At 35.6% G+C, this 144,179-nt stretch overlaps 5 protein-coding genes, 2 long non-coding RNA genes and 1 pseudogene across 8 annotated transcripts; 5 read left to right on the plus strand and 3 right to left on the minus strand.

The window, feature by feature from the left end:
- The first annotated feature begins 302 nt into the window (after positions 1-302).
- On the plus strand, positions 303-16,977 carry LOC136418443 (ATP-binding cassette sub-family C member 4-like). Its single transcript, XM_066404513.1, has 23 exons — positions 303-404; positions 528-773; positions 1,179-1,250; positions 6,547-6,754; positions 6,804-7,026; positions 7,079-7,235; positions 7,286-7,499; positions 7,555-7,855; positions 9,483-9,674; positions 9,724-9,968; positions 11,324-11,635; positions 11,683-11,852; positions 11,907-12,077; positions 13,899-14,046; positions 14,098-14,248; positions 14,315-14,545; positions 14,596-14,759; positions 14,813-14,947; positions 14,997-15,152; positions 15,225-15,348; positions 15,410-15,648; positions 15,733-15,873; positions 16,888-16,977. The coding sequence occupies exons 1-23, from the start codon at positions 325-327 to the stop codon at positions 16,975-16,977; spliced, it is 4,170 nt and encodes a 1,389-aa protein (XP_066260610.1). The 5' UTR covers positions 303-324.
- A 113-nt stretch (positions 16,978-17,090) lies between these two features.
- On the minus strand, positions 17,091-47,787 carry LOC136418554 (NAD(P) transhydrogenase, mitochondrial-like). Its single transcript, XM_066404652.1, has 19 exons — positions 47,573-47,787; positions 23,466-23,709; positions 23,254-23,408; positions 23,058-23,198; positions 22,882-23,004; positions 22,643-22,830; positions 22,434-22,589; positions 22,180-22,384; positions 21,882-22,097; positions 20,810-21,036; positions 20,525-20,613; positions 20,274-20,472; positions 20,053-20,219; positions 19,858-19,995; positions 18,703-18,923; positions 18,358-18,509; positions 18,036-18,300; positions 17,749-17,985; positions 17,091-17,693 (listed from the first exon to the last, which is right to left on the minus strand). Exons 2-19 carry the CDS (start codon positions 23,675-23,677, stop codon positions 17,575-17,577), a joined length of 3,210 nt encoding a protein of 1,069 aa, XP_066260749.1. The 5' UTR covers positions 23,678-23,709; positions 47,573-47,787; the 3' UTR covers positions 17,091-17,574.
- Positions 47,788-51,168: 3,381 nt separating this feature from the next.
- LOC136418461 (isocitrate dehydrogenase [NADP], mitochondrial-like) lies at positions 51,169-55,372 on the plus strand. Its single transcript, XM_066404527.1, has 7 exons — positions 51,169-51,445; positions 52,389-52,542; positions 52,602-52,708; positions 52,766-53,204; positions 53,264-53,352; positions 53,428-53,590; positions 54,747-55,372. Exons 1-7 carry the CDS (start codon positions 51,340-51,342, stop codon positions 55,027-55,029), a joined length of 1,341 nt encoding a protein of 446 aa, XP_066260624.1. The 5' UTR covers positions 51,169-51,339; the 3' UTR covers positions 55,030-55,372.
- Positions 55,373-55,968: 596 nt separating this feature from the next.
- On the plus strand, positions 55,969-60,512 carry Hao (Hydroxyacid oxidase). Its single transcript, XM_066404617.1, has 7 exons — positions 55,969-56,233; positions 56,484-56,635; positions 56,696-56,816; positions 59,368-59,502; positions 59,552-59,816; positions 59,893-60,121; positions 60,214-60,512. Exons 1-7 carry the CDS (start codon positions 56,100-56,102, stop codon positions 60,279-60,281), a joined length of 1,104 nt encoding a protein of 367 aa, XP_066260714.1. The 5' UTR covers positions 55,969-56,099; the 3' UTR covers positions 60,282-60,512.
- Positions 60,513-60,843: 331 nt separating this feature from the next.
- Positions 60,844-96,482, plus strand: LOC136418553 (fap1 adhesin-like). Of its 2 annotated transcripts, XM_066404649.1 has the most exons (11): positions 60,844-61,001; positions 65,178-65,411; positions 75,626-75,730; positions 76,848-77,013; positions 77,068-77,248; positions 77,303-77,546; positions 77,602-77,762; positions 82,419-82,493; positions 83,733-83,851; positions 85,413-85,796; positions 86,188-96,465. In XM_066404649.1, the coding sequence occupies exons 2-11, from the start codon at positions 65,205-65,207 to the stop codon at positions 94,956-94,958; spliced, it is 10,413 nt and encodes a 3,470-aa protein (XP_066260746.1). In that variant the 5' UTR covers positions 60,844-61,001; positions 65,178-65,204; the 3' UTR covers positions 94,959-96,465. The 2 variants fall into 2 exon arrangements, with proteins under 2 accessions (XP_066260746.1, XP_066260748.1); XM_066404651.1 differs by lacking the exons at positions 60,844-61,001; positions 65,178-65,411; positions 75,626-75,730; ... (2 more) ...; positions 77,303-77,546; positions 83,733-83,851 and having other exon boundaries at positions 77,703-77,762; positions 86,188-96,482.
- An 11,745-nt stretch (positions 96,483-108,227) lies between these two features.
- On the minus strand, positions 108,228-108,456 carry LOC136418569 (uncharacterized). The gene is made up of 2 exons (XR_010752937.1): positions 108,364-108,456; positions 108,228-108,309 (listed from the first exon to the last, which is right to left on the minus strand). It is a non-coding gene; the product is annotated as an uncharacterized lncRNA (long non-coding RNA).
- Positions 108,457-118,106: 9,650 nt separating this feature from the next.
- Positions 118,107-134,662, minus strand: LOC136418543 (uncharacterized). Its single transcript, XR_010752934.1, has 3 exons — positions 134,493-134,662; positions 118,284-118,627; positions 118,107-118,210 (listed from the first exon to the last, which is right to left on the minus strand). It is a non-coding gene; the product is annotated as an uncharacterized lncRNA (long non-coding RNA).
- On the plus strand, positions 131,532-133,509 carry LOC136418541 (piggyBac transposable element-derived protein 4-like; annotated as a pseudogene).
- Positions 134,663-144,179: the final 9,517 nt, after the last annotated feature.

A 144,179-nucleotide genomic window follows, 5' to 3' on the forward strand; every position in this document is an offset into this window, starting at 1 on the left:
TATTGTGTTTGTTAATCCACACCCTCCGATAGTCCGAATCAGGCTTAGCAATGTGATTGTTCGGATTAAAAGAGGTTCGCTGTAATTTAAAACCACTAGCGCACATTATAAATATTTTCAAAGGCACATTTTTCAATTTTAAAAATTACGCGTTAATTTTGGGGCGCAGTGTGTTTGTGCATTTGATTCCGCCACTTTTTGACATGGGGTCCCAATTTTGCGTTAAATTCCTGACAAAAATCACCCACAAAAAAGCGACTACCAGAAAATAGTTTGAAGGTTGTGTCAATTTCATAGGTAAATAGTTAGTAAATACAGAACGTAATGCGATCTGATTCTGATGAATTTTACCGGCCCGACAATCCCAAAAAGGGAGCCTCCTTTTTGTCAACCATCACCTTCTGGTAAGCATTATTTTCCCACAAAACTCGTTCTTTTCAAAGACTCATTAGTGCAGATCTGCCTAATTATTTAAATATTTTAATACCGAAGGACTATCTAATTTAAGGCAGATTGCAAATCCTTAGGTATGCCCTCAAGACCTTTATGGTGGGGAGGAAGCGGGACCTGGACGAATACGACCTCACTGAGCCTTTGGAAGAGCACACTTCTTCGAATTTGGGTGAGACATTAGCCAGGAATTGGACCACAGAGATCCAGAACGCTGCCAAAAATAAAAGAACTCCCAACTTTGGCAAGGTGATCATAAAAACGTTTCGATGGGACATAGTTTTCTATGGGATTTTGTTGTTTGTGATGGAGATAGGTGTTAGGTAAGCTCAGCCTTTTTATTATTCACATCTGGAAGATCGGATGAGCTTTTCACACGTTCGAATTCGTGCCTGCTAGTGAGGAAGGATATTTGAGGCATTGACAACCAGGCAGACCAAACCTCGTGGCTGATGTCCCAAAATGGTTTTTGGAAGCCTCAGTGGACAGATCAAGCATCGTATATCGCGTTAGTCCAGTCTAGTTATTAAAAAAATTTTGGGACTTAAAACAAGCGGTTTAGTCTAGTTTTCAGATTTTCACGAAAAGGTCTGATCTGGTTCTCAACGTCTCATTTATGAAATGAGAAACCTGCTCCTAATTTAACCGATCCACGGAATACGTCTCTATGGCGGGGCAGAAATTTAAGATTAAATCACTCGGTTTGTAATTTTCTTCTTCTGTTTTAGAATGCAACAACCGATTTACATTGGATTATTTATTCGATATTTTAATGCCAAGAACATAAAGAGCAATGAACCGTAAGTATTCATAGGTGATTCAATGTACTTTAAAACCTCAAAATAGTCTTCGTATTATTTTTTTCTCGATTATCTGAAATGCGATTGGTGTTATTCGAATAATTATCAAATATTTCAGTACTACAATTACTTCGATAAGAAAAACAGATTCGAATAAACTGTTTCAAAAAAGTTAAGGGAGCTCACAAATTTCGAGATTGTTTTAAAAGTTGCCCTTTATTTTCAGCAAATTTTTATATACCGAATGTATCATAAAAAACAGGCTAAGCTACAACTCAGTTATTTATAAACGGATTTTGAGGAACTAAAAACCAAATAAAATGATTTTGTTCAGACTACTAAGTAACATGAAAGTCGATTTTTTTAAGTAAACTTTTTGTGCTTTAGGTGTTAACTTCCGAATTTTAAATAGAACTTCGCATTTCTCTGAATTTGATGATGTATGATAAGTTAATGTTAAAACAATTTTTAACTGAAAAAATTGACTTTCTTTGGGTACTAACACATAGTCTTGAATATTACTGTAAAGTTATTTGTTGGGACCGTTACTGAGCGTGGATCTCGCACTCTCTCGTTCACGGACACTCGCCACTCGGACGGTCTCTCTCTCTATCACCGTCTAGACCTTCCCGCGTTCTCCGGCGAAGTCTGGAACGTACCTTTCTAGGACTGCCGAGAGATATAAAAGGTCGTCGTGACGCGGCACGAGGGGAGTATTATTCAGTAGCGTACGTCGAGGCAAAACATAGTGAAAGACAGTGAAAGAGTTCTAGTGCAGTGTAGTGTTGTTTAGTATTTAGTGTATTTTTGTATTGTAGCGTTTGTATCCATTAAAGCTTTATATTTGTTAAGTTCCCAGGCCCAACATTATTGAAAAAAATATGGTTCTTAACTTGGGAAAAATGAAAAACAACCCTCGTATACACTTTACTCTCACACGATACCACTCTACTACACCTTGTACCTATCGTGCCTATATCCCTTTTTTCCGCCTTTGGAGTGTATGAGTCACGTCTCACACACTCTTTTGTAAACATCGACACAAAAACCATTAACGCCTTAATCTTAATTTAAGCATCTACAGTAAGTCAAAAAAGTACTCGTACACCTCGGCGAATATCATACATCAACTATTTTGAGAGACTAAAAACAAAAAAGTTTGATTTTTTTAAAATTCGTGTATGCAAAAAAGGATCATCTACACATACAAAAAAGAATAAATTCACAACGCCCCTTTGGTCATAAAGAAAATTAACATTTAAGTTCTCCAGATATACCCAAAAAAGTAATCATACACTATCAGTTTTTTAACTTTTATAAGGTATAACAAATAGATAATATTTTAATTAATATCTGGGTGGACACCCTTTTGCATTGATTCGACTCCACTAAATTATTTGTGATTTCTTTTGTCATTTTATCCCATTGCTCTAAATTTGCATCGCCAAGCTGCTGTTTATTGAATATTTCCTTTTTTCCAATCTGCCTCTACCAATGCTCCCATAAATGCTCAATAAGGTTGAGGTCAGGTGATTGTGGGGGTTTTTTAACAAATGAGGAGTACTGTATAACAGCTATTCTTGGACTAGCTTCGACAAGTGCTTGGGGTCGTTATCTTATTGAAAGTAAAACTGATTTCTCAGACCAATTTTGTCCGCACTAGATTTTAAATTATTGGCTAGGATTTCCCTGCAGCCGAATTTATCCATTTATCCATTCGATAAATGTTATGTTATCCACACCCCTTGGTTGGTCGTGAGTGAAAGGATTGCAATTGATTTGGTTGATCCTACTTGTTGAGTCCACCCGTGGCGCAAGATAATCGTTGACTGGGTACTCACGCTCGGACCACCTTGAAGTCGCAGTCTCAGGGACACTGGTTTCTGGTCAAAATTAATCAACAACCCGTTTGGCGATAACAAGGTTTATTGATTACTCTACTAACTTGCACAATATTGATATACAGTATGTCTACAGGACGGTACCACGGCACACACGACACATTTGTCAATGACTGTTTTGCGGCAACACTTTCTAAGACCTTGTTATCCCCGTGATAGGCGATCTGCACTGGCCAGCACGATCGCCTGATTTAACCCCTTACGATTATTTTTAATGGGGCTATCTAAAATCACTTGTTCAGAACGATCGTCTTAGGACTCTGGCTTACCTGAAGAACAACATTCGTCAAGCTGTTGTCCACATATCTGTTAATATGCTGGAAAGAGTTGAACGAAATTTCCGATTAACGCAGTGCATTGAGAATAATGAACACTACCAGCCTGGTATCTTTAAAACTGAGTAAACAAAAAATTTAAACGTTATACTTGATGCTGTTCAAATAACTAAATACAAGGTGGCCCAACGAAAAATTTACACCGATTTTTAGTATTTAAAACGAAAATATGTAAAAATGCTCGGGCTCGTCGATTTTTTATTCAGGAGGTCAATTTTTTATTGTATTTCTAACCCCTGAACGGAGGTGACAGTTACCCCCAAAATTTTTAATGAGAAGGGGTATCGAGTAATAACTAATTTTAAAGGTAATAATACCTTGATTATAACCTCTAAGTTTGAAGAAACTGTCATTATCCCCCTTGATATGACAGCTTGTCAAAATCTGTGAGCAAAAAAACTTTTAGTTAATAATTAATTTATCACAATAAGAGCTGCAATTTCAAAATGAGGGAAGAAAGATTTTTAAAAGTGAAATATCATTAAATTATTTTGACGGGGGTGAATTTTACCCCTCAAATTAAAAAGGGTACATTTCTTTATTTGTAATTTTTGTCTTAAAAACGGTGGGCAAATGAAAAAAAGGATTCATATCCCTTTTCTGATCAATTTATTAAATGCTGGAAATGACCGTTATTTTCCTCTATACAATAAAATAAATTTTGATCAAAGCATTATCTTATGTTATGTAACATTTGGGGTGTAATTTGGTGGCATTCATGAATTATATGATTAGATGTAAAACTCACCTTCTTTAAAATGATTCAGTAATATCTCACGTTTAAAGGTCTTTCTACGCTCATTTTGAAGTTTGAAGTTCTTATTATGATGTGTTAATTATTAATTAAAATGTTTTTTCCTTACAGACTTTGATAAGCTATCATATCAAGGAAGATAATGACTGTGGAACTTGGAGTTTATAATCGAAGTATAAATACCTTTAAAATAAGGTATCATTTTACACACTCTTTCCATTAAAAATTTTTGGGGGTGACTATCACTCCTGTTCAGGAGTTGAAGGGTTGAAAAGACAATAAAAAATTGTTTCCCTTGAATTGAAAATCGACTAGTCTGGGTGTTTTTACACGTTTTAATTTTAAATATTGAAAATCGAAGGACAAAGTTTTTATTGGGCCATCCATTCCATGTGGTTGTTATGTGGTTCCACCCTGTATGCAGGGTGGAACAGTCAAATGGAATAAATTTAATATTTGCATATTTCTACAAATGTAAAAAATATTAAAACACGTCAATTTTAGATTCTGAAATTACATATTGTAACGTAAAAATTCCATCCCTATAAACCTCTTTTTGTGACAATTGGAAGACTCAAATTTTTAAATTGGGATCGTGGGTTTGTGATATCTCAATTAAAAACTCATTTCATTCTCTATACAAAACTGCTACGACTTTAAACTTTATTTCAAAGAATAATAAAAAAAATCATATAATTGACGATGTTCTATACAATAAACTTATAATTTAATAATGAATACTATTTCGTTGTCGATAATGTAATAAAATAATAAAACAAATCAATTTCAATCTTCTATAAGATTTTTAAAAAGCATGCTTCGAACCTTTTAGCAGCATCCTAACCGTAAATAAAAATATCTTCAAACATTAATCAACATCTAAAGCGTAGCAGATCTAATCGCAAGCGTTATTGTTTTCAAGTCAGCTAAATCACGTGGTTTAGTTTTGTACACCATACTCTTCATATGTCCTCATAAGAAAAACTCTAATGAACTAAGATCAGGTGATCGCGCTGGCCATTCTAGCGATCCTCGCTTTTCTATCCATCTATTTGGAAAAGTTAAGTCAAGGTATATTGAAATTAATATGTTCTGTTATTTTATTATTACATTATCAATAACAAAGTGGTATTAGTTAATAAGTTTTTAGTTTGTTGTAGAGAATTTTGTCAATTATATAAATTTATTTTTTTCAAACCAAGTTTAAAACTATAACAATTTTGAATAGAGAATGAAAAGATCTTTCAAATGAGGTGTCACAAACCCATACTTCCAATTTAAAAATTTTGGGGTTGTAATTGTGACGTAAAGTAGGTTGAATTTAATGATGAAATTTTTACGTTACAGGATATAATTTTAGAATCTAAAATTGACATGTTTTGGTATTTTTTCACATATGTCGAAGTGTGCAGATATTGGATTTATTCCATTTGGGTGTTCCATTCTGTATACATCTACATTACTTTTTTTTATTGAATTTTTGGGTCCATATCACTTTAGCCTAACAAAAATTAATCATTTCTTTTTTGAAAAAGTGACTTCTTTGATATTGTAATGCGCGATCCTTTGCAAAAAATTGCGGATTTTTAAATTTTTTAAAAAATTATTTTTCATATAAGTTTCTGCAGTATCTGCAAGTTTTCGGGACCGTGGAGTGAATTGGGGTGCTGGGTGGGATAAAATCAATCAAAAACATAGTTCGATAATGAATAAATCATATAATGAAATCAACCTAACTTAACCTAACCGTAACTAAACCCACCAAACCCTAAACTAACTCAACCAAGCTAATTTTACCCAAATAAAAATAAACTATCATCATTGAAAAAGGGTTAAAATACATATTGAATAATGATTAAAAATATTTTTTTAGTTTTTTATTGTTTTTATTTGTGCAAGAATGGTTTGGTTGGGTTAGCTCAGGTTAGTTTCATTACTTGATTTATTCATTATCTAACTATGTTTATGATTTACTTTACCTCGCCCAGCACTCCAATTCACTCCATGGTCCCGAAAGCTTGCAGATACTGCAGATACTTACATGAAAAATAATGAAAAAAAAATTAAAAAACGTGATTTCTTGGAAAGAATCGCGCATTACAATATCAAAGAAGTCATTTTTTTCAAAAGAGAAATAATTCATTTTTTGTTGGGCTAAAGTGATGTGGACCCGAATTTTTAACTGACCAAGTTGCTCTACCCCACCCCGTATTATTTCCCAATAACTTCGCTATTCGAATTTTTAAGTTTCCCACCCTCATCCTCAAATACCGATTTACCACCTCAAGCAATTATTCACCTTTCAGGCAATATCCCCCAACGTTCTTAATGCGTGCAATTCACTACTTCTCCAAAGACCAGAGCCGCATCTCCAAGCCAGAAGCATTCTTCTTCGCTGCTTGCATTATGATTTGCAGCTTCGTATCGATGGGCATCTTCCATCCTTGCATCATGGCCGCTCTGCATGTAGGAATGCAAATTAGAATTGCTTGTTGTTCTTTAATCTATAGAAAGGTATTTTTAAGGTGCTTCAAAGTGCCTCGTTAACACACGCAATTTTTAGGCTTTAAGAATAAAACTTACGGCCCTGGGTGGGGACACTGTGGGTAATATAATCAATCTAATGTCAAGCGATGTTAGCAGGTTCAATGTGGCCCCATTGTTTCTACACTACTTGTGGCTGGCTCCCCTTCAGTGCTTCCTGATCACTTTCTTAATTTATCTGGAAATAGGGATCGCCGCTGTTTATGGAATGATGGCAGTGTTGATGATTTCACCTTTGCAAAGCGAGTTAACTCAACAGTTTTGAATATTTTTTGAGATGAGGAAATATTGCAGTTTTAATGAGCTTGGGCACTTCGTACCTCAGAGTCCAGGCCGGTGCAAGAACTGACACTAGGGTGCGGCATATGAATGAAATCATTCAGGCAATTCAAGTGATTAAAATGTATGTCTGGGAAAATGCCTTCGTTGGAGTGATTAACAGGCTGAGAAAGTGAGCGTTTAGGCCTGGTATTGGCGTGTTTTAGTAACTTCTCTCTGCAGGGAGGAATTGAAAGTACTAATGTTAACTTCTTACATACGAGGAGTCACTATGTCGTTCATAATGATCACCGCGAGGGCTGGTATCTTCTTGACTGTATTGAGTTATGTTCTGTTGGGGAACGATATAAGTGCGGAGCAAGTTTTCGTCATTGCAGGGTACTATCTCATTATTAGAACCACCTGTGCGGTGTATTTTCCACTGGGACTGAATGCGGTAGTCACTACATCGGCTGCAAGTTACTCTGCGAACTGAACTTTACGAATCTTAGATAGCAGAAACCAAAGTCTCCATACGAAGAATTCAGGAATTCATGATGACAGGAGAGGTGGACATGGGCGATCGCAGCACTTTGGATCCCAGTTTTGAAACCGTCACTTCACCCGAGGGAAGGCCGAAGCCGGCACCTGTTGTGAAGAAAGAATTCAATCTGCGGAGCACTAGCGATTATCCAACTAGCGCTGATAAGGATCATGGTTTTCAGGCTGCGGCAACTGTTCTTGAGCCGGAATCGTCCGGAAAAACTGCGAATGAGGCGCATATATTCATTTTTCATGGAAGCGCAAAATACGGTAAGAGCGAACTTTTTCTGGTATTTGGGAATTTTTTTAGGGTTTTAAAGCGGTTTTGCTAACTCCTAAATAGGCCTTCAGCGGTTTAATCGGTAATGGAATTACTTCTGGTGGTGAAATACAAAGTGTTCCGAAAACAATTTTTGCATAGAAACCCCTAGTAGAAAATGAACCCTTTTGACTCAAGAGTTAATATTGTTCAAAAACGTAATGTTAGACGTCGAAATACTTCAATATTTGATTCATGTTTATTAAAGATAACGCAAAAAAATTACAATAAAGGTTCAAAACGACAAGCCCCAACCTGATTATATAATTTTGTTGTTTGAATCGTTGGATCGCGCACTTGATATAAGATGTGCGGACCTTGTTGCATGAAAAAAAAGGCTGCCATCACCCTTCTCAACAGTTCCTCTTGAATTGCTACAGGAATTTCATACACCAACGACTTGATATAATTCCAGAGGAAAAATCAATCGGCTTAAATCGGGACTTCGCGCTGGCCATATGATAAACTCTCCTCTTCCGATCCATCGTCCATAAAAATGTTGGTTGGATCCTGCTCAGTACGGACAAAATGTGCAGATGCATTGTCCAATAGCTCGAGAAGCACGCCTTGCAGAAAATTTAGGTAACTGTTACCAATTAGTCGAGGGACAAGCAGGAATGAGCCAATTAAAAAGTCACCAATAATACCAGTCCACATGTTAATGGCAAATCGGTTTTTTGATGAACTGTGAGGATTGCAATGAACTCATATATGGCTGTTGCGACTATTAAGGCACCCGTCCTTAATGAAATAAACCTCATCGGTGAGTAGCATTATTGAACCGAAAGAGGATTGATTTGCGATACTTTGCAAAAACCATTGGCACAAATGTACCCATGGCTAGTGATCTTGCGGAGTTAGTGCTTGCATTTTTTTGAAGATGATAAGGATGCAAGAGCCGCTGGTCAAGTACTCGTTATACTGTTTGGTGGGCAGCATTCATTTGCTTCGCTGTTGTACGCGTGCTGATGATAGGTCATTCATCAATTCGATGCAAAACCTCTTATTCAAAGACCACATTCGTGCAAAATGTGGAATGAAGACCGGACATCCGTGGATGTCCGGTTCTTCCATATAGTTTAATATTGCCTGTTTCTCATAATCGATAATGGATTACTGAAAATGTGTTTCGAGGGGGATGTTGACGATTCGGAAAACACTCAATATAAAGGCGCTCAGTTTCTCTAGCATTACGTCTTGCTTCGCCATGGATCAGATGCATGTCTGCATACTCTTCAAACGTAAATCGGATCATTTTCACAATTTAAAACCCAAAAGTTTGTCGCCAAAAAAATTAACATGAAGCACTTAATTTGTTGCAATTACTATTAAAATCAATTTTCAACAACATCGAGTTTAGGTATACGATTGATAAACTTGTATCAGGAGACAAAAACCTTAGTTCTATCCACTTAAGTTGAATATCGAAGTCTCTTCAACAAAAATGACTCTGGAGTCAAAAGGCCTTAGTTTTCACTAGGGGTTTCTATGCAAAAATTCTTCACCACATGTCCCCCACAACCTCCTTAAGTTTCACACAACCTTTTTGGAACGACCTGTATATCCGATTTCTGTTAGGCGAATCCCTGTGTTTGGACAATATAAACACCCAAATGGACACAGGACAACTTATAGCTATAGTAGGGACAGTGGGATCGGGCAAGACATGCCTACTTAATCTGATCTTAGGCGAATTGGAGTTTTTTTCCGGTAAACTGGTAGTCTCAGGCATTATCTCTTATGCTTCACAAGAACCTTGGTTATTTGCTGGTAATTATCATGCCACTTCTTTTCTCTATTTAACTTTAACTTAACACAGGCACAGTGCGTCAAAATATATTGTTTGGCAAACAATTCAATCCGGAACGCTATTATCAAACAATAAGAGTTTGCGCCTTGAAAAGAGACTTTTCTCTTTTGCCTTATGGCGACAGGACTATGGTTGGAGAAAGAGGAACTTCCTTAAGCGGTGGTCAAAGGGCTAGAATCAACTTAGCCAGAGCTGTCTATAAAGAAGCGGACATATATCTTTTTGACGATCCTTTATCTGCAGTAGATATTCAGGTAAAATACAAGGATAGACCCACAAGTACCTGGCCTGACGTATAGATGGCGATTTTTTGTTAAAAATTTGCGTGTATTACAAAGACCTAACCTTAAAAAGCTTATATTTGATGTTTGAGGGTGCTACGCGGCTTTATATTTGTTTTGGAGTCGTTTTTAGAGATTTGTGAACATAGAAAAAATTGTTCATCGATACGTGATTTAATATTTTCATTTGAAAGGTCTTAGTCCATTGAACATCAAAGCGGAATTAGATTCTACTCTCGGGGAGTCTGGTCCTTTGTTAACAACCATAAAATATTGGGTGGCAGGCAATGAGGTGACCACTCCAGAATTTGTGGAGAAAATCCTCAAACAACTTCGCATTTTTGAACGAATAATTAGATATGAAAAACCTGTGCACAAGATGGGTGCCGCGATTACTCACAATTGAACAAAAACAGCGCTGTGAGGAAGTTTCAAGGGAGTATTTGGCAAAGTTTCGCAGCAATAAAGCAAAGTTTTTGCGTCGATTCATACATATCCATGGATGAAACATAAATCCATCATTTCATACATGAGACGACAGAGTGGTCAAAACAATGAACTCAAAGGAGAGAATCAGCTCCATAGAAGGGAAAATCGTTCCATCTGCAGGAAAGGTGATGGCGTCAGTTTTTTGGGATGGACGAGGGATAATTTTGATTGACTTTCTCCCTAAAGAATAATACAATCAGGCCGGAGAATATTATACGAATTTATTGCAGCATCTGAGCGAAGAAATTAGGAAAAAGCGACCGCATTGGGCGAAAAAGTAGCCTTGTTTTATTAAAACAATGCACCTGTCCAATTTTCCATCATCGCTATGGCCAAAATCAATCAATTTGCTTTCGAACTTTTCCCTCATCCACTCTATTCGCCAGATTTAGCCCCCTCAGATTATTTTCCGTTTCTAAACTCGAAAAAATGGCTTGATGGGAAAAAATTTGCCAATAATGAAGGGGTGGAATCCGAGGTTGGTGCCTATTTTGAAACGTTCGAAGTTTCTTATTATAAGCAGGGTATAGAAGCCACTAGGACATTGCTAGGAAAAGTGTGTGAACCTCAAAGGAGACTAAATTGAGAAATAATGTAATATTTTTCTATTTTTGTTTCCTTTATGTGTTAGTTCGGGTACTTCTGGGACTATTCTCGTAGCAACCGAAAATTCCATCTAATACGATGATAAAAAGTTCCTAATGGCTCGCGCGTTTAAGAGATTAAAGATTTTAGAAAATTTGTGGCAACAAAATAAGCAGTTTCTTAAAAAAATCCTTTAAGCTTGCTTAAGGAATTTCTCAAGTTCAGGAAAAGTTAAAGTCATTTTTTGGGTTTAGGTCGGCCAGCAATTATTCGAAGAGTGCATGTTGCGATACCTGAAACACAAGATAGTGGTCTTAGTGACGCATCAGCTTCAATATTTACGTAGGGCTGATAAGATTATTGTTTTGAATGAGGGCACGATTCAAACGCAAGGGACTTACGAGGAAATAAAGAAGAGTAAAGAGAGCTTTGCCTTATTACTCGACGAGGCAGCTACACTTGCTGCTGGTCAGCCGGAACAGGAAAAGGAAACTGAGAAGGTGCTGAAGGCTATTTCTCGCACCAGTACTGCGTTTAATAGCACTATTGATATTGAGGGTTTGAAGGTGTGTTTCCACTACGTTTTTTTAGTTAGCTACCATTCGAATTTTAGCCTGGACGAAAAGTAACTCCAGAAATGCGCTCTTCTGGGGCAGTGGCCTTCGGCAATTACAAAGAATATTTTCTCGCTGGAGGTAACAACTGCGAGATATGCCTTATGTTCCTCCTGTTCTTGGGGTCTCAGATGTTGGCCAGTTTTGGAGATTTCTTTTTAAGCCTTTGGTATTTGAGGTATCTCCGCGATTCATTTTGCACCCATTTAATGTGTTGATTCAGGATAAATTTGGAAGAACGAAGAGGTTCAAGTGGCCATTCCATGGAATCCTGGAATCGCCTGGATAGAGGCGCGTGCATAAAAATTTACACAATCATCATGGCCACCACAATCGTAGTTGTGATTTTCAGGAGTGTATATTTTTTCTCCATTTGCATCCGTGCTTCTTATCGGTAAAGTGAAATTTCGAAGGGTGTTGACAACATTGTATCAGTCGGCATAAGGTGGGACACATCGGATACTTTCAAAGGGGAGGTTCTACTTTCAATCGAGATGGAAGAAAACCGCATTTCGATATTGACTGGACTTTCTCTTAGTATTGCCCAATTTGGCCCACCTCGTGCAGGATGTCTCAAATTGTCAACGCGCCGACGTCAGATACTATTATAGATAGACAGTGGGTTAAAAAGAGGCAAAATTGTGGTTTTATGAGAGGACTATTTTGCCTTTTTAACAGCCAAAAAATTCGGGTTGCTTCCAGAGATATCTGAAGAGAACTACAAAAATTGTTTTGTATAACATAGAAAAAAAAAGTTTTTTATGGAGTTCATTAAGACATGCATTGCCATGACAGACACTGTCTGTTGTTGACAATAGAAAATGACAGAGGCTGTCAAGCTGTCTATTTCAGGTTAGTTTTACGTCAGGTTCTTCATAAACAACGGATGCCAGCGGCTGCTATAGCCCTGTAATTAGCTTTGTTTCTCTTATTCACGGTATAGGGCCATAGCAGACACTCTAACAAAAAATTATGAAAATGAATACCCCCATTAAGATAGTCAAAATGCCTTTGGTCTAAATTGAAAACGTAACTAAATGGGCGTTAAATACATAAGTTATAACCCTCTAATGTCAATCAGTTGTACAAAATACCCTTACCCCACCCCCTAGACCAAAAAAACCCTTAAACCGCCGTCTTCTTAATTATAATTTTTAACTTTAAAACTGGTTGTTCGAAAAATCTGGAAAAAAATCACATATATATAGAAAACCCCTGCGAATTTGTCACATTTTTTTCATTTTTTTTTCTGCTAATACTAACAGATTTTTAAAATTTCAAAATGGACTAACATTTTTTCAGAATGGGCTGCAAATCCAGTTTTTGTCTTCTAATGATGGGCATTTTTATGGCAAATCTATGTGTATATAAAGTGTGTCACTTTTTAGGCTGCACCATATTAAAAAATGCAAAAAACTCAATTTTTTGGCTTTTTTTTCAATACCGAATTGAGCATTTCGGCATAGAATGCGGTAAATAGATACTACTGGATTATAAAAAATGCATCAAGTGCCCAAAAAGCCGAAAAATTGAGTTTTTTGCATTTTTCAATATGACGCGGCCTAAAAAGTGACACATTTTATATATACTTAGATTTGCCATAAAAATGCCCATAATCAGAAGAAAAACTGGACTTGCAGTCCATTATGAAAAAAAGTTAGTCCATTTTAAAATTTAAAAAATTGCTTTTAGGCTAGAATTAACAGGAAAAAAAACGAAAAAAATGTGATGAATGCGTGAAGGTTTTCTATATATGAGTGATTTTTTTCAGATTTTTAAAAAAATCAGTTTTCAAGTTAAAAGTTATAATTGAGAAGATGGCGGTTTAAGAGTTTTTGTAAGGGTATTTTGTACAACTGATTAGCGTTAGAGGGTTATAACTTATGTACTTATATGCCCATTCAATTAAGTTTTCAATTTCGATCAAAGAGCATTTTGACTATCTTAATGGGGGGTACTCTTTTCAAAAACTCAAACGTGTCATTTACCGTTGCGCAAACTCGCTCCTACTCGCCTAAAAGCGTCTGCTTAAGGTGTCTGCCACAGCATCTTCAACCCGTCATTCACCCTTACAAGACGTGTCTGTTCTAGTCCTCTGAAAATTCTGCCAGAGGGCCACAGCAGACACCGGTGTCTGTTAACAGTGTCCTGTATTTTTTATGGGTTTCGAGATCTCCACGTTGAGATCTGAGACACCCTGTACATTTTCTTGCAGCCTTCACAGTCGAATGTTGGAAAGCGTCGTTTTGGCAACGATGAATTTCTTCCATCAAAATACGTCGGGGAGAATTTTAAATAGATTTTCAAAGGACTTGAGCCATGTCGATGAAATCTTGCCCGAAGCCTTCATCGACACCTTGCAGGTCGTTTATTACATTTTCATATTAAATTTTCGTTTTCAAAAAAGCTTCTAGATAATTTTTAATTTGATGGGAACTATTTGTGTGGTCTGCATAGTAAACGCCTGGTTCCTAATCCCCGCCATCATCATGCTGGTAATTTTCTATTACCTCAGAAAGTTTTACTTGAAGACCAGCAGGAGCGTGAAGCGACTGGAAGGCATAGGTAACTAGTCAATTAGTCAAAATCTAAGTCCGAAGAAAGTCGACTCTTCTCTATCTCCTCTTATAGCTAGAAGCCCCGTATTTGCCCATTTAAATGCAAGTCTGCAAGGACTATCCACCATAAGGATTAATAACGCGGAGAAAATTTTGGTGAAGGAATTCGATCGTCTACAAGACATTCACAGCAGCGCTTGGTTTATGTTCTTGTACACCTCCAGGGCTTTCAGCCTTTGGCTGGATTGGATCACGGTTCTCTTCATTGGATGCGTGACTTTCATTTGCGTTTTCGCATCCCAGAGTAAGAACATCTTTAATATCGATTTCCATCCACTCACAAACATCTTCTAGGTTTTTATGGAGGCACTGTGGGTTTGGTAATGACTCAAGCGATCGGTTTGACTGGCCTCATCCAGTGGGGAATGAGGCAGTCAGCGGAGTTGGAGAATCAAATGACTTCAGTGGAAAGGGTGATAGAGTTCGCACGAATAGAGCACGAGCAAGATTTAGATTCGGTGAATGTCTTGAAGCGTGTCTTATGCATTAAAGAGCTATCAGTCAATCTTAGGCTCCAGACAAGAAGCCTCCGCCCTCGTGGCCTAAAAAGGGCCAGATTGAATTTATCGACACGAGCATGAGATACAATCCCTTGGATGAGCCCATTTTGAAGGATTTAAACATCATTATATTGCCGGAGCAAAAGGTTGTTCCCTCAATACGTTGAAGGAGAGATCAAAAGTAAGAAATTCCAGGTCGGTATTGTGGGCAGAAGTGGAGCAGGAAAGTCGTCACTGATCGTAACGTTATTTCGGTTATCTCACTTTGAAGGGAAAGTTTACGTTGATCACTTGGATATTAGCGTTCTAGGTCTTCACGACTTGAGGAAGAAAATTTCCATAATTCCTCAGGTACCTCGACCACTCTTGATAATAACCACAAGTGAGTATAGTGTAATGGTCTTACAAAAATATCTATTTTAGGAACCAATTCTGTTTCACGGTTCCTTGAGGTACAACTTAGACCCTTTCAACGAATACGATGATGATCAAATGTTAGAGGCCCTTATAGCCGTCGAAGACAGAGACGCCTGTACGAAAGGCAAAGGTAGAATTTATTCCAACACAATCTAATAAGCTGGTTAAGAAGAGAACCATTTTTTTGTCAGCGTGCTTGGACAAATTAATGGCTGAAGGTGGTCAAAACATAAGTGTCGGACAGCGGCAGATGATCTGTTTGGCTCGGGCAATTTTAAGAAATAATAAAATCCTGGTAATGGATGAGGCTACTGCGAATTTGGATGCTCAAACCGACAAGCTGATTCAGAAGACCATAAGAAGTAAATTTGCCAATTGCACAGTGCTCACTATAGCCCATAGACTGCACACGGTGATGGATTCAGATAAAGTTCGTTTTTCAAGAGTTTCTATTGTTTCTAGGGATTCTTCTAACTATTGTTTCTAGGGATGTTTAAATTTGTGCAAATTTCAGATATTAGTGATGGATGCGGGACGATGTGTCGAGTTTGATCACCCTTATATATTGTTGCAAAATCCTAAAGGTTATTTGTCGGAGTTGGTGAGAAAGACTGGGACTGGCATTGCTGCTTTTTTGACTAAAACCGCGAAGCAGGTAAGAGGTTTCTTCTATTTCATGTGTCTTTTTGCATGACTTCTCTTGGCGGCAATAGTATTTTTATGCGATTATTTTGATTGATTTTCTAGAATCTTTAGTCTTGAATTTCGTTTTTCACATAAGCGCTGGTTATACAGTCCCATCACCAAACTAACAGTTTAAGTTTTAGGATAGGTTTAACAGTAGGTAATAAACCGAGTTCTTAAAAAGTAGATATCATCTAATAAAATCTTCTTAAATAAATTATAGAATTTGGTGGACCATTTCGACCCTAATCAACAGCTGAAATTTTCTTAACACTTAATAAGATCAAAAAACCAGTACGCATAGTTTCAATAGCTTTTTCCATGAATTGAAAGAGAAATCCAACACAGTTAAAAGCGCATTTCACTGATTGTTTAAACAGGCTCTGACTCTAGTTGCATAGTTGATGACCTACCACCCCTAAAAACCTTTAATCTTAAATTTACCATTTCAAAACTTAAGCTTGAAAGACAAGAAACATTTTTTTCCATATTCCGATTGAATGGCAAACTAGTAGCGGAAAATAAGGGGGATGGGGTAGGGAAGTGAGACTTTACGATTAGACCTTATTTATTCCATAAAGATTCCCCCTCCGCAAAATATCTCTCTCCTTCACGGAGGAGAATATCCTATTTCGGAGGGTACAGTAGGAAGTTTCTCCTGGAGGAGAAAGTCGGTTCCGAAATCCCTGTAGTAACTTCTTGCAGCACCAGAAATGAAGCTGCGTTTGCAAATCCCCATACTTGAATACACATATGCAACCCATCCCGTAGTGTTACAGGAATTGCCATTAGGACCTTATATGAACTGAATTCACAAATTGTGCTTTTGGCAAAATTTCTTCCCCTAATGCGTGCGTTCATTATTCTTTCAACATCAAGCAATATCGATTGATAATATTATTTCCCCTCCCCTGAAATTACAATTTCCTTCACCAGTCTCAATTCTCTTGAAATTACCTAGTAACTTTGGATATTTCATTTGTAGAATTACGAAGTGCGACAGTTGAATCAACAAATATTAGAAAAGGACGATCCTCCAGCCGCCGGGCACTCAAATTCATTGGACAATGACTGATAAATAACACATCGTCTATGTGCTGATAGTTTGTAAAATGTGCCCATAACTAACTTCCATATCCCATATCTAAGTTCTTTACGGAACCATGAAATAAATCAAAACTTCAATAATTTAAAAAATATAAACCGCTATATTTCTGTAAATTACACCGATCTGAAGCCTAAGCATACAATGGCACCGAATCGTGTTTTTCTACACATCGAGTTGTTAATTTCAAAATAAATTTGCCTAAACTATCACAAAATAAGTTCTCACGTTCCTGAGGATATACTCTGTACATAAATGTACAAACTCAGACTATGTTTCTCCTTACGTTTAAAATACATAATACAACTGAATACTAAAGAAAAATGAAAGAGTAATATCCTAGTTTAAGTCCTTATGATCTAGCTTGGCAATTATTATTACTACACTTTGTAAGTGATAGAAAAATGTACATTTTGAGTAAATAAGTACTCATACTGATGGAAGTTGTGCATTAGACGTTGTAATGATGGTTAATAGAGTAAAAGTAAAAATCAAAGAAATAATACCGGCAAAAATATTGCCTAAAAGTGAGATATTTAAGTACAAAATATACATCAAGCAAGAAAACTAATTTTCTTGCGAAATTTTGTGTAACAAGGCGTCGCATGTCTTCTTGGCATCTCCCAGTAACATTGAAGTGTTGGGTTTAAAGAATACAGGATTATCGACTGCCGCATACCCCACACCTAATTAATATTCCTCATGTGAGATTTCTATTAATGATGTATGTAAAACACTTACCTAAAGACCTCTTCATGACAATAACATGATCGGCCTTCCATACGTTTAAAACAGGCATTCCAGCAATAGGAGAGTTGGGATCGTCCACTGCGGCACTGTTAACAGTGTCATTTGCCCCAATTACGAGCACCAAATCGGTACGATCAAAATCTTCGTTGATTTCATCCATTTCCAGCACGTCGTCATACGGAACACCAGCTTCTGCCAGCAGTACGTTAAGTTGTCCAGGCATTCGACCTAAATCCATAAAAATAAAATATTCAGTTTCAGGACTTAAAATGACTTACCTGCTACAGGATGAATAGCAAATCGCACGTTTTTGCCCATCTTTTTCAACATATCGACCATTTCTGCAATGGGATATTGGGCTTTGGCTACACATAGTCCATAACCAGGTACGATGATTATATTCTTGGCGTTTGTAATTTGTTCCACTGCGCCATCCACGTTGATCTCTGTGTGGGTCCCAGTTATTTCCATTGGCTTACCGGTGCCTGTACTTGAAGTTCCGTAACCACCGAGGATTACATTTGGTAAGGAACGGTTCATTGCCTGAAAGAAGTTTTATACCTTGATTTATTTATAATAAGTGAGTGATGATGTATTTACCTTGCACATTATGTATGACAAGATAGCACCTGAGGATCCTATTAGAGCTCCCACGATAGTCATCAGGTTGTTATTTAGCATGAAACCTTCGGCACAAAGGGCCCACCCTGAGTAACTGTTGAGGACAGTTATGACTACAGGCATGTCCGCACCTATAAGAAAAAGTAAACTTCAAAAGTAACTTAGTTAAGGATGTATTATTACAACCATGGAGTCTATACCCAATACTCGATATACAGATGCACAAAGGTTTTTTTAATCTTTCACGTCTTTTTTCTATTCGATTAAGTTGAGAACTTTGTGTTGTAAATCGAAGTACATACAGAAGCCTAAACGACACGTTACCTCCAATAGCGGAAGTCAATGTGACTCCCATAACTGTACTTAAAGCAGCCGTGGTTCCCAATGCGCCTAAGCCTCCGACCATTGTAGGGTCGTAAAAGAGATATCCACCAGCTGCAATATTGCTCAATAGGAGAGCGGAATTTAAGGCATGTCGGCCTGGTAGTAACAGTGGATTTGATTTGAGAATTCCTTGAAGTTTGCCGTACGCTACAAGGGAACCGCTGTAAAAAGAGAAATAAAATCTGTTGAGGTTCCTTCGATAAACGAAAACCACGAAAACAACAATTTGGTTTACGAAAGTGGACTGTATTAAATTTCACTTATATAAATAATGGTAAAGTATTGGTCTAAGTATGAAGTGGGAGTTTGCTTAGTTGGGAAGATTACGAGTTACGTTTACGATCACATGTCTAGAGCGAGCACTGGTCAAAGAGAGCAAAATTACTGCGATCATCCCTTAAGTACTAAACCCGAGGAACTCCACCCAGGGGCGCACCAATACCAGACGCCATTGCGGGCAATGGTCGCGCCTAAGGTTATAAAATCGCCGCCATCTGGCAAATACCTATACAAGTCGCTTTCATTGAAGTATTGCGATCCGCCGAATTGCGGATCGCGGCAAAGGTCCAATTTAGAAAGCTTCCTTTGACTAGTAGCGTATTTCCCAGCCATAAAGAGCCCTTCGATATGGCCTGATGGGTACGATGGTCTGGCGCCCAGATGGAATCCTTCAAATACGTATCGATGCCCATGGGCGTAACTTAAGGAATGAAAGTACAAAACAAATTGACTAAGCAAACTACGCCAAGAAGCAATAACCTAAAGTCCTTAACAAAATCCGTTACTTAGTTCGAGTGTTAAAGATGATTATTTTACGACGTAATTGTACAATATTTGATAGTGTGTGCGCACGACCAACAGTGTCGGAGCGAATTGGATCGCAGTTAAAATCTGTAAACTGTAGCAGTACTATTTTGTTCTATTTTATACTTTGGATCGTGTGTGCCTGTTTACGATAGAATCGTACAACTGAACAAATCTTCGTAGTGCGACATTTCTGGTGTTCAACGAAATCTTTTAAATTTCGGGTTCGATTTTAGCAAATTTTTACTATTTTATTAGTAATTTAGTTAAGAGGAATTTGGTGATACTTACCTGAATGTGATTCCTCCGATGTAAGTCCCCAAAAACAGAGCGGTTTTGACTACATTGGCAGCAGGGTCTGTAGCGAATGTTGGAAAATCGTGGATAAATGTGGCAACGCATGTCAGCACTGCAGCCATTCCTACCAGGCTAAAACAAAATTCCTATTCAATCGTTATATAGTCATTAAATAATCACATTCCTTACCTATGGAAGGCTGCAACTAACTGCGGCAAATCAGTAATTTGAATTTTCTTGGCAATTATCGACCCTATAGCACCCCCACCCAAGGCCACAGCAGCCATCTGGGTCAAGACCTCAGTACTAGGAGCTATCTGCCCTAGAGTAGCAGCAATTCCTCCAGTCACTCCAAGCTATACAACATTCCCAGTTAATGAAATTCAATATCACCGATTCCAGCTTATTACAATGCCGAGGTTATTTCCTAATCTGGATGTAGATTGACTGCTTAATCCAGCTAAAGCTCCTACGCAGCACAAAGAGGCGGCTAAATATGCAGCTTGGTGGACTTCAGCTAAACCGGACATTGCAGCATAACCATACCCTCCCAGGAAGGCTGCCGCCGGTATGCCGTATAAGGCGTTATAATCTGGTGGGTCCCCAACCCTAAACTCACGATAAGTTTCTGTGTCTTCAACGAAAGGACTGAAAAACTTACCTTCTAAACATGTCTAACATTCTTTTGGTAACTAGGAAACCTCCGAAAACGTTGATGAATGATATAAAGGCAGCGCTAGCAGCCAGTGTCTATGGAATTCAGAAAATTATGTTTATGATATATATCTGACTGAGAAAAGACCAAATTATTAAAGTATGAATGATTTATCGGGAGAATAAACTTTGCGACAGCTTATATCGCAAGCTTCTATTCTTTAGATGAGAACTTTATGTCCCTGCTAAACTTATTGAGATATCAACAATTTGGTCTTAAGAAAAATATTACCTCAACAGAATTAGTAGGAAAATAGCCCCCGTTCATCAAAAGTAATCCTCCTACCGCTGTGATGCCAGATATAGCGTTAGTTACTGACATAAGGGGAGAGTGGAGTGCCGGGGTTACCCCCCATACTGTGTGATAACCCACGATGCCAGATAAACCAAGTACGGTCAACATTGATGTGAATTCTGGATTAGGGGAGAGGGCTCCCAGGCCGACTATGCTACCAATTCCTGTAATCGGGGACAATGGTTATGCTACAGCAGTGCAAGCCAATAGTTTCATCACTTTTAAAATAAAGTTAAAAGATTGATTAGGGAAAAAACCCATGAATATTTTTATAGGATATTTATGTGATTGAAATTAACCGATATTTCAATGATTACAAAATTTGGGGCGTTTTATTGCAAACATCAGTGTCATAACAAAGGATTTATGGGAGTTTGGTAATCCAGAACTGATATTTATTATATCCGAATCTTTACATAGGTATCACCAGTTCAAGTAGAATAGTTTAATACTGTTTAGTAGTTTAATATACTTCCGACAAAAATCAACAAAATGGGACGCGAGACTAGCGGTTAAAGTGGGCGGAGTCAATCCGTCCGACATCTCCGCTTCGATGTTTAGATTAGTTTTGATTTCGCTGCTTTCACGGCGATGGAAATGTTTAAAAATGCAGCAATGTAAAATGAAAAAAAGACTAATACAGTACTAGAATTTACATCAGCAAAAATTCTGAAAATACGAGAGATCTGAAAACTGGACTGACTTCGTTTACTTCAGTCGCTAGTCTTACGACCCACTTCGTTGGTCTTTATCGGAAGTATATTAAACCTTGTGCGGTCATTCTCTCATTTGCGCAATCCCTATGTTTCTACTTGAACTGATGATACCTGTATAGGTATTTGTGGCCTGTGTTACTTGAAATCGATTTAAATTACCTCAAAATTAACATTAAGTTTAATGAAAATTTTAAGTCAGGATGTATGGAATAGGGGTTGAAAGTACTTATAATGCATTGCTACGGTTCTGCTCAAGATGTAAAGCATTAATTATAATTAAAAATTGTGCCAACCTGCTGTGGTGGTCAAGGCGTTATTCAGATTCTTCTTAAAGGGAGTAATTGCCTTTTCAATTTCTTTGGCTGGGGCAACTTCCGCCTTCTTCGACACAACCGGAGTAGGAGGCCCTGTTGGTTTCGGAGGGGGCCACATCAACTTCCCTTTGTCTAATATTATGCTACCTCTCACGACTTCATCGTTCAAGTTAATATTAAAATGGTTTTTCTCACCTAAAAAGTAAAAATAACACTAAAGCTCCAAAACAAACATTTTTGCGATTTGAATTATAAAGATATGGGAAATAAAACATACCCATGGATAATAAAAATTTGGAAATATTATTCGCATACAAAGTAGAACTTTGAGTCGGCAATAAACTTGGCAAATCCGTAAGTCCAATGTGTGTAACATCATTATACGAATATATTTCACCAGGCTTCGTGGTTTCAATGTTGCCACCGGCTTCGGCCGCCAAATCCACCACCACACTTCCAGGTTTCATACTCTCAATGTGCTCCTAAAAACCAGTCTTAAAACCTTTATATTGCATCAAAACCTTGAGGCACCTTTAAAATAAGCAAAGGAGCTTTTTGTCCTGGAATCAAGGCAGTTGAAATGATTATATCTACATCTTTGCATTGTTTCGCAAAAAGAGTATGCTCAGCATCAATAAATTCCTTGGACATTTGTTTGCTGTATCCTCCAGTATCTCCTCCTTCTTCCTGTAAAATTGCAGATAGAAAATGTTTAAGTTTTGAGGAAATCTGTTTCGAACCTGGATTGAAACAGTCAGATATTCAGCCCCAAGGGATTCAACTTGTTCTTTAACCACGGATCTGGTATCGAAAGCCCTGACTATGGCTCCCATGGATTTGGCCTGACCAATTGCCGCCAAACCAGCCACTCCACCTCCTATTACTAGAACTTTTGCTGGGGGAACTTTTCCAGCTGCAGTAATTTGCCCTAACAAGAAACACTGGTGGTGAATGAGACTTTAAAATACTGCGTATTTACCTGATAAAAATCTAGGAAAGTGGTTGGCAGCCTCCACTACTGCCCTATAACCTGCAATGTTGGCCATTGAGCTCAGAGCATCGAAGACTTGGGCCCTGCTTATTCTTGGAATGCAATCCATTGCTGTAAAACAATCGCTATTTAGTGGTAATAAGATTAAGCAATGGCTTAAGTACCAAAAGCATTGATTTTCCTTTCTCCTAGTTTTTCAACTAATTGTTTATTTTGAGCGGGATATAGGAACGATACGAGAGTTGAGTCTTGTTTGAACTTGGGAACCTCAGCGTCCAAAGGCTGCCGCACTTTCAGAATGATGTCTGCAACACTTTCAAGTAAAATTACTGCCAAATATAACTAGGGACAAATTACTACCAGAATCAAATATCGATTTGTTATCCACCAGCTTGGCCCCAGCTTTTTCGTAGTCCTCATTTCTGAACTTAGCTAAAGCACCCGCGCTTTCTTCCACGACAACATTAAAGCCCTTCTTCACTAGGGTTTGCGTAACTGTGGGAGTGACCGCCACTCTTGAAAACAATAATTGGGGATTATTGAAAGTTCAGAAATAGATTAGGGCTAAAAACCTTTTCTCATTTCGCCATATTTCTTTCGGGACGCCTACAGTGAGTTTGTCATACGGGATCCCGTTAATTTCAGTGTCCTTAAGGGCTTCCTTGCAGCGCAGCTGGCTTTTGGAGAAGTGTCTTTTGGTTACATTTTGAAGCAATGTTGACTTGAGTCTGAATTCTTGCAGCTGGTTCCTAGTTAAGCATATGCGAAGTATTCCTCTGGCCATATTCTCGACTTAAGTTACTGTCTCATATTTTTCTGTAAAAAATCGTTTGAGTTAAACACAGCAGGAATGTATAAACACACTCATCCATATATTGTCGCTCTTATCAATTACGATCATTTAAATAGGGCTATTATCACATATTCGGTAAATTAGCACTTTGTAGATATGTTATGCGTTTCATGAATTCGAAGTATCCAAGCATAACAACCCGCATAGATTAAATAACGGTTATACGTAATCAATGTGATTGCTTATCTAAAAGTTACAACAAAATTGTATGTTTTATGTCCATGCAGCATTATTTGAAGAATGATAAAAGCACTTATGAAATAAAAAGAACTTCAAGTAGCTATAGAATTGGGTTTTGAGGAAGGACATGCCTCTCAGAGGTCAATACCTTTTCTTCCTCAGATGAAAATTTGTTAACATTGGTAAAAATCAATGATAAAAGAGTACAGTAGTAAGTAGAGAAGAAGTAAGTACAGTGGTAAGTATAAAGGAAGGAAAAAAACCTCGGGTTTTTCATTACAAAATTTGTCTCAAACAATACATTACATGAGATTTAACACAATTTTTCTTATGTTAATGTTTGAACTTTCCGGTTACATGATCAACGTTTGTTTATCTCACTGTTTCTTTTTTATTCTAATGCGTATGCAAATATATTTCTATTTTATCAGGGATTATTCTATATTTTTAAAATGATATTGGCCTTTTAAATCAAGGATCATGTTACTCCACTGGTTTTGTTTTTCACGTATTATCAGTTTACGCAAATTACAAAGCAAAAGCGAATTTATTTCTCAAGGTTACACGATTTTTATATTATTTTTTATACTTAGTTTTAATTCATTTTGTTGAGTATTTAGATTAGACGTGGGACGTCAGTGGTACCTTCGAATACCTAAATTGGTTTGAATCTTTGGCTGCACTAATACTTTGGTGCGAATTTTACATTTTTTCTAGATCTTCCCACTCTTTTTTGAAAATTTTACATTTTTTTTAGATCTTCCCACTCTTTTTTGAAAATTTTACATTTTTTTTAGATCTTCCCACTCTTTTTTGAAAATTTTAAGCAGGCTCATTATTAACTTAAACAAGCTTAAGAGTTAGATCTACAGAATACACTGTGGGATAAAAACAAAGCAACTATTGTGATAAAATACGGTTATTAAACTTTGTTAAACCAACGGGTGATGACGTAAATCAAAATTATTTCTGTTTGAAAAGTCATAGTAAGCTGCTGTCATAAGTGACATGAAATTGTTTTGAAATGTCAAATAAGCTAGAATTTGACAATTTTGTAAACTGTAAACGTTATAACCGCGACAAAAGTAGAGCAATAATTTGAATTTAGGCGCAGAAAACGGGTACACAACTAAAGTGAGTTTACCGAAGAAATTTTACATATTAAATTAGCTTATGTCGATTCTTTTACAGAAAGAAATGTGCCAAAAGGTAATCCAATCAGCATAGAGTTAAGAACAATGGTTGTAAACGCCTTTTTTGAAGGAAAGAGGGTGACTACCATTTCCAACCAGTTCCTCTTTGTGACATATTAGGTCGTGTAGTATGAAATGAGTAGATTCTCGAAATGCCACATTCAACTGCGAATAACTTCACTCTAAATCTACATTTGGACTTGACTTTTTTATGTGGAAAAGGCACATTCTTCCTCTTTCGATCAGAGTTTAAAGTGTTAAAAATTATTGAAAACTTTTATTTTTATAAACATTTTTGTGCAGCCATGCAAAATAGTGAAATTCGTGTGTTTGACACAATGAAATATGAGTTCCACCGTGGAACCACAACAGCTCAGACGGCTCGCAATATTAATGATGTGTTTGGTACTGAAGTCACTTCACAGCAAACAGTATCTCGTTGGTTCATGAAATTTCGTTCTGGCAATTTTGACCTGAACTAACCTGAACAAATGAACCACGTGGACGACCTGAAACTCAAGTGGATAACGATTATCTGAAAGTGTGGAAGCGTGGTGGAAGCGAATCCACGTCAAAGTGCAAGCGAATTATCGTTAATATTCAGTGTAACCAAAAAAACAATATTGACTCATTTGGCTGAAATTGGTAAGGTGAAAAAGCTGGACAAGTGGGTACCGCGTGAGTTGAGCGACATACAGAAAGAACGACGTCTCGAAGCTTGTTCTTTGTTGTTCTTTGTTGTGCCGATATAATAACGATCCATTTTTCAATCAGATTGTTACTTGTGATGAGAAATGGATCCTATATGACAATACCAGACGTTCGTCGCAGTGGTTAGATCAAGATGAACCACCAAAACATTGTGCGAAAAAAAATCTTCGTCAAAAGAAGCTCATGGTGTCCGTTTGGTGGTCCAACGCAGGTGTCATCCATCACAGCTTCATGAAACCTGGTGAATCGATTACGGCTGATGTCTACTGCCGATAACTGACCGAAATGACGAGGCAACTGACGGTTAAGCAGCCAACATTAGTCAATCGAAGCGCACCGCTATTGTTGCACGACAACGCTCGGCCACACACCGCACAAGTCACCTTGGCCAAGCTACAGGAGTTGGAATTGGAAACTCTTCGTCATCCACCGTATTCACCCGACTTAGCACCCACTGATTACCACTTCTTTCAAAATTTGGATAACTTCTTGGTAGGGAAAACATTCAACTCCGACGAGGCTGTCAAAGCTGCCTTCCAAGAGTTTATCGACTCCCGGCCTGCAGGCTTTTACAGCAGGGGAATCAATGAACTTCCCGTTAAATGGCAGAAGTGTATTGATAATGGTGGTGCATATTTCGATTGACAATAAAAACATTTCATATGAAAAAAAAATTACTAAAGTTTCAATTCAATTCTACTCATTTCATACTACACGACCTAATACAATGTATCTATAATATTATTCTCTACAATGATAAAAGACATGTAAAAATTATGTAGAAATCGGAAAAGCCTCGCAAAACTTTGGATTGATAGGAGAATTAAAAGAGTATCTTAAAGAGATTCGTGGTTGCCTACCTCCAGAATAATTGCTAAAATTCTTGATTTGGAAGTTTATCCAAGGATTGTTTAACACAGAATAGTTGAAGCGAAACTGTACAGGGTGGTCCATGTAAGATGGCCCATTGCCTTATCTTAAAAACTGTAAAGTTTAGAAAAAAAGTTTAATATAAAAGTTACTTAGTTTTTCACAAATTTTAATTTTCCAATATTTTCGAAGTTACAGGATGGTCTAGAAAACCGTAGCGTGACAAATACATTTTCTTATACGGACTGCCCTATATTTTGTTACGAATACTAATTCTGCTTCTAACTATAAGTATTTTTTGTTATTACAAAGTATGAAGAATTTTTAGTAATTTTTGAATGACTTCAATTTTCACTAGAGATCAAAGGAAAAAGAAGCCTTTTGAAATTCTCAATAAATTCGTATAGCATTAATTAAAATATTTGAAAACTTGGCCGGTTAAAAACGAAGGGTGGTTCTACTAAAGTATATTTTTTAATTTTTGAGACATTTTATACAGGATGTTAAAAAATATCCAAACTTCATATTTCAAGTTCCCTAAACTCAATTTTTTTTTAAGTGGACCACCCTGTATTTTTTTGAAAATGAATTATCCTTTTAATTCACTTTCAAACGATATATAGAATGAGTATTTTTCACGCACAGTAAAAGGAGCTTAGAGTCGGTTAAATGGAGGAAGGATTGTAAGCTAAGTTTAAAACCATATTTGAAGTTTCAAAAAAAATCATGGTTTATTAATTATTTACGAAAAATCAAAATAGGTCAAAAACTAGAACGCCTGTAGTTCCTTTATTATCGACAATATCAAAAATGTGTGAACACAAAAGTTGTAGATAATTATTCTGCAAATGTGATAAAATACATAACTCTTTTTAAAAAGTGATCGTTTTCGAGATTTGACACAAATTTACATTTTTTTAATAGAATCCACACTAAAAAGTGGGCTTAAAAAATAGCATATCTCCTTTTTAATGAGGACTTATTTTCAAAAGTTCCAAAATGATAGCACTTTTAACTATTTTTTTTCCTAGTTAGCATTGGAACAACAAAATTAACAATTAAGTGTACTGATAATTTAACAATTACACAAGCATTTTAACATCTTGCAGCTTTTATCTAATTTATTGTGCATAATTCATGAGTTTTTTAATTTAAAATTAATTTTTCTAATTTGGAAAAACGTGATATTGCAGTTTTACATTCAATGTCATAAGAATGCAGTTAGGTCTGTGGATCAATATTTCCAGAGATCGGCAGCCCAATTTGCCTACATTTAAAAGGTTGTATGATAACTTAGGAAAGTACGGTTCTCTTGTGAAACTTAAAGTACAAGAACGTAATAAAATTGATGAAGTTTGCCAAATAAACGTTTTGGCCCACGTAAACCAAAACCGATTTACTTCAACGAGGGAGATTGCCAAGTAACTTGCAAGCACATCACAAAGAACTGTTATTAATGTGTTAAAAAAACATCAATTTCACTTTTATAAATTAGTTGTTTCCCAAACACTGTGATGAAACGAAGCGAATGGAGTTTTGCTCATGGTTTAGAATCAAGCGTCAAGATGATCCACAATTTCCATTTAAAATCCTTTGGACAGATAAAACAACATTTACAAATACTGATATGTTCAATCGGCATAATGAACATGTATGGTCGAAAGAAAAGTGTTGAGGTTCCTTCGATAAACGAAAACCACGAAAACAACAGTTTGGTTTACGAAAGTGGACTGTATTAAATTTCACTTATATAAATAATGGTAAAGTATTGGTCTAAGTATGAAGTGGGAGTTTGCTTAGTTGGGAAGATTACGAGTTACGTTTACGATCACATGTCTAGAGCGAGCACTGGTCAAAGAGAGCAAAATTACTGCAATCATCCCTTAAGTACTAAACCCGAGGAACTCCACCCAGGGGCGCACCAATACCAGACGCCATTGCGGGCAATGGTCGCGCCTAAGGTCATAAAATCGCCGCCATCTGGCAAATACCTATACAAGTCGCTTTCATTGAAGTATTGCGATCTGCCGAATTGCGGATCGCGGCAAAGGTCCAATTTAGAAAGCTTCCTTTGACTAGTAGCGTATTTCCCAGCCATAAAGAGCCCTTCGATATGGCCTGATGGGTACGATGGTCTGGCGCCCAGATGGAATCCTTCAAATACGTATCGATGCCCATGGGCGTAACTTAAGGGATAAAAATACAAAACAAATTAACTAAGCAAACTACGCCAAGAAACAATAACCTAAAAGTCCTTAACAAAAAGCCTTACATTTTTGAACTTAGGAGACCACAAATTAAATTTGACTTTAATGTTTGGTGCATTGTTATGGGCTCGACAATAATTGGTCATCATATTTTTGATGATAATTTAACAGGCATAAGATATCTGAACTTTTTACAAAATTATTTAAATACTATGCTGGAAGAATTAAATTTAAATGTATTTAGAATGCTAAATTGGTTTCAACATAATGGGATATTTCCTCACAATCTTTTAATGATAAGAAACCTTTTGGATCAAACTTTTCCTTATTCTTGGATTAAGAGAAATGGGCCAATCCCATGGCCCGCGCGTTCACCTGACTTGTCAGTTTTGGACTTTTATTTATGGGGAACCGTTAAAAATAAAATGTACAAAAGAACCTATAAAACTATGGATAACTTGAAAATAGCTGTGAATGAGGCATTTCGTAACATTAATAGATTTTCTGTTAGGAAAGCCACAAACTCTATTTTAAAAAGGTGTCAAATGGGTATTAATAAAAATGGCGGACTTTTTGAACATTATTTATGATGATCATTGATTATTTACTTAGGTACTTGTTTATTAAATGATTATATGGCATATTATTAATGCATATTATGTAAATTTAGAAATTTTAGTTGTATCAATTTTTTTGTTGTTTTTAGTTTTATAATTGAGATAATATTTTTAACTTGAATATTAAATAATATTTAGGTGTTTCAAATGTTTTTTAGTTGTTTATTATCGGTAACTAAGGTAAAGTATACATTTATTTTAAATAAAATGGTTAAGAGTGCTATAATTTTGGCACTTTTGAAAATAAGTATATCAACTTTCACATCATTAAAAAGGAGAAAAAATATGTTATTTTAGAGGCTCTCTCTTTAATATGGTTTCCATTTAAAAATATGTCAGTTTGTGTCATATCTCGGAAACGACCACTTTTTAAAAAACCTCATGTATTTTATCACATTTGCAGAATAATTATCTACAACTTTTGTCTGTACACACCTTTGATACCGTCGATAATAAAGGAACTACAGACGATTTAGTTTTTTGACCTATTTTAATTTTTAATAAATATCTAGTAAGCCTCGACTTTTTTTTTAAACTTCAAATATGGTTTTAAACTTAGCTTACAAAACTGCAAACCTTCCTCCATTTAACCAACCCTCTATCTATATATATATACAGGGTGTCCCAGATAAGGATGAACAGCATGGGGATCTTGGAAACGGTAATAGATACAAAATGGTTTAAATTGGGAAAAAGTTGGGCAATTTAAAGCAAATTAATAATCTGTTTTTATATCGACGAAATTCCGAATGGTTACGAAGATATCCGGAAAAAAACGAATTTGGCGGTTTTCGTTTTTTGCAAATAACTCTTATACGGTTATAGTTAGAGGAATAAAAGTTTTACATTATTAAAGCACTTTTTTGAGAACTGTTTAGCAGTGTTGCCAGTTTTCTTGTTACATCCTTACTTTCGGAGAAAAATGAGTAAACTTTTGATTTTCATATGGGCGTGATATCAATTATTTATATTTTCAAAATCGTCATAAAATTCCCTTTTCAGCCATGCATTACATTTAATATTTTTCTCAGAAACTCTATGAGTTATAGCCATTAAAGCATTTTTTGATAAGTAGGCCATGATTTTGACTTATAGTAATGGTGCACATTAAATAAATGAATGCTGTGGAAACGTCAACATTATTTAAAAGTATAAATATATTACTGGTATCACCCTAAAATTAAAAAAATAATTGTTTCAAATTATGTATTTAATAACAACATTTAAGGTTTTACAACTTTTAAATAATGTTGACGTTTCCACAGCATTCATTTATTTAATGTGCACCATTACTATAAGTCAAAATCATGGCCTACTTATCAAAAAATGCTTTAATGGCTATAACTCATAGAGTTTCTGAGAAAAATATTAAATGTAATGCATGGCTGAAAAGGGAATTTTATGACGATTTTGAAAATATAAATAATTGATATCACGCCCATATGAAAATCAAAAGTTTACTCATTTTTCTCCGAAAGTAAGGATGTAACAAGAAAACTGGCAACACTGCTAAACAGTTCTCAAAAAAGTGCTTTAATAATGTAAAACTTTTATTCCTCTAACTATAACCGTATAAGAGTTATTTGCAAAAAACGAAAACCGCCAAATTCGTTTTTTTCCGGATATCTTCGTAACCATTCGGAATTTCGTCGATATAAAAACAGATTATTAATTTGCTTTAAATTGCCTAACTTTTTCCCAATTTAAACCATTTTGTATCTATTACCGTTTCCGAGATCCCCATGCTGTTCATCCTTATCTGGGACACCCTGTATATCATTCGAAAGTGAATTAAAGGAGGATTTCATTTAAAAAAAAATCGAGTTTGAGATAATTAAAATGCGAAAAGTTTGGATGTTTTTTAAATTTTATATTAATTTTTTTTCTAAACCTTACGGTTTTTGAGATAAAGTAGTGGACTATCTTACGTAGACTACCCTGTATAGCAGACATTCAACTAAGAAACTGTAAGAAACTGTTGGTTTCGGATAGAAACCGTATTGAAAGGCTTGCATTCGCACAGCGACATTTGAACTGAACAGTTGAAAAATGGAAAAATATATTATTTAGCTACAAATCTGGATATAAAATATTTAATTCAGATGGAATGAGACTTGTAAGGCATCCAAATTTCGTCAAAAGTATGTTATATCAACAGGGAAGCATAGACACGGTAGTATATTTTTATGGGGCTGTTTTTCGTGGATCACAGTATGGCCATTGCACTTCATAAATGGGACTATGGATCGATTAGTATATACGGATATACTCCAAAACGTTATGTTAATGGGAGATGCCATTCAGCATAGGATAATCGGTTTTTCGAATACCCTATACCGAGTGACCTTCGATTTTTGTTTCAACAGGACAATGATCCAAACACTCATGTTACCTTGTTCAGGAATAGTTTTACGACCACAATGTTCAAGTTTTACGGTGGCCTGCTCAATCACCGGATTTCAATCCCATCGAGAACCTATGGCAAGAGGTAGAACGTCGAATTCATACTACAAAGTTCCCAAAAAAAACAATCTTTGATATATCAAATAAACGAAATATGGATGAATAAGTCGATTACTTCTATCCAAAATTTAATTTCATCAATGCCCCGTCTATGTCCAAAAGTTACAGCCAATTGTGAATAGTCATCAATTATTAAGTTAAGTTCGTTGTGGTTTTCCGACTGTTCTGACGATTGTTAAATTAAATAAAACATTATTTTCCTGAAAGTTGCTTTACTTATGTGACATACAGTTTGCTTCATTCCTGTAAAGAAATGATTCAAAAACATAAACTATTACGAATGCTTTCTTTATTTTAAAATAGAGTACCAAGTAACAATAGTAAATTTACTTTTTTCCTTCCATATTTGAATGAAATAAAAGATACATGTGAAGTTTTATATTTTTTATAAATAGTTGTTTACTTTTGTCGGATAATGTAAATGCAACAAATTTATTTGAAAATCAAAAAAAGCCCAAACAAAGCCCAAAATAGATAGAAATTAGTTATTGGATTTTTTTATCTATAAAAAACACATTTTTCGCCGATCAAGGATAAGGAGGCTAAAATTTAAATTGCCAATAAATTCTATTGGAAAACTCCTTTTCGACACTCTAGCTTCTAAAACTGATAGAAATTCATCCTCTAGTAATGAGAACACTCTCAGATCTAGAAAATTGCTGATTTTGTCCATTTTAAATTCAAAACCCGTTCTGCTCTAGACTATTCATCTTAAACTCGACAATCTCATGGCTGAAATTAAAGGAAAATTAACATTCTAAATAAACAGTTATTTTCGGATAAATCTAAAAAATTCTGAAATTTTTGCCACCTGGTGACCAATCTGCGTTCTTGTTCAGGCCATTAAATCTAAACTTTATGTTATGGTGGCTCACCTTCAGGACATTTTAGTACGCTGAATGATAGGAACACTCCTAGACAAATCAGGAAAATTTTCCAATTTTCCCCATGTATTAACAACCGTTCTTTCCTATAGCATTCGCTCCAAAAACGATATCGTAACAATTCATTTCAAACAAAATTCATCTCTCTGAAAAATGGGAATTCTCCGAGATAAATCTAGAAAGGTCTTTTCTATCATTCTCCTCTAGTGTATTTACTCTTAATTACACAGTAACGGATCTTTTTGAAGGAAATTTAACCCTCCCCACGCTCTCAAATGCTTCTAGAAAGTTCTAGAAGTTTCGCACCGAATCAATCTTTGAATCAACTGTTATTTTCCTCTAATTTAGAATGAGCAGTAACAGTTACTTGAGTGCTATTAATGATACTAAAAAATTGGACGTAGCAAATTATGTCCAACGTTCGGCTGCAGTTGAATCATTCATTTCTAAAAGGACTTAAGTGGAATTTTGGTATTTTGAGAAAAACGAAAAAAACTTTTGCTTTGTTATTAGAAGGTAAATTTGGAACTTTTGAAAATTCTAAATTCTGTTTTATGCAATTAGGATATGATACGTAGTAAAAACTAATAATTTTTGTTGTTTTTCTGCAAAAAAAATTAAAAGAAAAACGTAGCTTAGGTCCTTTAAGAAATAAAGGTCAAATACAAGACATGAAAAAATATCTAGTTTATGGTCTAAATTTTAAATTATTTATTAGACTAACTTTGGGTAACTTTTGTTAACTCTTAAAAACAATTATGAGCATAACCTGAACTAATTGAATGTTCTAAACTAAACTTATACTAATATAAAAAATATTTCGCAAGACATACACAGTTTTTCGCCCCTTTTAAATTTTGGCTATTTAGTCACCTATTTATTAGCAATATCGAAATAAAAAGGTTGTGGTTCTTCGTACATCTCACCAGGTGTTTTATGTTTTTTATTTTCCAAAATTGGCACCATTCCTTTAACATATTTTGAAGTCTTTGGTATACCAAATTCTAGGCTGTTCTCTTGCTTTGGAGTTGCTGGTCTGAAACGGTACACTCCGAAAAACTTATTAAGGAAGCCACCCATCCGGGTAATTCAGAATTATTGATGTAGTAGTTAAAAGTTGAAATGATAAAAGATATTTTGTCTCTTTCAATAACTAGACATGTTTTTTTGCAATATCGGAGCCACCACTCTTTAAAATTTAAAACATCTTTGCATTGGACTTCTTTTACTGTTAAACAATTTTTGACACTCGATTTAATAATAATTTCCGTATTTTCATGTATTTAAAATACTCTGTCAAATCTTCTTAAGTATCTTTTTATGACTCCAAAGTCTCTATCGCAGGGCAAAAAAGAGTGACCTTGTGTTGGATAAAAGTAATCGATTTGATCAAAGCGTTTTGAATCTATCGATGCCAAGCAAAATCTAATTATAGAATGGTTCTTATTTTGTCCCGGGCAATTGTCACAAAAAAAGCTTTTTTTTTATATTAGTAAGGATCATATCGTTAACGTAGTTCAGTAAAAAACTACAAACTTCATTAAACCCTTTACTTGCTTACCCCTCACGTAACACAACTAACTTGTGTTTGTTTCTGAAATGGCCCAAAACCGCCCACTTAGGTCCTTTCAGTTCTAAAGGATTATTGAAGTTTCGAATATCGATGTATCACGTAAATTAATTTGGGACATTTCTGCGCTAAACGGAGGATCTTGCCTCAAATAGTGTATTTTTTTAAAGACCCAAAATGGACGAAAGGTCATTTAGGTCCTTTCAGTAATAAACGATTCAATTAGTCCTCCAAGAGGAGTTTAAACTGTGAAAAATAATACTAGTTCTTTCTTCCACGTTCCAACTTCTAGTTCTTTTACGTCGTTGGGTGCTATGATTTTGTTGGAACCCATATAAAGATTTCCAAGGCAAAGTATTCCTGTACTTGTCAGGTAATGAATTATTATAGCAGGACCTCAAAATGAATAACTGAGCTTTGACATTACCGTTGAGATTTACTCAGAACGTTATAGATGCACCTCTGCACATGATCCTCCTACGATCTTATTACCGCCCTATTTACTTTTTATCGAAATTTTCCAGAAAAATTCACGACTGAATGAGCCAATAAGGGATAACTCATTTGTCGACATCTAATAATCCGTTAATTGCTGTAAGATCAACGCTACTTAAGCGTTGTTTTTCACCAAATTAGGCTTAAGCTGAGCTAAAAATATGCATGGAGTAGGAGCTACGTGTCATAAATTCCAAGTGAATTATAAACATACACCAGATGTATGTCCTTGCAATTAGTTATTAAGAGCGTACGCAATTAACAAACCTTATCAATCCCAACTGGATCCATGTAAATAAAGGGGGTCACACAATTTCTGTTCAATGCTCTTGCTATTCGGATCTTGTACTGTGAACTTGCACATCATGGAAAAAGTTAAAGTGATGCTGACCTATGCTAACAGCATTTAGAAACCATCATAAGAATAATCGTGAAAATGGATCTCAGCCACCTGCACAATACCCTTCCTCTTTCCTAACTTCTATCTAATTACATAAACGATAAACCAATTTGCCAGTAAATATTATTGCCGATTTCCATTACACCTCAATTATTCATCTTGTAAACTGTTTATGTGGGCAAGGCTGAACTAAAAAATATTATTTTGATAGCTGCGAATAGAAATGCTGTGATTAACATCAAGGCTAATAAGACACATACAAAATAGGTTTGACGCAATAAGCCAGAATTGAAAGATGTAAATAAAAATTTTGGATTTTATTTCTGGTTTCTTATGTGGCCGGCTAATCTTTAGCAGGCTCGCGCTCTTCAGGCGTAATCGCGACTGTATGTAGGAGTGCAGGAGAAATAGCTATTTTCATATCATTGAAGTCGTAATCTTGATAAATAATTGCTCCGCTTTTTACCTATTGCCTCCAGGATGTTGTGCAGCCATCGATAAGAAATAGCGATCGTTAATCAATGTCAAAAATATTTAAAACAAGATCGTATAAAATTTAAAAATACACTTTAAAAACAACTTCTATTTTTTAGTGCTGTAAACAGATTAAATATCATTTCAATTAAATTTATCAATTTCATTATCTGAAGGGTTTCTCATTAATTTTTGCAACTGATGGTCCGCGATGATATTGAATAAAATGAATAGAAAACACAGCACGAATTAAATTATTTAGATTCATAGATTTTTTTAAATATTATTATTCATAGAATTTACTGCAAATAAAATACAGCCAGTGTTGTGGTATTACTATATTTAGGCCGCCAAATGTGATGGCTCAAAGTGAAAATGATACACCTTGTAAGATGATAGATTTTTATTCATAGATTTGCATCTGCAAACTTAACAAATATAACACGCTTTCACATCTACGTATTCTGAATAATATGTTAAATGGGTAATTAAACAGGTTTTAATAAACAAATTTACCGCGCAAATGAACATCAAAGCTTAAATGATACATATAGATTATAAGAATTTTTTCTGCTACAGAAAGAAGCACGGAATGTATAAACACTGATTTTGATTTATTTATGATGTTTTTTTATTGAAATATAAACATTTAGCTGATTTAGCAGTTGTATTCATAGTGGGTAGGCGCAAAACTTTAAAAGAAAGCAAATTAATCATTTGCCCCCGTGAGAAAGGAAAATCTATGAGGGCTTTCGCCGAAATCATTAAAAAAAGCGAAAGTTCGACGCATTATACAGTCAGTCAAAATGAAACTCGTACATTGACTTTATTTGGGATAATTCTCATTATAAGTAAAAATTGGGAAATAATATATATTCACCGCAAATGAAATTCTGTATTGAATACAATCAAAAATCAAAAATTATTCTATTTTATCAACATCCACCCTTTTTGAAAGAAAACCACTTTTACATCTCAAAATGAAACTCGTACACTTTGCAAATTTTAGCTCGAAAATATATTTAATAACAATTTAATACTTAGTTGAAAATCCTTTATTTTTTATTACGTCTTTTAAACGGTTAGGTATACAGTATTGGCCAAAAGTAGATAGACAAATATAATTTATATGAAAACGATTAAAAATTTTAAAGTTGATATTATTTTATTTTAACATATTGATACAATATGTTATAACTTAATATAATACATAATTTAAACTGAAATAATTCTTGAAATCATAAGTGAAAAAATAAATATAATATTTTATGCTGGTCAAAAGTAGATAGACAATTCAAAAAAATTTACGGACTTAAGGAAAAATCAGTTAAAACAGAAAAATAATTAATATTTTGTATAGTACCCATTATTGTCAATCACAGCTTGGCACCTTCGCGGCATCGATTCTATTAAATTATTAATAATGTTTATATCAATTTTTTTCCACTGTTCTTCTAGACTAGAAATCAATTGCTGTTTATTCGAATAATTCTGACTCCTGATGTTTCTGTCTAAAATTTGCCACAAATTTTCAATGGGATTCAAGTCCGGTGATTGTGATGGCCATTTTAAAACTGGTAATTTTTCCTCTTCAAAAAACTGTTTTATAAGCTTAGACGAGTGTTTTGGGTCATTATCTTGCTGGAATTTGTATCTCAGTGGTAAATTGTCTTCGATATAAGACAGCATGACGTTTTTAAGGATATCACGATACATGACTCGATCCATAATACCTTCTATTTGATGGAGAGGACCAACACCGAATCCTGAGAAGCAACCCCATATCATCACTGAACCTCCACCATGTTTTACTGTTGGCTTGGTGAATTTTGGGTCTAAGCGTTTGTTTGGGGGACGTCTTACATATTGAATTCCGTCCGAATTAATTAAATTAAACTTAGATTCATCACTCCAACAAACCCTTTTCCATTCATGTCTGGTCCAATGGATATGCTGGCGTGCAAATTCAAGTCGGGCCAAGCGGTTTTTTTTCGAGAGTAGGGGTTTTTTAGCAGGTCTACGTGCAAACAACTTTTCTTCCACTAATCGTCTTCGTACGGTTCTTGAAGATACATTAGATACTCCGAAGGTTTGTAATTCTGCCTGTATTTGACTTGAAGACATTGAACGGATTACTAGCGCTCATTTTTTTTAGGATACGCACAACTTTTTCGTTCATTTTTCTGGGACGTCCCGATTTGGATTTATGTTCAACGGATCCTGTTCTTTCGTAACGTTTTATGATTGCCCATACAGCCGACTTTTTCACTTCAAACCTTCGAGCAATATCACTTTGGCGCTCTCCCTGACTATACGCATTAACAATGCGGTTTTTCAAATCCACTGAAATTCTTATTCCCCGTGGCATCTTGTACAGCACGATTGGCACAAATAATAATAGGAAATATTTAAATTCGCACATGTTTATACCTTATTTATCAGTTGATCGTTGTTTGTCTATCTATTTTTGTCCAGCATTTTTTGTTTATTTCTCGTATTCCCAATGAAAGAAGCGATATATTTTAAATCGGTTTGCATGTTTTTTTTTTGTGCCTTCATGCCAAATAATATACCTAAACAATAAAAAATATTCAGCTGAATATTTTTATTTTCCATATGAAAATAACTTTGTCTATCTACTTTTGGCCAATACTGTAGATTTCACTAATTTTTCACAGTAGTTTGCCGAAATTTTTGCCCATTCTTCCCTTAATATCGTTTTTAATTGTTCTTTATTAGAAATGTCATGTTTTCTAACAGCTACTTTCAATTGGCTCCACAAATTTTCAATTACATTAAGATCTGGACTCTGAGCAGGTGTTTCAATAACTTTGGGACAATTATACAGCAACCAGTGTTTGATTTTTGCTGCTTTGTGCATTGGGTCGTTATCTTGATAAAACTTAAATGATTTTTCTATTTCAAATTTCTGTGCACTTTGTTTTAAATTTTGCTTTAGAATATCCAAATACATATTTTGGTCCATGATACCTTCAATGAAATGGAGATTTCCAGGACCTTTAGCCGACATGCAGCCCCAGACCATAACGGATCCTCCTCCGTGTTTCACTGTCGCCCTTAAATTTTTTTAATTCAACGCTTCATTGGGTTTTCTCCAAACTAATTGTTGTCCATCTGAACCAAAAATGTTAAATTTGCTCTCGTCTGCAAAAATTACCTCCTTCCAGAAGTTAAAATCTTTTGCTTGGTATTCTTGAGCAAATTGTAAACGCTTTGCTTTATGAGCTTTGCTGATCCACGGTTTCTTCCTGGCTGCTCTACCCTTTAGCTCATGTCTATGTAGTAAATTCCGGATGGTTTGTGGATTTACAACTTTATTTAAATATTCTTTTACCATCTTCGCCAGTTTAGGAGCAGATATTTTAGGATTTTCTTGCACTTTTCTTAAAATCCACCTCTCATCATGATCATTAAAAATTTTTCTAGGGCTCTTCCTAGATTTGTTTTCAAAGATCTTGTTTTTTTTGTATCTATCTATGATACTTTGTACTGTTGTGTGACTTCTATTGACCATATTTCCGAGTTGACGGTATGATTTTCCGCATTCATAATGTTGAACTATAAGTTTCCTTTCACTGACGCTGGCTTGTCCCCTTTGACGACCCATTATATAATAATAATAATAATAACAATAGAACGAAATAAACACGGTTTATATTAATTGGGAAACACGATAATTTAGCATGAAAACCCTCTAAAGTGATATTTGCTACTAAAAAACGAGTCTGTACGAGTTTAACTTTGACATGAAGAATTGTTTTTATCAAAATATTTGTTGAAAATTGCAACATTATTGGAATTCCTGTATATTTACCAGGTCTATTTAACAAAATGAATAAATAAACAATAATTTTATGTTAATTTCTGAACATGGGGACAAATTAATGGGAATAATTTCAGTGTACGAGTTTCACTTTGACTAACTGTAGATACAAGAAGAAGGGTAAAATCGCAAGCAAAAAAAGCCCAAGAAAGATATTCCCTGATGCTGACAAAAGATTGATCGTAAGGGAAGTGAAGGAATATACCAGATACCCGGAAAATGCCAGTGGCCCTTGATCTTGAAATTGAGAAATATTTAAATAAAAAAGTTAATGTAGAAACAATAAGAACAGTTTTGCAAAAATGCAATTTTTATGGTCGAACTGCCAGGAAAAATCCATTCGATAGGTGGGAAGAATCGAAAAACTTGACTAGCATTTGCAAAGAAACACCTGAATAAAGATTTGGAATTTTTGAACACGGTTCTATTTACTGATGAAATTAAATATAATTTATTTGGGTCGGATGGGTGTGGATAGTTTGGAAAATCAGTTCAAAGCTTAAATCAGGTGAAAAGCTTGAAGAACAGAATCTGAAGTAATGGTGTGGGGGTGTATGTCCAGTGCTGGCACAGGGAAGCTTCACCTAATCGGCGGACTATTGAACAAACACAAGTATATTAACATATTACAACAAAATTTAGGACCTAGTGTGAAAAAATTAAATATTATAAATATTTTTGCATTTTATCAAGGCAATGATTGAAACTACATAGCCTGTGTAACTTAAAGAACGGTAGTTATACCGTGTAGCTCTAAATTAACCTTCTCCCCACCCCCTAATTTTTTAAGAATTTTTTTAAATTCAAACAGCATTAAATAGGGCAAAAAAATAGTCTCTTTTGATGTTTGTTTATTTTTCTAAATATTGCTTACTTCACGGGTATGGTAAAATGGCCGATTTTTTAAAATTGAAACATGGGTCAAGTGACACCTCAAATTAAAGGTATTTCAAAACTACATTTAATGATGTAACGTAATTTTAAATCGATCGACTAGTTTTTGAGAAAAATAGCTATAAATAGAAAAAATAAATAAATGTAAAAATGCAGTACAAATCAGTGGTCGATTATTTTTATAAAACATATCAGGAGTTATGTAGCCGTCTGTATCATCATGGGACTCTCTACGTTATCCTGTGGCCATCTACATTTCTTGCTATCTTGTCTCATTATATTATCCTGTGCAAAGTCGCCTGACGCGATGGACAAGTGAAACCTATTAGGACCGCAAGATAAAATCGCCCTTAATCATTGAAAGCACATTATTCTTTCTCATAATTTTCTGTGAGCAGTTGCAAACCTGATCATTGTAAAGCATTTTTGTAGTGTAATAAAAACGTTAAACTACAGAAGTTTGCAGACCTATTAATCCACACATACACACACTTTCGTTACTTCGTATCGATATAAGGTAGCAATTTGTTAATAAGTTACATTTTTATCTGGAGAGAAATGAGACCCATTTCAAACATTTAATTTAATAAATTTCCTATCAACAAACACATTTCTGTTATTGTTTATGTACTATGAAACTGAATTTGTATAGCGTTTTCTATGTTCATTTTTTCTATTTATAGCCCTTTTCCTCAAAATCTAACTGATGGATTTTAAATCGCATTACACTATTAAATGTAGTTTTGAAATACCTTTAAATTGAGGTATTACTTGATTCATGATTCAATTAAAGCCATTTTGGCTTCCGATGACGTAAGCAACATTTAGGAAAATTAACAAACGTCAAAAAATAGTATTTTTTGTCCTATTTAATGCTGCTTTTGAATATTTTTAAAATAATAATTTGTAAAAAATTAAACTGTGGGAGGGTAATTAGAGTCGCATGGTATACCTCTCGTCATGTACTTAACACTCTGCCCCAATCACCAGACATTAATGTAATAGAGCATTTTTGGACCAAATTAAAAACAGAAATTAGAAAACACAAAATTTCGAGCAAGGAAAAACTAAAACGAACGCTAGTGGAAGAATGGGAAAAACCATCCGATTACACGCAAGAATTAGAGGAATCAGTCCCAAATCATCTACATAAAGTATTATCAAAAGTAAATTGCTTACAAAGTACTAAATTATAGCTTAGTAAGGAATAATGTGGTCAATTATTGTTCATATCATTTAATATTCGGTGTTCATTTGCGCGATCAACTTGTTCGTGTTGTCTATTTTTTAAAAGCTGTTCAATTATTTATTTAACACAATATTTATAATAAATAGATGTTAAAGTATATTATAGAACTGTTTATAATTATTTGTTAAGTTATAGATGCAAATGTATGAATAAAAATCTATAAACTCATGAGGTGTATCATTTTCATTTTGAGCCACTGTATATACACTTTATATCAATGTTTGCTATCATGCACGTATGTGCAAAACCTATAACGTATTACGTAACGTTGATATGCACTCAGCAACAAGACTAAAAAATATGTTGTAAAAGGTGATTAGATACAGTTATAAGCTGCACTTTAATTTATGCGGCTTGAAAACTTCGAAAGTCGCATATTTTAACTAAATCCACTATTTGATCATGTAATACTTTCCACCCTTTTGGCCTTGTAAATGAAAATTTGAAGCCTCTATGGGAGTATCCGGACAGTTCAATGGAAGCCTTTTTATAAATTTCTAGATTCAGAAGGTTTTCGAGATTTTCAGCAAACCGTTTCTAAAGGGTGTCCCAAAAAGAGCGCAAACTTTAAATTTGGCGCCATTTTTTCTGTTATGCCTCGACTGTAAAACTCTCGATAGTCCAATTTTAAAAAGTCCATAACTTTTCAAAATGAGCCGATATGATTTTTGAAATATTATTTCAAAAATTATGAAAGTTTGGCCACCACGATAAGCAACTTACGTCCAATTTTTGTTGAGAAAATGCTCCAAATGCCTCAAGTGTAATGATACTTGTAAGAAAATTTGAGGAGATTGGGTTGATTACTGATGTGAAACCATCGGCACGTGTTGGTCCACGTCATTCAACAGAAAACATCACGGCTGTTTGTTAGAATGTGGCCGACACTCCAAGAACATCTGTTCGGCATCGCAATCGTCAATTAAGCATTACGAGAAGCACTATGCAGCGTATTTTTGCATCTTCATGCCTATAAAACCCAAGTCATTCAACAATTGAAGCCAATAGATCATGCACAGAGGAGAGAATTCCTAAATTGGAGCATTGAACAACAAAAAGTGAACAATCATTTTTTGCAACAGAATCATCTTCAGCGATGAGGCCCATTTTCATATTGATGATTTCATAAATAAGCAAAATTGTCTCATTTGGAGTATTGAAAATACACATGTGATTTATGAGAAAGAAATTCATCCCAAACGTGTTACCGTTTGGTGTAAATTTTGGGTAGAAGACATCATTGGACCATTTTCTTTTGAAAACGCTGTCGGGAATATAGAAAAGGTCCATGGTTAACGGTATCGTAGGATGACATCCTGGTTTTTTGCACCCCTCATGAGCCGTATTGATTTCGAAGACAAGTAGTTCTAACGAGACGGTGCCACTTGCTATAAATCACATTAAACAATGGCATTATTGCACGAAACATTCCCTGGTCGCGTAATCTTCCGTTTGAAAACATGAATTGGCCACCTAGATCGTGCGATTTAACGCCTTTGGACTTTTTTCTCTGGGATTTTTGAAGTTGAAAATTTATGCGGACAAGCCCGTGACCACCCAAGCTTTGAAAGAGGAAATTAAACACTGTATCACCGAAATGCAACTACATTTATGTCAAAAAGTAATTGAAAAAGACTGCTAATGTGCTGGTAAAGCCGAGAAGCGCATTTTTCAAATATATTGTTTCATACATGATTCTGACATCTCTACTTTAACGATAAAATGGTTCGGTATTTTCTAAAAAAAAACTGTCTTATTTTAAATTTAAATTTGATACTCTTGTTGGGACATCCTTTCTACGGTATACCATTTAAAAATATATTAAATAAAACAACTTTCATGAAATCCCCAAAGTGGTAGCTGTGCATTGCGTGAGCCACCATTAAATAATATCAAGAAATGTGGAATTTCAGATTTTCTTATTCTTTCGGTAGCTACGTTCGAAAAAACCCATTTACCAACAAAAACTATCCTATCTTATAAGAAACTCAACACGGATTTTAAAATGTAGTCGTATTTGTGTTTCGAGTAATAAGAAGTTGAGAAATAGTAGGTTTAGATTAAAAGAAGTCGGGTTTTCGACAAAATTTACTAAAATGCCTATATCTCGAAAAAGAGTCAGGCTAAGGTCCTCATTTTGGCTGCATCTAACTAAATTTTAGATGATCTATCCACCTTCAACCTACGGCTCTTTCTTCCTGAAATATCCTGTATATTCTTCCATATCTTCAACAGATTGAAGACCTATCTTTACAGCCAGATAATGCTTGTTTTGACCTCGCTAGGTCTGAAGACGTTTGGAAAGACCTTGGTCGACCTTTGCCAAGATTGTCTTGATCTCGCACCAATTCGATATATCTATGTGAAGCATTATAAGTAAAAAACTAAGGAATTTTTAAACCTTCCGCACACTCTGGATGCTCTCCGGCAGGAACTTATGATTGTTCGGAACTCACGTACTTAAAACGATATTAACGAAATACTATAAAGTCAATGCCGCGAAAAGTGACAGTCCCAAATGAAATTATTTTGGATGTATTGTCGAAACTTAAGTAACCCGAATTCAAAACCATCAATAAGGAGAAAATATACAGGATATACCATTGAAAACTTTGCACCCAGCTTATTTTAAATTACGATTAAAATATTGGAAATTCCCGCGATTTTGTTTTCGAGGGGGGACACATTTTAGCGTTAAATGCAGATTCACGAAAATAACCCCGTTATCGAGGGTGCATTTCACCTCCGTTATGCCAATGCCTAATATTTCCCCTTCAAAACATTCTTTAACTTTGGGAAAAGAAAAAAATTACTGAGAGCTAAATCGGGACTGTAGAGTGGATCCTGCATCACGACAATGCTTCCAGTCACTCGTCTTTACTTGTGCGGGAGTTCCTCACAACAAAATAAATTTCCGTTCTCCATCCCTACAGTCCCGATTTGGCACCCAGTGACTTTTTTCTTTTCCCAAAAAAAAGTTAAAGAATGTTTTGAAGGGGTAACATTTTGGGTCAATTGAAAACATTCAACAAGCTGTGAACAACCTTACAGAAAATGACTTCCAACATTGCTACGAGTAGTGGCAAAACCGTTGGACACGTTGCGTATATTCTCAAGGGTCCTATTTTGAAGGCGACCATATTAGTTTGTAATTTTATTCAATATATTATTTTTAAAAACATGAGTCTCATTACTTACGGACCGACCACGTATAGGTCGAGTGACACCACATTTAAAATGGTTTTTAATTCTCATCGCCAGCATGTAATTTTTTTTCAACACGATGCCTTGGAAAAAATTGGGGCTTTATTTAAAATAAACAAGTTATAGACGTTTGAAATGATACAAATTCGGAGGCGTATTTCTAGGGTTCTGGAAGTCTTTTTCTCAAATTCAAATACGTTAAAACGTAATTTATTAGGTCTTCTCTTAGCCCTAAAAGGTCGATTCTAAGATTCGCAGAGGTTAGAGAACAACACCGATGTCGGTGGGACTTTGTAACTGTCAAAATTTTCAAATTTTCCAGAATAACTCGAAAATGGTAAATTTTAAAAATAAGACATTTTACATAAACTGACCATAAAATTTCACGTGAAATTCAAAAATGCAAAAAAAATGAAGAGGTCCGTTTAAAATAAGGAAGTTTAAGTAATGTGCAGAGGGAGGCTGCGAGGTCGTTTTTAAGTTCTACTCCTAAAACGAAGGAAAGTCCCCGTCTGAACCTTTTTTCTAATATCAAAAATAAAGAAATTAGATGGAGGTAATTGTTAATGAGACATGTACTGTATAGATATGTATATACAGGTTGATTCTAGATAATGGGATTCTAGATTCTACATATGTAAATGGGGCAACATTCTTAAACTCGAGATCTACAAAGAAATGTTTGAAGAGTCTTTTTTATTTTCGGGGACTCAATTTCAAAGTCACTTTCATCTTTTTTGGGGTCAACTTCGTTTTTAACGAATTATTGTTTCCTTAAAATACAAAAGTAGTTTTAAATAGAACAAAAAATACTATTTTTTGACATTTGTTTACTTTTCTAAATATTGTTTACGTCACCGGTAGGACAAAATGGCCGATTCTTTTAAACTAAAACATGGGTCAAGTGACACGTTAAAGGTAATGTAATGTACCTATCTTATGAATTAGGATAAATTAACTGACATTCGAGCTTATTTGTATTTCTCATGAAGAATTGTATTTGTTCTGTACTAACTCGGCCTTTGGCCCAACCAATAATACTAACTTAACCTTGGCCCCACAGATAAAGTAATTAAGCCAAGGTCCGGGGTTTTTCCAATAGACATTGCATAGTAATTAGTTTTGTAATCACCCTTCTATTTGATTAGATATATACATAAATACAGCTTTAGGGTAAAAACAGACCCTTCCGAATAGAATCTCGACCAGAATAGTTGATTATAGTAGTGACTAGTAGAACCAACGCGTTTTTGTTGACCAAACCTATCTCCCTGCATCGGGGTACATAACAGTAATTTAAAATTACATTTAATGATATAATGCAATTTAAAATCGACCGATTAGTTAGAGAAAGCTATAAATAAGAAAAAATAATTGAAGTAAAAATACTACATAAATCAGTTTTCGGTTATTTTTATAGTGTCAAGAGTTATGTAGCCATCTGTATCGTCATGAGGCCATTTGCGTTATCTTAGCGTCATCTGCATTTCATCCCATCTTATATTATTCTATTATGCTGTGCAAAGTCGCCTGGTGCGAAGGACAAGTGGAGCCCATTAGGAACATAAGATAAAACTACCCTTAACCATTGAAACCCCATAATTTTTCTTCATCATTTTCTGTTAGCCTTTGCAAGTCTGATGTAAATTAGTCCTTTAATGCAATAAAAGTAGCTTTATTTAGTGCAAGTAAAAGCGTCCAATTACAGAAGTTCGCTGATCTATTAATCCACAAACTTTCGTTAATATTAGGCAGGAATTTGTTGACAGGGTACATTTTTGTCAAGAGCAGAATGGTGCCCGTTTCGAGCATATCTTAATCAATTTCCTATTAACAAACAAGTTTTTTTTAATTGTTTATGTGCTATGAAACTGAATTTGTATTGCATATTTTATTTTCATTTTTTCTATTTATGGCTCTTTTTCTCAAAAATTAATCTATCGATTTTAAATCGCATTACACTATTAAATATACTTGTGAAATACTTTCAATTTGAAGTACCACTTGAGCCATGTTTCAATTAAAAAAATAAGCCATTTTCTCCTACTGATGACGTGAGTAACATTTAAAAAAATAAATAAATGTCGAAAGATAGTATTTTTTGTCCTCTTTAATGCTGCTTCTGAATTTTAAAAAATTAATGGTTTGTTAAATATTTAAGGGGGAGGGCAGGGGCGATTTACGGTACGACAAACGTAAATGTCCCAGCTCCACCCCGAGTGTACATATATATCTTCGGTACCTTGCTATGTGCATGCCGTACCTAATGCAAGACCCTTAGTACAGCCCTGTACATTATTTTTGTTGTTCCTCGGCATTTCCAGAGCTGCATGCTTTCGTTCCGTATGCCCTACATTGTGACGAGACATGAATTTATTTTCGTAGATTTCAACGTAACGGGTCAATTTGTACCATCGCAAGCTAATAAAAACAGCTGGGATTCAGTAAAAATATTTAAACTATCGTGAACGCGAACGGTAAATTGAATAAACAAACATAAAGTAAACTTACCAAGAAAAATATTCGTCTAAAAATTCGGACCTAAACCACTGATTATTTGTGATTTGGAATTCTGTAAGTATTCAGGGGCAGGGGTCGTTGTCACAGGCAGCCGAGGGTCGATGGACGTCTACTTCGAGGAAAAAGTGCCTCGAAAACACAGAGAAGGTGGCATGAGACACTGAACTCCTCCGCTGCCTGCCTGCCGATACCGGCCGGCTTCAGGGTAACATAACTGAAACATTTGTTTTCAAAGCAGGTGCGTTTACACGGCGCGAAATCGTTTTTTCCCGCTGACAATGCTACGGATTTTAGATCTTGAGCAGTTAAATGCTGGAGGAAGAACTTCAGGAGTTTTTTTTTTAACAGGGACCTGTATAATTTTAGACTATAATTTTAAATTAAACTCTCTATATAAATTTCTACATAAACGGAACTAGTTAATAACTGGTGGTTATTTAAAAAAATTATCAAGTAGGCGTTGAAATACCGAAGGCATGTCTCGGACAGGTTCATTTGTTAATCTGTAGACAGTTACATATTTAATGACAAATAGCACATGGGTTGATCAACGACCTACGTTTACGGTTCGTCGCCTCACGGAGAAGTTTTTTAACAATCACCCGTTACTTCTTTCCGGTAATTATAAGTATTAGATACCTTAGGGTGATATTTTACTGACTCCGTGTTAGTAATGGTTATCTGTTTGATGTTACTTACTCACCACATGTCGGAAGGCTCTAGCAGCAGAACCCCTCCCTTTTAATGGTTTAATAATTTGCTCGTAAAATATCAAAAACATGATATTTTTAATTACTCCTCAAATGTTACAGTTAAAACATTATTATCAACTAAAACCTGTCATGTTCGCAGATTAGAGAACTTGAGTAAATTATTTTCAAAATTATGGCGCCATGTTTCGAAAAACATTCCCGCCATTTTGAATCCGAAAATCCGCTTGTAATAGATACAAGTTTGCAATTAGGTCATAAAAAATCAATTCTCCATTTTTAAAATTGTAGAAAAATTTCAGGTAAAGTACTTTTCAGAAACACTCGATGTAGCCAAACCACCTAATGGAGGTCAGTTGCGGATTTACGAGTAGGTGAGCCTCATGTGGAAAATATATTCATGTGAGTCAGGACCTACTTACAGTGGTCACTGTAAATTTTGTTTTTTGATTATGTGTGTTAACGAAAATGAAATGTAATGAAATACAAATATTTTTAAATTATAGGAAACCCTTACAACATTCAATAATCATTGGCGCATCACAGCCTTTTAAGATCTAGCAATTCTCCAAATTAATGAGTTTTCCATTAAATTTTTTTGCTGGTTTTTGCTTGAAAATAGGGTCTTGTACGCCAAAGAATATTTTTCAAATTATAGGGAACTTTTACATTGGTTAATATATTGACTTATTATAGTGTTCTTAGACTCACTAGTTTCCTATTTCCTAAAATTCAAAATTGCTTTTAATACGCCACTGTCTGTACTAAACCTGGAGGATGATATATGAAATTATAGAGAACCTTTGCAGCACTCAGTACACACTATATCATTAACGTATCGCAGCCATTCTACAAATATTTTAAGAATTTGTCTTTCATTGTTGATTTTTTTTGTTAATTGGGTTCTTCCTTGACAATTATGTTCTGTACTACCCTGCTTTTACTAGTTCCAAATTTCTTTTTTGTCAAATTATAAAGAATCCTTACAGTCCTCGATACATCATATGTAACTTATTGGTGTAAAACTTTCACGAAAGCCACTGGCGTATTTTTTGCGTATTATATTTTTTTAAATTTCTACAAGTTTTTGAAATTAAGAGTGATAAACAAGTTTATTTTTAACATTTTAAGTTTTGGATTCCGTGCAGGCCCACCTTTGTTTTTCTTTTAATAGATTTGCTGAACTCCAAATTACGACTCGATATTTCTGAATACCAGTGGCGTCGTTAGATTCTCAGAAGTTCTACAAAATTTCCGTATTGAGGTAGTAATATTCGGTAATTATAAGTTTTATACACAAAAGATAATTAAATGTAAGTTATAGTTGATTGTTTCATTTCAAAATTAACTATAACCGAAGTTGTAATACTTATATACATATATATATATATATAATATAAACCACAAATTTGGATTTTTTCTTTTGGCGACACATAAAGGGCAAATTATATATAAAAAACCAGTAATAGCATTCAGAAACTTGGCAAAATTTTATTAAGTGTGTACATTTTTACATATTTAATGCACTTGAAATTGTTAGGAAATCATGCAACAATATTGAAAAACTTTTTCTTTTATATGGAAAACAAAATACGATAAAAAAATTTAAATTACACCACTAGACTTCTTTTAAAAAAATACATCGAGAGTACTCTATTCGTTTTCTCTATCTCCTATAGTTACCAACGTTTCTAATGTAAACATCGAAATTTGCCCACCTTTGAGCAAATATTGAAGTCGCAGATTTTTCTGCCGCTGTGCCACCACTAAGCACGTTATTTTTTTAATAACTATTTTTCACTTATCTACAGGCCGAATATTTAATAGGATAATTGAAGTGACTATCGGGCGACTCAGCTAAAATCAAATTAGTGTTCCAGAAAAAATTTTGAAATTTTACATCGTTGATGAAGCACAGATTTTGCTGTTTGTCAGTTTTGTTTTCAATAGTGTATTTCAAACAAGTACAACCTTTGGAGTTCGAATCTAGGATCAATAGGTGTAAAGTGTATAAATATTAAGAAGGGTCAATAAGTTTATCAATTACTTTATTCTACTTAATTTACATTGGGTTTCATAACATAATATGCTTCATGTGCATATATGCAGTGCGTTTTCATGTATACCTAAGAAAATTTGTTTCAGAAAGTAGTGGTTTGGAGAAATGCGCCATTTTGAAAGTGTCCTAGGCTGATTAATTGAAAGCCTAATAATGAGCTCAGGCATCAAAGGACGCACCAAGAGCGACAAAATGGATTTTTCCACCGTTTTTGATTTATTACACTGTTCAGTAACATTGACTGACGTAGATTCCTTTAGGCACCCACTTCGTCGTCTTTATGCGCATTTTTTTTGGATATCTAAGTTAATAATACATTTGAAACCTTCTCTGTTTCAAAAATTCTATTCTTCGAATAACTATTTACAACCGATGTTTTAGTATCAGACTAATTTAATGATATTTCCTTTCACAAAACTTTTCATTTCACGCATCCGGCTTTTGGGTATTATGAACAGCTTCCGTCTTATATATCCGTTCTTTGGTTGGAACGTTTTTCAGTCTTGAAAAAGTGTAAATAATTATAAAAATTTCTAATATTGTCCAATACAGCAATTTCTTATGTTTTGTTTTTGATAATTTTTCAGCTTATTTGAAAAAATCACGAATTTTGATCATCATATTCACTGGGTTCAGGAACCTTCCGGAATTTGACATATTTTTCTCGCATTACAAGAAATGTCAAAAATTAAATTACATTTTTCAAATATATTCGTTACATTAAAATATAATAATAATAAAACCCACATTTTTCGTTTCGTTTTATATAGCCCATGTAAACGCAGTAGCGCTCCGTCGAAAACCAGAGAGTGCGCAAACTTGTTTCCTGTCAGAAACCACTCAACAGCCGAACCGGCCGGCTAAATTGAATGCACCAGCTTTTTCTGATAAAAATTACAACCAGTACTTCGACGACCGGTTTGGAGATTACAAAACCTCTCCTCAGTTTGAAAAAATTTTAAGCGAATTGAGGTTAGAACAGCTAGAAAATGGCCGGAACTCTGACTAAACTGTGCAAACATTCCAATCAGCTGGTTTCCAACTATGGATGCCTGTTCCAGGCTGCGTCGGCGTCTATGGTCCAAACCAAAAATTGTAAGTGAAATTAAAAATTTTATAGGTATTTATCTGCTAAGTTCTTGCTGTATTTATTTAGGATTATATATTTTACTTTCTTACTCCTATAATCTTAATTCCGGACCTTTATTTTTTACATCTTCGAATGGATCAAAGAGTTTTGTCTAATGTAGTCACTTTGTTTACTCAAATCAAGTCTCTACATACGTCTCACCTGATGTCTCCATCTACTTAAATATGTGAAAAAAGGACAGGTTCGATATCCTATAGAGGTTACTTGATTTTTCTTGAGTATTCAGACATGAATGGACAGGGCCGAATTAAAATTAATTATAATCGGCATTTTAATGTAATCATTTTAGCAATAATGTTAATAATAACATAATGAACGGTTGCAACTATCTAATAAAAACAAGTATGAAGGAGTAGTTGCATAATACCAGAGTAATATTCCCAACAATTTATCAATCATTAAAAATGTTCAATGAGTTATCTTAAAAATAAACTATTTTTGCATAAAGAGAAAAATAAATCAAAAATGTGTAAATAATACATTTTTAACAATTATATGTTTTTTATCTTATGCAACTTTTATTATTTGTTTAAATGTAATCAGTTTATGTATTTTGAATTAATGAGCCACAATTTTGCATGTATGGATAATGTGAGATATGTATGTTATGGTTCAGTTCTACTGGGGTTCTAGTTTTCTTTTAAGCTCACGATTTTAATAAATTTTTAACAGATCTATTTCTTTTATTTTAAAATTTATCAAATGTGACCTTTGAAGGTGAGTTGTGTTTGGCGAAATAGAAAATTCATACATAAGGTGAATATTACAATTTAGTTTAGAATCATTATATATTTAATTAATTTTACTGCCATTTTGGTACTTTCTTCGATTCGTCATTTTTAACATTTAAAAAAATCTTTAATTAAAAATAACTATGTTGCATTTCAGATTCAAATGAAAAAAGGGTCGTCGCCAAAAACCCTGTCGTTGAGATGGATGGAGATGAAATGACCAGAATCATTTGGGAGAAAATCAAGGAATCACTAATTTTCCCTTACCTCAAGGTGGAATGTCTTTACTATGACTTAGGATTACCCTACAGGTATACCGATAAATTGTTATAAAAATTTTAATATAATTTTATTGTCATATCTCTGTCAGAGATCAAACCAACGACCAAGTAACTATAGACGCAGCGAATGCAATTCTAAAACATAATGTGGGGATTAAGTGTGCAACAATAACTCCGGACGAAGCTAGAGTAAAAGGCAAATAAATACTCACAACAATCACTAATTTCTTTAATTCGTTCTTCTTTATTGTAGAGTTTAACTTGAAAAAAATGTGGCTTTCGCCCAACGGAACGATCAGAAACATCCTTGGTGGCACCGTATTCAGAGAGCCCATCCTCTGCAAAAACATTCCAAAATTGGTCCCTGGTTGGACTCAGCCCATTTGCATTGGTCGTCATGCCCATGGAGACCAATATAAAGCTCAAGATCTCGTGATTAAGGCCCCTGGAAAGGTGGAAATTGTTTATACTCCTGATAGTGGCGAGAAAGTTACTGTGGAGTTGTACCGTTATAAAGGACCTGGAGTAGCATTGGCCATGTACAACACTGATGAAAGTATTAGAGGCTTTGCCAAGTCGTCATTCCAAATAGCTTTGGCCAAAGGATGGCCTTTGTATTTGAGCACAAAAAATACCATTTTGAAGAAATATGATGGGCGCTTTAAGGATATTTTCCAGGAAATCTATGACAGGCAAGGTTATTGTCGTCTATGATTGGGAATAAAATTTTTTATTTTTTATTGTGTTTTAGGGAGTACAAGTCGCAATTTGAAGCCAAGAAGATTTGGTATGAGCATAGGCTTATTGATGACCAAGTAGCACAGGCCCTAAAATCGTCAGGTGAGCGTCTTATTGCAAAGTAAAATGACATTTTCGAAATAAATTGTATGTGTAACATTTTTCTCATTTTTACAGGTGGTTTTGTGTGGGCCTGTAAGAATTATGATGGTGATGTGCAGTCAGATATAGTGGCGCAAGGATACGGTTCTCTGGGTATGATGACATCAGTATTGATGTGTCCTGATGGGAAGACAATTGAGTCTGAAGCTGCCCACGGAACTGTGACGCGTCATTATAGGTAAATAATGCAATTTTTTTCGCTGTTATGTTTTTAACATATTTCTCTTTACGCTTTGAAAATTTGTTTTCCCTACAGAATACTGTTGTGAACTTGCTCATTGCAGGGGACGATTCCTAAATATATTTTCCTGTAACTATCAGTTTCAAAGTAATTTAAGTTTGAAACCACCAGCTCTCAAGAAGCCTAGAAACCATGATATTATATTCTTGAATAGATGATTTAACTGTGTTTGGAATGTTAAAAATCTACTTTGCCATAGAGAACACCACAGATGAATTTTTTGAATTTTGGTATTCATTGAGGTTAATTTACCTGTAGAGATCTCTATCAACTGTGTTAGTTTTCAAATAATGTGGGCATTGATACATTAGATTCATTGTGAAAGTCCAATATTAACAAATTTCTACCATCTATATTTATTTATACACAGTGTTAGTAAATAAGTGTGAAAGATTTTAATGGATGATTGCTAAGATTTTTTTAAGTAACAAAGTTCATATAAACCCAGGTCCGAAAACGCTTAGTTTCCAAGATACAGAGTGTTAAAGTTCTTATATGGCTATGCCATAACATATTTTTAAGGAAAAAAAAGGCACGCCAACGATTTTTTTAAAATTTTCCATACATTTTTAACAAAAAAGACAAAAATTATTTTATAACTAAGTATAATTATAATAAATGTTGAAACTTACTGCCCTCAGCCGTGATACAAATCTACTCTTCGCCTCATTGATTGGCGTATTCGTTGAAATAATTTGTTATCTTGAAAACGGCTACATAAGCAACAAAATACTAAGAGGTCTTTTTTGTTAACAATTATGGAACATTTGAAAAAATCGTTGGCTTTTTTTCCCTTAAAAATATGTCATGGTATGGCCGTATAAGAACTTTAATACTCTGTATCTTGGAAACTAAACGTTTTGGGATCTGAGTTTATATGAACTTTTTTACTCAAAAAAACCTTAGCAATCACCCATTAAAATTTTTTGCATTTTTTACTAACACCCTGTATATCTGGTACTTATGTGTGAATTTATGTTGGCCATAATGTGTCAATAGAAGACAGTTGCCAAATTACCATTTACAACCATATGACAAATTACTCAACTATAAAAGTTTTCTATGTCTATGTTTTTTTTTGTTTTTGTTGCAGACAACATCAACAAGGTAAACCAACCTCAACTAACCCCATTGCGTCCATATTCGCATGGACCCGGGGCTTAGAGCACAGAGGGAAATTAGATGATACTCCAGATGTGGTTAAGTTTGCTCAAAACCTAGAGAAAGCTTGTGTCCAAACTGTGGAATCTGGAAAATACACTAAAGATTTAGCAGCTTCCATTGCCGGAGGGTTTGATAAGGTTACTGACGGAATGTATTTGACCACTCAAGATTTCCTAGATGCCATCAGTGACCAACTAAAAAGAACTGTTTAACTTCAATTTAGTACACGTTAAGCTCATGATTTTGTTGACTGCACAAGTCGTTCTGAGGTTTTGAATGCGGTAATTTTGCCTCAATTGTGGGTGTTGTAAATACTGTTTTGTGCCATTTCCACCTCATAAACGTTTTGTGTTCGAAACGGGTCAGCTCATGAAGTAAAATTTTTGCCTGCTGAATTTTTGATGGGTCACGGTGATTCAAGCATGTATCGCTGAAGAAAATAAATCATTTAAACACTTTAAGCTGAGTAAATAAACTACAGTTTTGGATACTTAATATTTTATACGTATAGCTATTGATAAGTGAAAAATAAAGCTTGTATTTTTTAAACAGAAACCTTTATTCTCTGTCTTTGAAAAAACTTCTAATGCCTTAATATTGCCTCTCCTCAAAAATATCCCTTTTATAGCGAAACTTGATTGTGTTTAAACTACGTAGATGCAGAGGTGCTCTTGGAAATTCAATTTATTCGGAACTCTCAACAGATCTGTATTGACTATGTAAACTATGTTCTTTTAATGTCCATTATTGCAGATAATATTGTCGTTAAAGTAGTGTCTTCATCGCCTGTTTGGACTTTGGTATAATTCGGAATTCCGCTACTATCTTATCAAGTTGTGGTCTGCGTTGGTTTATAACACATTTCAATATTTTTCATTTTTGTAAATTCATTACAACACATGTTGCTAATGTTATTTAACATTCCTTAAAACGGTACATGTTTGAGATAACAATTCAAGATATAAAATTTACTGCAAGTTTGTACGGTACCAATCTTGCGTTAACCTTTTCTGGTTCTTGGACGGATTACAAATCACAAAATTAAGTAGTGACATCAGATTTGTACTGAAGATGTCCTAGAAAAATAGCATTTTTGGACGTAATTCCATTATTTATTATAAGATAATCGTCGTAATAACAAACCGTTTACTACTACATATTGATGGCTATAAAGTCTTGACCGTGACTCCTCTCTGATATCGCTTTTATGAAGATCGAAAAGAAAATTGATATCAGTCGCGTTTGATGATTGTTTAGCTGTTGTTAAGCCTTGGCCGTCAGAATGGATGAACTGGTCTGTGTGAAGGACTTCGAAGATTTGGCATACAAATTACTACCAAGGAATACCCTGGATTATTACAGAAGTGGAGCGGGAAGGCAGGAGACTTTAGCAAATAACAGAAATGCGTTTTCCAAGTGAGTTTGTACATAATCGGGTTTCTCAGTGTATGCTTAGTTGGATAACGAAATTTTTTGGAAAAATGCATCGTTTTATATTTCTACATTTGTTAATTTGATATAGGTTCAAGTCAACCTTATCTGGTCACGCAATAACTGCACAGTCTTTATCTGGGTAATAGGTATTATACTCGTTTACGTTCATTTTCCATGTATAGATGGATGGACCAAATACCTACCAAATTAGCATTTATCTTGAAATTTCTAGGTATAAAATTCGACCAAGATGTTTGCGAAATGTTGCCAAAAGAGATGTCTCAACTACAATTCTAGGAGAAAAAATATCTATGCCTGTGGGGATTTCTCCAACTGCCATGCAAAGAATGGCTCATCCAGAAGGAGAATGTGCCAATGCACGAGGTACCTACTTAAATATTGTGTTTTAAATGTATTTGACGTGTTTCGAACCAAATCTTTCAGCTGCAGAATATATGGGTACAATTTACACTTTAAGCACAATTGCCACTAGCAGCATAGAAGAAGTTGCAGCTGCAGCGCCAAGAGCCATTAAATGGTTTCAACTGTACATTTACAATGACAGGTAGTTCAGCTTCGCTAATATACGAGTCCTAACAACTATACATATATTGGGACGCATTATAATTTTAAAGTTATCAAAATTTTAAAATAAATCATAATAACTTCAAACGACTTACATTTTCAACATGCTTATATAATACATAGGCAACTAATAAAAACCAATTTAACGAAATTAGTTAGTACGTTAAATCTGAGAAATAACAAACTTTAAGAAATGTTGCATACTATGCTTCACACCAATAATTGGGACACAGAGCATTTTAGTTCCAGTTAATAGATGGTAACATCGCCTTTCGCTTTGATGACGGGTTGGATTCTTGCAAACATACTTCTCACTAATTTATCACAAAATTCAAGTATAAGTGTGTTCCAAATCTTTTAAATGGCTAATCTCAAAGCTTTAAGGCTCCTTTGATGATTGTTTCTTAGATATCTCTTCATTTCATGTCAAGCGCATTCAATTACGTTCAAATCAGGATTGTTTGAAGGCCGACAGATTACATTAATATTATTTTCGCCAAATTACTTTGTTGAATGGCAGTACGACAAAAAGCACCGTCTTATTAAAAAAATAGTGTTTTGGACACTGTACAATTGACATATGGTCGGAAGTAATTTGTTTTGTAGTAATCGTCTATATTTCTTAGTATTTATTGTACCGTCTATAAACTCCATCTGACCTAGTCCCTTGGCAGACATGCATTTCCAAACCATTTGACCTTTGGCAAACTTAACGGTTCGTTTTAAACAATCTTTATGAAAAGCCTCTTGTTTTATCCGTATGACTCTCTTACGCATACCTTCAAAAAAGACGTCAAATTTGGACTCATCGCCAAAGATAACATTCTTCCAATTCTCATAAGTCGCTGAAACTTTTGATTTTGCCCAAGTTAATCGATTTCTTCTCTGGGTAGCTCTCAAAAGTGACTTTTTTTAGCCTCTAATTATAAAATGCAATTAAAAAGAAAAACACCTTGTAGAAAGAAAAATACTGTGTGAAAACTATATCCGGACTTACATACACATTTTCGATAGCATTCTCTATATGAATTAAAATCACATTCATCGTTCCATCTAGCAGTGATTTCACGCAGTGTCTTGTCTCCGCTCTTTGTATATTTTTACTAATGCTTGTCGATCTCTTTCCTTAACAGTTTGACAACGACCAATACTCCTTTAACTTCAATTGTACTTCTGTTACTGTGGTATTTTAGAATATTACCAATTGATGACTTTGAGAATTTTAAGTCCTCTGTTATTATTTTTTATTGATTTTCCTTTATTGTGACGAGAACTATAATTTCTCATAATTTCTGGGAAATTGGCACACCTAGGACCAGATTTTGAGGATTTTTTCCAAACTATGCGTTTACAAGTGACGAAGTATACACGTAAAACAAAAGGACATGTCAAAGTCAAGTCGTCGCAGCCTACTTAACTTATTTGTTATGAAGACCCAATATACCGTGCGGCTCTAAATTGCCGCCCCTCTGTTAGTTTTTTCACAAACGATTATTTTTTAAAATTAAAAAACTACATTAAATAAGATAAAAAAATACTATCTTTTGACGTTTGTTTATTTTTTAAATGTTGCTTACGTCACTGGTAAAAATGGCCGATTTTTTAAATTGAAACATGGGTCAAGTGACCTCAAATTAAAGGTATTTCAAAACTACATTTAATAGTATAATGCGATTTAAAATTGATCAATTAGTTTTTGAGAAAAACATCCATAAATTTGGAAAGAAATGCAGTACAAACACAGTAACATAGTGTGTAAGCAATGAAAAAAATTGTTTGTTGATAAGAAATTGGTTTATTTTTGATTTTCTGCTCACGACAGTCAAGACAAACAGTCTTTGGTTAAAAAATTAATTAATTACATTTTTTTAAAATAAATAAATAAGTAAAAATAACCAAACACTGTGAGCACAAAATCGAAAACAAACTAATTTCCTATCAACGAATAAATCTTTTAATTGATTAGGTACTATTTAACTGAGTTTACATTGCAATACTTACGAAGTTTATAGCTGTTTTTTTCAAAAACGAATCGATAGATTTTGAATCGCAACACATCATTGAATGTAATTTTGAAAGATCTTTAATTTGAGGTGCCACTTGACTCATGCTTCAATTTTTAAAAATCAGCCGTTTTCGGCATCAGTGACGTACGTAACATTTAAAGAAATAAACAAATATCATAAGATGGAATTTTTTGTCCTATTTAATGCTGTTTTTGAAAAAAAAACAATTTGTTAAAAAGTCAATGGAGGAGCGGGGGTATGAATTTAGAGCTGCATGGTACCCATAGTTGTCAAGCATAATATGCAATATTTCTTAAAGTTTCTCATATTTAGTGCTTAACGATAATTTCGTTAAATTAGTTTTTACTAGTTACTCATGCATTGAATAAGCATTTTGAAAATATAATTCGTTGAAGCATATTAATAATTATTTACGTTAAACCTTTGGCAAATCTCAAAATTATAATGGGTTCCAATATATAATTGTTAAGGTTCTTTTGATTTATTCCTTTCTAATAATTTCAGGAATGTCACTGTAAACCTGGTGAGAAGAGCAGAAGCAGCAGGTTTTAAAGCTTTGGTACTCACTGTTGATACGCCATTTTTTGGTCTTAGATTGGCCGACATGCGCAACCGATTTAAGTTGCCTCCATACCTCAGGTGTGTAATACTTTTTAAGAATCAATTTAAAGTCATAAAATTTTTCTAGATTGGCCAATTTCGAAGGCCAAAACTCCATTCAAGTGAACATTAAAGGCGAGAACACCGAATCCGCTCTTAATAATTTGGGAAACTTATTCGATGCTTCCGTTGAATGGGATGACATTGAGTGGCTGAAATCCATTACTTATCTCCCTATAATACTGAAAGGTATCTTAACTGCAGAAGATGCTCTACGAGCCGTTGATGTAGGTGCAGCTGGAATCTTGGTATCCAACCATGGAGCCAGGCAGGTCGATGGTTGGCCTGCATCGGTAAATTGCTGCAGTTAGACTACAACTGAGAAATTGTTGACCCGACGAGAAGAGCGTTTACAATCATCATTTCTAGATCGAGGCTCTTCCAGAAATTGTTGACACTGTAGGTGATATCTTGGAAATTTACATGGACGGTGGGATCACAGATGGGACTGATGTTTTCAAAGCTTTGGCCCTGGGGGCGAAAATGGTGTTTATGGGTCGGCCAGCGCTTTGGGGCCTGACGTGCGGCGGTGAGGATGGAGTCAAGAAGATACTGAGCATTCTTAAGACTGATTTTGAATATGCCATGGCTATTTCAGGTAAGATGATACAAGAAAAGGTATGCGTAATTTGAGATTTGTTGTGGGGCAGAAAGTTTGGCGAATTTAAGTGGGAAACAAATTATTTTTAGGATGTGCCAATGTAAACGAGATCAATCGTTCCATGGTGGTACATGAATCTTATTATTCCAAGCTGTAAACAAGTGGGGACCAAGAATTGTGCCATTTTATGTCGTCGCATATTTTAGCTTTTCGTGTTATAGTCTGGGTGTGCTATATTTGATTACCGAAGTAGATTTATCGAGTTTTATTTCAGACCCTGTATAAAATGCCAAGTATATCATACAGAAATGTAATTCTGGCCGAGCACTTCCTTATGATCATTGAAAATGCGAGATGGGATGGTTTTAAAATTTGAATCGCTACTGAAATTTTAGATATTTTGTTATGTTGTGTTTTACGGAGGAATTTTATATGTTTTGCTATAATATTTATTCATGGCATATTGGAATGACCCAACAATAATAAAGTTATCATTAAAAAATAACTTGTGATAAAGATAGTTTTTAGTTTATTGACAATTTGGTGAATGTAAGGACTATGTTACAATTCATCTGGGTTCCTTTTTCGATATTGCGCCACTATTGGCTGTATCCAAACGTTCATTGGTCGCAATAAAATCCTGGAGTTTCACATTGGTGGAAGCTACGCGTTTGTTTACTCTGTGAACAAACGCGGTTCGGTTGGACATTCGATAACTTTCGATCGCATCACAGTTCATTTCCGACTGCGGCGCAAGAAAGGTTAAAATCGACGTACGTAAAGACGTTGGGTGTGTTGTGGTCATAGGAATCCGTGCACAGAAATCGTCATTTATCGTGGTTTTATAGTGAATATGCAGCTAAATTTTGTAAAAATGGTAAGTTTACACTAAGTTCAATACAATATTTGTTCGGAAAATGTGAAGATAGCTTGTAAAAACCTCAAAACATAAGATCAATGACCATTGGGTGGGTTTACATGATCGTTTCGACGCTAAGCTGAGACGTACGACCTATTTTTCCTCCTCGTCGCTCTTGTACGGTGCAGCTTTGACTGTCGGGTTGAGTGTTGGTGGTATAAGCTTTGTTTTCATTTTGGCCTGGTTGCGTTGAATTTTCCTGGGCCTGGGGCCTGGGTTTATGTTTTACAGTTTTATTAAATTGTGGGTATTTCGTTTGGAATGGTATGCATTATTTTGTCAAGGTAATTTATGAATTAAAATCGTGTCTGGATTTTTGGAATTTCGAGAGATGGGGTTTTGTTTTGACGGCCATTACGTAAACTTGGTCGTTTTGGCATAGCTCTAGTTTTTGTTTTTAAAATGCTAAAAATTAGTTGTCTATTAATTGATTATTATAAGTTTTGTAATAATTGTTAGTTAGTACTGTTAGGGCCGAGTTATTAAATCACGACTGAAGCTCTTCTGTAAAACCCGGCTCTCCTATATAGGAATGCACATATGGAATTTGTTTATGTCAGATTGCTGTTTTGTGACAGTAATGCATTCATGAGCGTCAAAAGTTATAAGGATAGGATTTAGATGAAACAATCTTAAGCCTCGGATTCAACAATTTGGCCTAATTATCAGAAAAATTGTCTTATTTTCTATAGTTATTTTTCAATCACATCCATCACCAAAATTATTTTTGCTGTTAGAAAAGCCACTACCTATTTAATTATTTAATATAAAAGTATTCATGGAATTTTAATTTTTTATACGCCATAATCCCTTTTAGAGCCAAATTATTAATATGCTATTAACTTTAGCTGCAAGCTAGTTTCCATAGAAATGTTTGGATAAAGCCTGGGACATGGTCATATTCTTGATTTTCATCAAGTGAACGTTTCAATCTGAAGCAACCACATTAACGATTTGATCCTTATATATGTTTGAAAGATATGCAAAACATGTCGATTTTAAATTTCCATGATCTGTTATAAAAAATGTAATACCTACCTATGCCCACCACATGTAAGAGAATTTGTTGTCAAATAGGTCATGCCTCCAGGATTGTTGAGAATTGTTAGAAAAGTGCATGTAAAGGTGTTTTTTTTTATATAAACATAATTTTTTTGTTATTGACACACAAGATGTTGAACTTTAATATTTTTCTCATTTATGATAAAACCTAACCACCATATATGAACGCATCACTGAATAGCATAGATTTTTAACATCCTAAGTTCAAATCTGGTAATAAGTACGTTGGTTTTAGTGAAGATATATTAACGTGGTTCCCAATTAGTTTTCCTTTAGTCGCCGAATCTCGAAGAAATAAAATGTTTCCCCTATTTTAAGTTGTTTTTCAAAAGGTTACAAATCCACATTTCAAATCAAAAGTGCCCGCTCATTGTAGTTGTAACAACTTGCTAACAATCATCAATTAAAATCAATTGATAATTATCAGTTCAAGTTATGATTTAAATAGAATTAAAAGCCAGGCCAAAAGCAATTAAGTAGATTGCAGTTAAAAGCCAATTACCTAACTAAGCCTATGTAAATTAGTAGTCACTCAAAGACTCCATCAAACATTAGAAGATAAGCTAATGATATTGAATCCCTCTTTTGGAAATTGGCACAAAAATACGTCATAATTTTAATCAAATTTGTATCCTTCCTATTCATCATTGTCATCATCAATCCTGTCACAAGGATGTGCAACTAAATGCTAACTGGTTTTAGAAACTATTTAAGAGTTGAAGTGCTTATTCCCAAGCCTATTGCTATTGGATCGCTGTATGAAACTGGGTGTTTAAGGAATAGTACTAGAAATTTAGAGAGTCGTATCTACTTGGGTAAATATAGTATAGGCACGAGTATACAGGACGGTCCACTTTATGGTATCAAAGCTTACACTAATAATAGAAAATGTTAAAATAACACTAGTTTATCATATAAAGATATCACACTACAAAGTGATGTTTTTTTAAAGACTCATTCCTTTTAACATTTCATGCTTATATGTTGTGCGACATTGAATTTTATAAAATTTGAATTAATTAATTAATTTAAAAACTTTTTGTTTCTTTAATCCTTAATGGTTTGTCATGGTTTGAGAGATATTCCATTTTTTTTTATATACCCACATAAAGAGTGCGGAGAGTGAGACTTTACGAGATGCTGAAACAGTTAACCAAATCATGCGAAGTGGAATTCGGCCAGTAATCGAATGTGGTAGACACTTTCGTACGTGTTAGATGTAATATTTTTCTAACAAACGCGTGTGTGTTAACTTTATTGTCTTTTGTAAATTTAATTAAATAATCGCCTGTGGCAAAATTTCTACACGCACAAAAATAACAGTCCTACCGTAAAAAGTTTGAAAAAGATATAAAATCTTACCACACGTTTGTGAATGTGAAATAGCTAGAAAAAATCTTGGCACCGACCTTTTATTCTGTGGAATTTTGATTTACACACGGTAAAACTTTACCACATATATGAGACAAAATACTACTCAGGCCGTAAACACGTACGGTAAAGCCTCGGTACGCCTCGGTACTGCATGCTTGTAGGAAGTTTGATTGATATAAATTGCTTAAATATCTAATCAAATATCTAATAAACAGAATTACTACTTTAAAAAATGGTTAATTTTATTTATCTTTTACACTCTATACCTGTAAACCGAAGTTTTTGCATACCTATGTATATGGAAAATTACCATTACCTTCATATTTTTTATCATTTGATAAAACCTTAGTATTATAAAGCGATCACAAAATGGTCTGTTCCAACAGAAGGGAAAACCAATTTCGATTCATCACAAATATGTCCAGTATACTGGTGGTAACTCCTTCTTTACGATTTTGACTGTTTCTTATGGCCCAAAATTGATTTTCTTCGCTGTTGGAATGAAGCTACTATTCGTAGTCGACAATTATTTCCGGAAAATCCTGAATAAATCTGTCTTACAGAAGGTTGTTCTGAGTTAGGATTTTTTAATTTCCTGGTTTTTCTTTTGATTTTAATATAGTACTGAGGTAACTTATACACTTGAATAAATAAATAATTTGAAATTCAAACAAAACAACCTTGTCTGACCTCCTTTGTCAGTTCAAAAACCCCATTTGATACATATCAATGTTTTTTCCAAGAAATTATGATATCTAGATATAATTATTATTACAAACTGTGATTCTAAGGGCAAAGCCAAATATCCTTCAAATTGAAGATGCAAATATTAAATGTTCCAGACTTGGATTACATGTCTGCCAATTGCGCCAAAATAAACACTATTTTTGAAAATCCAAGATGCTTGAAATTTATCTGGAACATCTAAAGAACATTAATAAACATCATGTCAATCCAGAGATGATTATTAATACACTTCCAGTTTCGTTTTGGCTAAGGCATTCAGCGTTAACTTGCTTCTAATTTAGTAATAATTGCACATGTATAGCTGTGCGTCTAATTTAGGATCCTAATATTAATTCTAAAGATTATTATTAGCAACATGTTCATCTAGAATGCAATTTAATTTTTATGTTAATTGTCCAGGGGCCCAAAATGGCAATCAAATATTCCATTTACAACAGACCGAATCATGGCGAATATTTAGCAAATGCGTTTCAACAAGGTCTCTGTGACCTTGTTGAAATAAAATAGGTGATTACCTGTGATGTAAACTTTGGATGAATTTTAGAAGTTTTTAATAAAGCATGTTAGAAGAATATGCAAATATGTAATAATATTTGTTATAATGTTAATAATAAGTATTGCATCCTAGAAAAGTTTAAGATTATTCTTTATTCTGGCGTTAGTGGAAATTAGGTTCTCTTTCCATGGAAAAACCAGGTCAAGCAGCTCGCAGAAAGGCTTTTAAAAGATTTTCCTGCAAATGCGATTCAAGTGTTTGCTTTAATGAGAGCATGGTTTCCAGTTATCCCTGCTTATATTTTTAGAGTAGCTAATTCGAGGGCTAATTAACACAATGCCATTGTTCCTATAGAAATCGATACGTTGAGAACTCAGTTCAGACTAATTCACATTATTTATAGAAACTGTTGTTTTATTACATTATAAATTGACTATTACTCTTACATTTTTTAGATATAAATAAGTGGATTTTGTCCAAGAATGGACGGCGGTAGTACAAGGGGATCAACTGGTGCGCTTTCCAGTAGTGGTGAAAGCATTACCGGACACTCCATGCATCATTCGCTTTCAACTCCCGCGGGGGTAGATGGGGGAGCCCGTACACCTCCCTCAACCCCTAAGAAAGGGAAAATGCTAGCCATTCGAGTTCAGATGCTGGACGACTCTATCACAATATTTCAAGTACAGGTAAGATAGTTGCGTTTAAATTAATATGTTTAAAATTAATAAAATATTAAAAAATTCAAGTTCCGTCCAGGCTATATGTGTACAAGGTATTCCTTTATGTCGTGTTAATATTTTAAGAACTAATTACTTGTGTCATTCTACGAAGAAAAGTTCATATGAACATTCCGCAACAGCCCAAATTTCAGGTACAGGGTGTTGAAATTTTTTAAAATACTTTTTTTGGTTAGGTTGGTCAATTCTACATGAAAAAAGTCTCTTACGTTTTTCTCGTTAGACGAATCGTTCTTGATTAAAACAATTAAAATCGTCTTATTAATTCGTGTACTTTAAGAGTTTATTATAAGTTACTATTTTATATTGAATATTATATATTTTGCAGTTTATTATAAACTACCTTTTTCATGTAGAAATTAACCAGTTTAATCAGAAAAATACTTTCACGAAAAAATGTACCAGTTTTTTTGCAAATAATGTCAAAAGACATGTATGTAGGGAAGGCACTGGTTGAGTAAAAAAGTTACTTTTTTTGTTAAAATATGAGGTTTTACGTCCTATTAACATACACTAAAATTAAGAACGACATCTGCTACTTTTTGAGAAATTTAAAAATAGCAATTTGAGCAGTAAAATTTTAACACCCTGTAGGTAAAAATTTGGGCCATAGCAGACATACACATGTTCATATGAACTTTTCTTCATAAAATTACCTCAGAAATCACACCCTGAAGTATTAGCACGACATTAAGGATTATAAACTCCTGTATACTTGATAACCTTTGATAGATAGTATCCAATATGTTTTGAGTAATATTTCTTGTTTAGTTCTTGTAATTTACACTATCAATTCTGTCGTCCTTGATATATACCCATGACTCAGTTCCGGTAATGTCAAAATCCTCGTACTGATGAATGTAATTTTGATAATGTGCATTTATTCTTATCTGTGATCGTAAACACTGCAAATGTATCCTCACTTATTAAACTAATATACTGGATGCCTGCTTCAATTAGCTGCTCAATGTCTAAAAAGCAAGGTCGGTAGCCTTAGTAGCATTAATATGTCAGGATTTAAATCCCTTAAAGCGAAATAATGAACGAAGCTGTTGGCAAGTCGGCACATTTGATGAATTTCACACGAGTCCCCATGAATAGGGTTGATTAGCATACAAAACGGCGACTAAACAATGATAAACACTGTTTACATGGAGCGGAATTTGATTTCAATATATTTCTCTTTGACGCTCAGAATCGATCAGATAACGAAATTAGCTCCACTAATAAAAATCTATCTTGATGGCGAGAAATTTTTCTGGTAAAGGTTCGATTGGAATTTAAACGAGTTTCTCCGATTTATTCCCAGCACATATTCTAACAAAGTTGGATAAATCTGGTTGCTATCAATACAACTCATGTTTTAGGTTACATAATCATAGGGACAACGGATTAGTACTTAACACTCGTCCTACCATCAGTAAATCAAAACCATTCCCAGTGATTAGAAACAATAGGAAACCCCACTCATAATTCAAATTACCATTGAATAAATCGAAGCTTTCCTAGCATAACATTTGCTTATGCATGACAAAACTGAAGGTGTGCTGTTTGCTGTTTGGATAGGCAGCTTAATAATCTTGTTTAAAACATTATGAAACTATAGGTCACGCATATTTTTAATGTTGCTAATTAAACAACGCAATTATATGTTGTTTGCATTTTGTTCTGTTGCGTGAAAACGGTTGTTCTATAATGCGTATTTGCAGCTGCTGTTAAGTCCAGTTAGAATTTTTTAACGGGAGGAGGGCACTAACAATTTAACCTTGATTAATAGATCATGGAAGTTTGATATCAAGATTTATTGTTCAATTAATGGCAGTTAAAGAGCGAGTCGCCACCCGCATCATTAACCCTGGAACGCGTCCATAAATAGTCATTTAGTTAAAGTCAACAAAAACTCAGTATAATTGCGCTATTTCATTTACGCAATAATTTCCGGTTATCTCTGTATATATACAATTTCATTTATGATTTAAAAGTGTCTTGAGGACGAAAAAAACTTCTAAAAGGAAACTTTCGAAAACGAGGATACTGTCAACAAAATTATTCGATATCTTCAAGAAAAAATATCCAATTTTGTCTGTTCAAATTCTCATTTCCAGTGCTATTTGTGTCGACCGATGTTTTAAACTATATACTGCAATGTAACCACCACCCTTTTCTAGTAACTTTCTCCTAAATGAAGACAAAAGTTATAACGTACATGCCAGATTCGGAGTCATACTTTACTACTTAGGGCAATAGGATTAATGTCATAACTTCCGTCCCTATACAGGGTATTTCCTAAATGTTAGGAAAAAATTTAAGGGGCTATTCTCTTAAAAAATTTTACAATTTTTTGTCCTTTGATGATTTTTGGAAAAATGCTTTGTTTCCTAGATACAAGGTGATAAATGTTTTCCATGAAATTTATTAAATGCTACAATAATTGTTCAAAATGATTGCCGCTAGCTTGGATGCATGCTTCTAATCTTCTCTTCATTGACAACCAAACACTTTCAAAAATACCAGGATCGTTTTTTTATTGAATTGCACTCATCAATAATGCGATTTCTCAAATCTTCCAGGTTTTCCACTGGATTAGTGTAAACTAATGATTTTAAATGACCCCATAGGAAATAGTCCAGAAGGTTCAAGTCTAGGGATCTAGCTGGCCATAAGTGAGGTTCAGCACGACCAATCCAGCGATCTCCATATGTTTCCATTAAAAATTCGCGAGCAATCTTACTAAAATGCTCTGGTGCTCCATCGTACATAAACCACATTGCATTTCTGGCTACCAATGATACATCTTCAAGGAATTCAGGAAGCGATTGTTTCAAAAAGTTACGATTTACTAGTGTTGTTTTCAAGATTCACACTATATTGCTACGCTTACTTTAACCATTTTAATAAAAAATAAAAAAGTTAGTCAATAAATATTTATGGCCTTGTATCTAGGGAACAAAATATTTTTCCTAAAATCGCCAAAGGACAAAAAAATTCTTAAAATTACTCAGAGAATAGCTCCCATAAATTTTCGCCTAACATTGAGGAAACACCCTGTATAAGTTGATATAATAAAGAAAAATCGCCATATGCTGTGAGGCAAGTGAAGTTAACTAATAATATGATTTGACAACGTTGGCACATGTAGTTACAAATCATTGACAAATTATTCGAACCTTGAAAACTAGAGATAAGAATTTGTATTGGAATAGGCACCTAGGTAAATCGATAGACAGATTTATACTGTTTTATTATCGCAATTTTGTCGCAAAGTTGAAATAAACTCTCACAAAGCTATATTATTAATAATATATAATAAAATAAATAATAATATAATTATTACTACAAAAATATAACATAGAATGTGGGTATAACATGTAACAATATCATCAAAAAACATTGTGAGAGAGTAGTATACTACCCTGAAAAGGACCGTCGTGTAAATTTTTTGTAATAGGTATGATTCCTTCCTTACCCTTTGCGAGAGATGATTGTATAATTCTTTCTCATTATTACGGTAGATCATTTTAGTCTCTCGCTATGGGGAACAAGCAAATCAGATCCATAAGCCTCGACGTAAGGTCTTTGCCTATTGTACAGTTTGGGTCATGATAATATATGCTTGTACTTCTTAAACACAATAGAAACAACCTATAGAGAGTAAGAATGTTCTGCCCAACAAACAAGGGCAAAACTCCCGAAAATCAGTCCCACAGACGAACCTTCTTCTTCTCCTCTTCTCTTTTAAATAATAAATAACATTTTGAACAGTTCAGAAAAGCATGAGCCTCAAAAGCAGTTAATTATTTCATAGTATGATACGATTCCATCTCAAGGCACGCCTAACGGGTAATTGAAAATTCAAAATCAATAAAGATCGGGCATAGGAACCCACGAAGGCTTTGCCATGTACATCCATTATCCTCAAATATCGCCTGTTGTCCAAAGTAAACTCGAGGAATCTGATTGTTCTAGGAACATTTATAGGATTGCCCTCCAGGCTCAAATGTACATAATCAGTATCATATCTGAACTTCAAAAAATTTGTTTAAGGGACATTGAATGATTGTTAATTGAAGTCACACCGTGGTTTAATAGTGGGAAGATTTCCTATTTACTACAGACTCCATACGGCCAACATCAATACCATGCCGCAACACTGGTATCATCGATAAATGCAGGGAACATACCCGTAATAGGCGGACGAGGCAAATTATATATGTAGATTACTAACAGTAAGGATTTGAGAACCAAACTCTGAGGCACTCCTATTTGCGCCCAGTAAGGTATGACCAGTTCATCGACACTCGTCTAAAACCTTAAATGTCAAGTTTCTGCAGCAGTTAACAAGCAACAAGTTCTCCAGGTTAACACAATCAAAGGCTTTTGTTAGATCACAGAACATAACCGCACATATTTCACTATTGTTCAGGCCGAGTGTAGGGATTCTCTAGAAATAACCATTAGGCATTATTGGTACTTCTGCCCAATCCAAATACGAATCGATGATGCCCTTTAGTTCATTCTGATCAAGGATGAGAGCATTTCAAGTGTTCTCAGTTATTGTGGATAATGTGTCTCTTACGAGAATGAGGCTGAGAACGAATCTCAGCGCAATTCGCTCTCTCACCAACTTCTAAGTTTTCCTCACCCTATTGTGTGACCTACTAATTCTATTAAAACAGCACTGATTGTTCATCAGAGATGTATAATCTTCTCGTGAACACGGTTTTCTCTTCTTGTACTTTAGGACTAGTATCAGGAATGTCCTTTCAAAATTAGAACACATGCTGATAATCGCATAGCGGATCATTAAACTACCACTCCTAGAGTAAGGCTCATAAGAAGTAGGAAGGTGATTGGACAACCTAGCAGCAATCGTATCTCTTCTGATTGTATTTCAATTGTAGTTACTACTTACACGATCAAGTAGACCAGATGCCACTGCCCAATATTGGATTAGTTTATTATACCCCCTCAAACAAGTCTTCAGTTCTCAACAATTTTGAAATGATGATAAGGTTTCCTTACATAGGAATACAGGGTGCCCATTTAACAGCTCTACGGACTCCTATAAGTTTATTTCTAATTTCATTAAGAAATCAATTATGGGGATGTACCTGAGGCTAATGAAGGTAAATTTTAAAATGAGTGACAACACTACAAGGTGTTCCAAAAAAAGCGGGGCGTTATAAAGGGTAATTTTTCTAAATGGGACCAATTGCATTTTTTTCATGTGATAAAATCCTCTGTTGATCCTGTGTTCGTTTTTAGACTTTTTAACCCTGGGATACAGTTACTCGAAACGTTGACGGTTAACGCAAAAGATATTTTAGACATTGGCAGCCTTATCAAAAAATTTATAGCACTGTTTGCTTAAGTCAGATTTTTGTAATTTTAGGATGGATTTTCATGTAAGATCACTTTAGCAGGCGCGAATACTCATTTAGTCAAAAATACACACAGGGTGTTTACAATGACAACTTTAATTTTCACCTTTTCAACTTCAATTTTCTTGATTTTTTCAAAGTGGATGGTGTGTTTTTTATGTCGTAGGGTAAAAGAAAATGAAGTTTTCTTCATTTTGGTATAAAATAATGTCTATTTACCTTAAATGTTAATGAAATCATTCTTTATTTTAAGAAAACCTGCATTCATAGCTAAGTCATTGAGTGTTAATCATGCGTTGTCATGATTTCGATGTTTTTTTTAAGTATTGACAGCTCATTTACGGTTTTCTGTTTCTTCGAAATCTGTTTATTTTAAAACTGGCCATCAAAATGAAGTATACTCCACACGAACTTATTAGTATGATTTATGTAATTAGTTCATGGATAGAAATTGTATATTAGCATCTAGAGTTTGCGCACATGGATTTCCTAATAGAGGATATCTTGATGTAAGGAGCCTAGAAAGTCTAAAAGAGCGTTTTGAATGGACAGGAAGTGTTGATTATGGAAAGAAAAGTCAAAAGAAGAGAGTTTTAGGAGAACAAAATAAACTGGACATCATTTTATCAATAGTAGGAAACCCAAGCGTTAACGTAAGAAAAATTAGTCTGGAGGTCAATGACCTGTCAAAAGGTACCAACATCTAGACCATGGTCACGCATGTTAAACACTCAAGCACATAGCCACGAATGCTAGTTTTTCCAAAACAATTAATAATTCCATTAATATTGAAGATAAATAAACATTATTTAGTATCAAAATCAAGAAAATTGAAGTTGAAAAGGTAAAAATTAAAGTTGTTATTGTGAACACCCTGTATGTATTTTTAGCTAAATGAGCATTCGTACCTGCTAAGGCGATTTTACATGAGAAGCCATCCTAAAATTATCAAAATCTAACTTGAGTTAACTACGATATTTTTTTTATGAAGCACAGCAAATGTCTAAAATTTCTTTTAAAATGTCATGGTTTCGAGTAACTGTATCCCAGGGTTAAAAAGTTTAGAAACTAACACAGGCTCAAAAGAGGATTTTATCACATGAAAAAATGCAGTTGATTTCATTTAAAAAAATGACACGCAGTGACTCCCAGCTTTTTTGAGACACCCTGTAAGGTTATCACTAATTTTAAAATTTACCTTTATTAGCCTCATATACATCCCCATATTTTATTTTTTTATAAAATTACAAATAAACTCATAGGAGTCCTAAGGGCGGTTAAATAGACACCCTATATAGTTTAAAACAGCTTCTAATTCATTGAAGAACTTATCACAATTAACAGTCGACGACATAATTAGCAGACTTCCTCGAGGCTTGTTTTGCATATTAATGCTTTGTAATATAAATTTATACACACACATACATTAACATACTAGAATATGTTATACTAAACTCAAGCTATTGATCTTTTAATAAGTAGTCAAAATTGTTCACAGGAACAATCCTGATAGAAGTTATATATGTATATTTCCCCACAATTTGATTCAAGATCATTATTAAAACTTCACCATATGTGTGAATATTATGCCAATAGTGTGACACCACGGGATATTCATGCAAATTGAATGTTTCACCAAGGGTCAGCCAGTGTTCCATAAGAATTACCGTACTCAGCTAGTCAACCGAATTAATGAACAGTTCAAGATCGTCAACCTCGAAGGGCACTGACTGAATGTTAAGGAAAATTAAATATATTAAAGTTATTATTGGGATATTCACATCTAAACAATTTTTGGATGTTGGTGACGGAGATACTTATTGGCGTTTTAAGCCTTTTTGGAACATTGCATATTACTCAGATGACGGTATGCTAGCCGACAAGTATGATGTTATAAAACTTAGGACAGGAGAGATCGCATCTGAATCAAAGAATCAGGTTCGTTGCCCTCACAGACGGTAGAGCCTTTAGGTCGGACTAAGAGGGCGTCCTTCTGTCGACAGTAAGGTTAATTTCATATCAGTCATCAGTCGAAAGGTCAGAAAATAACTCGAAAGCACTTCCGTTTATTCATTTGACAGACCCAGTAACAATAAACCCTAAGTCAGAAGCATCATTGTGGGTCTTTCATCGGACACCAGCGTAGTTCCTGACTCTGCAGTCAGTCACGATGAAAATCGATGTCCTGTCCGCTGTCAGAAATATGCTCCCACTTCCGTCACTCACGTGCGCTTCCAAATACAATCAGGCAGCAGGAGATAAGTCATTCTCAATCTCCACCCCAGATCCAATGGACATGCAATCATCCTCCCCACCAAAGGGATTTGTACTTAAATATCATACATACTTATTTGAATTCGAATACTGCTATTAAAAAGCTGGTTAACCATAAATTCGCTAGTCCTCGAAGACACTCCTATTTCCGTTGATTAAAATTTTGAAGTTTATTAAATCTCCTAGTGTTTATTTTAAATGTCAAAAATACCTTTTGACATCCTCTTCAATGTATTTAATTTGTGTGCAAACAATTCCTGCAAGCTCTCGTCAATTTCCCAAGTGTTTACTTGCCGTCAACTGCCTTTCATTACATAGATTAATAACATTGCCCAGTCTCCCTCTGGCTAATGTTTCAGCTTGTCGTGTAGTAAGATGTGATATTAACAAATGGCCTCAAACGTGCGATGTGTGGTAGAGCCACTCCCTCTAGGCTTGTGTTGCATTTCGTTATTCCAAGTAACTCTCGTTATAATCAACATAATTATCAAAAGCGCGATTCTTGACTTATTGCGAAAAAATCTTATTTGATTATTTTTGAAATACAATAAAATAGCATTTGTAGACCGGCCCTGTGTTCTTATTTTTTCAAGTGATCGACCACAGGTAGATAGTTAAATTAGATTAACTATAACGTTGAACTGTCTCGTTTGGAAAATGTCCTACTCAAGAATTTGTCCTTTACAGAGGCGCAGTCGTTAAACCTGTAATAGACTACTTTTTCAGTTTTATTGACGTTTTGGATAATTGTAGTTTATTACCGGCCTTCTGTACTTTTCCAAGCATCTTTAACAGTACAGCTCCTAGAAAATCCTACGTTATTGCTGTTTGCAGTTATAATTGACGTATCTCGCTTTCTTGTCCCTGTTTGGTTTGCCAACCTTCAAAGAATTTCTATAGGCTTATTAACAACTTTTGCAGCTTGCAAATTGTTCAATCCAAAAATCGCGGCATATCGCCTGTAATTTTTATCAGGCTACGTGGATGAGTTTAATAACTACCGTTCGTTGATATTTATTCAAGATTCGTATCTCCAAGGAAGAAAAGGCACAACGCTTACAAAAAGCTCACGCACATAACCAATAAAATATTACACTTTGGTTCCTATAAGAAGCCTTCTCTCGTAATGCAAAAATGCTAATAAGAGGATATGTAACTTGTTTTTTAATAGCTGTGATTATTTATATGCCTTAAACGTTATGTAAATCAAACTACTAATTATAGATTTAAATTTTCGTGTCAGGAATGCCTTGGTCAGTTTTTTAGTTTTTCTATCATTATATGGGAAAAATTTCATTCATGCATACCATGATTAATCATAAAAAAATGCCCCTGGTGTAGACAGCTGCTGTTAATTTGTCGTTTTACGAAGGAACAAAAAGTTGTTTATTATTCTTAAAGGGTGAGTCGCCATACACGTGTAAGATTTCACACTCACGTGTTGCACGTGCTATTAGGGAAGCAATACGTCTTCTGGAAGCAAGACAGCAGACTGCTGATGATTTAAGTGCATAAAATCAAATAATAACGTCATATTTTTCGTATTAGTTCGGGTATAAAGTTAACAACAAGCATAAACATTAAATATAGCTTCCGCCCACTATATGGTGAACCGAGTGGTTGAGCAAGTTTCTTAAGCCTACATAATATTATGTATGTGAGACATTATGCCTAATTAAGTAACTTTGACACTAGTATAACAGTCATGGTCATTGGTTGTCGTGCACTTTTAATTGCTTTTATCAACTTTATTCCGACGTGTCGCATTGTGACATCAGATTCCGCGCCTCATTTGCTTAAAGATCAAACTTGACATTTCAGTAATCTTGTCAGCTCTAACTGAAGACCAAAAGACCGGATGTTATTTCGTTTCAGTAGAGGCGGTCTCTTTCAGGAAACAACGCGTTTGGAGAATATTTAGGTGTTTACTTATTTACGGCTATGACCGTATAACGAATTTTACGAGTTTCAGCCGTTATGAACTCGGGTTCCTGTTCAACAATTTTAAACTTTCAGGCATACTCTCTCCAATTGGATTTCAATATTTATTTCTATGAAAGTGAACTTTGTCGCTATTATTCGGAGGAAATTGACCTATGACGATTTTCTGGGCGTGCTAATTCAATACCATACATAAACATTATGTTACGAGAAACTCAAACACAATAAGCCTAATTTGAATCAAGATGTGACACATTTTGTCCGGATCGGAGTAGGTACCCATTTTTTTGTTCTTTCGTAGAGAACCCATTGTGCACTTTTTCAATTAACTTATGCGGTTTTTTTCGCTTCTTTAATATAGCGACTTGAACCTGCTTCATCTGCGAACAAGTGGAGGTAAATTATTAACAAACCTACACGAAAATTCCATTAAAGCGGAACCTTGCGGGAATGCGCAGGACGTGTGTGAATTCAAAACTTTCCTATGAAATTTGTCGAACTATGGTTTTTTTAAAAAATTTAAATCATTCTTGTTTGACTCCGAAACTAAGTAATTTACTTTTCCAGGCTAAAGCAGTGGGGAAAGTTTTGTTCGAGCAAGTATGTAAGCAGCTACATTTACTGGAGGCAGACTACTTTGGGTTGGAATATGGGGATGTTAATGGAACCAAGGTAAGCACAGTATTATATTGCAACCTTACTGAACTTCTGTTCTGTTGTTTATAGTACCTGTTACGGACGTGACACTAGTTTATATTATTTATGTGTACCTATTAATTGGAATTTGAACACAGCAATAAATATAGTTGGCAAGAACGCTAAATAAATATCATCATAACGCGATAATTATATTTTAACGAGATGTTCAATTTGGTCATTAAGTAAGTCATGAAAACCAGGTTACAAGCATTTTGTTCATTTATTAGAATTTTCTTTTCCACCATCCAAGCCTTCCCATACAGTCAGTGATATTCAAATACTCAGGAGGTTGGTTTCAGTTTTTCTTGATATCATATGAGGTTATCACAAAGTGAAATTTCCGATTTTCAACCATGTTCTAGGTTAAACGTGTTAACAAGTTGCTCAATCTTCATCTTTTTTAGTTGCACGCCACAATCTATTATCTGTCGGTCTTTGCTTCTCAAGTAGGTAATTCTTCAGATTTGACGTAAATCCGTGTAAAATACTGTGCCTACTCAAATCTGTTTGTGTGTGTTAGTACACAGACTGATAACACAGTTTGGATTGTCTGATGCTAGCTTTACTTGAATTTTCTTCTGTTTGTGTCTTGAAATCTTCTCAACTATTTTAGTTCCTTAATTAGGACAAATAGGTTGAGGCTAATGAAAAGTTTTAGGTTTTACGAAATAAAATAATATAAATGCCGCACTGTCCCGAGCGAGACAAATGTATGATTCATAATAACAAGTTATATTGCATTATGATTGACTTAGTTAAACAGATTCATTAAAAACAACGTCATAAAGTTGTCTATTGTTACACGAATAATTATAGTGAATCGTATTACTTTTTCCGCCTACAGCGGCGTTTCTTCAGCAAGGTTGGTAAACCTATGAGAGTTAAATGTTCAGTATTGTTTTAAGTGATTTAAATGTTAAATGGCTGTCTTTCTTAAGCAGAAAAAAGGCTAGTTATATAAACAAACTTTTTGAAAAGAATTGAATAACATATTTTCATATGCCACATCGTTTAGAAAATATCTCATGCCTCTAAAATTACCTTAGAAATGTGCCAATATACTGTCAAGCAATGTATCTTCCTGTTTCAGTATTGGTTGGATCTTCAAAAACCGATCTCCCGGCAGCTAGGTTTATCCCTGGTGGATCCTTTACTGTATTTCTGCGTCAAGTTTTACACCCCAGATCCAGCCCAGTTAGAAGAGGAGTACACTCGATATCTGTTTTGTTTACAAATAAAAAGAGATTTAGCTCAAGGTAAAACGATTCTGGGAAAACCCTCTTGGAATATGGAGTAAATTGCCTCTCTAGGGTTTTTGCAGTGTAACGAGAACACAGCCGCTCTTATGGCGAGCTACATTGTGCAGGCAGAATGCGGGGATTTTGTACCCGAGGACTATCCCGATCACACCTATTTATCTAGCTATAAATTTATACCGCAGCAAGAGCACGAAATGGAAAAGAAAATTATGGAAAACCATAAAAAGCATACGTTAGTACATTATTTTTCTTTGAGAGAAGTTGCATTATTAAGGGATTTCTACAGGGGTCAATCACCAGCGGAAGCCGATCTTAACCTTCTAGAAACTGCTCGAAGATGCGAGCTTTACGGCATAAAACTACACCCTGCGAAAGACCATGAAAATGTAGCTCTGAATTTGGCAGTTGCTCATATGGGCATCCTCGTATTCCAAAATTATACGAAAATCAACACGTTTTCTTGGGCGAAAATTAGGAAGATTTCCTTTAAGAGGAAAAAGTTTCTAATCAAATTGCACCCTGAGGGTTATGTAAGTGTAAAGTCTTTATACGATTTTTGGAGTTACTATTAAAGATTGATTTTAGAATTACTATAAAGATACTGTAGAGTTTTTCTTCGAGGGAAGGAACGAGTGTAAAAATTTCTGGAAGAAATGCGTTGAGAATCATGGTTTCTTTAGATGTTCGTCGGTGAAAAGTGTGCCTAGACAGAAGACAAGGGTATTATCGAGGGGCAGTTCATTTAGGTGAGATTTTGAAATGTTTATCTTTTGATTTGTAAATTGAAGTTACTGTAATTGGCTGAGCAATGAATAAAACTTTTAATTAAGAATTTATTGACATTTGCGGTTTGCAAAATGTTCACAAAAAATCGAATTGCTCGATTTTTTTAATGCGACATTATAAGTCCTATTTTAATCTTACTGTAAGGGAAAAAATGAGTATTAGTCTAAAATATTTACGTTGAAGATTAAATTTTAATTTACCGTATTCAATTTATTATTTGCTGTGCGGATTTTTTAATGCGATGCATCATACAACGCACAATGTCTACGTATACTTTAACAGAGATTTTCATTTTTGTTGATAAGGTAACATTTATTATACATTATTCTATAATATATACAAGGTGACCTAAAAAGAAACGCAAGCTGTCCACATAAAGATTAAATAAATTTTCTATGTTTTTTCACAATATAGTGTCTCGAGCATATAGAATTATATATTCTGAATACATTATAAAAATTTTGTAATTACAGTGACGTATAGCATAAAAATTTTGGATGGTAAAAGAAGGTCCGACACTCAATAAGTGACCTGAATTGTTCGCGTGTAGTATATTCAAAATGTCGTTTATTTACAATTAGCGTTAACGGGTTTCGTTATACATGTATATGTATTGATAACAATTAAATTAAGCACCCCCTTAATGTTATCAATGATTTTACAATTTTAACTATGGAAAGTAGGAGTTGCTGACAAAAAATCACATATTTTTAAGAAAGATAATAAATGGACAATCTTTAGTAAGTAGATTAATTTAATTCTTTGTTTAGAAAGGGTTGACATTTCTTTTAGTGTTTAAAAATTCTCTTTTGGTTATAGCCAATGTATGAGTTGTATCTAAAGATTAGTTTTTCAAACTCCTGGTAACTTTACCTGCAAGATAATTGCTTACCGATTTGTGGTCTAAAAAGGCAGTTGTTGCTTTATATACAGTACAACCTTTTTAATTATAACTAATAATTTTACAGGCTAAGTAGAATTTTCAAATTGCTCAGATTAATGAAAAATATTTTCAAAATTGCTATAATAAAAAGTTTATTTTTTCGAGAGAGAATGCACAACTGCAAAATTTCTTAAGTGAAAATCTGAACTTAATATATTACATAGCTGTGTATGTATTTTGATTAATCTGAATTAAAATACCTCTTAAAATACACGATTCCTTTAAATCTAAGGTAACTTAAAATATTCAGTTGTTTGTTTAATGTTTTTTTGTTGTGGTTTAAGGGCCCGTTATTTCATTTGAAATAGAATCAAAACGTGATGTTCAGTTTCAGAATTTTCAAAAGCCCATTTCGCACATGTTTTGAAACATTTGACTGCCTCTCTGTGAATTATACGTTGCGGAATCATGCCTACGTCTTCGTTCGATTCGTCATGCTCCACAATATCCATATTGTTTATGGATTTTTATTATTCTTCTTAACAAGCTACCCAATCGATAATTTCTTGCCGTGTAAAATCCCCAAAAATTTGGTTTAATAGTGCAGTACTTTCCGTTACTTGTTTGTCAATGTCCTCTAATTTCAGTTTATTTTTCCACTCTGACAGTGGAAGAAGGTCATCTTCATTCCAACCATCATCAACTTATTGCTCAAAAAGTGTACTCCATGACTTTGGTATAAGTTTCAGCCTAATACTGTCCTAAGTCTTTGCTAATTTAATTGCTACATCTTTTTAAAAAAAAATTTAAATTCTACCGCAATACCTGCATCTTTAAGAACGACAATCCGTTATCAAAGACATTTTCTGTAATACAACTTGATTGCTTAAATTACTTTTCGGTCTATAGGTTGCACTAACGATGTTACATTAGGTGACAAAAATATCGCAACCGTTTTTTTATTGTCTGAAGATAAATCTTCTCGGTGTCCTGCAGCGTTATCCAAAATTAGAAGTGCTTTAACGTCTAAATTCAACTGCTGCATTATTTTTCGAATTGCAGGAATAAAATCTATAAACTCAGTTCTTAAAAATATCTTTAGTGGCCCATGTTTTTTTTTCTGTCCTTTGTAGGTTCACTTTTTAAGGCTTGAGCCTTTCTAAATCTACTTAACACTAACAATTTTATTTTATGAGTTCCAGAAAGATTCGAACAAGGCATAAAGGTAATTCTTTCCTTGCTAATTTTTCTATCTGAGGCTGATGCTTCAGATTAATGAGATTGTGTTTTTTGAGGAAGTCATTTCTAGAAAAGTCCGCTTTCATCTGTATTGTAGAGTTAGTAAAGCTACAACTGAATTTCTTGGATTTTGTTTTAAAGCAATTGCTGAAATAGCTTTATGACTGCCTCGTCACCGGAAAATTTTCTCCTGTAATGAATAATTGTTGAATCCCATAACGATTTCAAAATTTATCAAGCCACCCAGAATTGGCCTTAAAATTTAGTGTATTGTTGTGCGTTTGTTCTTAAAAAATGTTGCTTTTTTTCTTAATACTTCTCCCGATATTGGGATTCCTACAAACAAACCATGTTCGGTAAAATGAATAAATTAAAGAGAAAAAAACCATTTTACCTCTTGATCATTCTTATAGAAACCAAGTGTAAACAACTTTATCCACTTCAGGATATGCATTTACTTTCAATATCTTTCGTTTATTGATTAAAGAACTGGATGTGGTGGTATAAGATAGTATCTTTTCCTCATTCGTTTTAATATCACGAATTGTTGATTTCCCGACCTTATATTTTACTGCTAAAGCCGTCACTATATGACCTTCCTCTAAGCTTTTAATAATCCCAACCTTGTCCTTAATTGATAATGCAACATGTTTTCTTTTAGTCGCCATAAGTATGTACTTTAGCTTAAGATTACATTAGAATAAAAACACATTTGGCAACACATACAACTCCAAATATGATGCGCTTCAATAGGTTCTCTAACGAATACTAGCCGAAAAGAAGGAATAAAAATGGAAACCCATGAAAGATTCTGTGAATTCTCTGTTAATATGTAGGTAAACAAGTATTCGGAAGCGGGGGAAACGTTTCACGCTCGCTGTTCGGATCAACAAGTTTTTGTTCAGATTATAGCTGAAGGTTCCCACTGTTCGGATTACTGGAGGTTCGAATAAGAGCATGTTCGGGTTGAAGAGGTCATACTGTATTAAGTGAACTTAGTTTTATTCTGTAGCCTAAAAGGGTGATAAACTCATATAACCTCATTGATTATTGTGGGAGATTACACTCTCATTTTATTAGGGTTAGTTGAAATTCCTTACACTCAAGCAAGTCTCTCGAAAAATAATCGAGGCAAATAGTGTGGTTCCCGAAATTAATGCCTGACACATTGAAATCAGTTTTCGTTTTTTTGATTTTTAGAAAATAGATAATTAGTAACAACAGATATGGTTTAATATATGGCTAATAGATTACCTTATGAGTTACATGACATTTAAAGCAAATGTATGGGATAAGGAATACAATGTTTAAAAACTTATTATAAAAATAATCCATATGTTAGTATAAATAATCCCAAGTATGTATCTAGAGCTACGAAAAAATGCATATAGAGAAGGAAAATATGGTTAGACTGCTGATTTGCGCCTATGGCATGCGGCATTTATTTTCCCGTTTTCTCACGTATCGTAATAGATTCGTGCTTCGCATTATAGTCTTGTATTTAATAGACATACATTTTGCATAAATTTGATTGAATGCTTACTTTTGTGAATAAATATGAATAGCACTATAGTAGAAGAGTACTACAGTAGAAAATAACGTTTTTGTGCGTAAAACAGTTTACCTATAATAACGTAAAAAAACGTTTTCTTAATTTAACCGAGGCTGTCACCTGTCACCATTTTAGAGATCCACCCTCAGAGTGACCACTCTGTATAGAATTTGTTTTAGTTAAATGTTCCATCCTAAAGGAAATACAACGATAAGTAGAATACTACAATATGTTTCAACATATCAATAAAATTATTTCCTTGACCCTTAAATGAATTTTGAAGTTCCCTAGTTCGAAAGAGAAACTTTTTCACGCATAACTCAATTAAGCTTATTCGATTTATTTTCACCTGATGAATTTTTGGGCTAGAATTGCAGGGTGTTAGAACACCCTGTATTTTTACAAAGTCCAAATTACGAATTACACTTATCTATTTGTTACTCATAATTGAAAAAATATAAATATGTCCTACATGTTTGAAGCAATGTTTTTCCATTTTGTTTAAGAATAACGCAAGACAGCAAGTAGCAGTTCTTGAAGAAGTAGAATTCCACATTATTCTTAGTTTTAATATTCTCATAATTTTATAAACAAATGTTTTCAAAATTTCAGAAAACCTATCATGAGACAAGGTCAAAATAAACCTTACAAAGCTTTTTATAACATACATAGTAAGTATGTCGATCCAAATCAAACGATTAGGAAACAAATTCAATCTTAGAACGGTTTTTAGGGCAGACATGACGCTGCATTCACATCTTATAAAGACAAAACCATTAAAACGAAAGTGAACGCATAAAAAGTTCAATATATAAATTTTCATTAAAATATGAGAAATTTTATGCTGGTGAAACCTCTAGATCTTCAAAAAAAGATTCTCCATTAATTTGTAGAATATAAAAATGATTACATCTTTAACTTATCGTCTTCTTTCTTATTTAGGTATAGTGGAAAAACTCAAAAACAAATTGTCGAGTTCGTTAGGGACAACTACGTGAAACGACAAACCTTCCAAAGGTAAGTTGCATGCTCGTCCCCCATTTACATCTCACATTTGAAGACATGGTTTATTACATGTTAATATGCAAAGACACTTTTGCAACTATTGCAAACATTGACATAAATAGCACATTTGCACTTTGGTAGTGTTTCGGTTAAAGGTTTCGATAAATCCAAGCAGTTTCAGAATTTTGACGCATAAATTAGCTACAATTAATTAGCCTGTTGTGATAAGCCGTTTGGCATAACGGCAATTTTATCATGGAAAAAGGTACAATTTTGCCAAGATAAATCGGTAATAAGTAGTTAAATAAGCCAATATTAAGAAACTGCAAATTGGAAGATATTTCCACAGTAGGTCTATTTCATTTCGGCCTTCTGTAGAAGTTAAAGCCAAATAGCTGCTTATCGCTTTATATTCATCTAAAACGACCCATTGCGACATTAATTAGTATTTTTGTGGCGTGTGGAGCATGTTTGTTTTTAGCCTTTTGAACATAAATCCGTAACTACTTTCACAATGCTGTTTGCGACATAATTTCGATCAAATTTGCGAGATTGCTTGTCAAGGGAAGGAGGAAGGGTACTTGCAAAGCAATACATTATCGCTCCTTCCATTTAATCTTGAAATGCTATAATGTTATATTATATAAACCCTTTCACAATAACAATGAAAATTACCTAAATATTTATGGGTGTTTTGCTGCAAATTTCTGAATTGCTGAATTGGAAATTGCACAGAAATGAGAGAATCATGTAATGTGGAGCTGTATAGTATTGCTTTGCCAAATTGTCTGTTTTAAAATTTTCTTATTAATGATTAATTTTTTTCTATTACTTTTATATTACTCTATAGTCTTTGTGTAGAAATTTTCTTAAAGTGATGCACCTCAATTCAGCAATTTCTTTTTAATAATTTACTGCAACTACCAAATTTAGAGTACATCGAATGGGGAGCACCATGTAGGTAAACTCAAAGCAGGTATTTAATTCAAAGGGTTAAAAATATTATGTCCACCACTACTAAAATCCCCCTAGGCTTCCATATACGCCAATTTTGCATAGCTGATGAGGAATGCAGCTCGTCCAAGCTTTATTTTTTAGAATCCTTGTTTCAACTATGTTTCTAATTTCGTTAATTACTCTGAAAATGATGCTGTTCCTCAATAAGAGAGAATATATTAATTTGTTGGCATGAGGAGCTAAGTGTTTAAATGTTAAAGACCTTAAATTGACTTTCCTCGTTCCTTTGCCCAGGTCTCACTCATTCCGACACTCGAGTGCGCACTCGAGCGCCTCCAACGTGCACACAAGTGCGGTCGGGAACAGCATAAGCGCTCACCCTCTCCTTCCCTTGGCTGCCAGCAGTTTGAGCGGTAGGTAACCCCCCTTTTTGTTTTTTATTTTGGTTTTAACATGCTGCTTTAACATAACATCTCCGAATCTTTCTAAGAAATGCATTTTTGATGTAAAGAAATGTTGCCATATTGTTGAATTCAAATAATGCGTAAGGTCCTAGGTCAGCCGTTTTAATTTGTATGGTGGCGGCGTATGTGTTTTAATTATGCTTAGTTTAAGAAGAGTTTTACCAAATTGAAATTTACACGTTAGTTAACCTTTGCGGCGTTTTGAATCGTGTTTATAGTTGTTAATCTTGAGGCAAGTGGCACATTTGATTAGTGTCTTGTTAGAAGAAAGTTTGTGGTGCAAATTTAGTATTAGCTCACATTTTCGTAAATTGTTTACCCGTTCGTTTTTTGTAAGAGTAGACATATCGGTAAGTTAATTAGTTGCTAAATTTAATGTGAGGGTTGATTTAAGTAGTTGACAGAAAGCTCTATTTAGATTAACAATTCTGAGACGTTTTGATCACAATTTACTCAAGTTACAACTATTTTGATAGTGGGGGTTTAAGACTTCTTCGAAGATCATTAATTAATTGGCTCACAAATGTGTTCAAAAATGTTTTTCCAGTAGAAATAATAGTAAAAATTAGAATGGTTAGATGAAAAAGTACGTCCCAAGATGTTTGGATGTAACTAACATTAAAATGGGGTTTTTACCTTAAAATTGGAGTTAGAACCAGACGGAATATTATATAAGATCGTAGCTTGAATTTTGCACTAATGCGCTAAAATAATCAACATTTAAATAATTAGAATAAAATAGTACTTTCGACAGGTTCCATTAATATTGTATCAACCGTATTTTTTTCTTCTTACAAGGCTGTTATAAATTTTTTTTAATACTTCAATCAATATTGCCTTGAAAAATTATTATTTTATACCTATTTTTCTTTTTGTCGATTGGTAAACCGCGCCTTATTTCTGAAAATAAATTAGAAATAATTTGAAGTCTTCGGGTACACTGTATAAAAATACGCTCGTTTGCAGTACAGGTAACGCTTCATTTGATTCATTCATTTCATGTTGATTATGTAGAAACCTAGCGGAGAAGTACTTTTAAATTATTTATTTTATTTTATAATGTACAAACAAAATTGCGATTTTTAACACGAAATGATTATATCGCATTTTGACTAAGTATAGCTTTCAAAATTTTGTACCTATCAACACCAAATTAGTTGAGGTGTAAGACCCCATTACGTGTAAGAGTAAAAACTTGAGTTAATTGAAGATATTTCGGTGAGAACGAAAGGCAACTTTTGAAACTAAAAATGTTTACGATTACGGCCCAATTTTTCAAACTCCTAATAACTTTACCAGTAAGATATTCCATGGATATTTCCATAAAAACTAAATGATTCTTATGTTAAAAAGAATACCTACTTTAGAGGCTTATCAACACTGATAATTCAAGTCTCAAGGGAGATATTTTCTGCAGTAGATTTTTTAGTTTCTTTTGAGAAAACGTTGGTTTTTATCCTTCATTCAATACTAACGTGGAAAACGATAACGAATATGGATAAATTTGTAGTGGAAGCATCCAAACTCTCAGCGTCCCTGGGCTCGATGGGCGCGGCAGCGGGGACGGAGGCACGTGGGGTCCGCGGACGCCCGGCTTCTCCGACGACGAGATCAGTCTCTCGCCCCCTCGGCACAGCTACATCCTGGACCTCGGTCACCGACACCACCAGTACCAGTACCAAGGCCACTGTTATGGTACCTCGGCCGCCGGCTGTTGTTCCGACGATGAGCTCGCCTTCTCCGACGGAGACGCGGTCGGGGTCGGTCGCGAGCTCTGCGACCGCGAGCCCATTGGGTTCGCCGGACAAGGGCACGCCCATCTCCGCGGTCACAGCCAATCGGAAGCTTGTGTCTCCGCTCGCCGTGCGCGCGGCTGTTCACAGAGCAGACACCGGTAAGTCCACATACGTCTAGTAGAAATCTTGTCAGTATAAAATTTTGGACAAATGGAACAGTTCTATTTTTTAAGGTAATTTTAAAGAGGGTTTTCATATGGAGAAAACGTACAAAGGGTTGTTTTCGGTCACGAAAACTTTTTGCGTTTTCAAAATACTCAATTTTGAAATAACCTTTAAAATTATTTGAATTTTGTTGTATTTTTGCCAGAAGTTTAATCGATACCTACAATTTATTTTGTTTATGACTTGAAGCGCACGTAGTTCCTTTTATTTATCAACCACATTTATCTACTCGTCCACTTATTTTCCTTCAGTTTTCCACCATTTTGCCCTCCCCCAAATTCCCCATTAACATACTAACGATACCCTTTTTACTAACTTTCCTAGGTATCATCATTCACACTCACATTACTTCGCGGACGCCCTCTAGTCACAAATCAGAGGGCAGCCTGGACCACCCCATCCCGTCATCTCAACCGTTCGTTGACAATTACCTTCCCTCGCAGACTCAGTCCCAAAACGACCTAGGTCCCTCGCCCAGGCCGGAAAGCCCCATGGAGTATTCCTACGAGCCGACAAGTGTCCCCGCTAAAAGAAAGCTTTGGCAGCGCAGCGCTAGTTGTAGAGACTTGTACGACTTTAGTTTTGAGGAGACGGGCAAAGCTAAACGCAGGGCGAAGTCCCCGAAGCCTCTCGAAAAGACGGTGGTGAGTCTGGATGAGCGCAAACAGGACTCGCCCATCACCATATACGACGATCATAGGGCTTTGTATAGTGCTAGTTCGCGCGATAGTAGTTTAGAAATTCAGCAGGACATAATGGCACCCCCTGCGAAATTATACTCGAGTAGTTTTCCTGGGACTGCATCCTATTCGCAGGAGTCGGTTGAGGACCCTGGTAATTATGATTTGCGGGATTCGCAGGAGGATTTGTCCCATGACAGCTACGAGCTGATTGAGAAATCGGACGATAGCACCTCGGTCGATTATAAGAAACCGAGACCATTTAACACAAGGAGTTGTAGTCTCGATTCGGGCAATTACATGCCCTCTGACAGTGACTCGGAGCGTGGAACTAGGCAAAGATTTAAAAGCGTCAGTGACCACGATATTTTCCTAATGGAAGATCCTAGAGATCTCCCCAGAGAAATCACCCCTAGAAAATCTGATGGGAATTTTTATAAGCAATTCAAGCAATCTTCGAGAACTTCAAGCACTGAATCCAAGAGCGACTACTATGAAGCCAAGCCAATTAAATCAAGCAAAGAGAGCTTGAAAAAGTCTTGCGGAATAGGTTCAAGAACTTCCAGCCAAGAGTCCAAGAGCGATTATGAAACTAAAAAATCTTTGAGAAAAAACAGAAGCGCTGACAACTTGGAGAGGCATTATTTTGATTCTAGAGCGTCAAGTGTAGAGTCTAAAAGCGAGTATTTTGATGCATCGACGAAGCAAGAAGACGTAAAGTATATGAAGAAAATTGACTATGATCGAAGGATTAGCTTTGAACGGAATTACGGTACTCAAAAACAAAGGCACATACCGTCAGATTCAGTTTTACCAGCATACCCCGATTTCTCTGGAGATGTCTATTTAGATTCAGGGCACATGTACACAGTCGAAACTGAGCAAAGTCTTCGAGTGGATAAAATCCTCTCAGACATCGAGCAAAACACCTTTCCGATAGCGGAAAAATTGCATTGCCTCAGCGAGCCATCTCCCTCTAAAACTACACACATTTGGCCTGAAAGTATCGTAGGTTTACCCACAGAAATCGACGATGTTAAGCATGTAAACAGTTCTGGAGCGCAACGATCAACTGAATCCGAAAGCAACATATTTAGTTTCGATGAGGATAGAATTCAATCACTACAAGAAAGCAGCGATTTCAGCGATCACGGTTTCAGTGTTGTGCCCAATATCGACTCTTCAGTCGCTAAAAAAGAAGTCAGAAGCTACAGAGAGGTGTTCATGGAGATTGAACCTCGAATATGTCACGATTTACCTTTTCATCAACCTATCGAAAGAACTAAATCAGATCCCAATTCATTGGCGAGACAAAAACTTAATCATAACTCCAGAAGGCTGCTTCTGATGCATCAAAAATCAATAGATTTAACTCCTGCAGAGTCTAGTGATGAAGATTATTTGTATAAGCAAATCCCCAGTGCTCCTCCGATTACAAAATACAAGGGGATGCATTTTGAAATGCCCACTGCCGAATTTGGGCATTTTGATATATTGAAGAGGGATATTGAAGGCCAAAAGACTAAGTTTGAGGTGCCTAAGAGCCAGTTTGAAATCTTGGGAGCTAAGAACCAAGCGGATTTGATTAACTTGCCTCCTAAAGATGAAGATATTTCCTATGTGCTTCATAAGAGACATATTATGAACGGTACTTCGCAGAAAGAGGATATTAAGAGATATGTAAGTGATAAAGAAGGAGTCAAAACTTTACCTTCAACTGATATTCCAGAGTGCAGAGTTGAGACATCATTTTTATTTACCCAGAACATTGATTTATCAAAAGTTAATCCAGTTACTTTAGAAGTAGATAAGACTATACCTCCTGTTCAGCTAATATCAAGTCCCAAAAGGGATATTACCCACATCGACCCGTTAGTGCTCGAAACTTTGAATTCAAAACTCAGTCAAATAGAAAGTGACTCTCCAACCAGCTCCAGAACTGAGAGTTTGAAACCCTTGCAAAGGCTTGCCATTAAACCTGATTCTAGACATTTGAAATTAGATTCAAAAATTGAGGAAAAAACTATTCAAGTCTCGCAAAAGGGACTGGAGGAAAAGAAACCTATAATAGAACCCTCTAAGGCCAAAATTTTGGACAAGGGAAAACCTGAGATAAAACCCAAAAGGATTATTAAACCTAGAATGCAGCCTGGCAGAAAAGGAAGCAAAACAAATAAAACCAAAGTGAGGATTACTTCGTTTAGCTCTGACGATGAGTCTTTAGACTCGGATGATGTGTTTGGAAGTGCCGAAGCTACTCCTACAAGAATGGAGTTTTCTCCTCCTCAAATGAGGAAAGAAATGGAATCTATACTTAAATATGAGTCTGAGAGAAAGTATTTGCAATACACAATGTCCTCAACTGAGGTTGAGGGCTCACCTCCAACTACAAGGAAAAAAACTGATAAAGATATTCTTAATGGCTTAGATCCGAATGCCCAGCAAACAGAATTAAGACGAATTTCGGAAAGGTCCTTTTCAATCCCTAGTTCAGAGGATGAATTTAATATAAAAACTACAGATCTTCAAGCCGTTTTCGCAGAACCGACTGAAATTTTAAGAACGTTAGAAGAAGTAGATAAGGAAGATGGAGATAGGTCATTAGATGAAACTCTAAAGGAAGATCAAGCAACGGACAACGAACTTACTACTATAGACGATGAGCGTGCGAGAGAGAAAGCTTTGCTTCAAGCAGAGATCGAAAATGATTTAAGAGATCTAAAGGTCCCTGCGAAAACTAAGATAACTGAGATAATGTCACCCTCGTTGAGGAGCAAAGGGCAGAGCCCTCTTATTTTTGCGCACGCCCGTTTAAACCTCTCAGAAGGATCAGCTATGACTCTCCTACAAAAACAACAAGCTCTAGAATCTCCTTTGCCCAGCCGTCGTGCAAGGAGCTTAGACGCCCCTATAATTCCTGTTGCTAAACTACCCCCCTTAAATTCCTTTTCAAGCAAAGATGATACAGTAGATGAAGAGGATCCTAATCACACTGATAGGGAGAGTGGGTTAGATAACTTAATAAGTGCCACTTCTACCGAAATATCTGACGTGGAGACAGGGGATTCTAAGAGAATTGTTGGAAATGGTGTTGTACCAGAACAAACTTTCCCAGTTGTCTCTGAGAAACCTAGAGGAGTAGTGAAAGAAGGGTCATTGGGGGATAGCGATCAAATAGTACCTGATGTTAATAATGTGAAAATCACTGTAAAGACTAAACCAAAACTGCCACCAAAAGGACTCGCTCCTCCTAAACCCCCTAAAGAAAGCATTGGTAAGAAGCCTCAACTTTCAAAGGATGTTAGAGTTAAGGAAAAACCTAAGTTATCAAGACAATCCTCAAGTAAACAATCTTTGAAGCCTAAAGTCTCAGAATCAGTAATTTCAACCAAAGATGATAGAACCGCGACAAAACCCCCATTAGGGCCGAAGTCCAGCTCAATTGAATCTAAAAAAGGAATAAAAGACCTGAAAAAAACACATAAGCTGTTTACTGAAAAAGCAGTATCTGCCGAGTCAGAAGTAAAAAGTGATGATGATAGAAACAAATCATTGTCAGCCCAATCATCATTGGCTTTACCAGAGATTAAGAGAACTAAAAGCCAGGAAATGGAACCTAGTAGAAGAACAATTCCAAAGGAGAAAGCTAGGTCATTGGAAAAATTAGAATTGAAGAGGTTGGGAAGTAAGGAGCGTACAAAGAGTCAAGAGGAAAGCGAAGAAGTTATAGCCGAACGCAGGAAGCTTCAGCAAATGCTTTATGAGACAGCGATAAAACAAACCAAAATTCTAAAGAGCCCAGTTAAAGACGTATTACCAGTATTCCCTCAAATTGAGGAAACAGTTAGAGAAAGAGGAGGAAAGTTAGAGATCAGCATTAATACAATTGAACCAAATGTTTCTCTAGAGGAAGCTATAATAGTCACTAAAAGTCCTAAAAAACTGGATAAAAAGCTGGATAAGAAGCTGACTAAAAGTTTGGAATTGAATTTAAATGGTAACGACCTAGAAAGAGGAGTTCAACGAATGGGCAAAAGCCTGGATTTGGAGCGTAGTAAATCTGAGGACGAAGCTGACAAATCAACAGAATTTGATTTTAAACCTGAAACAATTAAAAGCATAACTGAGAGAGACAAACTTGAAGAAGCCTCTCCAGAATCTTACGCCCTTCATGAGACTGTTACTGCGGATATTCATACGGAACCTATCGGGGAGCACCATGTAATTTTAGAGGGTACTAGTTTAGATGTTTGGTTATCTGTTGGAGAAAAGGACGAGAAACTAAAGCATATCGAAATTGTCCAATCCGGGGGTGATTTTTTTGAGCAACGTTGTTCCTCGCCGAAACCCCCAGATTTGAGAAAAATGGACACCAAAAGCAAAAGCTCTTCCGACTCAGTTAGCACTGAAAAACTCAGTTTTGGCAATTCTTTAGACATTAAATACATTGATGAATCTGCGGAGTCGTCTTGTAAGTCTGATAAAGATAAGGAACTTATGGCAGAGATGCAAAAGGCGTCTAATACAGTGAGCAAGTTTATTAAACGTAAGCTGGAAAAGAGGAGAAAAGACTCAGATGATAGCACTTTAGTGCCTGAAAGCCTGGTACGAATAACTAGTGAAGATGAATCTTTAACCGAAGTAAGTGACCTGAGACCCGAAGGTGTGGATACGAATTTCTTAATGGTGACTGTGACTGATCACAAAGATGCCTTATTAAAACTAAGCGCTGAGAGGAGCAGGTCTGAAGACACAGCCTCTTGGATGACCGTTGAATGTGAAGAATATGCAGGTGCTGAAAGCTCCTTGGATTATGATAACGCAACTTTAGATTCTCCAGAAAAAGGTGCTGAACAGGAGTTAGAAGCTAAAAAATCGAACCTACTTGAGGCAGGTAATAAACAATCCAAGCTGAAGCTCATAAAACGAGCTTCTGATCAATCAAAATCTAGTGATACTGGATCATGGACTAGTGGAGAAAAAGAGCTAAGTCCTAGCAACATAAAAGAAACCGACGAATCTAGCGTCAGCTGCTCTTTAGGGAGAGCTATAGGTTTGAGCCAGAACATTGAAATGTTTGCCACAAAAGAGCAACTGGATAAAGCATCATCGCATTCACCCGACGAGCCTAAAAGCCCTAGGAGTCCTAGAAGCCCGAGAATTTGTGTCTTAGGGCGCGCTTTTACCATCGATGAAGGGTCTCAAAAACTAGATGGATCAAGCTCAGATGAGGCAAATGAAATTCCTAAAGACTTGGCCACTATAGAGGAACTGCAGAAAGAGACCACAGACTCAGACAATGAGAAAGTCAAAAAACCTTATCCATTTGAGGAAAAGTGGTCTCAAGACTCAGAATTGAGCCAGAAGTTACATAAAAAGTTATCGAAGAAGTTGTCTTCAGGAGAAAAATCTTCTATGGAAGATTCGTTTTCGTTGGGCAGACGTAATAATCTGGATAAACCGAATTTATTGTCTGTAGAGAAATTGTCTACTGAGTCCAGAAATTCTTTAGATACAGAATCGAGCTCTGGAAGTCTGGGAGTAGCTGTCAGAACTCAGAAGTCTGGGGACATTCCCAAGGAGCTCAGTTCCACCTGGAAGCCGTTTCCCTTAGATAGCAGCGGTTCTGAAAGTTTCGACGACAATCTCTTACCCCCCGACCAGGATTTAGAAAGACACGAGTATTTCTTGTGCAAAGATTCAGGTGATTTTACTTCAATGACAGATGTATACTACAAGACTGATGACGTGTCAGGTACAGAGCTCCCTGAGGACTTGGCCAATTTCCCTGCAAACTTCAAATATCCCTCTGTAACGTCATTAGCTGGTGCCACTGAAATTATCGGGGCGTATTCAGGAGGAGGGTTTTTATCTCGTACTTTGTCCAGAATATCCGAACGAAGCACCAATTCTGAAAAATCCAGTTTAGAGGAAGATTCCACTAAGGCGAGCACTCAGAGCGATAGCATGAACGATGAATCCATGGCATCGAGCAATCCACAAGTGAGTGCTAGCTCTGAGTCTCCAAGCCATGATCATGTTTACGACGAGAAAAAGACACCTACCAACGAGAAACCTATGAGTTTCGCCAGCAGCAGTGCTAGCAAGGCTAGCAAGCTGCAGGATTTAAGTAGACATAGTGATAAACCTAGTACTGATATTGCTCCTAATTTCAGTAGTTTACTGCAAAGACAGATCTCTGACGATAGGAGAACATCTGCCGAAATGGCCGAACTGTCAATGGATGATATAGAAATTATTACCTCAGAGAGAGGTTTGAGGTTGAAACGACAGGGATCTGACGATACTATTATAGATGAAGAGTGTTTTGAGGAGCATCAGAGAATAGAGAAGGAAAGCAGTCAAGAAAGTGAAGATTGGCCTCTTCCAGATATTCCTTCTCACACTCAAAAACCTCTATTGGCTATGCACGAACTGCCCAGCTCAGATACCTCAGTACAGCTTACTACTCAGCTCTATCTACCGCCCAGTAAAAATTTGCCAAAAACATTCGGACTGCGAAGTTCCCTAAAAAGCCAGGATTCTGAGCAATGGCCCAGCCCTCCATCAAGTGTGCAAGATCCTATAGTAGAGAATATCGAAACTTACTACATCTCCCCAGCAGAGGAGGCATGTAGAGTGACTGTAGAGTCAAGCACTCATAGCACTTACGACAACGACTCGAACAGCGACGATTATAGAACTGTAGATTTCGACATGGAGAAGACACATACTTATGAGAATGTCGCAGTCTCCGAACATATTAGTGAGAGCTTGTCTGATAGTCAAAGTTGTAGCGTGGGACCAAGTGGAATTAAGATAATTCTAGAGGAAAAGACTCAAGAGTCGAATTCTGATGAGGAGTTGAATCTTTCTAATTTGAATGACGATGTTTTTGTGGATGTTGATGATAATGCTCCTCGCAGCGAGCAATTGCGGCCGCCGACGGCTTTAAGACGAAGTACCAATTCTGAAGAGTCCAGAAGTGATAGGAAAACTTCTCCTGCAGGGTCGCATAGTTCTTATAGCGAGGAGGACTGCACAAGCTCAATGGGGACCAATCTTGAAGATGGAACCGTAAGGTTTGCTTTGAAACCCACTAAATGCACCCATAGTTCACATTCTGAAGATACTTCCATCGCTTTAAGTTTATCTGAGTGGTCTAATAGCACTAATACTGTGAAATTCCAGAATTTGTCCAGTAATAGTGGGACTACCAAGAGCAGCTCCGGTTTAAAGAGCGATGAGAACTCTCTTACTGATATAGCCCAAAGCATTTCTGAGTGGTCTTCGACTCAGAGCAGTACCTTGAAAGCTCAGCAGCAAAGCGTTAGTCATCCATTTCAGAAATTATCGAGTACAGCATCTACTGGGGAGAGTACTCTGACTGAGTTAATACCGAGCATATCTGATTGGCCCAGTCCGGATGGTAAAGCTTTAGGAGCACAGCAATTTTTCCCTTCTACTTCAATCCCAGAAAGGGCGCCTACAAGACTGGGATCTAGTGTTGATATTGAGGACATTGTGCAAGATCAGAGGAGTCCCAAAAACATCCCTTCAGAAGATTTTTCAATTTTTTCTTCCAATTTAAGTACAAATTCTTCCAAGTTTTTTACTAAGAGCACTGAACGGCCAATGATAATCCCAGTGCAAGTGCAGTCAGATACAGATAAGAGTAGTAGCTCTGTAGAGCATAAAACTGTACACACTCAACGATATGATAAAGAGAAAAAAGGGTATTTGCAGAAGTACCATTTGGCTGGCTCGGCCATGTCTAAAAGCACAGATAGGCCTGTTAAAGTCAATTTGAAACTGGCTAAGTGCTCTCCATACTACTCTAGTAGTTTAAGCAGCGAGAGTACTCCCTTAACGGGGACTAGTCCAGTTCCCATGAGTAAGACTGCGACAGTGCCTCTGACTAGAATTCATAAAAGACCGGTTTCCAGAAGTTTGACCCATGCCAAGAGTCCTCCTAGTGAAAATGACTCTACTAGTTCGGTGGAATCCCCCAAAAGCAAGTCTGAGAGAGAAAGAAGGGGTTATAGGCGAAAACGGCAGCTGCAACAGCAGAGGAACAAGGCCAAATGCGACAAAGATCAGCATGTTATAGACGAATATTTTTATGTGGAGCATGAGCATGGTTTGACGGAGTATAGCGAGTACATCAGAGAGAGGAACATGGAGGAAATGGCTTCCAATTTTCAGTACGAATCTGGATTAGTTCACGACTCCCGACACTACAACACCGAAGAAGGATATTACCCAGATGGGGATTCTCAGTCTGGATCCGATATTTTTCGAATGGAGAGAGAAGAAGAAGACAGACACGAATTTTCAGAGGGATTTGACGTCAGTTCCATTCCTCCGCCATTGTTGGAGGACGATTTCGAAAGTGATCCCACACCGCATATTTGATTTTAATAGACTAGCCATTTTATAGGCCAACTTTTTGCTTTTTTTGATGGTTTTCGGTTTGATTCTCGGTCCTGTTGCTTTCGTGCTCTTGTTGTACGGGTGTTTGATTTTCTTTGGGTTCGTTGTGATTTGTTGATTTGAGCAGAGATGGAATCAAAATGGAAAAAACCAAAGTAGGTTTTTTGAAAGTCAAAATAATAGGTTTATGAAGCATTTTCTGAATTATTAAATATTAATTTTTTTCCCGCGATGTGTTCATCGAATGTTCATCAAATATTCAAATAACGATAAAATTATCTTTTAAATTTTCGTGCCTAAGTTGAACCGATATTTTTCAATGTTTTTGAGATTACAACGTTTCGGTGCACGTACTACTAATCTGCAGTGGGTTTTTTTATAAATTAATCACATTGGTAATAGTTAAAACATTATGCGCAACCTCTTCGATAGTACATATTGCATTTTTTATACACTTTAGCTTTGTCCCACAAGAGGCGAAATTTGCCACGGAAGAAGAAAATTATTAAGCTGAACCGAATAAATATTGAAGCTAACTTGTAGAATGATGATAAGGCGATTATTTAGTTGCCTTGAAATGCCCCATGAACACATACCACAGAACTGGACTTCACACAGGGTTGATAAACATCATGATCTTAAAAAATCGAAATTTACCTATCGATTAATAAGGAAAAAATATTATTTTTAATTTGCTATCCAATGTCGCTCACATTTACTTTTTCCTGCATATAACTCTTATTTTGTTATTATTGAAGTGCGATGTTTCGGCCAAATATCTTAACTCAAGCTAAGATAACAGCTGCGACTCCTAATGGCAGGTTTTGACTCTTGTGGAAGCAAACCATATTATTTTCATAACATCAATTAGTAGTTTTTATAACTGTTTTACGAAGTCTAATAAAAATACGTACTTGTGTAGGAACCAAGTAAGAAAAACCAAATAATCAAAATCTACTATCAGTATTGTTAGTGCCAAATATGATTTCTCGTCTTCCAGAAACGATTGAAATTTTAATTGTTATTTTGCAGCAATTTTTAGCTGCTTTTATGTGTTAAACTTTTAGCACCAGAAGAATAAATTTGCTCATGTCACATTGTACTAGGTTGTTCGGAAAGTAATTTCGTTTTTTTATGTGAAAATGAATGACAGTTTTCGTATAATAAACAAATGCTTTATTAAATTATATATTGGCCGTTCTGGTCCAACACCTTTTGCCATCTTTCTGGTAGTAGCATAATTCCACGCTCATAAAATTTTTTGTCTTTGCTGGCAAAAAACTGATCGAGGTGGTTTTTGACCTCATCATTTGAGATGAAAGTTTTACCGTCTAAAAAATTTTGGAGTGACCGGAACAAATAATAATCCGATGGTGCCAGGTCTGGAGAATATGGTGGGTGTGGCATTGTGTCCCATTCAAGCTGTAAAAGCTTTTGGCGAGTGACCAAACTTGTGTGAGGTCTCGCGTTGTCTTGGTGAAACACTACACCTTTTCTGTTGATTAGTTCGGGTCTTTTCTGTTGAAGTGCATCCTTCAGTTTGTCCAGCTGCTGGCAGTAGACTTCCGAATTAATCGTTGTGTTATCCGGTAAAAGCTCAAAAAAAACGATTCCTTTAAAATCCCACCAAACAGACAGCATCACCTTTTTTTGGTGAATATCGGCTTTGGAAATGGTTTGAGTCGATTCATCTTTTTTGCTCCATGACCTCTTGCGTTTGACGTTGTTGTATACAACCCATTTTTCGTCCCCAGTAATGATGCGCTTCAAAAACGGATCATTTTTGTCACGTTTGAGAAGCGAATCGCAGACGTCAATGCGGCGACACAGATTTCTCTCTGTGAGAACATGGGGAACCCATATATCGAGCTTCGAGGATAATCCCAGGCCTTTCAAGTGGTCATAAACTGTTGAATTCGATAAATTTAACTTCAATCCGATCTCACGTGTTGTTATTCGACGGTTCGCATCAACTAATGCCTTTATGGCGTCTTTATCAGCTTCAACCGGCCTTCCCGAACGTGGTGCATCTTCGACATCAAAATTGCCAGATCGAAATTTAGAGAACCAGTTCTGACACTGGCGTACTGTCAACACACCTTCTCCATACACATCGGTCAATTTCTTTCTGGCTTGAACAGCATTTTTACCCTTTCTGTAGTAAAACAGTAGGATATGTCGAAAATGCTGCTTATCGCTCTCCATATTTAAAAGGGCACCAACCAAAAACTACTGCGTAGAATTAATTGAAATGTTTCACACACAAGCCTTGTTATATGAGCTCTCAAAGCATATAAAAATTATATGGCTTAAGTGTGAGGTTAAGTGCAAAAAAATACCATTAAATCCTCTGTCGGGAAAAAACGAAATTACTTTCCGAACAACCTAATAGATAACAATATGGTTATTCCGATTGTGGTTTGGTTTCCTGTGCCAGCATTTTAAAGCAGAGTATCTTGTATAACTGTTCGATAAGAATAAAGTAGACCTATTTCAAGGAGCAACATTTTGTTAAAATTTGGAGAAACACTCAAAATTGTGCAGAACATTTCCTAATTGGTTTTTAACTTTAGTCAACCGCCTCAATTAATGCAAAATTATTACAATAAAATGGCGGCAAGCATGAAACGATTAGTATCATAAATACTTTCAAGGCCTAACACCCAGCATTCGCTCGTCTTGGTTCCAACAAATAATCTCTTGAATTCTATATGTAGTAGTCAATGAATCTTAACGTACTAATATTAAGGACGACCCTCTTTAATTTTTGTGATATTTAATATACCTAGTTATCTGTTATTATAATGAAATATCTAGCGAAGTAGCAATTGTACATATTTTTGACCCTATAATGGATTTTGTTACGAGAGATAAGTGGATGTTGCCTCGTTACAAAGCGATTTGTACTAGTTTTACAACGCTGTTAGGTTTTTATAATTTTAGCATATTGTTCTGGTTTTAAAGAATTTAAACTCTTCTTATTGTAGACGGAAAATTCAGCACGTGTTAATTAAATAGCCTTTCAAATTTGTTTCGGGTAAACGCAAGGACTTATCTTTTTTTCCCCGCATTCGTCTGATAAAAGGATTCGAGTTTTTCATGTGCACCTCCTAAATTTATGAATTGAACAATTTTAAGCACTTGTAACGTTGAGAGTATTGTAAAACCGCAATGAAATACATGAGAACTCTTATAAAGTCATGTATTATTTAACATTCTTAGTTAGTTAAAGAACAGAAAATGGGATGTTTTTACAGGTGAGCTCTTTGCAATTTTTGGTAGGATGTTAATATGTGGTATTGTTTATCGTTGCATGTTAATGTCTTTATTTTTCTAGGACCTATAGGACATTATTTATGAGTACTTTATCCAGTGATGTTTTAAGCACAGTTTTAGTGATTTTACGTACCTTGTTAAGTCGGCCATACGCATGCTTAGATTAAGAATGTTACTTAAAAGTATATAATTCTAGTTCCTTGCAGATGATCAAAAGGAAAACCAGCAGCGGAACGGAACCGATTCCTCCTTTAACGCTATCGACAACAATAACTTTTATACGTCCACGCCAACTTACAAGACGGCAAACGGTAACTTATCGAACTTATCGCTGGAGGTCTCGAACGCGAATTACACCCTTACCAATAAGATGGACGAAAGCTTATCCAGGAATTACGAAAAGGAACAACTGATGAATAGTATTAATGGTAAGGGTTCGGCAGTGTTCATAACACATCACGGTATACAGGGTGTTTTTTTTTTGGTATGCCTACCATTGCTATCTCCGAAACGGTGAGAGTTACAACTTCGATTAAATTTGACTAAATTGGCAGCTTATGGAGCTGATTAAGGAAACCGCTGCAAGGTTGCCACATTTTCAGTAGTTTCCTAGATATTTGAAAAAGTATGAAAATGGTCCAAAACTTCAATCCCTCGTATTTCGTATACTATTTGTGACAGAAAAGAAGTTTAAATTACTAAGTTTCACAACTTTTTACTCTCTACAAAACGACATATCGAACTTCATTATTTTAAATACGAACCTGGAATTTTTATTTCATATTTCGAATGCGCTTTTTATTCCTGACAGGCCCATGTATAATATGTTTACATTTATTAGCGTTTCAACCCGCATAATTCATCATCAGACTATTTTTTATTTACCTTTTTAAACTACACTACATACTCTTTCTTATTAACCTATAATTATCCTAAATGTTCAAAGTGTCTCCCATTCGCACTTAGACATAACCGTACATTATTTATTAGTTTTTTCTGGATGCTTCTAAGTGTTCTGGGTGTAATGCTTTGAAACGCAAAAGTAATTTTATTTTTTAAGTCGTCAATATTTTCTGGTGGGGTTTTATAAACTTTGCCTTTAATTATTCTCCAAATAGAAAAATCCATTGGAGTCATATCGGGAGAACGAAGTGGCCATAATATTGGGCCGTTATTTCCTATTCAGCGGTTAGGTTTAAATAAATCTAAAAATAACTTTATTGACAAATAAATGTCAAACTTGTTAGAAAACCGTTTCCATAGTGACCTAGTACATAATGTAGTTTAAAAAGGTAAATAAAAAATAGTCTTATGATGAATTATGCGGGTTGAAACGTTAATAAATGTAAACATATTATACATGGATCTGTCAGGAATAAAAAGCGCATTCGAAAGATTAAATAAAAATTCCAGGCCCGTATTTAAAATAATGAAGTTGATACCGATTACTTAGTTACTAAAAGTTGTACAATGACGTTCGATGTGTCGTTTTGTAGAGAGTAAAAAGTTGTGAAACTTTGTAATTTAAACTTCTTTTCTGTCACAAATAGTATACGAAATACGAGGGATTGAAATTTTGTTTTGGACCATTTTCATACTTTTTCAAATATCTAGGAAACTACTGAAAATGTGGCAACCTTGCAGCGGTTTCCTTAATCAGCTCCATAAGCGGCCAATTTAGTCAAATTTAATCGAAGTTGTAACTCTCACCGTTTCGGAGATAGCAATGGTAGGCACACCAAAAAAAAACACCCTGTATACAGGGTGTTAGTGAAATAACTTTCGTAAATTTAACCAGTGATTAAGAACATCATTTTGAACAAAAAAGTTCCTTACGACACGGGTCGTAAATACAACCATTTCCCTGGAAAATCAAAAAAACATTTTCTGAGAATTGGTAACGTCGCCTCGTATTTATTTCGTTTTCACACCTACCTAAGTAGTCGCACGAAGTGGGTTTGCTTTTTACACGTTTTTTTTGGGTCTGATAGATTTTACAGTACATATTTAATAAAATGCACTAAATTCATGGAATTTAAAAATTGTATGATTCTTATTTTATTGTTTTGTAAATCCATTTACCTTGAAATTATTGTTATTATCTTTAATTAGCTTAACATGATACGTTACACATTTTACACCACTCACATCACATTCAAAAACACAAATTTATTATTGTTTTTGGTACATTAAATGTTCTAAATGTTCACCATTTGAGTCTATGCATGCTCTACTCCGGGTACTCCTTGTTGAACTCTTTTGAACAAGGTTTAAAATTTGTTCTTCGGCTTCAGAACCAACTTCTCTCTGTCGACCTCGTGTCCTTGATATAAAGAAACAACACTCCCTGTATCCAGAAGATTTTGGGAAGCTCGCACAAATGTTTGTCGAGCTGGAAGTTTTCTTTCTGGATAAGGATTACCGTAAATGCGCCTAACTTCTTCAGAATTTTGTAACGTCTCTACATAGATCAAAAGCATGTCATGATACTCGCGTACAGAATACATTGTCACTTAGGTACTGTTAATAAGTCAGAATAAAATCACTTGAAGTTCGCCCAAATTAACTTTGCGGATAATCTGTTGCGTGTACCGACAGAAGATGCATTCAACGAGACCGAAATCACACTAAAATATTAAAAGTATGGAAGGACATACAGTCCATGACAAATTTGAAAAATAAGAGTGGTTTTTGTCTTGTCTCTTCTTGATGGTCACTAATGAGCTCCACATGTCCATGGCGCCAGGCATCTTTGCCCAGGATCATGTGTCACATAAAATGAGATAAAGTGCAGATGGTTACATAACTCATGTACTATTGAGGTACTAAGTCAATCTGTTTACTGCGCAATCCAATGCCTTATCACTTCACCCGCAACGTGGATGAGTGCCCTCATAAGGGCCATAAAAACAACCATAACGAAAATAAACTTCTCTTCCTCGGTAACGTTCAATGCGGCGTTGCCACTCACGTTTTTTTTACCGCTTAAGTAAATAATTAAGTAAGTAAGTAATTAAGTTTTCAATTGCTTTTAGCAATGTTATTGTTGAATAATTTTAAGTTTTTTTGTTACACGTGAAACAACCAAAATGTGTCAAGTACATTTTTCCACATTTTATTCAAATTTTAAACCTTATCATAGCTTTTCGGTTACCGACTTTGACATTTTTTTTTGAAAAAACTATTAGGTTTTCGACTCCCCTTGTAAGGAACTTTTTTGTTCAAAATGATGTTCTTAATCACTGGTTAAATTTAGGAAAGTTATTTCACTAACACCCTGTATTTCTTGGATTTAGTCTCGAAGACGTCGAACGGAACCAACACCACGGCAACTACAATCATAGCCGATATAGAAAACGACCTAAGGAAAATAAAAACCAGACATCTAGTGGACAAGTCTTATTACATAGCCAAAGAAATTCTAATGACCGAACTGACTTACAAGAAAGATTTGGACGTAATCAATGTGGTGAGTATTTCCCTATTATCAAACAAATCTTATAATGTCAATACTTTCGAGGCCGATGGATTGGATCTGGCGGAGGTTGCAGCCCCTGCTATTGTAGGATGTAAGATTTTTGTTGATTTTTTCTGCGTGTATGTGTTTGTACTGTATGTTCCTCCAGCGATCAATAGTGTACAAGTCGAATTATTTTTAGAGTGTCTATCCTTTTTCATCGAAAAGAACGCAAGGCATGTTATTATACTAGGAGATTTTCGCATTCCTTCATTCGTAGAGAGTGCGGATAGTGTTGTGATTTGTTTCAAACATAATTTACTGGCTGATTTTTGCAATACGCTTTAATTAGGAGGGTATAAGAGAATTTGGAATGAAAAGGGTTGACGTTTGGGTTTGATCCTCGTAACTTTAGAATGCAAATATCGAGGAACAAGGTTCCACTTGTTGGTAAAGATAAAGATGAATACCTTTCCATACTGACAGTGAATTTTAATACTAGTCTACCTAATTTTTTCATTGAGCCCCGATATTCAGCCTTCTTTTGATTTTAGAAAAGCTAATTTTCCAACTTTAACCTCTTTAGGAACGTATCCAGAATAATAAATTCTTTCTTCTTTTATTTTGTCTGGAAAATATGCCTCGCAGACTAGTAGGAACTGTTGGTGCGATGGAACTGCACACTATTATCAACTGATACTAACTAAGAATAATATTCACTCTTTAATAAGGGCTTGGAGGAAAACCGTTGTTAACATTTCGGTGACAAATATGTCACCGTTTTCAGATTTGCCATCAAAACGTTGTTTGAAAAATACCCAACATCTTCACCCAATAATAAATTTCTTTCTTTGCCAACGTAAACCCTTCTTAATCACCCTTAAGGGCAGTGTTTACATTATCCAAATGCATACACATTCCACACTCTTCCCACGCTCATAACTCTTCTCACCCATCATTTTTCTCACACCTTCATAGCACCGTATTGATAAGCAATCCGTATTCCCCTGCACTAATAATTCACACTAATTGGTATGACTATGAGGTGGTAAAAATATATATGGATAAGATGAGGTTCATATTCGGTGGGAAAATTAAGTTTTTCAGTCGGTCTCATATAGTCTCTCATACAACACGCAACGCCTCTTCAACACCTCTCCAACTCTCTTTTTATACTCCTACAGCCTTAATAGGATCCCAATACTGCTCTTAGTTCAAACATAACATTTGCCCTGTTCCAAAAAACTCCCGATCGTCAAAAGTTCTTGGCAATCGGTGGTCGCTTGTGTTTCTCTAGTTTACCCTAATTTTATATTTTGTTATGACCTTTGTCACTTGTGCAGTAGTGTTGGACATTTAGTTAAATACACTGAGTTCCAAAAAAAGTGGCTCACCCGATTTTTTTGTCAAATTCGAAACTTTACAACTCTTAAAGCAGTTATCCGAATTCAATAATTTTTTTGATGCTTTATAGCCTAGCTTGTTGGCTATTAATGTAAATGAAAGAAATGGATTTTGTTTCTTTATTCATGGAAATTAATGGAAAAACCTAAATTCATGTTCTTTATCATTTTTTTAAATCATTCTGTGGATGACTGCGGCACTTGTGTTAAAAATTTTTAAACGTTGTTGGAAAGTGCCCTTCTTAACAAACATTTTGATTTTAAGTTCATTGTTTTATCTTTAAAATTGTCTAAATCACAGCATTTTCACTGGAACCATTATTTTTCTTCTTTCCTAAACATTATCAAAGGCAAAGTATTGTGAATACAAAAGGCAGTAGTTTAATTAACATGTTTACTATAAAATTGTGTTGTGAACAAGGCAAAATCACCAAATTAAATAAACTCAGTAGCGGGTATTACCACCTCTAGTAGCTCTTAAAGATTCTAATCTTCTTGGCATACTGGAAATTAAATTTCGTATGACTTGGTCATGTATGATATTCCACTCTTCAACTAATGCATCACGCATTTCTTCTAGAGTTGCTGGAGGCCTATCACGGGAACGCACCCTGCGTCCTAATTCATCCCATAGATGTTCTATTGGGTTCATATCTGGACTTTGCGCATGCCATTGCAATGTGTTTATACCAGCAGCTTCTACGAAGTTTCTAACGATTCCTGCTACATGTGGTCTGGCATTATCGTGCATTAGGATAAAGTTAGGATCAACTAACTCAGCATACGGTTGCACATACTATTCTAAAATGTCATCAATGTAGATTTGTGCTGTCATTGATTACCTAGGAGGAAAAACATGAAGCGGTGTACTTCCGTTCATCGAAATTCCACCCCAGACTATGACTGAGCCTCCATTCAAATTCTGGTGCTCCATAAACAACTCTTGGTTGAATCTTTCTTCCAATCTTCGCCACACTCGCTTCCGGCCATCTACCATATTGAGACAAAACCTTGATTCATCCGTGAATAAGACACAGGACCATTCTGGAATGTTCCATTGTCCATAGGTTGCAACAAAGTTTCTTCGCGCTGTGCGGTGCTCTCGAGATAATTTAGGACCTTTGGCAGGCCTTCTTGCTTTAAGATTTATTTCCTGCAGTCGTCTACAAACAGTTTGTTTGCTAACTGTGGTCCCTCGAATTTGTCGGAGGTTTTGTTGCGCCTCTACTGCGGTGCTAAATCGATTACGTAAAACCTGTAACCTCACAAAGCGATCGTCTCTACGAGTTGTTTTTCGGGGGCGACCAGAGCCCGCCCTTCGAGCTGCGTTTCCAGTTTCTTCATATTTTTGAAGAGCTCTACGCGCTGTGGTAAAAGAAACTCCTACTGCACGAGCAGCATATCGTTTACTACGACCATCATTCACTAAAGTAACCAATTTCACCGTTTGTTCAGGTGTAATAGGCATTTTTTTTATTTCAATCGCAAAATTACTTTTTGTGGCAATAACGACACCACCACAATGTTTATCAAACGTCAAATATGGAGGCAATTGTTTTTTCACAGCCTACTTGAATTCAGCAATGCATTGGTAAGAGTGGATTCTTTGCTAAATGCAAGATTCCAATAAGAATGCTGTCATTTCGACAATTTTAAAGACAAGACAATGAACTTAAAACCGAAATGTTTGTTAAAAAGGGCACTTTCCAACAACGTTTAAAGATTTTTAACACAAGTGCCGCAGTGATCCGTAGAGTGATGTAAAAAAATGATAAAGAACATGAATCTAGATTTTTCCATTAATTTCCACGAATATAGAAACAAAATCCATTTCTTCCATTTACATTAATAGCCAATAGGCTAGGCTACAAAGCATCAAAAAAATTATTGAATTCGGATAACTGGTTTAAAAGTTATAAAGCTTCGAGTTTGACAAAAAAATAGGGTGAACCACTTTTTTTGAAACTCAGTGTAAATATAAGTGCGTTATTATTAAGTGTGTTTGTTCTGCATCGCTTCAGCGCCAAATAAGCTGTGGTCCTTCGAACAAAAATAAAATGTACACAAAAGAGATACAGTTCACCTCGGCACTGCCAACCAACTGTGCCCTCCTTGTGTCTGGGGTGAGACAGCAAGCAAAACGCAAACTTGCCCCGTTCAAACGTTACTATGGATTTTCGCCAAAGCCCTTAGCAAAGAGTAAACTCTTAGTTATGCTCTATTTACACGAGCTTAGTGTTAATCATTAATATTCGCGTCTTGCACTACCCACTAGCCACAAACGCTTGTAAAAAAATCTAGTTGGGTATTTACGCAAAGTTAACAAATAAAAGTGTAGTAACAGCGTCTACTCTACCTTCATATAACTTTATGAGTACGCAGCCATAAAAATGTAGTGTTTCAAAAATTTGCAGGAAAGAAGTTTTTGGTCTATAGTTCGGAAGAACAAAACCAAAAAACAAAAAAAAATCCTAAAGATCCTCATTTTTTAATCAGTCGAAAAATACTTCTGAATGTTTTTCCTTCAATCACTCTTTATCCGAATTCAACCGTTGTCCTGCTTGTACTGCATTGGCAAACTTGAGTAAACACTGTAATATTCAAGTTTATTGTGTACGGATACCGTAACACCCAAAATTTCTACAATTTGTACGATTACTTGTTCCTTTTTACCGCCTCACGTTGAAAATGCCGCCGCCAGTTGAGAGAAAATCGTGGAGAGAGTACATGCAAGTGATTGGTAAACATAACAGGTTTCTAAGCACTCACACTCCCAATTTTACCAATGCTTAGCGCTAATGCGATCTGTTTACCCATGATGATATTAGTGCAAGTGGCGAATACTAATGATTAGTTCAATGCTCGTGTAAAAGGGCATTAGTTTTAACCGAAAATAGTGTGCAATTGTACCACTCCAACAACCCCTACTTGTGTGCGAGGGGCTATTTCTAAACAAAATAAAAGAAAACATGAACAGTCCACCTCAAATGCATAAAAGATATTTAATAAATAATAATCGGTCATACATTATCAATGAATCAAATGTAAGAAGTCTCGTTATTACAAATGTAAGTTTACATACTTGCGAAGATTAAAGTAAAATTAAAATAATTCAATACTCCTTGGTATACAGAAAGAACTTACGTAAGTCCGAGAAGGACACACAGGGTAATCCATCCAATTTCGGTCTTTCGTTTAAAGCAAGAAATCTCAGTTTCAAATTCCATGATCCATGAACTACTCAAATTCCGACTACAGAAGTCCTGAATATATAGGGAGTTTCCCTGTACTGTATCCACTGCTTGTCCTTCGCAGAACGTTGATATTTTTTTCGAGACTGTCGATGACATTTTCAAGGCATGAAAGATACTAAAACATAAAATTACTTCTGGACTGGACTTTATTTTAAATTTTCTTGTAAGAAACTGCGATTTTGCTGTATGAAAAATTAAATAAAGACCAGTGTATCCGCATTGTCCAATATTTCATACGGTTCGAGCTTGGGTCCTCTTCTCTTCGACATTTTCGTCAATGATCTACTGAATGACATCACCAATTCAAAACTGGCCTACGTGGACAACTCGAAAATCTTGCATTCCTACTTCATGTAGAAGAGTATTTAGTAATTTTATTTTAACATTGGTAAATGCGTCCTAGCCAGCTACCCCAAGCTCAGTAATCCAATCATGTATCCGTATAACGTTGATGATTGTATCATCGGTAGATTGAACTGCATTAAGGACCTGAGAATCTCTTTCGATTTTAAATATGCTTTCATTTCGTTTATCATGCATTTCTTTTACGTCTACGATCCTGGGAGTTATGATCAGAAACTGTAAATATTGCCAGGCAACATCATTTGCCAAAGAGTTATTCTCTGCGCTTATCACGCTCAGGTTGAAGTATCGATCGATATATGGTTTATTCGTGAAGTATCTTATTTATAGTTAGTACTTTATGAATATTGTTTTAACCAAGTTCAATTAATTATTTCTTAGAAAAGCAATACAGTCCATAAAATGTATCTTCAAATTGTTGCATAACCAGATCATAATAAATTACGGCGAAACTAGGCTTAATGGTGTGATTGAATTAAGAAACCACCCTAATTTTACCATTATTTCTTATACGTCTAAAAATCTAAATGAAAATATACATCAAGCATATTATATACTTCTTATGAGAAAATCAAGTGTATTCGTATATACTCTTGTAAATAATCAAATAGGATGATATACATTAACACAGCAAGATGAGAAAAACTTTCTACGATGAACAAGAAATTTCAGTTTGACAACCTAAACGGTCAGTAGCGTCTGATAAAAATGTTCGGGATGATGAAATGCACCTTAATCCCCAAAAAAGAACAAGTCTGTACATGTTGGAAAAAATTCCGAAGTTGACACTTGAAGCAGAAGTTGAGTTTAAAAAAAATCCACTTTAACATTATTTAGTAGGCTGAACAATATCATTTTATTTGGTTTTTAGTTCATGAAAAGCTGTTCATACATAACTGTGTTATAACTTCGCTCATTTTTTATGAGGCAGTCGGTATATTCATAAAGAATTTTGAGTTTCCCTAAACCAACGATCAGCGGTATACCAAAAAAAAATAGCATAGTAAAAGGTGCTTAACACCAGGAGTGTCATCACCGTGTGGATTTTGTCAATGATTTGAAAAGCCTGATGGTGTAGATGTAAAGGTATTCACACACTGAAAATTTCAATGAAATACATCAAATCATAGGGGCTTTATGCAAAAAGTGAAACAAAATTGAAAGTTATCACCTTTTATTTCGATAATAAGACTTTAAAACATGCAAGTTTATATGAACATATTTATTTACATTTTTTGAGTTCTGCCCTCTGTTTTCCTTCGTTCCTATTTTCATCTTTTCCTCGCAGTTTATATTCTTTTAGCACCACATTTTATTTTCTGTAATTTTACCTCGTGCCTTGTGTAATGAACAACTTATTTATAAAAGTTTTCTTCAGTCGTTCAGGGAAGAAGTCAGCAAAGAAGAACCCGAAGAATGCTCCATCCTCCTCTCACTGATAGCTCCACTAGCGCAGGCACATGGATCTTTAGTTAAAGACCTAGAACAGAGATTGCAGGGTTGGGATGGAAGGGGAGGGCCTAAGGCGACTGCAGGAAAAATTGCAGATGTACTCCTAGCGCACTTACCCCCTCTATTACCTGTTAGTGGTATTTTCCTGAGTTAATTTTGTAGGTCTCATGTCGTATGTCCACAGATTTATGAGGAATATTTGGACGGGCATCTTCTGGTGTTGGAGCGACTGGACGAAGCGTTTAAGAAAAATCAAAAGTTCGAGCAACTTTATCGGGATTTTGAGACTCAGAAAGTGTGTTATTTGCCGTTGACTACCTTTGTGCTTCGACCATTACATAGGTAAGGTAAATTTTACTAAAATCGGGAAAATTTTTAACAAATTGGCCACATTTTGATCTAGAATATTTAGTACGAAGGAAAGATCTATTCTATAAGGTATCAACATTTAAAAAGTGGGCTTGTATCTGCTGTGTTACATAATGTCGGCAATTATGGGCGATTTACAAACAAAAATACTTTTGGTTTTAGAAAGATAATGCTGCAACATTATAGTTTCCTAATAATTGTAGTTGGAAGTATGTCCTGTTTTCAGTTTCGATTAAAACGAAAAAGCTTGTAAAATAATATGCTTCTGATATTTGTTATGTTATGAAAAGACGGTATTTATGGATAGTTTATGTACTTTAAAATTTTTGAAAAAATGCATTTTATGTTGGATACCAGGTAAATTTAATACAGGGTGTTACAAATTAGTAGGCCAATCTGCTAACCACAGATTCTTTGAGAGAAAATAAGTCGGCTTTCCTTATGCGACTTTTTTCTTTGGCGTTTTATACTCACTATACAGTGTTAAAGTTATTAAAAAATTAATTTATTTGGTTAATAACTTCGGTACTTCTTATCGTATTTTAATGAAATTTTGTAGTGATGCACAGTTCGATGAGGGGTTCTTTTCCTATAATTTAGGTAAAAAAAATTTAAACCTGAGAAGGGAAATTGGGGGTCACGGACACTTCTCCCCCCCAAACTTTTTTTTGCGCGCGCCAATGGTGAACGTGTTTAATTTCTTAAACTAAATATTCTTTTATCTTAATTTTTTCATTCTTGTAAAATTTTGATTTACCGCTTACTTTAGAAGATGTTCCAGCATATTGCCTCCCCCTCCTATGGTCCCCATGGTACCCATTTTTCATTTATGTATATCGGGAACGTATCGATCATTTATTCCGGTACAAAATGTACGTTGCGTTACTATTGAAAAATCTAGTAGATATCTGTGATGATGCGTATTGAAGAAGAGGGCAATTATATTGAACATTTAATTTAGATTCGTTCAGTCCATTTAGTTGTAGTATTATTATTTATTTTTAACTTTCCAAAATCGTTGTCCGTTTGCTGAAATTTCTCAATTTACATAAAATTGAATAAAATCTAGAAGAAATACTTAAGAAAAGGTCTGTTTTACTTACAACATTTAAGATAAGTATGTGACAATATATCGTGTATTCAAAGATACGTTTCCGATATACTAAACGAAAAATAGTTACGGTGTATTGAAAGGCAATATGCTGGAATATCTTCTAAAGTAAGCGGTAAATCAAAATTTTACAAGAATGAAAAAATTAAGATGAAAGAATATTTAGTTTAAAAAATTAAACACGTTCACAATTGGCGCGCGCAAAAAAAAATTTGGGGGGGGACGTGTCCGTGACCCCCAATTTCCCTTCTCCGGTTTAAATTTTTTTTACCTAAATTATAGGAAAAGAACGCCTCGTCGAACTGTGCATCACTACAAAATTTCATTAAAATACGATAAGAAGTAACGAAGTTATTAACCAAATTAATTAATTTTTTAATTACTTTAACACTCTGTATAGTGAGTATAAAACGCTAAAGAAAAAAGTCGCATAAGGAAAGTCGACTTATTTTCGCTCAAAGAATCCGTGGTTAGCGGATTGGCCTACTAACTTGTAACACCCTGTATACATGATTATTCATCAATAAGGGTAATCAACTAGATCTCAGAAATTACAGATAGTAGCAGTTTTAAACAAAAATGTTATTAAGAAATATGATTAAAAAAAACGGTTTAAAAATATTTTCAGTTCTACTCGAAACTAATGATATTATAGGAATTTTGAAAGACAACTCCTATATTTAAACATTTTTTTTTCAGCAATAATACTTGACAATTTTTTGTCATTTTAAACCAATTACCTCTAAAACTGGACTTTGATAAAATGATTTTGGAAAATGAAAGTTTTTCTCCTTTTAGAGGAGGGTGCAAGATGATTCACGTAACATGGTCTACTACTTTATATCAAAAACCGTAAGGTTGAAAAAAAAAGGTTAATATGAAAGTTATTCAGTTTTTTATGAATTTTTATTATTTTTTTAATTTTCGGAAGTGTCAAAATTGAAAAAATTAAACATATTTTCCTTAATATCTTGCGATTTCTTCCAGCTAATTTTATAAAATTATGTATCCGAGGGTTTTTTGGGATGGAAAAAAAAGTATACGTTATTGAAATCGCTAGAAGCAACGGTTTCCGAGAAAAACGCACCTAAAGCTAATGATGTAAAAATAATTTTAGCATTTATTAAATTTCTTCATGCCCATTAATATCATAGTATTTAAAAAAGCCATTGTTTGTTCTCTATAAAAATAATACTTACTTTATTCTAACTATTTAAGGTCTTGTTGAAAGTGATGCCCCTTCTTCCAATACACGTAAGTGTTCGTTTTCTAACTTTTGTGTAAGTTACTCTCGGTTTTGTAAACCACCTTATTACTTCGAAAATATTAAAAAATAAAAATTCATAAAAAACTTTCTTGTTAAACTTTTTTACGGTTTTTGATATAAGGTAGTAGGCCATTTTACGTAGACGACCCTGTATACTTGTGATAGTTTTCAGCTTATTGTTATATTGTGTATACAGGGTGTCTCTAAAAGGTCTTTACAACACTCTACCATAGGCAGGTGAGATCAAAATAAAATGATTTAACCACATTTGCCTTAGTCCAAAAGTTAATAATAACCGAGCTACAGGGTGGCACACAGCAACAGGGGTTAATTTTATTTGTCGCATTAATTTTTATGTGCGTGTAAATGGTGGGCATTTTGAACAGTTACTTAAGCAAATTTTTAATGTTATTTCTAATATTAAAAAATAAAAATTTAGAAAATTACATTCCTTTCCATTTACTTTACAAGCGTTTCTCTCGAAAATGATTGCAGTCAGCGACTTGATTAAGGTATACCTTTTTTAAGCAAAAATACCGCGCAAATACGTTTTTTCCTCCAAAACTGGTTTACCGTTAAAAACAAAAAATGTTTGAAGGACCTAAACAAGACCTAATGCGTATACGTGGGGCCCTCTGCGATTTATCGAAATTTTGTTTGTAGATATGAATTCCTCATCCCGAAAAACCCCCTTGTAGAAATTTTCATGAGTTTTCCTCTTGCCATTTAATAATTATGGCTAAAAATTGAATTTTACATTTCAACTTTGCCACCCTGTAGCTCGGTTATTATCAACTTTTGGACTAAGGCAAATGTGGTTAAATTGTTTTATTTTGATCTCAGCTACCTACGGTAGAGCGTTGTAAAGACCTTTTAGAGACACCCTGTATATATAAATCTACAATTTTGTGATTTTTTTAATAAAAAAAAGTTGCATGCATTGAAGTAGCAGAACATAATTACCCTAATGCAAACCTTTGATGTTTAAGGAAATCGAGAAGCAATCAACTTCAAAAACATTCCAATATCTTTTTGAGTGAAAACGTGTCTACCTCATTTTTGTTTTACTTTAAAATAATCAACAAAATTCTGAAAGGAAGTTAAAGATTTGAGTTCGGAAACAAAAATAGAAATATAGTAACAAATTTTGATCTCCATACGGGAGACTTTTGGGATGCTTCTCTTTCCTGACCTGGAGACGTTCTAGGGAACTTTAACATTCACTGGACATATTTCCCAGGAACCAAAACCACAGACCGATCAACAGCGATGATGAAACCATATTAAACATTCTATGTACCTTTTTGTATTTCCCGAATTGCTCCTACATTTACAAAATGGGAGGAAATTGATTCTCCATGATTTTCAATTAAATCTGTTTCCAGGTTGTTACAATATCAAACCCTACTGGAACGTCTTCTAACGCACTATGGCCCAAGCCATCCAGATCGCTCAGATTGCCGCACTGCATGCGACACCTTAAAAGATCTGATGCTGCCCGTACGCGAAACTCTGGAGCATTCCGAAAATCTCGCGACCCTGTGCGAACTCCAAAGAGATATTGTCGGTTTCGACAGTTTAATACATCCCGACAGGAAGTTTATCAGGCACGGGTGTCTTCTTAAGCACTCGAGGAAGGGGTATCAGCAGAGAATGTTCTTCTTGGTCAGTATTATGGTTGCTTTTAGCTATTACCCTCGAAGTAAATTTTTATAGTTTTCTGACATACTCCTCTACACCTCACGCTCGCAAGCAACTTTGCAATTCAAAGTTCACGGCCACATGCCCCTGAGAGGCGTGCTGATCGAAGAACCGGAGGGAGAATTGGCTTATAATGGGTTGATTATCTATGGCGGGAATAGAGCTTTGACCGTGGCCGCTAATTCTGTAGAAGAAAAAGAAAGATGGCGACAGGATCTACAAAATGCCATTCAACTAGCCAGGGATAAGTCGGACACGAAAATCAATTATTTGAGCCTTAAAAGTTGTAGTAAGACCCGCGAATTTTCTTTTGAATTGCGATTGTATCGTTAAATTTTGACAGGTTCATCAGATGAACACATAGATCAGCAAACCAACGACGCTAGCACGCAGACTAGGCCACAGGCGCAGAGAAGCAACATGACAGTACATGTTTGTTGGCATCGGAACACTAGCATAAGCATGCGGGATGAATTGTTGGCAGTTGAGGTAAGATTTTGGAATAAGCTATGCGAAGTTGAGATCGTGTTTTTTTTCCTTCCAGAATCAATTATCTGGATATCTACTGAGAAAATTTAAAAGCGGCAACGGCTGGCAGAAACTATGGGTAGTCTTCACCGAATTTTGCCTCTTCTTCTATAAGGGTTGTATGGATGATTTTCCGCTGGCCTCCTTACCACTGTTGGGATATACTGTTGGCCCTCCAGAGCCCGAGGACCAAATTGCCAAAGATTTCGTGTTCAAGTTGCAATACAAAAATCACATTTACTTCTTTAGAGCGGAATCAGAATATACTTATAACAGGTATGTTTTGTACGTTCCAGATTCTGGTATGTTGCTATTATTTTGGCCTTTTGCAGGTGGATCGAAGTAATAAACAGCACCACTTCCCATAAATCAAAGAGGCCTCTGCTCACGGACACAAACGAAATTAGCTTGGCACCGTTAACGGGTATATAAGTGGTGTAATGAAGCTCTGAAATATTGATTTTAATAGTGTAATCGTAGTGAACGGTAAAGGTATTCACATTTCACATTGTCGTCTAAGTACATAATTTGCACTCGTATCAAAACTTATAACAGATCGACCGTGTGTGAATGCCTTTTATGGTGCCTAATGAGTATTTCCAATTTTATATTACTCAGTGCATTGTATTAAGAAAGTATTAAATTTTGCATTTAAACTTGGAAGATGTTCATTCCTCGGTGAAAACGATTGTGCCTTATTATGAAATGATTATATAATATTTGTATATAATGTACAGATTCGTCGAAAATTTATTAATTAACATGGTATATTTATTTTTAATTAGTAAACCTCGAGATTGCTCGCTAAGTGTAAGTGGATAGAGGATAAACCGTTATGTTAATTATGATTTTACAATCATTAAAGTATTTTACACGTATTTCTTTTGTTAGTTTACCAATATTTTGTTTAGAACAAGTGTGCATACAGAATAACGTCAAAAAATTGTTTATTAAACACAATGTTGTAAAACGTGCATACACGAGTGTTTAATGTATCAACCGCATTCAACATTAGGCATCTGACGTTGAATGCGCCTATTACTAAGTATAAAATGGCATCACCTCGTCATCTCTCTTAAGACCCTTTTCATTAATTTGAGCTGTTTTTTAAAGTAGTTGCTCCACGTCTTCCCGAAATATCAGCGTTAGAAGTTTGAAAACTGGCGAAGAGCAGGTACCTTTCTCCCTTTAGAAATGTTCACAAAATTGTCGACGTTTTTCGGTTTAATGAAGTGTTATTGGTCCTACAGCAATCGTGGAACCTCGGAAGAGCATTTTTAAAGACTTACTTTTTCAGTAATGATGTAACCGTGACCCCTTATCTCAAAAACCAAAAGGGATTGTGTAATTCTGTTCGTGTAGGGTCTAATAAAAATAATTGAACACAGCAAGTATTCAGACTTATAGGGGGAATAGGGTGTAGAAAAAGTACAACACGAGTAGATTTTTATATAATCTATTTTTCAGCTCTAGACCACTCGGAAAGCAACTCCACAGCACACTACTAGACCATTTCTATCATTCCTATATGTAACGCACGTAACTTTACTAAAAGGACCTTAAAGCCGTCAACAGCATAACAAATTTCACGAATAATGTCTCTTCTCCACTTTAAACCTAAATATAATAAATCTAAAGCTTTATCTCAGTTGTGCCATTAATTAAGTTTTTGTCGACTTTAATAGCTTAAACGTCCATAACTTAACAAGAATAAACAATGTTTCATTCATTCATTCATTCTGGATTTGAGGTATTGCATTCCAATCTTAAAATCGTATCCCATTTCCCTATGCACGATTACTATTTTGGAGTAGAACGGTGTCTTAGAACAGAAGATATTCCGTTTTGGAATACCCTGCCACCATGATTCTGACTGCATCACTGCAGTACTAAGAACTAGTATTCCCCTAAACACTTCAAGCAAAATTGAGGTACATTCATTACCTGTATGTATAGTATATCACGTGCCGTTATCACAATTTCAATCCACATTCAAATCCTTCATTACCTATAACAATGGGCATTTCATATAATTAACACTCCACGAATTACCTCAGTAGCTCCAAAGTGCAACGTGCTAAAAGTCTAATTGGAGATATTCTTTAGTTCTTACGGATCTCTTCTGGTGGGCTATTCAAAGGGGCGAATACGCTGATCGTTTTTTTAGATTGTAGACTTCAACTATGGGTATTATTGCAAGGAGGGTGGACTCTGTCATAGAATAGAGAACTTACTCGTGGAGGATTTAGAAAGTTACCATCTGTGGATTGTCTTGTTAATTGCCTAAAACTGGAGTACGCCTATGGGTACTGACCCCCAGATTTGGTACTTAAGATACCCCGAAGCTGGTAAAAGTATCATTATAACAATATAACTCGACGCTTCCGGAATTTTGCCACCTCCCTCATTAACTCTTGGCTCTCTCTATTGAAATGTCAGTTTAATCCCGAGATCTTTAGTTTTGTAAACGATTAAGAGTTGTGTGTGTCATAACTAGCGGAATAAAAACCTACCAAAGTGTTCCCGAGTTCCATTACAAAATCATCAGAGATCGAAACGACAAGTCACGAAAAAACTCGCTGCACTGTAGTTTTAGCTTGTTACGCGGACGAAAGAAAACTACCGCCCGTGGTAATCTTCAAGAGAAAAACATCTCCAAAAGACGAAATTCCTAATGGCATTATCATTCTCGTTTCAGAAAAAGGCTCGACGAACGAGACAGGAACGAAATTATGGGTAGAAAAGATATGGGCAAAATGTGGTTGTAGGTGCATTGTTTAAAAAGCCTGCGATGTTCGTGTGGGATCAATCCAGAGCGCATACAACGGAATCAACCAAGAAGCTCCTAAAAAGAATGAATACAGAAATTGTAATCATTCCTGGGGGCCTCACAAGTCAATTACAACCCATGGACGTCTCTATCAATAAACCATTTAAAAATTTTATGCGAGAAGAGTGGAATAAATGGATGACAAAGTCAAATCATGGTGTTACCGCAACGGGATGTAAGAAACGACCAACAATTTCAGAAATGTGTACCTGGGTGAAAAATTCATGGGAAGCTGTGAAAGATGAGACTATTATAAATTCATTTAAAAAATGCGGAATAAGTAATGCTACAGATGGTACCGAAGATGACGCAGTTTTCGAAAGGAACGACGACAATAGTTCAGACGAAAATAATACGAACGGTGACGTTAACGAGACGAGTGATAGTACCGAGAGTAAAGATGAAGTGAATATTGCTAGTACGAGTTATGTCAACGATAAATAAAAATTACGATCCGAAAGTAACATTAAAATGTATTTTTCTAAAAATCATCTTATAAATTTGAGGCGCGTCTTATCATCCGGTGTGTCTTATAGTTCGAAAAATGACATTGTTATTGCCAGGTAAGTAATGTTTGCGGTAAAAATGTGACTCTTTTTCTCAGATAAAATGAATACAAGTCGAAAGCGCGCTCTAACCGATAGAGAGCTGGAAGATGTAGTCGAGAATTTATCGGACATCGAAACTGATAACGAACGTCAAGATGGTGGTAGGGACACTGACGATACGAGCTCCGAAGTAAACGGTTTGATTCCCGAGCAATTTAATGGTAAAGATGGAATCAACAAGCCGTGTTAGTTCAAGAAACACGATAAAGTTGTTCTACCCCCAGTAAAAGTACTAACTCTTAAAAAGCTAATGTCAGTTTTTTAAGAGTGCCTGCAAAGTTTTTTAAGAGCTGTTGGTTCGGGGGGGGGGGGGGGGGGTGTCCATTTGTTTAATACACGTCTGCAAAACCCGATAAATACGGAATGAAAATTTGGTGGCTCTGCGGTTCTGAAACTTCTTATCCGTCGAACGGTACGTCGCACTTGGGAAAAGAAAGCAGCAAACGTACAGAAGGTTTAGCGGCTTATGTAGTAGAACCCTTACGTGAACCGTATTTACGTACAAACCAGAATATCACGTGTGACGATTATTTTCCTGATTACGCGTTGGCCACGTCCAATTAACCAAAGGACTTACGATTGTAAGCACGATTCTTAAAAATTAAAGATTTATCCCGGAAAATGTTCTACAAACGAAACGTCGCGAGGTAAATTCAACCGTTTTTGGATTTACCAAAAACTTCACTTTTTTATCCCACGTACCTAAGCCACTGTGTGTGTGTACTTTTATTATCTAAAGTGCACTATACACCGACAATTGACGGAAACAAACCAGAAATAATAACGAATTACAATAAAACAACTTTAGATCGACTTGTACGTGAATGTACATGGTAAAAAGAGAATCCAACAGAGGCTGTTTGCATTTTTCACGAATGGCATCGGCTGCTGTGGAGTAGCTTCCTTTATAGTTCGGACAAAAACTTATCCAAAATGGAATGAAAATAAGAATCACAAAAGAAGACCGTTTTTGATACAGGTTGCAGAAGTTTTAGTAAAACCGCATATCGCATATTCTTAGGCGAACAAACCGAAAACAGAAAAAGTCTGTCGAAAATGTTGTGGGCCATGTGCTGAACGAACGAGAATCTGCAGAATCTGTAGAAGCGAACTCTGCAAGTTATGCGGTTTTCGGTCTTGCAAAGAAGCGGAGATGTCACATTTGTCCCTCTAAGAAATCAAGGATTCAAAAACATTTTTGTTCCAAATGTAATAAATAGTTAAATTAAAATAATTAATGCTCATTAAAGGTTTTTCGAAGTTAAAAGTATGCGAGTTATTTATTTCCCCTCATAAATGGTATGTGTCTATTGGACACATAACATCCGTTTGCGTTATGAACTTCAGGTAACCGGAGTAAGGTTAATGTTAATGATACTTTTAGAATTATCACATGAAAACCTGTTAGATGTGTTTACAAATCCTCATAATGTACCTTCTACTTTCCTCATTTACGAAGGTTTGATAAGGACGGAAGGACAGAAAAGAATGAAAGATACAATTTTTTTTCAAAATTTTTTTAATAAATTGTAAAAACCTTCTGACGGTCAGATGTGGATGTCATGGTCCTTCCGGTTCCGGTTCCGAGCTGCCGTCAGAAGATTTCCCCGAGTCGCTATAAAAACAAAATGAACAATTCAATTAGTATAGAAATTCTCAACTCTGTAAAATGTATCGTAATTTCTTACCTGCTCGTTGCCACTTGCGAAATTTGGGACACAAACTGTCCCTTGCTTTCTGGACTTGGAAACTTTAGAGTTAACCTCGGGATTTGAACAAAGGTCAATTCCAATAAAACGGTGTCTACACCAACCTCATCATCATAATTGATGATACTATTTTGAGTTAAAAACAGGTTTATTACCTCGGGAGATGTTATCAACACTTTATCGTCAGTAATTTCTAAATCCACGGGGTAATAACCCTGTCCGGTGTTAGCATATACGTTATTGAAATTAACCATTGTCAAATTTTTTTTTTCCCGTCGATTCTTATAAACTTTTTGGAGTTCTTCTATGGCGCTCCGCAGCATCTAGAAAATATGAAAACAGACAAAACAGTTAACATTTCGCCTTTGTATGCAACGAACTAACAACTATATTCGTGTAATAATTTAAATTGGTAATTCAAGATTCTTTAACTTTAACACCTCACTCCATAGGCCTACTGTTATTGTAATATCCATCAGTTAAGAAACGTATTAATTGAATACTACTTTAAACTCGTTTCTAATAATGCACGTACACAGTTTGCAAAATTATAAAAGAAACATCGCTCTAAATTGATGTTTCATTTCTGTTCAACAGAAGATTCTAGAGTGTCCAATTTCTCAACCAATTCATTCACTATATCTATATACAGTTTTAGAAGTAAGTTTATTATCATTGAATGCTAAAATATTAGATATCTATATGAACTTTACTGAACTCCTGAAGACCAAATGCTACTAACGCAGTCCTGAGTTGACATTACTTATTTGCCAAGTAATGGGAGCTTAACACAATGTCTATTCAAAATACACGTAACTTGGGAAAAAATGGAAACATTTGGGAGCAATTGAGAATAAAAATATTACCTATCAGTAAGAATAAATATTAATAATTGAGAAAGAACAAGTGCTGAATGATCGAGTTCTATAAATAGGCCAATTGATATAAATTAAAAATGAAAGAAAGAGAAGATAAAGTGGGAATAGAATATTCAAACCACCGAGGAAGCAGCAATCTGATTTACAAACATTAAAGAATAGCTACAAATCTCCTTCACGAGCCGCTAAAATTAATGTACCAAAGAATAATAACGAAATTACACAAATGAGAAAACGTAAAAATATTTAATCGATTATTCAAGTCTCTTAATGATCGACATTTCTTCAGCGGCTCTTGAAATTTAACTTAATTTTGAATAGTTTCAATGTTTTTAATTACACACGTCGTGCTTGCTCCAGAGGAGATATGTAAATTTAAAGTAAATCGTCCATAATCATCTCGGGGTGATAAATTAACTACTCCTTTTTGATTATTATTAACTTTTAAATATTTTACTACAGTTTTAGGATTAATTTTATATTTTTCACAAAAGATAGAACGAAAGATAGAATTAGATAAAAAATTATAAGATGCTAAAACTTTAATAAATTCGTCAGGCGTAATCGACCTTGACATTTTTTAAAATTTATTTAAATTATTTTTAAGTCATCGTAAAATATTGTACTGTGGGGTATTGAATCGAAATGTAAGGTAAAGTGTTGTATAGGATTCAGGCAGCGAATTATAGTAATATAGCACGGTATTGAGGAATGGTCCCGTGGCGGCGAATAGTAAAGTATCGCATTGAATGGCATCGCGTGGTAACGTTTAAAAAATAAATCAAATGACTGACCCCCGGTGAAAGTGAATTAATAGGATTATATTGTAACTCAATAACCAACATACCTGAATTACAAGAATTCCTCGAAGAATCGGGTTATAATAATCAAAACTATCAATAATGGTGCTAACCCGGCGTTACGTACATGGGGTTTAAAAAACCCCAGCCCCCGAATGTTGCTCTGGAAATAAACCAAACGTGAACACGTGCGCTTGTCCGTCCTAACAACGTCCCCGATAAGTAGACGCCATCGAATTCAGACGTTACCTCGGTACTTACTACGGCAGACAGTGAGGTGAAGTACGTGCAATTTAAATGCTCTGGGGTGTGGCACACCCCATCGACGTACCGACGTCTGCGATTTTGGAATATTAAGTAATTGTTATTGTGGACTTATTTGGACCCTAGGAGTTTATCTTTAACATTTTTTTAACTAAAACAATACGTTGAACTAATAACGAACAGGAGCAGAAAAGGCTCCGAGCTTTATGGGCTGAAGTTCGAAGCGGTGAAGACGCGATAGAATCGGGAAGCGAAGACGACATCGATCCTATCTCTGAAAGCGAGCACAACACCGAGTCGGAGCTGGATATTTCGATAGAAGATGAACTTGACTTAGAAGGAGAATCGACAGAAAGCGCTATTCAGAATGAGACGGAAGACGAAAAGACTGATGTATTTTGGAAAAGATGGATCGAAATGGAACGAAGCGTTAAATCGACGTGTTAGAACAGGGCAGAAAATATTATCACCCGTTTGCCAGGTGTCAAACGATATGCAAAAAATGCTAAAAGCGTTCTCTAGATTGTTGGCGACTATTTTTCGATCCCCAAACGATCGAGGACGCGGTGCGCTGGACCAACGTTAAAATTCAGCAAAAATCAAATTCATTGCGAAAATTAGCGGCATATCTGGAATAAAAGCATTTACCGGACTTCTTTATTTATATTATAGGAATGTTTCGTTCCGATCGTCAGAATTTGAGAGACTCGTGACAAACGGATGGAATTGGAGTCGATTTATTCCGTAATACGATGTTAACGAATCGTTTTCAATTTTTGATGACCTGTCTTCGATTCGATTCGATTCGATTCGATAACATCGAGAATCGTAAAGATAGATCAGCGGTCGACAAATTAGCTGCTGTCCGAGGAATTCTGGAGAAGTTTATCAAAAATTGCCGAGAGTCCTCTGCACACCTTCGCAATATGTGACGATTGTGGGATTGAAATGTGGCGTTAAAGCGCAAGCCTTAGTCGATGCCCGTTCTTACTACGTTTCAAATATGAAAATTTATCCGGGAAAACGGCCAGAAGGGCCCTACCAGCTCAGTAACTCTGCAATTGATATTGTGGAGATTTCTGGTTCCGAATGAAACGTAACATTTGACGACTGGTACACAAGCCGTGAGTTGACGATAAAATAACTGAAAGAACACAAACTTGCCTCAGTAGGTACGCCGAAGAACAATAAACGATGCATTCCACCACAATTCGTATCAGTCAAGAACGGAGAACCAAAGACGTCTTCGTTCGGCTTTCAAAAATATATAACACTTTTGTCGTGTGTGCCAAGAAAGTATAAAAATGTCCCGCTCGTGTCTGCGATGCATCGTGATGCAGCAATTGATGAGACGACTGGAGAGAAGAATTAACATAAGAAATTATGAGCTTCCGCAACTTCACTAAAAGTGGAGCAGATGTAGTGGATGAACTCTCTGCGTGCTACAACGTATCGAGAAATTCACGAAGATGACCCCTTACGATCGTGTTTTCTGTCTTTAACACAGCTGCCATAAATGCCCACACGGTGACGCACAGAGAAAACACGCAGGATTTTAAACTTGCCAGAAGATTGTTCGTTAAGATGTTGGGCTTAGAACTGGTCAGGGACTACATCACCGAAATAAAGAATAATCCAAGAATACCACGAAATATTCGCCAAAATATTAAAATGTTCGATGAGAGAAATCTTGAAATGGTGCCTGCCTGCCAAGATTCCAAAGATTACTGGAAGGTGTTTCTCAATATGTCCTAGAACCCGAGACCGCAAGACTAAATATTCACGTATCCATCGCAAATCATCACTGTGGCTGGAGCACGCTGTAATGACTTGCCAAAAGGGCATAAATTCGGGCAGCGAATAATTTTTCTTGTTATTGCTAATAATGCTGCATTTTTTGTGTTCCCTCACTGTTAAGTTTTAGCTCACAATTGTATTTACCGGGAGAAGATATTTATTTTATTTATTGTGAGTGTTTTGTTAAAATGTCGTTTCTCGTATGTGGAAAATTGTACATGTTTAGTTTATTATTTGTTTCTTCTTTTATACAGATTTTTTTAGTTCTTATTTTGTGTCGAAATGGTCAATAGATGGTGGCGAAAGACGAAAAACTTACAAAAAAAAATTGATAGAATGCAGTTTGACAAACCTCACATATGTAACGCTGGAAAAAAAATTCACCTGTGTAACGCCGAGTTAACATCCTAAAAGGTCTCCCAGATTCATATAAAGATATGATAATAAAATTTTTTAAAGCGTTGAAAAATACACGTATTACTAAAGAAATGTATAGACACTCCAATTTCAGAAAGCCAGAAATAATTGCTAAATCATTAGCCATAGAACAGGAATATAAAGAAATTATAACAAAACAAGCATTTAAACACAATGATAAAGGTGGTATAGACGAATTGAACGAAATGTTTGGTACGATGATACGATGATAGAAATAAAAAACAATCAGAAGATAAATAGAGATATGAAGAAAACTTTAAAAGATATAAAATCTCAAGACGATTTTAAACGCATATTTGAGAAGAAAGATATTAATGAATATTCTAAAAAAGAACGATTAGAAATGAAAAAAGGGTAGTAAAAAAGGGCCAATATTTAAAGGTATGGAAAAAAATTTAAATTGTTAATATTCCTGAAGGGAACAATATTATCAATGGAAAAATAAAGTGAAATAATTCTACCCCATCGTCAATTTCTAAGATTTCTAATGAAATTACTTATCAATCAATTAAATATTTAAATATAGCCGACATTGCTACCAACGATCAAAGTTTATTTTACAGCGTACATGAATAATTGTGATATTTTCATACAACAAAATGTCAAGGTACTTAATGCAATTTTATTCATAATCCTAATTTATATTAAATTTCTCAATTGAAAAAATATTAAAAATAAATAAATGAATCATGTTGTTCAACTCAGATCGTTGAGTGTCCGATGAACCTAAGCGCGTGCGCTGAATTTCAAAGAAGAGTGAAAGGTCTATCAGGATATTCTGCAACCGATGAGTTCGAAAGAGTTATGATTAGAAATATGAATGCTCAATTTGAATAATATGAGAATAAAATGATAACTTTGGCTAAATTAGGTTTATTGAAAATATCTCTTCCTAAATAAAGGGACGATATTCGGCGTTCTGTTCGTTTACTATTTAAACATCCAGATGATCCAGATTTATAAGTGCAAAAATCCTGATAGAAGATGTAAATAATGTAAATTCTATAGAAATTGTGAGCGTTTGCTACGTGAATGTGGTAGATGTTATACTAAAACGCATCATCAAAGACGCTTGCAATCAGATTAACATAAAAAGGGAATAGGTGTCTATTGGAATTATTTTTTTTATAACAAATTGATCGTCTTAAAATGGAAGAACGTTTAAATGAATACACATTAAAAGATTTATATGCTTTTGCTAAAAACTAGGTGTAAAATATGTGAAGATTACACTAAAGATGAGTTAATAGGAAAAATGATAAAACAGTTTGAAAAAAAGAAAGAGAAAATGAGAAAATAAATAAATTTTTCCGTGTGATCGGGATATAATGGCAGAACTAAGGAAAGGAAGAATAATGAAGAAAAAATGTAAGGAATGTGGTGAATATATTCGTTTAGGCCAGCGCTTCTTAGAGTCTGCCTAACAATAGTGACTATCTCAATAGGCACCCACGGAGTAATCCACTTATGCCGGTTGAGTTTTTCGAAGGACCAAATGGTCTACCGTCACTTAAGGAAGTAGGGTTTTACGAGTTTTCCAGTTCGCAAAAACACCGTCTCACAACTAATCATTTAATAGTACTTACTTCGTATAAATTCACAATCGCGAATACGGTCGGAAGTACTGTGCACGCGAGATCTGAGAATTAGGTCGAGGGTACGCGAAATATTGCTAGAGCTGTTTGTTTTGGAGTGCTTGAGAAGCGACCAATAGGCCCTGAGTTATGAGAGAGAGAGAGAGAGAGAGAGAGAGAGAGAGAGAGAGAGAGAGAGAGAGAGAGAGAGAGAGAGAGAGAGAGAGAGAGAGAGAGAGAGAGAGAGAGAGAGAGAGAGAGAGAGAGAGAGAGAGAGAGAGAGAGAGAGAGAGAGAGAGAGAGAGAGAGAGAGAGAGGGAGAGAGAGAGAGAGAGGGGGGGGGAGAGAGAGAGAGAGAGGGGGGAGGTAGGGAGGGAGGGAGGGAGGGAGGGAGGGAGGGAGGGAGAGAGAGAGAGAGAGAGAGAGAGAGAGAGAGAGAGAGAGAGAGAGAGAGAGAGAGAGAGAGAGTCCAACTGCACTCTTTGAGGTCTTTGATCGTACTGTGCACCAAATCTCGCCCCGGAGGAGTCTCGAGGACTTCCCCACTTCTTAGGGCTGCATGAATTGGTGGGAGAAACGCCGCTTTTGAGTCTATTTTAAATTACACCAACGCCGCCACCCTCTAATTTGGGTGCCGCTTCGTGCCATAGTTATGACGGGGAATTCCGAATGGGTTTATTGGAGGTCGGCGTGGTTCCAATCCTGGGCCACAACTCCGAGCCGCAAAGAACCAGATAACCGGAACGTATAGTCCTCATCTTAATTTACGGCACGTAACGGTGGGTCGAGGACGTCTCTTTTTTATTGGGGCGCAGCAATACAATTGGAAGCCCGACGGTTTCGACCTTTTTACGTTGGGAAATTCCAACAATGTTAGAAAAGATCAAACGCTATTGCACAAATTAAATAAATTTAAATTACCACAGTTATATAATATTGCCAAAGAACAAAAAATAAAATACGTTACAAGATAGAAAAATGCCGAGCTGACAGAACGTATCGTCAGGCAACATGAAAAACATAAGAAAGAAGAAGAAAACAAGAAATTGAATGATTTATTTCCGCTTGACATAGATATGGTAGTACCCCCAAAGAAGAAAAGAATAAAAGAAATAAAATGTGATGTTTGTGGAAAGTATGTTAAAGAAACTAGGCTCCGGCCATTCATAAAGTAAAACATAATCCTGAACCTGATTTTATTTTAGTTGAAGTTGCTTTTAAAGGTGAGTTATTAACCTACCGACGTAACAATAAAGAAGGCAATGCTGGCACATCTTACTAATGTGGACTCGATTAAAGATAAAGCGAATAATCTTATTAAAAACGCTTTGGATGTGCGTAATGATATTAGAATTAATTTAGAATTGGAACGTGATTTTAAAAATTTAGAACAAGAAATGACACACGAGTTTCAACTACCCAATGGAATAAGTGGAGAAAATTGGGATGAAAATTACTGGGATGCTCCAAGAAATTTATTTATATCCAGATGTGACGAATTAGAAGCCAAAGGATCGGGCTGGGCTCTGAGCGGAATAGATAATTTAAGAATTAATATTAATAAGTGTAAACCGTCAACAAGAGTTCATCGTTATTGTCGGATTAAAAGTTTCAGTCGATTATTAAATAACCGACTAGAAATTGATGGACATAAAAAATATTTCTGTAGAAGATGTTAAAACTATAATGCTAGAATTGAAGAAGCTGTTGAAAAAACACCAACTAATATGTAATAATAAGGAAATCTGTTTGCCTAAATGTAAAGTAGAAAAGAAATTAAACCGATAATATCGTTTAAAAATGTTCAGAGAATGCTTAGACACCCGTGTGTGATTTATTATGATTTTGAATCAATCTTAAAGCCAATTCAGACGTGCAAACCAAATCCAAAAAAAATCATATACTCAGAAGACTCAGCTACGTATTCCTTGCAGTTATGGACTTTGTATAAAGAGTGTCCATGGAAATATCCAAAATCCTTTAGAAATTTATAGAGGAAAAAATGCCGATAAACAAAGATTTATGGAACGAATCACAGAACGTGCGAAAACAATATATAAATTATTAAAGGAAAATAAAACTGATAATGACAGATGTAGATCTAAAAGGGCATAGAAAAGCAAAGGAATGCTATCTATGCAGGCAAATATGAATTTGCAGCATGCAGAAATTGCAACTTGAAATACAAACGATGAAACGTTATTCGTTCCAATTCAACTTCATAATTTGAGTTGATATGATTCTCATTTGCTTATTAAGAACTTGGATGAGGATAAAAGTAATCCGAAGCTAATTCCAGATAACGAAAAGAAATACATTTCATTCGGTACAGTGTTAAGAGAATGGACGACGGTAGCTATGTTGAATTAAGATTTATAGATTCATTCAGGTTCCTAGCGAGTCATTTAGGCATTCTGTCATCTAACTTGGAACATAAACAGTTGAGAGAAACGAATAAAATACGAAAAAATATACGAAGGATACACAGCTGCAAGCATTGTTTAGAAAACAAGGGCCAAAGATAATTAGAAAAGGCATATATTGTCATGAATATATAGACTCATTTGAAAGATTTGAAGAAACTTCTCTTCTTCCTATAGATAAATTTTACTTCTCACTAACGAAAGAAAATATAAGTTGGTCAGAGTATGATCGTGCTCAGTCTGGAAAGATTTTGAAATCGAGAATCTAGGCGAATGGCATGATCTATATCTAAAGTTAGATGTTTTACTTCTAGCAGATATATTTGAGAATTTTAGAGATTTGTGCCTGGAAAAATCGTATGGATTGGATTCTCTTTGGTATTATACTACACCAGCATTAGCTTGGGATTCTGTGTTAAAGTATAGTGATGTTAGTCTTGAGTCATTAACAGATTATGAGAAGTATTCGTTTTTCGAAAAAGGAATTTGTGGTGGAATATCTCAATGCAGTAATAGATGTCGGCGCCACCATAAATTTAGCGAATACCCCTAAGTAGACAAGCAGACAGACTTTTTGTGTTGGTAGGACCCTCTGTAATCGATCGGGGTTCTGGTTTTCTCGCTATTCTGTCGACCTAAAACATTCGTTATCATTCTTTATGGTATGACTTCCAGGAACCCCGGGAATAAGGGACACACTTGTTCTTAACGTGCAAGGGGGGCAAAACGGGGCCAGGGGACAAAAATGAAAATTGAGGAAGGAAGGGTAGTAATTATCGAGAGTTGAGATTGAGAGGTCTGGCCCCGGATTGTCACGTCTCTCATCCTTTGATTCGATTAACATACGGTCTACCTTTTGTGAAAGAGATCATTGGCATAAGACATTCATCACCATATACGGTAGCCAGTAAATATTCGTGAAAATATAAATTAGTGTAGTCTTAGTGACAATTCGTCCTTAGTAATAAATTAGTGGTATTAAGTGACTTTTACTAGTGTTTAATTTTTCGACTCATGGCTTCTGGAAACAACTCGCCTTCGGGCTCTCTGACATATATAAAGAAATAAAAACGCTCTTGCTTGCATTTTGATATCTAGTGCTGTGTTTTCATTGACACCCATTTTCCTATGAAAATCAAATAGTTTGAAATCTAAAATGTACAGTTTTAGAACAGAAACTCAGCTGCAAAGCAAAAGCTAAAAGGAATTAAGGAAGGTGTACTAAAGAAAGAAATGAGTTTCGATGACTACAAGAAAGCGCTCTTTGAACTTAAAGAGTATTTCCACGAACAAAAAGTAATCAGGAGTCATAAACGTGAAGTCTACACGGAAGAATTAAATAAAAAGTCGCTAAGTTGGAAAGGTGATAAAAGATGTCTAATTCCTGGACCAACAGATACATTGCCGCATTATCACAGACGGCCCGTCTACAGCTTCATAATACTTCAAGGAAGTTTTTAAGACACTCGAACTATGAGCGATAATCGAAACAAAATTTTAAGATACTTCATCAATAAGTCACATCAATTTTATTAAAAAATATCAAACGGTTTTTAAAAGAAAGGAAATGAGCCTAATTTATTAATAAAAGCAGTAATTTTTAAGATTTTTTAGAAAGAGCGATAGATAAGTGCCAGTTTAGTTCAAGCAGACTGGTCTCCACATTGAACACTTCAACATTGTTTACATGTTGTAGATTTAAAATCATTAAATATCATTTCCAAATAACGATCGCTTTGTTTAAATACATTATTTCTGACAGTATTGAAAAATGAAGTATATTTGAAGAAAATAGTAGTTTATTACACAAGACGATAAAATGAAATAAGAGTGAAAAATACACATAAGCCAATAAAATTATATCTGGAAGCTATGTTAGAAAATTATTGTGGAGTAGGGCTTTTTTTAATTTTTCATTAACTTATTAATATAATGGCCTTATATAATTTTAAAACTTTTGTTGTTGCTCCAATCGTTATGATCATTTCTCTAATCGTCACTATTGTTCCTCTAATTGTTAGCACAGTATCGTTCCTCACACCGTTGTTCGTTTAACGAATCGATTGTAATCGAAACGAAACCATACGAATCAGAAAGTTTAATTAAGAAGATTGAACAATTTAAAAGTGACGAACCTGTTTTTTTCGAATTTGTTAATTAATACATTTTATAGCAAAAATAAGTAAAACGTGTATGTGAGCTTTCATAAAGAAAGCCATATGGGGTTACATATCAACTTATTTAATGTAAATGCAAAAAACATGTTGTCCCATAATATTGTAACTTATCGTTGGACATGTGCGGAATGTCACAGGCACCTACTGGTGCCCCATTGTAAATTAGAAATGGACTAAACTTGTACTAGTCAAAATAGATCATTCGTGGTAAAGATAAAGGTCTGTTTATCATCTCGTCTAAAAACATATGGAGGTGCGAATAAGATGATTAAGGGATGTAAGCGTGGGAAGAATGTGAAAGTATGGTGACAGGCTTTTGGAAGGAGAGCAGATGCACCCGGGGTGACTCTCACGCATCAAAAAGGGATTCATTCGATTCCCGATTCTAGAGAAATAAAGAAGTACCGCATAAACTTGTGTTTTTGTTTCTCTACGAGTTAGGGGATTTCTGACATGTATATGTCGGAGATTTATTAGTTCTTAAGTTTGGGAACGTAACATTAGCAGTGATAATAAGATGAACGGCAGGTGGACAGAGTCATCTTGAAAATGAAGCACTGTCGAACGAGGTGACTACTACCGACGCAATTAAGTGGCCACATGTGGGCTTTTGTCCATGAGAAATCGGGACTGGCAGGTACTTCCCCCTTGGGTCTACCACCTGAACTAGCAAAAGATAAGACAAAAAGGAACAAAGAAGAGGCAGTTCAGAGGCAAAAGGGCAGGGAAGCGGTCGAGTAGTAGTGAATTTGTTGCTTTTGGCTTGCTACTTTTGTTTAAAAAAAAATACAAAACTGTTAACTATGGAGAACGTCTCTTATGTTACCCCGATATATACGAATATATATAATTGATATTAAAACATTTCTTAACAGTTCTTCATCTATGATTTTATAGTAATTTTTTGTCATTGACAATGGCTGTGTTATCGACTGTTTTTTCGTAAATTTTTGTCGATGTGGCGCTGGAAGGCTCGGTGGCTGAAGCTAAATATTCAAAACATCAATTACCAGTTTAACATTCTTTTATATTAACGTGCTAAACACTCGTTACCTCAGCGTACGGCAAACTTGTTTCAATTACCGATACTTGATAGGTGTAACAAATTTCTCGTCTTTCTTAATCTTTAAATAAATTAAATATGTATGTATAATCAAATAAGGCACCAGGACCGACTCACAGAGACGACACTAACACGATATCGGGTTTATAGGGTTTTCCGTGTATGTAAAGTAGACGGTTTGGGCGACCGTTACTGTTCCTGTTTAAACACGCTGAGAAGATCGGTATTCAAACTCGACAAAGAATCCGATCCAGATAATAAATGTGCGCCTTCTGATACACGGCCACTTTATTTATGTTAAACGCTGAGTTACACACTAATTATCACAACTAACTTACGGCGTGCCTTACCTCGAGATGGTTAAGGTTGAAGCGTCGAAAAAGAAAAAGGATACCTCAGGGGGTTGCCCTCCTTATATAGGGCTAATCACCCCTTTGACGTCTCCAGCTCCTGTCACCGGTGTGAGTGTGACAAGTGAGACCAACTTGTCAGCGTTCGCGGAGTCAAAGACCTCTCGAGTAGAGCACCACAACGGAATAAAAAAATAACCTACAAACATCTCATCGGCTGATATTACGTTTCCACGGACGGTCGCTTGATGTCTCTCGCTACCGGCACTTCTGCCGGTCTCAATTTTCCGGTTCCTTCGAAAACTCACAGATGGCGCTAGTATACTATTTCAAGCGGTAAGAATTAGAAGACACGTCAATGTGCAATTCTTGAGTAATTTTTTACAAACGTGAATGTTGAACGTTTTGCGCGGACATTAACGTTAGAGTTTGTTGACAAAGTGGAAGTAAACAGGAGTCCAGAACGTTTCATAGGATTTATGTTTTTAGGAATGTAATTTGAACAACAACCGTTACATAACAACAAGCAACAATGCAGTAGCAACAAGGGACTCGAACAACGTGGAGCAGTGCCATAATTTAACACTAGAGGCATTGATTTCACACTCAATTTGTTACGATCATAACGATGAACATGAGCAAAAATCGTAGTACCTGTAACATGTATAACACAACGAAAAGCGTATTGTAACGTTTAAAGAAAGTCCTGAAGCTAACTAAAAAAATAATAAAATAGAATCTTAAAAAGTTGTCGAAACATCGCAGGAGTAAAACGTTGGCCCTGAGTCACATCTTTTTTGTTAAAATGTGTCATTTAATCGAATTGCGCTAATGTTTTTTGAGGGATTTAAAGTGATACGGTATGCTTCGAAGGCACGTGTTAAATTTTGGTGGGTGTGGTGCTGTTTTTTGGCTCTTAATTGGGGGTGATAAATTGTTTGTTGTTGAAAATTGGGGGTAAGAAATAAATTGACGGTTTAAGGAGTGTGCATGTTTTTGACCGAAAGCGTGTGGTAAAATTTATTAGTTGAATATTTGTTTTTTCTTTTGAATTAAAAGACTTTTTATTGTTCCTCGATGCTCCTTAATCAATTTGCGCCGGAAGCAATGTTCTCATAAAATTATTATTAAGAGACTCATTTTTGCTTAACCCGTAACTACTACTGACGGGGTCAGAATGACCCAAAGACTAAACGTAATTGCTCGTACCCCCACTCTTTTCGCGCGATTTGGGTAAGATTTCTCGACTTTGTGCGTATTTTTCGGCCCCGATTAAGACGCTGTAAGGAGCACGTCAGTTTTCGAGACATTCGCGTTGCTGGGTTAATGTGACCACGGTATCGGTAATTGTTACGTGATATTTATTGGCATCTTCGCCGATTTGCGTTGGTACGTTTTGTGTTTTGTATCATTTACACGAAATATTTATTGCAAATATTTTGTGCAGATAATATACGCGAAAGATGAATAAATGTGTACCGGACGATCGGTTCGAAGCTCTTCTAGAAAGCGACGCTTTTTGGGAGGACACGAATGACATATTTGTTGACGAACCTGACGGTTGGGATAAGACGCCACAAACAAATGACGGTGGGGCAAATAGGAGTTCAATTGAAGCTGTCGACGGAGAATAAGATGCATTTAGGCGAATTCTACGGACTGCTGATCGAAGCGATTCGGAACAAGATGGCCAAATCCTCAGCGAACGTGATTCTCAAAGCGAGTTATCCGATAACGATGAATCCGACTCTAACGAAGATATTCCTTTATCAAACTTTGTTGCGTGGTCCGGCAAAGATGGGATGAAATGGTCGAAGCTCCCATCTATGCGTGGAAGGGCATTGGCTCATAACATCGTAAAAACTTCATCAGGTTTGATTGGAATTACAAAATCTACTCCTCTAAACTCACCAGAAGCAGCGTGAAATTTACTTATAAATAACGACCTTCTGGAGATCATTTGCAATGTTACCGACCGAAAGATAAATTAGACGCAAGCGAAATATGTATGGTACTTTTAAAAGACGTAGGGCCTCGCAAAGAAAATTCAAGCCGACCTTTGTCTAGGAAACTACAGTAATTGAACTGGGGGCATTTTTAGGACTACTTTACTTGCAAGGCCCGTTCAAATCTGGTCGCAAAGATCTAAAATCGATGTGGCCCACAGATGAAACAGGGAGAGAAATATTTCGAGCTACGATGAGCCTTGCGCGATTCTCATTCTTTACTTTCTTGTCTTCGATTTGACGACTCCCTTACCAGAAAAGAAAGAGTAAAATCTAATAAGCTTGCACCGATATCGGAAATATTCGACATATTTGTGTAAGTACAATGCACGTCAAATCTATGGCTCAGGTGATAATGTGACCTTGGATGAGATGTTGGTACCGTTTAGAGGTAAATGTGGTTTCCGAACGTACGTCCCAAGTAAACCGGCGAAGTACGGATTGAAGATACACATTCCAGCGGACTCAAAAATACATTATATGTCGAATGCAGAAGTCTATATTGGTGCAAAAGTTGAGGAACAGACTGCAATAGACAAACGATTTTCAGACCCATCACAAGTAGTTTTACGTCTGACTGAATATATGTACGCGAGCTTTCATAAAGAAAGTAACATAGGCTTGCATATCAATTCATTTAATGTAAGTGCAAAAAACACGTTGTCTCATAGTGTTATAGCTTATCCTTGGGCATATGCGGAATGTCACAGACACCTCCTCCTGGTATCCCATTGTATAATAAATTAGAAATGGACCGAACTTGTGCTAGTCAAAATAGATCGTTTGCGGTAAAAAATCATCTCGCCCAAAAACATGTGGAGGTGCGAAGAGGATGATTGAGGGATGCAAGCGTGGGAAGAATGTGGAAGGTGTGGTGGCAGTTTTTTGGAAGAGTGCAGAAAGATGCACACGGGGTGACTCCCACGCTTCTTAAAGGGAATTCATTCGATTCCCGATTCTAGAGAAATAAAGAAGTGTTACCTAAACTTGTGTTTTTGTTTCTCTACAAAAGGGTAACCTTCTGACGTGTATAAAAGGGACAAACCGAAATGTTACGGCTGACAATTGGAATTCTTCCGTAAAAATAGTAGAATCATCTTACATATGTAGGGACGCTAAAAAAAAGCGAACAAATACCGCCACAATTTCAACGCAACCGTATACGAGTGCCACAATCTTCACTATTTATTTTTACACCTTCGATGACCATGGTATCATACATTTAAAAAAAAAAACAAAAAAAAAGTCCGTGATACTAATTTCAAGTATGCACCGTGATTCTAAGATAAATAGAACATCGAAAAAACCTGATATCGTTGAATATTGTACAATAGCACAAAAGCAGGTGTTGACGCTCTTGATGAGAAATGAGCCAACTACTCTACTTCACGAAGAACAAGACGATGGCCCATGGCCATATTTTACACAATTGTAAACGTTGCTGGTCTAAATAGCTACATTCTATATAAGTGTTCTCCCGGAGATGATAAATTGTCATAATTTTTGAAAACAACTGGGAGTATCTCTGTGCAAACCATTAGTAACCAATAAACTCGGCAACACAAAGGTCCTTCATAGCCTCCAAGATTTGGGCTCTATAATTTTTAATGTGCCGAATTCAGCCGCATCCAAATCTATTCTAGACATCCCATCTTCAAAAAGGAAAAGGTGTGCCATATGTCCACGGTCAAAGGACCGAAAAACAAACCCAGTTTGTAACATTTGCCCACTATGCGTTGTTAAAATTTGTCCAAATTGCGTTGAATGGTTTTAATTGTTTTAAGTAATTCTAAAATATGTAACTTTCAAATTACCAACTCATAATAATCTAAGTTTTTTCGATTGATCATATTTTTCAGTAAATAATAAAGTGGGTCACGTAAACCCACGAGTAGCAGTTGCGTTTTGCCTTTGTGTAAATAGTAGTTGCGGGTGAAAATTATTGTTAAGTGGACATTTTTCGCATGAAAATGTTGTTATTTTCTGGATTATTTTAGCATTTTTTGTCGTTTTGTCTTAAAAATTCAAACCTTAAATTTGGGTGCGTTAGAAGTGTCACTTTGATACCTACTCGAATAATTCAAAGAAATAACAAATTAATTTATAATACTTTTACGATGAGTTTTTGATATTAACATGAATTATACAGGAGAGCGTTGACGTTCTCCCAGTCAATCTTGAAACTAAAACCAGATAACTTCAAATTGCAAGTGTGAAGTAAATTGAATCTCGACAACGAAACTGATTTGATAGTTTATGAAAAAACTGCTTTGCGGCAGTACCAAAACTAAGCTTCGATTGCGTCAGAAGGAAGGGAAATTTATTACTAATTTGTATACTTTGTCAGTATTAGGATAAGCATTAGATGTGAAAAATTATTGGAAATTCCTTTAGCGAAGTGTTTCTTTTCTTTCTTACCCTGCAGTTCCTAGTTCCATGGATATTTTATCAGTGCGCTGGGATCACGTCGATTTTATTTTCTGCTTCTCGATTTTGAATTTCGAAATGAAATAATATTTTTACTTCGAACACCAAATTTTAAGCCAATTTCCACACTTAATTATTGAAAACAAACAAAGACACGAACGGAGAACTCTCAAAAGCCGATAATTGACTTACGTCACTATTGTCATCCGCAACGTACAAAAAATTCACAGATGACGCCACAAGCAGAAAATCAATAAATCTACAGACGTTCACAATTCTGGTTCACAGATGGCGCTAGAAATAAAAAATTTATCTCTACCTCGATAGATATTCCCTTTGTTTTATTTAATAATAAAATATATTTTTGTCATTAAATGATACATTAAGCAAATATATTTCTTATTTCAAAAATAAATTCGTTGGAAAAAAGTTACGGTCGAGATGGTCGTTTCTGAACGTTAAAGAATTAACGTAGGCGGGAGAAAAAGACGAAATTATGAACAAAAGTCTGAGCGATGGTCAAGGTTTCGTTTCGTGATTTGGAATTGCGTATATGTACTTGGGTGAATTTAGCGAGGTCGTCCTGTATGGTTAAAATAAACCTATTATCGGACATTGTTAAAGGAAGAGGGCCTACTATATTTAGGGTTATTTTCTCGAAGGGGTTTTCGGAAGTTGTGGTTAGTTTGTGTCGTAAAACGAGTTCCTGAGAGGAAGAAACACTTAAATCTCGGACTGAGTTTATTAATCCACGAAGAATAACCGCCAGAATGAAAAAAGATCTAGTGTTCTGTTCAACTGCCGGGACCAGATTGCCCTCCATCCCGAGTTCCTTCCCTCTCCTCGACAACCGACATCGCTCCACAACTCCCAACGTAAGCGGGTACATCTGTTTACTTAATTTTCTTGGTTTTGCAGGAATCTTGTTGTTGTTGTTGTGTTGTGTTGATAACATTTGCACGGTTTGTTCGATCTTTTTCCTAACGAGTTAATTTTTTTGACGAGACTCACATTGCCTTATAAAATTCTTGATATCACTTTTCATATTTGTCCAATTGTAACACCGTTTAGTACGATCGTAAGTTTTATGGCAGCCTAAGTGACCTGACGAACGAATTGAATAGTTTTCCTCAAGAATGATCAGAATGAATTCTGTTAGGGGTGAAATAAGGACATCATGAAAAATGGTTATTTCTATTTCGGACTTTTTAAAGATGTACTTAAGCATTGTTCGTTTTTTTCCAATTTTTGATTTTTGCCAATTTCGGATTGATCTTTATGCAAAAGAAAAACCACTCTTAACGACAACACAGAAGCGCAACAGACTGAAATGGGCTAGAGAGCACAAAAACGGGACTCCAAACCGGTGAAATGGCGTAATTTGGTCTGATGAGTCGAAATTCTACGTTTGTGTCGGTGACAGTCGCAAGCGAGTTTTACGAACACCTTTCGAAGCTTACCGTAACGACTGTCTAGTTAAAAAATAGTGAAGTCTCCTGCCTCTATTATGGTTTGGGGATGCACGTCTGCGAGAGGTGTGGGTAGGTTACACTTCGTCGATGGTCACGTTAACGCGAAAAAATACAAGAAGATTCCCGAAAAGAGTCTGTTACCCCTACGTCGTCCCTACGTGCCAAACAACGGAAGGTAACTTTATCTTTCAACGAGACGGCGCACCGCGTCATACGGCACGAATAGTTAAATCGTGGCTTCAGGAGAATAATGTACCATTCCTAAAGTGGAAAGTGGACATCTTCTAGTCCAGATTTATCTCTATATCAATAGACACTCTTTGGCATAATGCGAAGAAAGCCAGCTCGTACAGTACAAGAATTAAAAATTAAATAATAATTGCGAGAAATTTGAATTAACATAACTTCAGATGAATGTGTAACAGTAGTAGGCACGATGTCGAAAAGAATTCAAGCTGTAGATGCCGATAAAAGCGGTGTTGCGCAATACTAACTATTATGACCCACGAGTTGAGTTGCATTTTTAGTTGGATATTTGTCGTTAATTGTAAATGTGGAATAAAATACTTTGATTTTGTAACTCGACGACCTGTCTTTCGTTATAGTCAAAGCAAATGTACAGAAATATTCGCCCGGCCGAACTATTATGAGCCTGGGCTCGCATGTTGAATTTCCCGCCACATAAATAGGGGCGAAAATGCTTTACGGCCCAAATTATGGCAGGGAGCGCCTTTTCTATCTTGCCATAGTTGGATTCGCTTTTGTTTAAGCTGCGACTAGAGTCGGCCATCGGGAGATCGTGACTGACTTTATCCTGGGATAGAACGGCGCCAATAGCTAGATCGCTGGCATCGGTTCGAAGGTTAAAAGGGGTAAAGAAATCGGAAAACCGATAGATTGGTTCCTCAATTAGAATCTGCTTCAGTCGATTCGATGCTTTCTGCTGTAGGGTAGTCCAGATGGAATCGGTGTCCTTTTTAAGAATTTTTGAGAGAGGTCGAGTCAGTTCGCTAAAATTGGAAATTAATCTGCGATAATAGCTTGCCAGGCCTAGAAAAGCTCGGATTTCCTTTACGTTTTTTCGAATGGGATAATTTTTGATAGCTTGAATTTTGTCAGGGTCAGACTTTACACCAGTTTCAGTTATTAGGTGTCCCAAGTGCATGACTTCCTTACGGAGAAACTCACGTTTTTCGGGTTGTAGTTCGAGGCTGTGGCGGGACAAACGTTCGAAGACTTCTTTTAGACGAGGATTACGAGTAGCGAGATCTCCAGCGTGGATAACGATGTCGTCAAGGTAGACGAAACAGCGATAATTTTGGATACCGGCGAGGGCGGAATTCATAAGCCTTCGAAAGGTAGAAGGGGCATTTCGCAGACCAAATGGCACGCGTTTAAATTGATAGCGTTCGGAAGAGACAGAAAATTCGGTTTTCGGTGCATCGTCCGGATGCATCTTGACTTGATGGCATCCTGATGCTAAGTCAAGAGTTGTAAAATATTTAGAGTGACCCAATTGGTCAAACATTTCTGTGACGTTCGGAAGCGGAAAAGAGTCACCGATGCTAATGTCATTTAGCTTTCGGTAGTCGCTTACTAATCGCCACTTCTTTTTCCCGTTCTTCTGAAGATTCTCGTGGGACTACCCAGATAGGAGAATTCAATTACGTCTCGTTCTGGCATTTGTTGGATTTGTTCGTGGACTTCGGTTTTGTGAACTTCGGGGTAGCGGTAAGTTTCGACATTTACTGGAATGTCGGATTTAGTAGATATCTTATGCATTATTAAGTCGGTGCAAGATAACAAATCGCCTTCTAGATAAAATATGTGATTATGTTCGTGACGTAGTTCAATGAGAGATGCTTTTTCTTCGTCGTTTAGATGGTCAGTGCGTGAGCACGTTGAGATTTCGATTAGACGATTTGGATCGAAGTTTTTAACGTTAAAGTTGATTCGACAATGAGGATATTCGCGTTAGTCTGAGAGTTTTCTTCTGTTTCGATTTCTTCAACACTGAATTTGAGTTGTGAGATTTCCATAAGTTTTTCGGCGATATTTATTATTGAAATGAGGGCTTGATTATCGCTATCGATTGAAACTTTCGCGTGGAAATACACCGTCGGCGATTTTGGATTTTGGAAGAATTCCTTCGCGATTTGGAGGAGTGTTCGAGACGTCTATTTCGACTATGCGTTCGCATCTTGCGGGAATAGTGATCGAGTGTGTGTTACATTCGGATACAGGAGCATTCGATTCGAAGGAGAGACGTGGAAAATTGGGAGCTGGTCACAATTAAATAGCATTTGGTCGGACTCATAGTCAATAATGGCCACATTTGCTATTTCTTTATTTCTTTTTCGTAAAATTCCTTCAGATAAATTGAACAAAGCATTTGTGATATCTGAGTAGTATTCGTATTCACAGAAGGCGAGTTAATTTTAAAAATGGGTCGTAAATGTTCTGAAGTTCCTGGTCATTTAAGAACGTTAATTATAAAATTAAACGACGAACGAAAATCGCAATGTAAAATAGCCAAATTTGTTGGCAGATACAGATCAACGGAATCAACGGGAAATGAGCCTTGACCGAACGCAGGAAACGAGAAATTATTAGAACAGTGATGATAAATCCGAGAGTTACGGCCACAGATTTCACAAAAAGCGTTGGACATCACTACGGACTAGTTGTACATGTTGCAACAATAAGAAAATGATTAAGAAACAATGGTTTGAGGTAGTCGAGTAGTTGAGGTACGAAAAAACCGTTCGTTAATGAAGTGAACAGAATTGCCCCGGTCGGGAATTTGCCCAAATGTAGCAGTCCGAAGAATTTTTAGAAAAACGTTATACATATTTACGGACAAGACTAAAATTGAGCTATTCGAAAAGCCAAAAAAAGTTTTGGCGTACAGAAAACGAGGAAAATCTTATAAACCTAAAAATATAATTCCAACAGCGAAACACGGAGGTGGTTCTATTATTATTTGGGGGTGCACGTCTTCGTACGGGAAGGGTCGACTTCGTTTTATTGACGGGATTATGAATCGCTTCGTCTATTTAGACACCCTTAAGACACCCTTAATTTACACGAAAGCGCAAATCATACGGAAATTTTAGATAAATACGTTTTCCAACAAGACAATGACCACAAACACAAAGCTCGGATAATTAGAGAGTGGTTATTGTGTGATACACCAAAAGTGTTGGAAACGCCACCTTAGTGACTGGACATAAATCCCACAGAACATTTATGATCAGAACCGAAAAAAAGGGTAAAGAAACATCAAATATCTAATAAAGAGGAGCTAAAAACCAGATGAATGGGCTGGAAGAATGGGCAAAAATGGCGGTGGGAGTAGTCAGAAAATTAGTTGAGTCAATGCTTAACAGGTTGAGAGAAGTTATAAAATCAAGGATCAAAGGATATCCTACACGATACCGAATTACAATACATTTCGCACAAATATGACAGTGGACGAATAATTTTTCTCCTCTGGTTTTTGGTTTTTAGGAATTTATTATTTATTTTTGAAAGATATTGCTCATATTTCATTTGCATATTCGAGATACAAACGATACATTTTCGTTTATGAAATAAAGCTAATATAAATTTAAGTAATTTGGATTTCATTCCAATTTTTTAAATATTCTGCTAGCGGACAAATAATTAATCTCGCGACTGTATGCGGCTGACTACATAGAAACGTGAGAAGGTTGAGGAGTGTTGTATTTTTTTAAAACAGTTAAATCGACTTACCCAAAAATTCTCTACCCGTTGCACGTGGCACTTGATGGAGGCGACGTCGAAATGAAATGAAATATTCGCCGTATTCCTATTTTTATATAGGGCCCTGAACTTTTTTGCCCAATTCCGTTCGGCATAAAAAAATCTAAGAATCAAATAAACGCACTGGGTTGCCTCTTTGAGAGCCGTTTTCTCAAATCAATACCTACGAGGGGAGAACACGAATTTGAAGATATGAGTACCCTATTAATATGTTACCTGAGTAAAAAGATGGAATACAACACTCGATCATTCGAGAGAAAAAAGGCATTAAAGGTGCGCTATCCGTTTTAAATACTTGCGTGTTTGTAACGTTTAGCGGCGATCGGCGTGGCGCGGTGGGTAAAGTAATCGCCCGATGCGTCGTCGTCTTGGGTTCGATTCCTCCCTCCGTACGTTTTTTTTATTTTATTTTTTTCATTTTAATGTTGTTTAATTATCAATAAAATATTCGAATAATTACTTAAAAATATATATTGATTCGAAATTGGCGCGTTAACCATTTTTTCATTTAATCATAAAAATATCTGTCTATAAATACCCTTTGAGGTTCAGGTAAAATCGCATCATTTAGGAAAACTTTAAAACATTTACGAAACTATAAGACTTACAGTGCTTATAGAATTGCAACTTGAATATAAATTTATTTTACGTCATTCGTTTATAACTATTTTAGAACGATCTTTATTATGAGATTTATCATAAAAACAATTGAAATTTAATATAAATGTTTCCTGCACGTTGCACATAACACGATGAACGATATACTTTGACACTCACAATTTTTGTTAGTTTTAAATGTGAACTCTGTATTTTTTCCTTGTACAATAACTAAAAAAATTCTATATAATAGTAGGGTACTCTATATTCTTAAAATTTAATTCAAATACGTGACCCCAAACTCGCGTTCTCCCCTTGTTACAGGTTTTACACACCTCACTATTTCCGGATTAAGTAAGTTCTTAAGTAATATGCATGACAAGGACACCGGCACGTATAGACCATAGGGAGTGTTGTTTTTGTGTGATAATTTTCATACAATAGTGTAGGTCAAGGCTCTCTTCAGAATCATTTCATCTGGATTAACCAAAGAATGATAATCACTATTAGGTACTTTGTCCAATACTGAAATGCCAATCTCGAGGTTAATGAGGCAACACAGGCAAGGACATAACTGTAGTGTGCTAGGTTGGAATAACTATACGCGAGGCAAAAATATAACATTTTATTAACTTCTCGATGATACAAGAGCGAAAGTGAGGAGCAAAGACCCTTTTGGTGTAAGTGTAAGTGTAAGTGTCTGAGAAGACGTCAAAAACGTTTCTACTAGTTCTGATTTTTCGGTGTAGACTTCCCCTTTATACGTATACCTATAGATATGATACATATATGGACATGGTTAAAGTACACTGATGAGGGTAGTTTGAACTTTAAACAATACTGAGGCCTTTGGTTTGAGTTCATTACAATTTTGTGAATTTAGCTATGTCAGACAAAGAAATTGTGTTTCTAAATAAATATACATTTTAATTAGGTCGTAACATTGCCCTTAGGTTTCCACGAAAAAGCAATACAAATAATGTAAGAGGAAAACATATAGACGTAACCCGGGGTTCATTACATAACGATTTTTTTCTTTATCTGTATATCTCGAGCTAGGTTGGAAACTCACTCGACTCACCAGCTCCTATCCATAATGAGGGTTCTCTCGTCACTTGTAACTTATTCACGTTGACCTTGTCATTTGCAGAGTCAACGTGTTAAAATGCTAATTCCGAAAACCTCTTAAGTTTTACTTTTTAACTTATCTAATCAATCAAAAAACATTACCCAAGTTAATAATCAACTCTTTGCAAAACTGCTGTTGTGCCGCTGTTATTTTGCACACCACTGTATGTGTACATCTCTGTTTGATCTTTCTAAAATTAATGGAAACTATGGAGTTTGGTCAGGTTATAAAATCCATTAAAAAAAAAATAGGATAAAGTTGATGAAAACATTGCACTTCTAAATAATGTACAAAACAAAGAAAGACTTCGCTAAGTCATTGCGAGAAAAATCACCGTGTAAAGTCTACAGGTCGTAGAACATTTGATCCAAAAAATAATACAGATTTAAATAAACGCGATGAGATTCTATTTAATTTTGATGTGATTGAAAAATCAATCAATTTTCGGAGAAGTTATCTATATACAGGGTGTCTGAGATAAGGAGATTTTCGAGGTAGAAAACTATTTATAGTAGGCCTTGGTCGGATGAGTTAGAAAACAATTTTTGCAGCATAAATATAGTTTTTTATTCTCCATGTTTTGAGCCTCGGTTCTTTGAAATCGAGTTATAAATGTAAAAGTTACAGGGGTGTTTCCATCTTAAATGGGTCACACTGTATATGTTATTTGTGACCGTAGGGGTATGACAAACGGTACGATAAACTACTGTCAAAGGTGTTCCCGTGTTCGTTTCGCAAGTTCCCATTACAGATGTACTCGTATAACACTTTATGGTTTAATTCCGTTTTAGTTTTTCTCCGGCCTTAATCGAGAAAATTTCTATTATGGACCTGTACGTAGTTTTTTAATTTTTAAAAATAAACAATTAGCTATATCAATTAACAGTGTATGTCATTTGGGTGTTTAATAATAATCTAATGATTGAATTGATGCACTATTTTAATAGAGTACACAAAGAGCAAACAAATTAAAATTAACAGAAGTTTCTAAAAATTGAACGAAAACGAATAAAACAACTGAATTTAGAGGAATATATCCGAAAAAATTGCCATTATTTTCCAAGCATAAATAGCACCTTGAAACTGTCGATTCTAACGCCGTGGTCAACATTTGTGAAGTAACACCGGTAAATGCGTGCAGAACTAACCCCTTCGGTTTCTGTGCTGTAGCAAAATTTTGCTGATAAACTTAATTCTTAACGAGCCCCCATACGAAGAAATCAAGCGAGGTGATATCAGGTGAACTATTAAATTTTATTTATCGCAATTTAGCACACTTTGAATTTTATTTAATACGAAAAATATGGGTCGATAGTGTTGATATGTGCCCAAAGTCGCCGCAAGGTCAGTTTCCTTTAGTACGAAAAAACAAGATTCGATCGTGTAGGTATATACCCAGAGTGGGCTCAAGGTCGAGGAAGGAAAAACTCTAGAAATTCATTCGGAATTTGTTTGCGAGTTAAATATTTGTCACTCCAATCCCAAGAAAGAAAAAGAAATAGCCGAAAATGCGTAAATTAATTGCAACTCAAGACAATGGGGCATCCGTACGCTCCGTCACGGAGCATCCCAGTAAGCAGCCGAAGTGATCCACGGTCCCTAAAGAACAAGGCGGAATTTCTCAAGAAGAATAATTAAATGCAACAATGATCTATGTTCGGATACGTAAATCCGCACAGATCCGTCTCGAAGGACCAAATTATCGTGGAGGTCAAATTCCTCCGGTGGCCAAGTGTTCACAATCTGAGTTAAAAAAAATCTGGACCCTTCCACCGAAGATCGAAAGTACTGAGTTCGGATGGGAGCATCCCTTTGCTACCACAATCGGCAAGATTATCGGTACCAGAGACGTACTATGTTGCCTCGTTCGTTGGTCTTCGAGGAGCACGGTCGCCAAGAAATTAATAAAACACCTTATTACACGATAAAAATCGTATTTTTTCTGTTAGATGAGTTGAAATATGGAGTCTAATAAGTAAACATAAAAGGAGAAGTTACTTGGGCGTAAACGTACGAAGCATAAAGCTGAGCAATGGAAAAACCCGTACCGAATCCTTGAGAGTTTGGTGAATGAAAATTAAACGGTGAATTGAGAAAAAGAGATGTCAGGCTCAAAGGACCGGGCCAAAAAGGGATATGTCTCAGGAGTAGCAATTATCATGTAGAATATGACTTCTTTAAGGGCTCTTTTTTCATTTCTTTCTCGCAGATTTATTTCCCAATTTTATAAGTCTTTTTGAATTAAACTAGGATCACCAATCCTTTTATTTTGATCACAGGTAAACGATATGGTGATGGCGAACCTCTGCCCTTCGGTAACTTTTTTCCAAGGAAGACAAATTTTATAAGAAAATATACAGTTGAACTCGTTTATAACGAACGCTCGCTTTTAAGGGACAAAATACTTGGAACGGGCAAAGTGTCTATTTAACTATATGTTATTCTTGTTCGGATATAACGAACGATCGGCTTTAGCGAACGCTTTCCGGTAAAAATTTGCTGGTCCGATCGGTCATGACGAACTAATCTATTAAAAAAAAACCATTCTGTACAGTTTATTAGGTTAGTTTTAGGGTATTTTTTGCCGGCATAATCTCGATCCGGGAAATCCCCGTATATTGAATCATAGCAAATTTTACGCGAAATCGGTATGGACCGCGTTAGTTGCATTTCATTTGTGTAGGAAGAAGCAAA

The sequence above is a fragment of the Euwallacea similis genome, chromosome 35 (assembly GCF_039881205.1).
Source record: "Euwallacea similis isolate ESF13 chromosome 35, ESF131.1, whole genome shotgun sequence".
Taxonomy (NCBI): domain Eukaryota; kingdom Metazoa; phylum Arthropoda; class Insecta; order Coleoptera; family Curculionidae; genus Euwallacea; species Euwallacea similis.

What these genes read in the sequence shown, in the direction of transcription:
- LOC136418443 (XM_066404513.1), top strand. Translation starts at nt 325, where the DNA reads ATGCGATCTGATTCTGATGAATTTTACCGGCCCGACAATCCCAAAAAG. An exon ending in TTGATATTGAGGGTTTGAAG is followed by an intron (nt 11,636 to 11,682) that starts GTGTGTTTCCAC and finishes TTCGAATTTTAG; the next exon opens with CCTGGACGAAAAGTAACTCC. An exon ending in CGGTGATGGATTCAGATAAA is followed by an intron (nt 15,649 to 15,732) that starts GTTCGTTTTTCA and finishes TGCAAATTTCAG; the next exon opens with ATATTAGTGATGGATGCGGG.
- LOC136418554 (XM_066404652.1), bottom strand. Translation starts at nt 23,677, where the DNA reads ATGGCCAGAGGAATACTTCGCATATGCTTAACTAGGAACCAGCTGCAA. An exon ending in TAGGAAATAACCTCGGCATT is followed by an intron (nt 20,220 to 20,273) that starts GTAATAAGCTGG and finishes AATGTTGTATAG; the next exon opens with CTTGGAGTGACTGGAGGAAT. An exon ending in TGCTATTCATCCTGTAGCAG is followed by an intron (nt 17,986 to 18,035) that starts GTAAGTCATTTT and finishes TTATGGATTTAG; the next exon opens with GTCGAATGCCTGGACAACTT.
- LOC136418461 (XM_066404527.1), top strand. Translation starts at nt 51,340, where the DNA reads ATGGCCGGAACTCTGACTAAACTGTGCAAACATTCCAATCAGCTGGTT. An exon ending in GACTTAGGATTACCCTACAG is followed by an intron (nt 52,543 to 52,601) that starts GTATACCGATAA and finishes TATCTCTGTCAG; the next exon opens with AGATCAAACCAACGACCAAG. An exon ending in TTCCAGGAAATCTATGACAG is followed by an intron (nt 53,205 to 53,263) that starts GCAAGGTTATTG and finishes ATTGTGTTTTAG; the next exon opens with GGAGTACAAGTCGCAATTTG.
- Hao (XM_066404617.1), top strand. Translation starts at nt 56,100, where the DNA reads ATGGATGAACTGGTCTGTGTGAAGGACTTCGAAGATTTGGCATACAAA. An exon ending in AGAATGTGCCAATGCACGAG is followed by an intron (nt 56,636 to 56,695) that starts GTACCTACTTAA and finishes CAAATCTTTCAG; the next exon opens with CTGCAGAATATATGGGTACA. An exon ending in ATATGCCATGGCTATTTCAG is followed by an intron (nt 60,122 to 60,213) that starts GTAAGATGATAC and finishes AATTATTTTTAG; the next exon opens with GATGTGCCAATGTAAACGAG.
- LOC136418553 (XM_066404649.1), top strand. Translation starts at nt 65,205, where the DNA reads ATGGACGGCGGTAGTACAAGGGGATCAACTGGTGCGCTTTCCAGTAGT. An exon ending in AAAAAGAGATTTAGCTCAAG is followed by an intron (nt 77,014 to 77,067) that starts GTAAAACGATTC and finishes TTGCCTCTCTAG; the next exon opens with GGTTTTTGCAGTGTAACGAG. An exon ending in AATTGCACCCTGAGGGTTAT is followed by an intron (nt 77,547 to 77,601) that starts GTAAGTGTAAAG and finishes GATTGATTTTAG; the next exon opens with AATTACTATAAAGATACTGT.